This window comes from Chelonoidis abingdonii, chromosome 8 (genome assembly GCF_003597395.2).
Source record: "Chelonoidis abingdonii isolate Lonesome George chromosome 8, CheloAbing_2.0, whole genome shotgun sequence".
NCBI lineage: Eukaryota > Metazoa > Chordata > Testudines > Testudinidae > Chelonoidis > Chelonoidis abingdonii.
Window position 1 is genome coordinate 40,858,633 of NC_133776.1, and position 144,179 is coordinate 41,002,811.

At 42.1% G+C, this 144,179-nt stretch overlaps 1 protein-coding gene across 1 annotated transcript; it reads left to right on the top strand.

Moving 5' to 3' along the window:
* The first annotated feature begins 34,971 nt into the window (after positions 1-34,971).
* SLC25A36 (solute carrier family 25 member 36) lies at positions 34,972-93,675 on the top strand. Its single transcript, XM_075068982.1, has 8 exons — positions 34,972-35,492; positions 50,687-50,857; positions 62,450-62,527; positions 64,381-64,493; positions 73,077-73,151; positions 82,267-82,333; positions 87,996-88,285; positions 89,124-93,675. Exons 1-8 carry the CDS (start codon positions 35,401-35,403, stop codon positions 89,315-89,317), a joined length of 1,080 nt encoding a protein of 359 aa, XP_074925083.1. The 5' UTR covers positions 34,972-35,400; the 3' UTR covers positions 89,318-93,675.
* Positions 93,676-144,179: the final 50,504 nt, after the last annotated feature.

Genomic DNA, 144,179 nt, shown 5'->3' on the forward strand with positions numbered 1-144,179 from the left:
AGGGAAAACTCCAGAGCAGTGGTGGGCAACCACTGCTCTAGAGAGAATGGCAGGTGTGGTTTCTGGTCTCTTTGATAGAGAGAGCTTTATATCCTCTGGATTTAGCATGGCATTGGTGACTGGAAGTGTTTGTTTCTGATCTGGATCTGGACGTGATTATCAATGCACTTGGACTCAAGATTGAATTGCTGTACTACACTTTATATTGAGCTACTATTGAAGACCTCTTGTAAACTCTAAGTGGTGACAATAGATCAAGCTTCTTCAGCGTTCAGGTTCCCATATTTTCAATAATTTATTTATTTCTGAGTTGTACCAATTTCTGTCTCATGAGAGTTCCCAGTGGCAGAACCTACTCCACTGCAGTATCTTGAAAAAACAGAAATGTTGATAGTCTAATGATGCCTGATTTTCAGAGGGGTTGAGCATCTGCAGCCCTCCCTGACTTCAGCTGGAGTAGTGAGAGTTCAACATTTCTAAAGATCAGACCCCTGTCAGCGTATGTTCAAACTCTGCACAGCTTCCAGGCAATGGCTGTGAATTATATTGGAGAGCTAAAAAAAAAAAAATTTGAATAACACACGTGATTCATTCTAAATGAGTGTAATTTTTCACCTTGCCTGGATGTTCTTAAAATTTTGTTTTATGTCCCCCAATGATCTTATTAATATTCATTCTAAAAATGACTATTAAATTATTGTAGTGCTCCCTGGGAAGGAAAGCTCTATAATTAAGGTTGTAAACATTATTTTCCAATATAAACCCCTGTTTTCGGACACAAATTAACTTCCTGAATTTCTCGCATTAGACCAAATTTCCATGCTTGGTTTCAGCACAGGATTTTTTGGACATTTCGAAGAAATATCTGGCAACCATTTCTATATTCTGATCACCAATTTTAAGGGTTGGGGACAGATTTACAAATAACTTAAAAAGATCTTTGAGAGGCTGATTCACTATTATACTACTCCAGTTTTATGCTGGTATAATTCAGCTGATTTCAGTGGAGTTACACCAAGATGAAGTTGGAGTGACATGGTAGTGAATCAGACAGTATACCTGAGGGGGAGTTATGCCTTAGCTTAGGTTAGGTAGAAAGAGGGACCAAAAAATAAAGTTACAACTGAAAAATCTGAGCAGTGGTTAAACTTTCTTTCCAAACCTAATGACTACTGTCTCTTTTAAACATCACATAGGAATAGATAGTCTCATTCTTGGGACTGTCCTGGATTTTATCGATTTGCACAGTGCCTTGCCCATAGCCCTGACACCCCTCACTTTGTGGCTGCAGCCCTAACCCCTCCCTCCCCACTGAAGCTCTGAGCCCCAGGGCTAAAGCCCTGAGGCAGTAAAGTCTTTGCTGGGTTTTTTTTAACTCTGTGCCTATGCTGCTGCCTGATTACTTCCCATTCCAGAGGGTGTCCAGTTGACTGGTAAATACATAACTCTGGTGTTCGTATCTTTGAGGTTCTGCTGTATGCAAAAAGAAATGGTCTCAGTCCATCTACTAATGCATGCATCACCAAAAAAAATCTTGGGCATGTGAATCTTGGCAGAGCCCCCAAAGAGTAAATGAGATTGAAGTCTGAACTGCCCTATTACCCCTCTGGCTCCTCTAGGGCTAAAGCACATTAGCAGGACATTGTGAGGAAGTTTGCATTGCCAGTGCCTGTGCTGAACTGGTTCTATGCATAAATGGGGGGCTTCAGTGACTGCTAGAACTATCAATCTGGCACTTAATACCAGTGCTAAATTCACTATTCCATTTTAGAAAAGAAAAGGACATCATACTATCAGACTGGGGGCGGGGGGGAACCAGATGTTTTCCCTGTTTTCAACTGATGTCTCAGTTGTTTGACCTCTCAAAAAGACCAAGGCAAACACCACAGTACACATTTGTGATTTTCCTAATCTCTTCCTAGCCTGGTTTATTGACACTTGTCATAAACAGATAGCTAAGGGTTAATGTCTCTTTCACCTATAAAGGGTTAACAAACAGTGAACCAGAACACCTGATCAGAAGACCAATCAGGAGACAAGATACTTTCAAATCTGGGGGGAGGGAAGCTTTTGTTGTGTGTTCTTTGTTCTCTGTCTGTGTCCTCTCTGGGTCTGAGAGGGACCAGATGTAAGCAGATTCCTCCAATCTTTCTGAAAAAATCTCTTCTGTTCTAATTCTAGTAAGTATCAGGATAAAGGCGGCTTTAGTCTTTTTAATTGTTTTCTTCATTTGCAAATGTGTAGTTTGCTGGAAGTAATTTAATTTGTATTGTGCTGGGGGGGGGAGGTTTTCTTTCTAGTGTCTATAAGCTGAAAGACCCTGTAATATTCCATCTTAAATTTACAGTGATTATCTTTACTCTTTCTTTCTTTTATGAAAAGTTTTCTGTTTTAAAGACCTGATTAATTTTTTCCCCTTGTTAAGGCTCAAAGGAACTGAGTCTGTACTCACCAGGGAATTTGTGGGGGAAGGGAGAAAGAGAGAGGCAGGGGGGGAAGGTAAATTTCCTCTTTGTTTTAGATTCACGGAGCTTGAATCTGTATTGCCTCTGGGTGAGGGAGAAAGGGGAGAGGGGAAGGGACATTCCTCCCTGTTTTAAGATTGAAGGAGTTTGAATCACAGTGATCTTCCAGGGTAACCCAGGGAGGGAAAGCCTAGGAGAGGCACTGGTGAGGGAAAGAGTTTACTTTCCATGTGTTAAGATCCAGGGGGTCTGGGTCTTGGGGGTCCCCAGGGAAGGTTTTGGGGAGACCAGAGTTTATCAGGCACTCCAAGTCCTGATTGGTGGCAGCTATCAGATCTAAGCTGGTAGTTAAGCTTAGGGGGATTCATGCTGGTACCCCATCTTTTGGATGCTAAGGTTCAGAGTGGGGCTAGATACCATGACAATACTGAACTCTGATTAAATTCAGTGTGGGAAGTTGTGTATATAGTCTAACTTTGAACATAAGGCCTGACCCCAAGCCCATGAAAATCAATAGAAGTAAGGCCCCTAGTGTGTTTCGCAACCTGAAACTCAATTGCTAGAAGTAAGATTTCAGAAATTACAGTCAGATAATGGATTATGTTTCTTTCATCAAGATCAAACAAACATTTGAGAGAATGTCATTTAATCAGCTAATGATTTTCTTATATTGATTACTATGCAATTACATAAGGTTTATATCATGGTATATTTTCGTTTGAGATAGTATACACTTTGTTTAAAAAGCCACTAATTTCCAATAGCAACAATTCTAATATATATCCTAATTTCTATATTTCTTTTCCCTTTTTCTAGTAGTGACATATGAATGAAATTCAGATTTATATTTCTGAAGGACTCCTCCGTTTCTATTACTTATACCTTTCCTGAATTATCCTTTATCCTCAGTTTTTACCATCACAGTAATTTTCATATTGACCAGTATTGATATTACAGACATAAGATTATATATATTTCTGGTGAGAAATAAGCAGCAGGTTATGCAGGAAAATTATTCAGGAATAAAAATCTAAATCCTGAGACTCTAATGAGCCCTACCTTCTGTAAGACAGGCACCCAAAAATTAAGTAATCAAATATCACTAGTCACTTCTGAAAATGTAGGCCTTTGTTTTACAAATATCACTTATATTAAAATGCAGAGGGATGAAAAATTTGGAAAGTATATAAGTAGGATAGTTTTTATATCTCTCAAAGTTTGCTGTGAAGTATCAGCAGCTCTTTATTAGTTCATTGATCATGTATGCATTGTGCTAGAGCAGAGGTAGGCAAACTGTGGCCCGTGGGCCACATCCGGCCTGCAGGACCGTCCTGCCTGGCCTGTGAGCTCCCAGCTGGGGAGGCTAGCCCCTAGTCCCTCCCCTGCTGTCTCCTCTCCCCCGCGGCCACATGAGCAGCGCTCTGGGCAGCGGGGTTCTGTGCTCCTGCCAAGCAGCATGGCAGCGTGTCTGGCTCTGGCCAGGTGGCATGACTGCCAGACATGCTGCTCTGAGCAGCATAGTAAGGAGGCTGGGGGGTTGGATAAGGGGCAGGAGGTCCCAGGGGGCAGTCAGGGGACAGGGGGCAGTTGGATGGTGTGGAAGTTCTGGGAGGTGGTCAGGGGTGGAGGTGGGGGCATTGGATAAGCATGGGAGTCCCAAGGGGGCCTGCAGTGGGCAGGGGTGTGGATGGGGTCAAGGGACGAGGAACAGGGGGGTTTGGATAGGGACACGGTCCCGGGGGGCCTGTCAAGGGGCGGGGGTGTGGATAGGGGTTAGAGCAGTCAGGGGACTGGGACCAGGGGGGGTTGGATGGGGGTGGGGTCCCAGGAGGGGGAAATTAGGGGACAAGGAGTGGGGGGGTGGATGGGCCAGGAGTTCTGAGTGGGGCAGTCAGGGGGTGGGAAGTGGAAGGAGTCGGATAGTGGGCAAGGGCCAGGCTGTTTGGGGAGGCACAGCCTTCCCTACCCGGGCCTCCATACAATTTTGCAATCCCAATGTGGCCCTTGGGCCAAAAAGTTTGCCCACCGCTGTGCTAGAGGGTGATATAGAATTGTTTAATGGGATAAGTTTTTGAACATTCAAGCTTGTTACTGCTATTTTGTTATATAATGATTTTATATGTATAGCCCTATGCTAAGGAACTAGTTGAGTAAAGAAGACACAGAAAACTTTTGTATCCTCAGCATCACCGAGATGTTTCTTTTAAAGGTCTCCTAATCTTCTTGTGAGATCTGGCAAGCTCAAGGCCACAATGATATAGTGGAGTTGTATTAACTTTTGTCCTGAAAAGGACATTACATTTGTATCACTGTAATTATGAATTACTGTATCCAATGTTAATATAAAATAAAGCTTTGTGTTATAAATAGCCCTACTCAAAACTAGAGCAGATCAAAACACGGAATTTCCATTTTGTGGGAAAAATTGACACTGAAATTTTCCACAAAACTGAATTTCAGTACAATATTGTTCCTGATACACAAACACATAGTATTTGCAAATCATACTCCCTGGAATCCGCAGTAGCTGCTGACTGAAATTGACATGATTCTCGTCAATCACTGTTGCCCAACACTGAATAGCAGTCCTGAAACTGAGTTCAGTCCACATGGTAGAACTACCACAGAGCTGCAGGCTCCGGAAGCTCTGGAGTCCCTGACACTGGATCAATCCACATAGCAAGGTTGCCCATGAATCATGGACCCTGAAAGTCTGTCCTAGGATTTCTAGGCTCCTAGCTCTGCAGCAGGGAGCCTGGAAGCCTCAGCTAAGGCGAGAGTCTGGGAGCTGGTACTTCCAGGCTCTTGGCTGTGTAGCAGCAAATCTGGAAGCTGGAGGATACTGACTCCAGAGCAGTACCTTAGGCAGGCTGCTGAAGAGCCAAGCTAGTGAGCAGGCAAGTTTTGAAACCTGCCTGGCAGGCAGACAGGCTTCTGTCATCCCCCTGCCTATGTTTTGATGGAAGATTCCTCAAAAGCAAAAGATTTCCACAAAACAAATACTTTCTGATTGGAAAATTGTTTCACTAGAAACTTTCCAACCAGCTCTACTCAAAAGAACATGAAGCGCTGGTTAGAATTGCAGTGTACATGGACTGACATACTGGAGCTGTATTTGAAAATATTCCTTTTTATTCTTTGTGTATAATAATAGCCTCTAAAGTCAGTGGATACTCATACCTTTTATGTGACAAGAGGGTAATTTTTTTGTAGCCCTCAGCCATGTCAGTTGACTGGGGTCAACAGCAAAGATTATATAATTAGTAATTTAGAGTGCCTCAATATTTTGGGTGCCTTACTGGACACACCTTTTAGGAAACTATTTTGCAGAGGGTGGATACACACAAGTTTCTGAAAATTAGGCCCCTCTAAGGAATCTCCACTTAGGCAACCGCTAATTGTAATACTTGAAATTACAAGTCACTTCTGAAAACCTTGGCCCAGTCTCCTACCTGTACTGCTGTATGTCACGTCTTTATTTTACAGCGTCTTCTTTCCCTTGTAAGAATGGATGGATGGAACACTCTAATCAGAACCTGATGTATATGAATTGTTACTTTTCTTAAATAAAAAAAACTAATATGGCAGAAGTAAAAGAGACCAGAAGTTACAATAGAGCAATCATTCTCTTTTGCCCTACACTTCATGTAAATTTGTATCCATGTCATTTAATAATTTCTGACTTGTATTCTACTACAAAAAAAAATGATAGCAAACAATGAATCAAGCTCTTCTGTTATCCTTTGTATAACATAACTCAGTACATAGCTGAATAAATTAAATTAATATAGTATGCACACTGCAGTATATTGTTGAATTCTGGCTGCACTTTAAGAACATTTGCACTCTGTTTGGAGATATTTGAAGCACATGTAAGTTATACAATCCCATATAGACTCTGATCTGTTATCTGATAATAGATTGCTGCTTCTGCTCATATGACAGGGTAAAATTAAAATAATATCCAGATGTGACAAAGTTCATTGTTTTGAAAGGATAAAGAGTGTATTCTTAGCAGGGAATTCTAAGGCTCTCTCTTCTACCAAAGACTCCTGTCAATAAGATTTAAGGAGGGATGACTCACCTCACAGTAGGGTTTAGTTTTTCTGAAATTCAGATCCATAAATTGTGCTGAACTTGTTTTCTCACTGTATTTTTGTATATTTATCTTGAAGAATAATGAGCAGTTTCTCTCTCTCTCTCATACACACACACCCAGTTTTATTCATCTCCCAGAGCTTTCAAGCCACACATCTGAGTATCAAAAACTTGTATAATAGATGACAGATCCTCCTAGCTAGTTCTCCTGAGAGGAGCAAAGCCTCTTTTATACAGGACATTAGTTCACTCACTAAGAATGAGGATCACCTTCCCATCCTAAGACAGAGTCAGCAAGCTACTTTCTCTCTTCTCAGACATGCTACAGAAGAAGGAACTCCAGCCTCAACCCAGGAGTTCCTCTCCCAGGGAATCACAAGACCTGCACTGGAAGTTAATATTAACCCACACATTTAGTGCACCATGGGATCAGCAAGGTATTAGCAGCTGTAACCATTTAGGAGTGGGTAGAAGGTGAGAAGGATTCCCTTTTTAGTATTTGCTGGTCTAATGTTAATTTGTACTGACACTAATATTACTGGAATCATTACTATTTACAGTAAAGTCATTTTTATTTGTAGTAGTGGGTCTAGAAAATATGGCATGAAACTTTCTCCCTGTAAAAACTTAATGTTAGTGATTAGATAGGCCCAAGCTTTGCATTTCAATTTTCTAATTGGCCATCCAAACTCAGGGCAGCTCATGTATAGAGTTGTTCAATGTCAGGGTAATTCCTATCTTGAGACCTACAAAGTACATAAGTGGACCCCTAGAAAAGCTGGTGTCCACTCAATAGCACAACATTTTAAATAAATAGTATACAGAGAATATTCATGGCTGAACTGAAATGGGGAGGGCAAAGCAGCCAATAATTCTGAACTGTGTAATCAAAAATATTTACAGTGAAGCAATTCTTAGACCCTCCATAGGTTTGTTAGTATTACAGTAAAGGCTGACTCTAAGGCAGGAAGCATAACCTTCATACAGAACAATTTCTTAAACTTTTCAGTAATGTTAACTGTCTTGTAGACATCCACGGTTTCACAGATCATCTCCCGTTTATAAATACCCCATTCATGATCACATAACATTCCTGTTGCAACTACAATTGCTGACATGGAAAAGGAACATTAGGAATGTGCTGTTATGGTGGAAGATTTAATGGCTGTCATCAAGTGGATCTTTTTTCTGTAGTTACAGTCCTTGTTAAAGCTGATTGCTGTGCTAGTCATCCTTAATTCCGGGGGAAATAGAATAAGTAATTAAGCTCTTTTATGGAGTAAGATTGTTGAAACAACAGAAGCCACTGCCAAAGACACTAGACCACATGGGAAGGCCTGAGCAAGAACTAACTCCAGAGAGTTATTGATTGATTGAAACTGCAGAGACTGAAGCATTGTTTGGATTGCAGCTGTGTGTGTGTCTGTGTTTGCTAGAAGCAGAAAGGAATGAGACAGCCAGAGAAACAACTGGCATAATGGTTCTGAGAGGTAGCAAAGACAGAACTCCTTGGGGCACAGGACTGGCTTGAAAATCATGAGCAAAGAAAATGTTGCTGGTATTAGTTCCTATTGTTTAAGTGAAACAGGACTTGGTGTACGTTTATATAAATAAACCGGGATGGATAAAGAAACATCTGACTATGTCATCAATTTCTCCTCTTAGCAAAAGCAACCTGGCAAGGCCCCAAATAATGGCTAACCGCTTGGGTTAAGGGGCAACAGAACGGCATGTGTTTTTAGGTGTCTTTTAATGTAATTTAGTAGGTGGGAATAAGGAGGAAGAGCCGGGATTATGTGAAATTTTCATGCAGACTACCATCAAGTGCTTCATGAGCCACAGTTTGGGAACTCTGGTGTGGCTTACACTAAGGGTAAAACATGTTTTAAGATCTAGTCATTATGGATGGGGCCAAATCCATATTCAAACTGAGTTTGGCAAGCATTGTTTTAGCCCTAATACAAATTAGAAGTACCATTGATCAAAGAACATTTCTGAAGCAAGTGAGGCTAGGGTATGACTAAGGCCATGGCTACACTGGAGAGTTGCAGCGCTGGTGATGGGTTTACAGTGCTGCAACTTAGTAACTGTCCACACCTGCAAAGCATATCCAGTGCTGCAACTCCCTGGCTGCAGTGCTGGGTGTACACCTGGTCTGCTTGGGGTATAACAATTGCAGCACTGGTGATGCAGTGCTGCTCGTCAAGTGTGGCCACCAAAAGCACCTTTATTGGCCTCCAGGGTATTAGGAGGTATCCCAGAATGCCTGTTCACAACAAACCAGAAGAGTGGCTGAACTCCAGACACCCCGGAGCTGCTTATCTAAAAAACAAACACAGCTCCTGTTTGCTCAAGCGAGCGAGCGGAGGCAGGGGAATTGCTTTGGAATGTTCACGCTGTTTGCTTGAGGAGAGAAGCCACACGGCGGAGGGGGAGGAGGGAGTCCATGTTGAGCAGCTGCTTATGTGGTCTGAAGGCTATTTAGGAGTGCATAATTTGCATTTAGTGAACAAGAGAGGGGTGGGGGAAGGGGTCAAAACTTTTAAAATGATTGAAGGTAGGTGCTGTGTATCTTCCAGTCCTTAGAACTTGCAAGGCAGGGAGCTGACACAGTGTCAGCTCCAAAAATCCACTCTCTCTGTCTCCCCCACACTCCCTGTCACACTGCATTCCACCCCCCTCTTTTGAAAAGCACGTTGCAGCCACTTGAATGCTGGGATAGCTGCCCACAATGCACCACTCCCAACAGCGCTGCAAATGCTGCAAATGTGGCCATACTGCAGCGCTGGTAGCTGTTAGTGTGGCCACACTGCAGCGCTTTCCCTACACAGCTGTACGAAGACAGCTGTAACTCCCAGCACTGTATAGATGTAAGTGTAGCCATACCGTAAGGTTAAGATTTTATCATGGTTACTTTTAGTAAAAGTCACTGACAGGTAACGGGCAATAAACAAAAATGAATGGAAGCCCGTGACCTGGACATGGCAGCTTGGATCTGCAGGGCCTCTGCCACCTGTGGTGTCTGGCAGCTTTGGCCTCACCGCCCCAGACCTGAAGCCAAAGCAGAAAATGTCACAGACATCTCTAAAAATCACAGAATCTGTGACCTCCAGACAAAATCTTATCTTTAGGGATGACCAATGTTTGGCTATGTAAGCTTATAGATTAACTCTAACCCTGATCACACATACTTAACCTGTTCACTACTGCCAGTTGAAAAAAGAAAACAAATTGATGAAATGGGGTGGGGGGGAGGAAGGGCAAAGTTGGGAATAGTTGGCAAATACCCAGATTTTTTCTGAGGAACACCGTCACAAACAAAATTAGTTTGTTTATTCATAAAGAATGCAAGTCTCACAAGTTGCAGAATTCCAGAGAGTCTTAATGACAATGTTAGTCCTCTAGAAACATTTGTAATTTACACTACCCTGATCTGAGAAAGGATTCTGTTGTTCTTGACCTGAGACAGTTGATAACCAGATCTTCGCACTACCTAGATTTAAAAAACCAGTTTAATAACTTTGGTTTAGTTCATTACTAGTCTTGTGAATGTTTCCATTACTGTGGGCTACTTTCCGTCTACTTTATATTCTGTTTAAATAACTTGCAGTCCTCCTCTCCTATCCTTCAGGCAGTCAGAATATTGGAACATGTGAGAGACTTCTACACACAGAGATAAAAGCAAAGTCCTTTAATATAGTTCACAAGTAAAAATACTCAGAACATTTTTTGAAAAGGTTTAACACAGTTTTTGAGGAGCTTCCTTCCCTCCCCAGCAGACATCAGAGAGACATACCCAGGAAGGCAGTGCAGACAGGGTTCCAGGCAGGGAATCAGGAGATTTGGTTTTGTTCCTGTCTCTGCCATTGACTTGTCTGATTACCTTTTAAAATTGGTGTGCTTTAGTTTACCCATCTGTTAAAGGGGGATAAAAACATTTACCCAGTTTTGTAAAACAGTGTCAGAAAATCATAGAGATCATATCATGTCTCAGAGAGTGAGTTCTGAGATAAATGGAAGCCTTTAATTAGGTTAAACCAGTGGTTCTCCAAATATTTCATTTTATGGACCACATGAAAAAAGATCCTCTTTTTCCCTCCAAAATCCTCAATCCTTGTTCATCAAAATGTTAAATTCTATGGTCCACTAGGAGGAGCTCCATGAACTACTGTTGATCCTCAGATTATGTTTTGAAAACATCATCACACACTAGGCTAAATTATTCCTGGATCTATTTAGATTTACTTAAGCATGTATTACAAAATGGAAAATACTTTACAGGGTAATCAGATTCATATAGCCCAGAGGAACCCCCTCTAGCCTTAGGTTCAAAGTTACAGCAAACAGGTAAAATCCTCTCAGCAAAAAAGGAACATTTACAAGCTGAGAAAACAAAAATAAGACTAACACGCCTTGCCTGGCTTACTTACAAGTTTGAAACATGAGAGACTGATTCAGAAAGATTTGGAGAGCCTGGATTGATGTCTGGTCCCTCTTAGTCCCAAGACCAAACAACCCCCAAAACAAAGAGCACAAACAAAAGACTTCCCTCCACCAAGATTTGAAAGTATCTTTTCCCCCCATTGGTCCTCTGGTCAAGTGTCAGCCAGGTTTACTGAGCTTCTTAACCCTTTACAGGTAAAAGAGACATTAACCCTTGACTATCTGTTTATGACTAACTAATATATAATACTCAGTTCAAGTGAGAATGAGCTGTAGATGTTAATTTCACCAATAAGCAATAGGGCAGAAGCCTTCAAGCCCTTTCATAATTTCAAATGATATATAATTATATTTTATACAATTAAAGTATAGTATATCTGATGCTATTTGAAGAAGGGAGTGGAGCATTCCATCCCATTCCAAGTGGAAATCCATCAGCAGCAGACTGAAAGGGAAACATTATAATATCACCCTGATTCAGTGCTATGTTCTGACAGATGACAGTAATGAAGAAGTAGAGGACAAATTCTATCTTACACTACAGGCGGAGTTAGAGAGAGTGCCACGACTGAACTCTTGTCATGGGAGGTGAAGTGAATGCCAAGGTTGGTAAGAACAACACAAACAATGACAGAGCAATGGGAGGACGTGTCTGGCACCATAAATGGAAATGGAGAGAGGCTTATTGATTTCTGTAATATGAATGACCTAGTCATCAGCGGAACCCTATTTTAACATCATGAAATTCACAAGCTGATATGGTGTTCTCCAAATGGCAGAGATAAGAACCAGCTTGACCAAGGGAAGAGAGATAGCTCAGTGGTTTGAGCACTAGCCTGCTAAACCTAGGGTTCTGAGTTCAACCCTTGAGGGGGCCATTTAGGGATATGGGGCAAAAATTGGTTGGATGATTTAATTGGGGGTTGGTCCTGCTTTGAGCAGGGGGTTAGACAAGATGATCTCCTGAGGTCCCTTCCAACCCTGATATTCTATGGCAATGGTCACTGACAGATGTGAAAGTGAGAAGGGCTGCAGATGTTGGCTGCAACCATCACCTTGTGACAGCCTCTATCAAGCTAAACCTGAGAAATGTGGGGCCATCAAACAAGGGACATAGATGTTATGACACTGAAAAACTAAAGTCCTCTGAAATAGAGAGAGTCTTCATTTTGCAGTTAAAGAACAGATTTCAAGCACTTGCAGACCTTAATGAAGAGGAGGAGAATGCAGATGAGGAGATCAACAAGAAGTGGGACAAAGTAGCCGCTATTTATAAACAGAGCAGTGAAGCCTGTCTAGGCTACAGGCAGAAAAGGAGGAAGGAGTGGATTACACTCAGCACATGAAACGCCAAATAACCAGACAAGCCCTGAAGAAAAAAGTTTTAGACACAAAATCCTAGAAGCTAAAGGAAAAATACCACGAATAGTAGAGCAAGGCACACCGGGAGCTCAAATGTCTTGTGAGAGGGGACAAACAGCATTATATTGATAATCTGGCAACACAAGAAAAGGATGGAGCTGCTCATGGTGAACAAGGAACCATCTACAAAATGATGCGGCTTATAAGTGGTAAACAGCAGACACCAATAAACACTCTCATCAGCGACGAAGAAGGCCACCTACTAACAACCAGAAAAGGACAAGAAATGCACTGGACAGAGTATTTCAAAGAATTGCTGAACAGAGAGCCACCTAAAGAGTAAGCAAACATCCAGGAGGCAGAAGAAGATCTTGATATCAACACAGACACCCCAACTAAGGAAAAGATTATTCAAGTCATCAAATCCTTAAAAAATGGGAAAGCTCCTGGGAAGATAACTTCAATGCAGAATTGTTCAAGGTAAATCCTGAGTTAGCAGCATCTATCCTGGCCCCTCTATTTACATCAGTGTGGGAAAGGGAAAAAGTGTCAGATGAGTGGACCAATGGGGTTATAGTGAAGGTACCAAATAAAGGAACTCTGTGATTGTAATAACTGGCGTGGTATCACACTTTTATCTGTTCCAAGCATAGTATTGTGTAAGATCACAGTCCAACATATACCAAAGGCAGTTGATAGTGTTCTCAGAAAAGAGCAAGCTGGTTTTCGGAAAGGGCATGGATGCACAGACCAGATCTTCACTCTATGAAACATAATAGAACAGTGCTTAGAATGGCAATGGCAACTCTACATAAATTTCATAGACTTTGAAAGGACTTTTGATAGCATTCACAGGACCAGCCTATGGCACATTCTGCAGGCATATGGAGTTCCTCTCTGTATAATCAACATCATCAAAAGCTTTTATTTCAACTTTACATGCACTGTTGATAACAGTGAGCTCAGTTTTGAAGCCAAAACAGGAGTATGTCAGAGGTGTGTCACGTCTATCATCCTCTTCAACATTGCCATTGACAGGGTAATGCAGCGTAGAATAGAAGACATCCCAAGAGGCATTAAATGGATACCTTTCTCATCCCTTGAAGACCTGGATTCGCAGATGATCTCGCTCTCCTATCACATGCCCAACACCATATACAAGAAAAAACAACTTGACAATGCATTCAGCCTGCAAATTGGACTGAAAATCAACAGCACTAAGACAGATATCATGACCTTTAATATTGCCTCACCATCACAAGTATGGGTAGAGGATTATGTTCCCACTAATGTAGAAACATTCACATACTTGGGCAGCACCATCAGCTAGGATGGTGGAACAAGTCAGGACATCCGGAACAAAATCAATAAAGCCAGGAACACCTTCAGGAGCTTAAATACAGTCTGGAAATTATCAACATACAAAACCAAAACCAAACTCAAGATTTATCAGAGCAGAGTACTTTCAACATTACTTTATAGTGCAGAATGGTGGGGAATGAGAAAGTATGACATGTCCAAACTGTTTTCATTCAATACAACCTGCCTCAGAAAAATCCTCCGTATCTTTCGGCCCAGGACAATGTCAAACCAAGATCTATTGACACAGTGCAGCCAAGAGGATATGAGCACCATCACTGCCAGGAGGCGTTAGAGATGGATTGGGCATGTGCTTCGGATGGAAACTGATTCTATCACCGGAGGAGCAATAAGATGGACACCTGAAGGCAAGCAAAAATGAGGCTGCCCAAAAACAACATGGTGAAAAGCTGTGGAAGTCTAGCTCAAAAACCTGGGGCACAGCTGAGAAACCATTGAAAGACTTGCCAGAAACAGACAGGAGTGGAGGAGGTTTGTTGCTGCCCTAAATGCCAGAGGCGTAATGGAAACATGATGATGATGATGATAATGACATCCGATGCATTGGTCTCTGGCCAGGTTATCCAATGGGTGATTGCAGAAGTCAACAGCTAACTGTGATGTAGGGTATACCCTTTGGACATGTCTGCTCAAATACTATAAATAATGGAGAAGTGAGTGGGAAGAGTAATTCTTATTCCAGGATATTGTGATAACTTCATGTTACTACATGACATCTTGCAACTAAAATCTGTCTCATCAGACAAGAAGTGGGTGTAATAGCAATAACATGCATGAAAACACTATTGCTAAACACTGTGGGTTGTTGCAAAAATGGGGATGGATTGCCTCAATAGGCAATAAAATGTAGGAGGGAATTTAGAGAAAGGAAAACTGTGATGATGTCCTTATGGAAAGTCTCTCCAATTGCTCTGTTGCAGGGGGTGAGCTTTGATCCCCTGCCGAACAGGCTGAGAAAACTAACCTGCCAAATTCTCTGGTGATTTTCAGAAGGTCAGGTTCAATTGCACAGAAGTCCCATGCATCTGTGCTCTCAGCAATTTTGCCCCCCCCACCCCAAAACTGATGGATAAGCTTTCTTTTGTAAACTCCACTTGATATGCATCTCTCACTCCAACTTGTTAATTGTTCCCCTCTCTCACCCAATCCTTCCTCTCTCCATGCAGAATTGAGGCCTCCGTGGTATCTGTATGAAACTGAGTTACAGAGCCCCAGCTCTGCAGGGAATAGGGGAGATCACATACATTTTGGGGTAGGATAGCCCCCATAGTGTGCAATCTGTCCATGCTCAAGGATTGGTTTATATATGGATTAAGAAACCATGTCCTGAGCAGTTAATATATGGATTGAAAAACAATCTGGTGACATTCCAAGTCAAATGGCTGGATTTCTAGAAATAAAAATAATTTCAACAGGGGAGAAAATTAAGTTATAGCCCATAATTTCATTAATAGTTTCATCCATTCTTCTTCCAAATTTATCTTAAAACACTTTCTTTACTCTTCTCATTATTTTTAAAAATATCTTCTTAGACTTGAATCACGAGTCTTCATAAATTTTAATTCCACACATACATTATTCAGTCCTGAATAAACTGGTTTCAAAATGGAGCATTTTATAAGATCTCATCTGCTTGTTGATTGGCATTGGTACTAGGAAGAGATGGAGAAAGAGGCAAGGTACAGTGGAGGGTCATCTGAAGAGGGGGAAGAAAAGAAGGAGCTAGAGAATATGTGTATGAAGCATTTATTTGTAATAATCTCCAATAAACAGCATTTTAATAAATTTAGAAAGAGAGAGAAGCCTTGTTAAGAGATGGACAGAATGCTGAGTCCTGAAGATTCCATGGCAGTTGGAAAGAGATAAAGGAGAACCAGGAAAATGGAGTAATTAGGGGCTTCCTTACCACAGCCCCTGCCACTAAGAGCTAATGAGGGCAGGGAATCAGCAATCATGTGAGAAGGGAGGAAAAACCATTGGTGAAATCCTGGCCTCACTGAAGTCACTGGGAGTTTTGCCATTAGCTTCATTGGGGCCTGGATTTTATCCCAGGGGCTGTGAACAGGAAAGAGAGTGAGTTTATTAACTTAGTGGAAACAGCAATCTGTACATAAAGAAGACCCCTTCACAAGAAGGTGGGTATGGGCGACAGGTGATGGATCACTTGATAATTACCTGTTCTGTTCATTCCCTTAGAAGCACCTGGCATTGGCCACTGCCAGAAGACAGAACACTGGCCTACATGGACCTTTGGTTTGACCCACTATGGCCATTCTTATGTTCTTAAGAGTCTGTTAGAGATTGAAGGGATAACCCCATCAACCCCAAGAGCCTTTCAAAGAAAGGGATTAGTCCTCCAATATCTTATTGTGGCAGGAATTGAGGGATTAACCCCAGCATTCCCCAGAGTCTGGGGTTAACTCCAGCACTCCCCAGGGTCTGTCAGAGACTGAAAGTTTAATTCTGTACCCCTCCCATACAGACACAGGAATTTACCCACCCATCCCACATCAGAATTTAACACTAATGGAGAATTTAAACTCCCCTCGCGCCTAAACCTGACAGGCATAAACAATTTTATCCCAGAAACAGAGGAATTTTATAGATGCAAAGAGAAATGGATTAAAATAGTTCAGAAACAAACCTTCAGTAAACTCAAACTGTAGTCAGTTATATCATGTTTGCGTGTGTCTGACCAGGGACAGGAATAATGTGTTACTTAGATAAGTGAGTTGTCTGAGAATGTTAAATATTTCTCTTTTTAAATAGATTTAATATAAATATTGTTACAAAGGGAAACAGCTAACCTTGGGGGTTGGCAAAAGATAGCAAAGGATATTTTGGAAAGAATGTTTCGTGCAATGGTATGCAAAGCCATGATTACAATAAGTCCATGCTTCACTTTTGGAGGCTTCTTCTCCCCTCTTTTCCACCTAATGTGGGCTTTTTTTAGTTTGTGCAAGCAATGTTGCCAATGCTTTCCATTGGAAAATCATGAGTCAGACCCTAAAAATAACAAGATTGACCTAAAAATCAGGAGGTTTTTTTTTAAATGAAATATGGGTTCTCTTTATTTCTCTTCTGGTTTCTGAGCCTTTAATGTGCTTTCCGGTCACATTTTCAATCTTTCCTCTGCAACCACACAGGCTAGAAACTTACCTTTCTAGTACAGTGGGAGCCCTGGCCACCCTGGGGCTGATTGCAGGGGAAGCCCCAGCAACCCCAGGACTGACTGACTGCTTTCTAAGGGTATGTCTACACTGGCAAGTTTCTGTGCCACAAGTTATACCACTTTTATTAAAACACTAGAATTAAACCATTGTTGAGTGTCCACACTGTGCTCCTTGTAACAATGGAGTGCATCCACATTAGCAGCTCTTGCCACAGCAATGACAGCAGTGCATTGTGGTAACTATCACACTGTGCAACTGGATGCAGGATGCTTTGGGAAGGGTTTGCAATGCCTTATGGGGCAGGCACAGCATCACATGATGCAGGTTTCCCAATCCCATTGTACCACGGGCATCCTACTACATTGCCAGCTGCTTTTCAACTGAAGTGGGGTGGGGGGGGGGAAGTGTGTGACAGAAAGTGTGTCAGCATGCTGTCTTGTAAGTTCAGAAGGCAGCAGGAAGCACCAGTCCTGAGGCAGGGGGAAACTCCATGACCCCCCCCGACACACACACAAACACACACACACACCCTGCCTCTGTGTTCAACAGTACAAGCATTCCACATTAATGGTTTGCTCTGTGTCCCGGAGCAGATCAGCACAGCACGCAAGGACTGTCAGAAACGGTGCTTTGAAAGGGATGGGGCACATATCTCCAGGGCAGCTGAGTTCAAAACAATGAGCAGAGCGGTGACTTGAGGCATTATGGGACAGCTCCGGAGGCCAATTACAGTGCAGAAAGCAATCAAGTGTCTACACTGGCAATAGAGCGCTGGAGCCTCTGTCCAAATACCCTTACGTGTCTCATCTGGGTGGTTTTTTTCGAGTACTGCAACTGAGGAGTTTCTGCGCACAAAGTGGCTTGGCAGTGTGTACACTTCTGCAGTTTGAGTGCAAAAAACTGCTTTACTGTGCAGAAACTTCCCAGTGTAGAAAAGTCATAAGTAAAATTAAGCCTCACTCATGATCTTGCGAAAGAACTCTCAAATGTCAGGATTTTTTTTTTTTCAGCCACTTGCTAGAAAAAAAAAATTCTGACATTTGAGAATTCTATCCCGAGGTCATGAGTGAGATTTAGTTTTACTTAGAAATCATCTTTTGTGATAAATTTGTGTGAGTTGACACATCTGAAACCACTACCCAATCAGCAAATGTGGATGCTCTGTGACCACATAGAGAGAGAAATTACACTGGTCTACAATTTTTGAGAAGTCGTCTGCTTCAGAGATAAAATGTGGTATTTATGATGTATTTTGATGTGCTGAATTCAAATATGAAATAAAGACAACTGATTGGCTTACTGTTGCTAGATATTTAAGTTTCTTACTTTATGTCTATGTATTGTTAGATAGTATTTTAATCATAAATTGTAACACTAGGTTCTTTCATGTGTTTATGGTTGCTTTACATATAATATTCACCTGTCCTGTTATGTAACACTTTAAAAATCAAGCAAAAGGGTTATATAAATAAAGTTATTATGAAAAAAGGCAAAAAACTATTATGTACATAGTTTAGTCCTATTCAATGTCTACTTCGGCGCTTCTTGGCTTGTTTCTTGTATTCATTAATGGAGCATCTCTTGTCCACTGTCCAGCAATAGTCTGCAAGCATTGAGCCTCCATTTGCCCTGATAGCGTTTCTCTTGTTGCAATGTCCCTGGTGAAATGTCACCGTGCTCGTCAGCTCACTGCTGCCGCCAGTTTCAGGAAAATCTCGATGAGAGTGAAAAAAATCTATCTTAGTGACATGTCAAACCAAGGCTTTGTATGCCTTGAGGAGGTTTCCACAACCAACTGTAGTTGTCTGCCTTGTTTTTCCGAGAAATTTATTGCCACTAACTGGAAGGCTTTCCATGCCGTCTTTTCCTTGCCAGCGTGCGTGTGCAAATGCATCATCTCGAAGAAGTCACGAATCTTGAGACCAAAAAAGACACCTTCCTTTATTTTAGCTTCACTTAACCTTGGAATTTTCCATGGAGGTATTGAAAGCTGCTTGTGTTTTGTCAATGGCCTGACAAAGTCTTCATCGAGACCCAGCTTGATGTGTAAGGGTGGTACAAAATCTTCCTTGATTCACAATGGTGGATGCTGAACACTTTCCTCCCGGGCTCACAGACTGTCGGAGTGGCCAATCTTTTCCTGATGTAGTGTGAATCTCTTGCACGACTATCATGTCGCAGAGAAAACAGCAGTACTTTGTGGTACCAGTCTGCAGACCAAGCAAGAGAGCACAACCTTCAAATCGCACAAAGCTGCCACTTGATTGGTCATAGTTTATGCACCTCAAAGTTGTTTCATGTTGTCATAGGTTTCCTTCTATGGACTGCATGACCAACTGGAATTGACGGCAAAAACATGCCATTATGCAGCAAAACAGTTTTTAAGACTCGTCTTCGAGAATCAATGAACAGTCCCATCACTGGATCATGAACGTGTTGAGGGCTGCCCATCACACCATCGATGTTGTTGCAGGCTACAAGATCACTTCCATGAAGAAGAATGGGACAAGATCCTTTGACGGTCACGGAACATGGAAACGCACATCTACCTCCAGGAGATTTCCACTGCTGTAGTCTGGAGCCAACAGCTAGACTAGAGCCAATCAACAATTTAAGCCAATTTCATTCTCAGTGACCCAGAATTAGTAAAGTTTGACTACATTTATTTCAGAGGCATTTTGGCTGTACAGCAGTGTTATGAAGCACCAGCACAGAATGTCATGGGCCCATACACTACCACAGACCATAGGTCAGAAGGGACCAATAGATCATCTAGTCTTGACCTCCTGCACAAGGCAGCCACAGAACCCTACCCATCCACTTTTATAACAACCCTAACCCATGACTGAGTTATGAAGTCCGTCAAAATTGTGGTTTGAAGACTCAAGGCTGCCGAGAAATCCCCACGACAACGACCCATGCCCCACGCTGCAGAGGAAGGCGAAAAACCTCCAGGGCCTTGCCATCCACCCTGGAGGAAAATTCCTTCCCGACCCAAATATGGCGATCAGCTAAACCCTGAGCATGTGGGCAGACTCACCAGCCAGCACCCCAAGAAAGAATTCTCTGCAGTAACTCATTCCCACGCCATCCACATCCCCCACAGACCAGTGAGAGCGACTACTGCTGTAATCCAAGAGCATTGCGCCAAATAAACTATCCTCATATACTCGTCCATATAAAACGTATCAAAGCTTAGTCGTAAAGCCAAGAATAAGTCTTTTGCCCCCACTACTATCCTCGGAAGGCTGTCCAAACTCACTCCCCAATGGTTAGAAACCTTCGTCTAATTTTCAATTATAACTCCTATATCCAGTTTGTACCATTTGTCTTGCTGCCTCCATTAGTACTAAACTTAATAATTCCCTCCCCCCTAACGTTAATCCCTGATTATATTTATATAGAGGCAAGGCAATCTCCGGAGCTTCTTTTGGCCAGCTAAACAGCAAGCTCTTTTGGAGTCCCTTCATCAAGGCAGTTTTTCCATCCCGGATTCTATCCTAGGCCCGTCTTGAAACCTGTTCCGTTTTGAAATTCATCCTTCTAGAGGGACAGCCAGAATGCCACCAAACATCAGTGGGGTCTCATCGCGCTTATAAACGTGACCTACAACCCCTTATCTGCTGGAGAATGACCTGCTCTGATGCCAATCCTAAAACCGATTTGCTTTGTTAACGGGCCATATCACATTGGCGGCTCTAGTTCATCCTGCTATCAACAATACTCCAAGGTCCTTTATTCTCTGCCTACTGATACATATCCAACGATGCTTCCCCAACGATAGTACAATTCTTATTATTACCCAAGGTGCATGACCGCACTTTTCAACTTATATGATTCATCCTATTAACTATTACGTCCAGTTTACAAGTGGTCAGATCTCCTGAATAGTATCGCCGGTCTCTCCGTGTTAGCAATACCCCCCAGCTTTGTGTCATCCGCAAACTTTATGAGCACATTCCCGCTCTTTGTGCCAAGGTCAGTAATAAAAAGGTTAAATAAGATCAGTCCCAAAATAAAATAAAAGATAGTCTGTAGACAAGAGCAGCATGAATTTTGCTGAATGGAGAAACATGCTATTATCCCACGCTGGGTGGGTGAGGTATTGTGGCCTGCTACGTGCAGAAGGTCAGATGGTCCCTTCTGACCTTAAAGTCTATAACTGCCAGAGAAGAGCAAGAAAAACTAGCCAGCTCTACCTAGAGCCATGAGAAAGAAGCAACTGGAAGAGTGTTTCTGCTACTCCTTCTGACATGAAAAGCAGTTAGCAGGACAGAAAAGCTGCTGGCTAAGTTAGAGACAGAGACAAAAGTGACTTCTGGTCAGAGGCTGCAAGAGAAAAGTCCAGCAAAGAGGAGAAGCAGGTGGAATCCTGAGAGCTTCCAAGCTAGAGAACATGGGAACAAAGGGAATAGTTTTCTCTCACAATTTTTTACACCAATGAAACTTTTCTGGCTCCAATTACCCAACACCTCATTTACTCCACTGCAATAGAGGAATAAGGCCCAAAGAGTTATAGTACAGTAATACAAACAAGAAAGACCATCACCTACTGCAATTGCTCGAGAATCTTGATATCCAGATATAAGACTCAGCAGGAGGGTTAGCCAGGTTTAATAGTAAGTGTGGGGAAGAACGCACCTTACAAAAGCTGGCAGGTTAGTGAGGGGGTATGGTAAACCTGAATGAACTGCCTCTTTTAGACTTTCTGGTCTCACGCTTACTTCAGATTTCCTTGCAGGGAAGTTACTTTATTTCCCTATGGGTATGTCTACACTACAAAATTAGTTTGATTTAATAGAAGTTGATTTTTTAGAAATCGATTTGATACTGTCAGTTGTGCGTGTCCCCACTAAGTGCATCAAGTTGGTGGTGTGTGTCCACAGTACCGAGGCTAGCATCGATTTTCGGAGTGTTGCACTGTGGTAGCTATCCCACAGTTCCCACAGTCTCCGCTCCCCACTGGAATTCTGGGTTGTGTTCCCAGTGCCTGATGGGGCAAAAACATTGTTGCGGATGGTTCTGGGTACATGTTGTCAGCCTCCCCGCCCTTCCTCCCTCCATGAAAGCAATGGGAAAAAATAATTTCTCGCCTTTTGCAGGCGACATATCACAGCAAGCATGGAGCCTGCTCAGCTCACTGTCACCATACGTCTCCTTGGTGCTGCTGACAAATGCAGTACTGCAGTGCTACACAGCAGCAGCTCTTTGCCTTTGCAAGTTGTCAAAGACGGTTACCAGCCATACTGTACTGTCTGCTGCTGTCATGGGTGCTCCTGGCCAGCCTTGGTGAGGTCGGTCAGGGGAGCCTGGACAAAAATAGGAATGACTCCCCAGGTCATTCTCTTCTTTAAGTTTTGTCTAATGGAGATTCAGTCCTGCCTAGAATATCAGGCAAGCCTACTAAAGAACCACAGATGCAAACAGCCACTTCGGGTCAGAGCCCCAGATATCCCGCAGAAATGATGAACTGCATGCCATCCTAGGGGGTGCCCCTACAACAACTCCACCCGTTGCTTCCCTCCTCCCCATCCCTCCCAGGCTACCTTGGCAGTTATCCCACCATTTGTGTGATGAAGTAATAAAGAATGCATGAATCTGAAACAATGTTGACTTTATTGCCTCTGCAAGCAGAGATCAATGGGGGAGGGGAGAGCGGTTGGCTTACAAGGAAGCAGAGTGATCCACCATTCTGCACTTGCTCAGCCTATAGTTGGACTGCTCCTTACTACTGTCCAGGCTTCATGAGCCATGGGAGCAAGGGGTAGGCTGGGGTGCGTGCGACCGTGTGGTGCTACTGACTGGGAGAGCAGCCTGAGGCAGAAGCCTCCAGCTGGCATGATATTCCAGGCAGGACTGAATCTCCATTACACAAAACTTAAAGAGAGAATGACCAAACGGCATTCCCATTTTTGTCTAGGTGCCCCCGACTGACCTCACCGAGGCCGGTCAGGAGCAGCCATGTCTGCCCAGGCACCCCCGACCGACCTCACCAAGGCCAGGCAGGAGCACCCACAGGACAATGAATACAGCTACCAGTCATACTGTACCATCTGCCGTCGGCAAGGCAAGGCAAGGGGATGCTGTTGTATAGCGCTGCAGTACTGCGTCTGCTAGCAGCATCCAGTAGACATACAGTAACAGTGAAAAAAGGCGAGAAACTATTTTTTCCCGTTGCTTTTATGCGGGGGGGGGGGGGCTGACGACATGTACCCAGAACCACCGGCGACAATGTTTTTGACCCATCAGGCATTGGGAGTTCAACCCAGAATTAAAATGGTTGGTGGAGACTGTGGGATAACTACAGTTGACAGTCGCCCCTCCCTCCGTGACAGCAACTGCAGACAATCGTTTCACACCTTTTTTCCGCACAGACGCCATAGCACGGCAAGCATGGAGCCTGTTCAGCTCACCGCAGCAGTTATGAACATTGTAAACACCTCGTGCATTCTCATGCAGTTTATGCAGAACCAGAAAAAACAGGTGAGGAGGCAACGGTGGTGTGGTGATGAGAGTGATGAGGACATGGACACAGACTTCTCTCAAAGCACGTGCCCCAGCAATGTGGACATCATGGTGTTAATGGGGAAGGTTCATGCTGTGGAACGCCAATTCTGGGGCCGGGAAACAAGCACAGACTGGTGGGATCACATAGTGTTGCAGGTCTGGGATGATTCCCAGCGGCTCCAAAACTTTTGCTTGCTAAGGGCACTTTCATGGAACTTTGTGACTTGGTTTCCCCTGCCCTAAAGCTCAAGAATACCAAGATGAGAGTAGCTCTCACAGTTCAGAAGCGAGTGGTGATAGCTGTCTGGAAGCTTGCAACGCCAGACAGTTACCGGTCAGTCAAGAATCAATTTGGACTGGGAAAATCTACTGTGGGGGCTGCTGTGATCCAAGTAGCCAATGCAATCACTGAGGTTATGCTATCAAAGGTAGTGACTCTGGGAAATGTGCAAGTCATAGTAGATGGCTTTGCTGCAATGGGATTCCCTAACTGTGGTGGGCCGATAGACAGAACTCATATCCCTATCTTGGGACCAGACCACCAAGGCAGCCAGTACATAAACCGCAAAGGGTACTTTTCAATGGTGCTGCAAACACTGGTGGATCACAAGAGATGTTTCACCAACATCAACGTGGGATGGCCAGGAAAGGTTCATGACGCTCGCATCTTCAGGAATTCTGGTCTGTTTAAAAGGCTGCAGGAAGGGATTTATTTCCCAGACCAGAAAATAACTGCTGGAGATGTTGAAATGCCTATAGTTATCCCTGGGGACCCAGCCTACCCCTTAATGCTATTGCTCATGAAACCACACACATGCACCATGGACAGTAGTAAGGAGCTGTTCAACTATAGGCTGAGCAAGTGCAGAATAGTGGTAGAATGTGCATTTGGATGTTTGACGGGTCGCTGGCATAGTTTACTGACTCACTCAGACCTCAGCGAAACCAATATCTTCATTATTATTGCTGCTTGCTGTGTGCTCCACAATCTCTGTGAGAGTAAGGGGGAGACATTTATGGTGGAGTGGGAGGTTGAGGCAAATCGCCTGGCCACAGATTACGCACAGCCAGACACTAGGACGATTAGAAGAGCACACCAGGAAGTGCTGCGCATCAGAGAAGCTTTGAAAACCAGTTTCATGAATGGCCAGAGTACTGTGTGACAGTTCTATTTGTTTCTCCTGGATGAAAACCCGCCCCCTTGGTTGACTCTAATTCCCTGTAAGCCAACCGCCCTCCCCACTTCGATCACAGCTTGGAAATAAAGTCACTATCATTTAAAAACCATGTATTCTTTATTAATTGATTAAAAAAATAGGGAGATAACTTACAAGGTAGCCCAGGTGGGGTGTGGGAGGAGGGAAGGAAAAGCCACTTCAATACTTGTTGAATGACAGCCTTGTGTCCACTGGGGTGGAGTGGCTGGGTGCCCAGAGCCTCCCCCTTTCCCCCCCACGTTCTTGGGTATCTGGGTGAGGAGGCGGCTATGGAACCTGTGAGGGAGAGAGGGCAGTTAAACGGGGGCTGCAGCAGCAGTCTGTCCAGCTGAGGTTCCTGAACCTCCACCAGACGCCGGATCAAGTCCGTTTGTTCCTGCAATAGCTCCAGCGTTGCATCCTGCCTCCTCTGATATTCCTGCCACCATCTCTCCTCACGTTCACTGGCCGCTTTCCTGTCCTGTGCTATTGTGTCCCTCCACCCTTTCTGCTGAGTTCTTTCAGTGCGGGATGCTGCATGATCTCAGAAAACATTTCATCGCATGTGTGGTTTTTTTACCACCTTATCTGAGATAGCCTTTGGGACAGAGGAGGGAGGCTTGAAACATTGGCAGCTGTGGGAGGAAAAAAATGGAGAGAAGTATTTAAAAAGATACATTTTATAGAACAATGGGTATACTCTTTCACGTGAACAACACTATTCACATTACTTAGCATATGTGATTTTGGTACAAGGTCATTTTTTGCATTTTATATTGAGTGCCTGCAGCTTTGATGTTAGAGATCAAACACGCCGGGCAACAGAATTCGGCTTGCAGGCGACCACGGTAAGCCATAGTCTTTCGGCTTCTGCAACCTTCATAACAGCAGTGCCCTCCTTTCTCATACCAAGCAAAGCCCGTTGAGCTCTCCATTTAGGGCTGCAGTTTTCATGTTAACGTGCAGCAGCAGAAACCAAACTAAACACTCCCCCACCCTTTTCTCTGGGATGACCAATTTAACCCTCCCCCCGCTGCACTGCGCGGCTGGTATCAGGGAATATCCCTGCTAGCCAAATACGAACAGCTCAGCGTGAAGCTCCCCCCCATCCTTTTCTCTGTGATGATCGTTTTAACCCTTCCCCAACCGCGTGGCTGGTATCAGGAAAGATCCCTGCTAGCCAAATGCGAATAGCTCAGTGCCAATGCTCCTCCCCCTCCCCTGCCCACTGCTTGGCAACTGCAGGGAGGATTTCTTTTCAGCTACAGGCAAACTGCCCAGTAGGAATGGGCACCTATGAATGTCCCCTTAATTAAATTCCCGTATTTCAACCAGGTTACCATGAACGATATCACTCTCCTGAGGAGATAAAGAATAGATGTTGCTTGAATGTCAGCAAACACTGGAACCATACACTTCAGGCTTTGTCATGCAATGATACCAGATTATTTGCTACTAGCATGGCATGGTAAAGTGTCCTACCATGGAGGACGGAATAAGGCTGCTCTCTTCAGAAACCTTCTGCAAAGGCTTTTAGAGCACCTCCAGGAGAGCTTCATGGGAGTCCCTGGAGGATTTCTGCTCCATCCATAGACACGTTAACAGTCTTTTCCAGTAGCTGTACTGGCCATGAATGCATCCCAAGTCCTCAGGGCAAATTAATCATTAAAAATGCTTGCTTTTAAATCATGTTTTATATTTACAAAGGTACACTCACCAGAGGTCCCTTCTATGGCTTCATGGTCTGGGATACCGCCTTGGGAGGGTATCTCAGTCAGGGTGAGAAAAAGATTCTGGCTGTCGGGGAGAACAATGTGCTGTGTGCTCTCCTCAACCTCGTCCTCCTCCTCCTCATCTTCCCTGTCCGCAAAATCCTCAGGCATGGTGACTGAGAGTACCTCATCATCCGAGTCCATAGACAGGGGTGGGTTAGTGGTGGTGGCCCCCCCTAGAACTGCCTGCAGCTCAGCACAGAAGCGGTATGTCTGTGGCTCCGTCCTGGAGCATTCATTTGATTCTTTGGCTTTCTGATATGCTTGCCTCAGCTGCTTAAGTCCCTGTTGTGGCCTCTGTCAATCATGGCCTTGGAGATTTTGTCAAATGTTTTTGCATTCCATCTTTTGGAACGGAGTTCTGATAGCACGGATTCATCTCCCCATATCTAGTACCTCCCACACAGTCCATGCTGGAGCACTTTTTCGATTCTGGGACTGCATGGTCACCTGTCATGATCAGCTCTCCACGCTGGGCAAACAGGAAATGAAATTTGAAAGTTCGCAGGGCTTTTCCTGTCTACCTGGCCAGTGCATCTGAGTTCAGATTGCTGCCCAGAGCGGTCACAATGGTGCACTGTGGGATAGCTCCCAGAGGTCAATACCATTGAATTGCATCCACACTAACCCTAATTTGAACCGGCAATGTCCATTTCAGCGCTACTCCGCTCGTCAGGGAGGAGTACAGAAATCAATTTCAGGAGCCCTTTATGTCAACAAAAATGGCTTTGTTGTGTGGACAGGTGCAGGGTTAATTTGATTTAACGCTGCTAAATTTGACCTAAACTCGTAGTGTAGACCAGGCCTATCTTATGTAATTCACTCTGTTGTTATGGTGAGGAGGGGCCTATAAGTACGTACTAGAAAGACATAGTCTGCCTTCTCCTTTCCCTTTGCCTCTGCCTTCAGTTCCATGCATACATATGCCCATAGAGACTAGGCTACTGCTCTCCTCCCATACCCAGGATGTTCATTATACATAGGAGGATAGGAAGTGGCTAGCCATATACAGATTACTCTTAAAGGACCCAGAAGTAAAAACCTACTAGTTAGGTACTGGTAGGAATGTTAGTGAGATGCAGCTTGCATCAAAAATAAGGATAGATTAGGACTGTGAGCCAGTTAATGGGCTTTAGCAAGTGTTAGGATGAAATAGTCCTAAATATTTTACCTGAATATATCTTAAAACAGATTTACAAATAGATCTGATTGAAAAATAGTGGATTTTCCCCCACAGAAAATTTCAACATAAAAAGATTTCTTTTTCATTTAAATTTAATGTGGAAAACTTTAGCTTTTTGGTGAAATATCAAAACCAAAAATATTCAGTTGAAGACCAAAATAGTTCAATCCAAAATGGTGCTGCAGTGCCTTACTGGAGTTGTAGTTGTGGTGCCTTATGCTATTGTTCTCCTTATGCTCTGTGCTGTTCTCTCTGACTAGATTACATCTTCCAGGATGCACCACTCTTACCTTTGTTATGAGGGGTGGTAGTGCATCATAAGAATCCATTGTTGTGGTGTATCATGAGAGATGCAGTCCAGCCAGACAACACTGCCCATCAAGAAGAATGGGAACCTAAGGTATGCAGCACCATTTTGACTCAAAATATTCAGGTTTTGGATGAAAACCATTTTTTTTTCAATTTTGGGGCATTTGATTTTTTTGATAAAATATCAAAAAATTGTGTGCAACATAGACACAATGTTTAGTCAAAGACCCAATTTTTCTGTCAAGTTTCAGTGGAAATTTTTTGACCATCCCTGCTTTCAATCCTTTCAACAAACATCCACATCACCTAATGTCATTTTTAGTTTGTCAGTGTCTAAGCCAAAAGTACCACATGCAGCTATCCATTTCCAGTTTAGGAGTTCATCTAGGAAGAGGCAGTATTGAGCAAAAGAGTCTTTGTCATGCCTTCTTAGATTTTTAATCTTCTTTTGAGTTCCTTGGGATATGTGCTTAATGGTCAACGTCACATGGCCCTTTGAAAACCATCTTCTGTTTCTCCTAACTAACTGTAGATGGAAAAACTTGAACTCGTGTGACCTTGGAGTATGCATCGGACATATGCATACTTCGTGCAGCATTTAATGAAATCACTGATTAATGAAAACACTTTTCAAACAATCCCAAATTAATTTAACTGTTATTACCTTCAGCAAATTTAATGATCTTTTCTTGTTTGCCACCTGATGCCAAACTGCACATGATCCCCTTCCACCTCTAGATCTGCCAAGTCTTACTTATCTGGAGAAGAAAAGCTCTCTCCATAGGTTTAATTTTAAGGTACTTTTGAAAGTCTTGCCATTTTGTTATGAAAGATTTAGCTGTGTGTTTCAATAAGAAATTTCAAATCTCCCTCATTTTCATGATGTTCCATCTTGACAGACATTCTTCTATTTCCCCTATATGCTGTATACAGTAAAAATATATTATTTCATGTGCTATGTAATTTGTAAAAAACATTGTCCATGTCATCTTTCATCTCAACTACTGCAACGTATGTCTTTCTGCATCTTAAATGCTATTGCTTCAACCATCTTCATTTCCCACCCTTCCAACCATTTCACTTTCCTCTTTGAATCATTTCACTGGCTTACTCAAGCCTTCCACATCAAACTCAAACTTCTCATCCTCATCATATGTTGTCCATGTAGTTTAATAGGAAAAGTGTATAACTATCAAATATGGGAAATTATATATGTGTAGCCTTGCATTTTAAACTGACGAATGTGTAATCTGTGTGTACCTTAATGTTGCTTTTTCAGAAGGATTTTGTGTTGTGTTTATATTTTGAGATTACTCATAGGCGAGCAGTATTTACTTTGGATCTACTATTGTGATAAATATGCATTTCAAAGTTGTACCATTGTCATAATTATAAGCATTTCCTTTATCGTTGATATGGATAGAATTTGCTTATTACATAGGCAGCATAAAATTTATGACGTCCTCAACTATTCATTTCCTTGCTCTCAAATGCTTGGGTTCTGAAAATGTTGAGTTATGCCACGATTTTATTATCAATTAGCAACCTTAATGGGTTTTTGAAGCAAAAATTTTGGATTTGGGAATTTATCAAAGGTATTTTATTTTTTTAAACTTTTTTTATATAAGAAAATACAGAAATAGATTTTAAAATTTTCAATTCATGCAATGGAAAGTTATTAAATCAACAAAGCACACAGCACTATTGAAGCTAATGAACCTCCTATGGAGCCCTGCTTCGTTCAATGCACAGTTGACATGATGCACTGATTCATAAGGCCCTGATCCTGCAAAGATTTATGCATATGCTTAACATTATGCATATGGTTAGTTCTGCTGAAGCCCAGTCTTAGCAGGATCATGAGCTAGGCATGCATGCATAGCACAGCCTATCTTCAGTTTGAACCCTGAAAATCTGTATGGGTATTAGTAAAATATTTTTGAGCTACATTAGCTATAAGTAAAAAATAAAATCAGGATAATTTTAAATGCCCTATGATTCAAAAACTAATTTTGTTAATTTTCTTCATGCTTCGCAGAAAAACATCCTTTTGCCTTCAGACTAAATGTGGCAATTTTCAGGCATAACACATTTTTATAACCAAAGTTATAGATGTGCTAGAATAAAGTTTTATCATAGAGCTGTTCACTACCTTAATATATGGAGAGACTATCATCTCTCTGTACTATTATTTCAATCTTTCCACAGACTCGGGAAGACACCATTACACTAGTTTAGGTTTGGTTCACATTTGGAAGTTTTTCCAACCATAAGGAATATTAAACAACAACAACAACAAAATGAGTTAAAGTTTAGATTCTGCAGAATCAGATGGGTCCACTTGAAATGTACTGGTGCTGTGTACTACACATTACTAACTTAATTAAAGCTGATCCTTGCATTCTTAATCTATAGGGCTAGACCGTCAACTAGCATAAATTTTAGACTTTAAGGGCAGAAGGAACCATCATGATAACCTAGTCTGACCTCCCACATTCTTGTAATTGGACTATAACTGAGTTATTCATGTCCTCAGATTCTGATTTAAAAGACTTCACGTTGCAGATAATTCACTATTCATTCTAGTTCAAACCTGCAGTACTTGCTGAGGAGACTGAAAATCCCCTAGGGTGTCTGCCAGTCTGACCTAAGCCAAAATTCCTTTCTGACCCTAAATATAGTGATCAGTTAGACCCTGAGCATGTGGACAAGACCCACCAACCAAATACCTGGCTTCATGGAAGAGGACATGTAGGCAAGAATGGAAGGACACAAAAAGTATGATCAGTTATCTGGCTTTGCCAGAAGACAGGAGGCAAGGAGAGGAATACAATACATGCAAAACAAACTTATACTCTGCCTTGCACACCACAGAATGCCATCTGGCAGTGAGACATTATCATCATGTCTCGCATGACCTTCTCATAATCAAACTAGAGAAATACAACCTAGATGGAGCTACTATAAGGTGGCTGCATAACTGGTTGGAAAGTCATTGCCTGAGAGTAGTTATCTGTGGTTCCACAGTCATGCTGGAAAGGCATAATGAGTGGGGTCCCGCAGTGTTCTGTTCTGGGTCCGGTTCTGTTCAATGTCAATATCAATGATTTAAATAATGGCATAGAGAGTACACTTATCAAGTTTGCAGACAATACCAAGCTGGAAGGGGCTGCAAGTGTTTTGAAGGATATAAATTCAAAATGATCTGGACAAACTGGATAAATGGTTTGAAGTAAATAGGATGAAATTCAATAAGGACAAATGCAAAGTACTCCACTTAGGAAGGAACAATCAGTTGCACACATACAAAATGGCAAATGACTGCCTAGAAACGAGTACTGCGGAAAGGGATCTGGGGGCCATAGTGGATGACAAGCTAAATATGAGTTAACAGTGTAACACTATTGCAAAAAACAACAAAAAAAAATGAACCCATCATTCTGGGATGTATTAGCAGGAGTATTGTAAGCAAGACACGAGAATTCTTCTGCTCTACTTCAAGCTGATTAGGCCTCAACTTGGAGTATTGTGTCCAGTTCTGGGCACCACATTTCAACAAAGATGTGGACAAATTGGAGAAAGTCCAGAGAAGAGCAATAAAAATGATGAAAGGTCTGGAAAACATCACCTATGAGGGAAGATTGAAAAAAATTGGGTTTGTGGTTTGTTTAGTCTGGAGAAGAAAAGACTGAGAGGGGACACGATAACAGTTTTCAAGTACATAAAAGGTTACAAGGAGGAGGCAGAAAAATTGTTTTTCTTAACCTCTGAGGATAGGATAAGAAGCAGTGGGCTTAAATTGCAGCAAGGGCAGTTTAGGTTGGACATTAGGAAAAATTTCCTGTCAGAGTGGTTAAGCGCCAGAATAAATTGCCTAGGGAGGTTGTGGAATCTCCATCACTGGGGATTTTTAAGAGCAGGTTGGACAAACACCTATCAGGGAAGGTCTAGATAATAGTTGGTCCTGCCTTGAGTGCAGGGGCCTGGACTACATGACCTCTCAAGGTCCCTTCCAGTTCTATGAGTCTATGATTCTATGATTCATCATTATCACTCCCAAAAATGCATTGGTCATTGGGGCACCAACAATGATGAGCAATCAACCAATTGTCTCCACCACGGACGAATGTATGTCAGTGCTCAATTCTCCATGAAGACCATTCCTGTCCACTCTTTTATGTTGTCACTACATCGCTTCTTCTGCCTACCTCTTTTTCTCTTTCCTTGTACTGGCCCTTGGAGGATGATCTTAGATAGGCCACATGATCTTGTTACATGGTCATACGACTTCAGCTTGTGCCTCTTCACGGTCGAGTGAGACATTATATCACATGCCAAATGTTATCATGCAGTCATGTTATTAAGCATGCCATAGGGTACTGTATAATAATAATAATCTGCTGTTTTGTAAGTTGTATGCCATATGGTACTACAAGACAGTGATACATTATCTTCTATATCAAAAGGATACTATATAATAGTGATAATAGTATCTCACACACCACAGATAGTACTATACAATAGTGATATGCCTTCTCACATACCGTAGATAACATACAGTACTAGAGGGATGCAGTATTTCCCATGACGAATGGTATACTGACGTACTATATTGCATGCTGTAAAACACCACATGATAGCAATATGCTATCCCCTATGCCGTATGGTGTCCTATGGTATCTTGTATGCTTTACAGGACTATGCAATTGTATTAAGCTGTTAGCTATACATTAATGATACACTATAGCCTCACATCCCTCTCTTCTCCACTCTCTCTGGCTCCAGACAACAACCTCCTCGACCACTCTTGGCTCTTTCATTGAAGAATTTGCGAGTCACGTGAAAGGAGCCTTCTGGAGCTGGGCCTGGGCGCTGATGTCACATCCTCCCGTGGGCCAATGGCAGGGTCTGTTTATGTTGGGCCTAGTTTCATATTCATAAGCGAAGACCTGTAGGGGCATTGGCTTTGCTGTGGGTGGTTGCTGCTGCCGGAGGCTCCAGCGGCGGCTGTGATCGAAGCTGCTGTTCTCTCCGCGGGAGGAGGGAAGGAGCCGACGCTTCGTGGCACGTTCGCTCGCAAGAAGCAGCTTTGACTCCGCGTCTGTTCATTCAGCGCCCAGAGGAGTGAACGAGCAGAGCGGAAGCGCGCATCACCTCCTCCCTCCCGTCTGCAGCGGACGAGAATGAGAGAGAATGAGCCAGAGAGACACCCTGGTGCATCTGTTTGCTGGAGGGTAGGTGCAGCCACTAATTATTTACTCTGGCCTCACCTAGTGCCCCACTGGCGTGTGTATGTGCAAACCCTTTGCAATGTGATCAGCCAGTGGAGAGGTCTCAGGGAAATGGGGCCTGTCAAGGAATAGAAGGAGGTAGGGGGAAAGCGGTTCGCTAGTGTTTCTCAGGGAGATCCCCTTTGTGCGAGATGTTTTCCCGTTCCTGGGTGTCAGCGAGGCCTGTACATGCAAAGCAGCACCTCTCCTAGCTCCTCCTCATTGCTGCAGCCACCAGGGAAATGGTTTCCAGATCTGCAGTCTGGTGCAGCCGCTGCTGTTATGGGGGTTGGGATTGCTGGCGAGGCAAATCCTCTTTGCGGAGATGGGTGGTTGGGTCTCCACAGCTCTCATTGTGGAGGGCCGAAGAGATTGCAGTGAGTGGGGTAGTGGCAGCAGGGAAACTTGTCTGGAGTGTGGATGGGAGGAGGCCACCCACTGCAGTGTCTGCATGGACTGGGGACTGATCTGCTGGTTGTGTGTGTGGAGGGGGGTGGGTGTGTGTGTGTGTGTGTGTGTGTGTGTGTGTGTGTGTGGGGGGGGGGGGGGGGGGGGTATGAATCTCAACCAATTCTCTCCAGGGAGGGAGGTGTGGGCAAAGGGGTGAGATGCTTGGGCTGAGAGTGACTTGGTTGGCGTTTGGGGGTGAACGAGTTGGCTGGCTGCCGCGAGCGATGCGGAGGGAGGGTTGAGAGGGGGACCGTGGACACCACGAAGGCAGGCGGTAGCTTGGAGGGAGGGAAGGGGGTTTCAGGGCACTGTAGGTGGAAACTGGCGAGCGGGGAGGTAAAAGGGTGTCTTGGGGTGGCGGCGGCGTTGTTTCCGGAGGAGGTGTCTGGGCTGCATGGCAGCAGGGGCTGTTTGCAGTGGGGAACGCGGCTGTCACAGTGCGAGTTGGCGGGCACTTTCGGACAATGTCTTGCAGAGTGAGCTGGACGAGCAAGCGAGTGCTTGGGCCGAGGCTGGCATTGTTTGTGCAGATACCAGGGTTAAACACTTTCTCCAATCTCCCTCTTTCCTGTAAGGCTGCCTAGTTTATTCTGCAAGCGGGTGGATTCCCCTCTCCTCCCCCCAGCTGTTCCTTGCTGCAACACCCAGCCCCTGCCCGGAGTCTTCAGGCACAAACAGCAACCTCTCCCCTCTTGCAACTAGCTATAGTTTCCGCCACGTAAACGTGACCATCTTGGCTACTGCTCAGGACTTGCAACCGCGTCTTCACACCGGGGGCGGTGAAGATGGCCTGAGCCTGCTGCATTTTCCTCTCCCATGTGCACCGCAGTGTGGCTGCCTCAGCTGCGCACCTTGCTCACTGCTCCCCACCCCGGTGTTAATGCCGCGCTCTCCGGGCCTAAACGCCGAGCCGGGACAGCGTCAGTGCCCAGCCCGGCAGAGCGAGGATCAGCCCTCAGTGCCTCCATTAGTTCCGTTCCTGTTCGTTCCGGGGAGGAGCTGGCAGAAAACAGAGACCACCTGGGTCTTTGAGAGCCTCAAAGCAGAGAGCGTCGGGTCTCCTGCCCCTCCTTTTTTATCACAGCCAGGGGAGGAAACTCTTCTGCTCTTCGCTGAAAGAGGACCCACCTTTCCCAGCTGGCTGCACACCTCTGGCTGTAGCCGCAGGGAGCAGTAGGGGCGGCGGGGAAGCTGCAAAGGTAGAGTCACCCTCTCTCCCCCGCGCAGCTTATGATTATCTAGACGCAGAAATGCTCTCCGACCCGCCGCTGCTGCTAGATAACAGCGTTCCTCCCGGAAATCCCTCTCCCCCTTGTGCTAAGAAATCCCCCCCCAGGGAACACCCTACGGTTCACCCTTCTCTACCTCCCCCTTGCCGTGATCCACCCTTTCCTTTCCCTCCCCGCTTCTGAATGTGGAGGCAGGAGAGGAGGCTGTAGGGGGATCCCCGCCCCCCAGCCGCCTGAGTTAACTCCCCTCTCTGCACCGCTTCTTTCCAGCCTCTCCCCTCCCTGTGCGGCGCTGGTCATGTGAACGGGGCCAGCTGGAGCTGGGCGGCGATGTCACGTCCTGCCGGGGGCCAGTGGCGATGTCTGTTGATGTTGGGCCCAGCTGCGTGTTCATAAGTCCAGGTCCCTGGTTTGCCGTGGCTACAGCCGCGGGAGGACGCAGCAAGAGCAGCAACCCCGGCTGCCGTTGCCTGTGGGGAATGGGTGTGGGCTCGCTCTCCACGCGGGACACAGCCATCTCTGTCGCGGGACAGCTCCATGCTCAGCAGCAGTAAGGGACCTGGATGAGCACAAGCGCCCATTACCTCCTGTCTGCAGGGGCCAAGCATGAGAGGGTGAGCCAGAGATACAGCCTGGTGCATCTCTTTGCTGGAGGGTGGGTGGTGGAGCCACTAGTTTATCTCTCTAGCCCCCCACTCCTTATACTGCCCCATGGTATGGGGGTGTGGCAGGGGGGAGAGGCTCTGATGGTGGGGGTGAATCTCTCTGTTTTTATGTGGTCTCTTAATGGAAATTGGAGGTGTGCCTTGGGGTCATAGATGGCCATGGGGGTATTTTATTGTTTGTTTAATGGTATGTTTCTCAGGAGAGGAATGTGTCATTCACATACCTCCCTTCACCCCAAAGGCAGAAGGGATTGCAGAAGTGCTGCATGCAGAAGCATGTATCTGGCCGGCAGTAGGGCCTGTTGGCTAGGATGGTTTTTGAGCTGGAGGAGTTGGGTGCCAGGGGGTTGTCTTAATCTTCTCAGGAGCTGTAATGTGAGGAACCTCTTTAGATGGCCTGTCTATTGTAGAGTTGTTTGCAGGGCCTTCAGACAGTTCCTAGGGTAGGAAGAGGGACCTGGTGTAGGAGGAGGAGAGGAGAAGGTTCATCTAGACAGATCTTATAGAAAAGGAGGCCAACTTAACTGGGTAGTGTGTGTGTGTGTGTGTACACATATGTACAGCTGTGTGTGTGTGTGCAGATGCAAAGGTGTGGGGAGGAGATAGGGATGGATTCTCAGGCTTAGTCATTTGGGCTTAGTGTTCTGGTACAGCTGGGAGAGGATACCTTAGCTATGTTCGGTGAAGAATCATGAGGGTGGACTATCTAGTTGTCCTGGTTTTTGAGGATTGGGAGTATGGCTTTGGGGGAGGGTGGGTCTCTTTGATGAGAGATTGCAGATTCAAGCTGAAGCAAACTATAGGATTTGAGTGTGAGTACACACTCTAGGATCTTAGTGAGCAGAATGTGTGTCTGATCCCCAGCACTTTCTTGTAACAGTGCTTGGGCAGGTACAATTACTTCCAGTTTCTGCCCTTCAGATGTACAAGTGGAAGGAGAAGACGAGTAATACAGCAGCAGGGCCCAGGACAGCCTCCTGGATTTCAGCTCCTTGTAAATCTTCAGAACAATGAGCAAGAGAGAGTCCCTGCTGCCGCTAACATTTTGAACCCCCATCTCAACACCCTGACTTGACATCTCTACAAAAGGAAGGCCAAGAGAGTGAGAGAAGCTTGCTTGAGAGTAAACACAAGGTTCAGGTCTGTAAACTGAATCAAGGCCAGATACAGATTGTTAATCTCTGAAGCTAATGAATTTCCCTGTCCTTGATAAGAGGTCTGATCTATAAACTTTGTGGTCTGGCAACCAGGCCCTTCAAATGAGTCAAAGGTTATGTTGCGTGGAAGATGCTGAGACAACTTATATTGCCTTTTCACTGGATGCTAGGCACAGATTTGTTTCTAATCCTGGCTCAGCAAAGCCAGAAGTATATATTCATTCATTTAGCAGTGTGAAAGTTATTTAGGGTAACTGACAAACCCGTATGTCACTTTAGTTTATAGCATGAAGAGTGATCTTTCCTTGAGTGATTCCTTTTATTTTAGATTTTACTGAAGAACATAGAAGAGCACTTTAAAATATTGCTTTATATCAGGGCTGTTGCCTTATCTAATGCTCTACTCAAATTGTATGTGATGGGAACAATATGGGAAGGTAGGAAAACAGGATTTTATTCATCTTACTGGGGTGAATGTAGTGCTTATGAAACATTCCAGATATGGGACCAAAACAGAAAACTCCAACATCACTTGCTTTAGGGGTGAGGGGGACTAGCTTTAGGGGTGAGGGGGCAGTTCAGTCTTCATTTCCATTCAATTGTTGGCCTCTGTATTGAGACTACTGCTGAAGAAGTCAGTTGTAGTGATTTAATGATGCAGATGAATCTTCTTAGAACTGAATTGTGATCACTAGCTCATTTCATAATAGTCACCAAACAAATATCTGCTTGTAACAGCTCCTGGCTGCTACCAGCTTGGTCTGGATTTTAAACTGAAGAACTAAAGTTGAGAGAATCCACATTCTATTTCTGATTGCTTTCCTCTCCCCACTGCCACCCCCATGTACATGCCCCATACTCACATAGCTCCCTTTGTCGCAGGCTTGATTGATTTTGTAGCATACTGAACTTTAAACAGGCTGTAGTTGTTGCATAATTTTTCAGTATTTTTAACTATTAAAGCCATTTTACTTTGGCAGTTTCATTTTATGAAAAATAAGCAAGTAAAGATGATGGTAAATATTATCAGTGTTTTATGACATCCAACTTAAAATAGAAATAATATTCAGCTATCTAAAATAATAAACAATTAGAGTATCTCTTCTTTCATGGGATTAGGTCCATTGAAATACCCTGTGTATGTTGAAGTAACAAAAACTTTTTCCTAGTAAACATTCAAGTTTTACTACATATTTCTACTGGAGTAATTTGACCGCCAGTACATTTCTGCTCCCTCGGTAGCTTTATGAAAGTTTCACTATTGTTCTGTGAAATCTACCTTTTGGATGACTATAGCTTCCAAAGGTGAGAATCTTTCAAAAATATATCAAAATATGGTAGAAGTCACATTTGGAACTAGAAAGTCAATAGTGCAGGGAAACATCAAATAAGCATTGGCTCATTTTGATGTGTAAAAGACCGACAAGTAGGAGATTCAAAGGTGTTATTAAAACAAGAGTTTGGCATTTCGTTCATTTGGTAACAGAACTTTGCAAATCATTTTTCTGCTATTGGAACATCTGGTCTTAAAAAAAGAAAAGCAATTTTAATCAGTAATAACTTGCAAGGAAATATTGTTTTAAATAGCAAACGCCTTTGGCCACTTTATGAATCCTTGCTTTACTATCTGTATACTGAAATACCAGTGGACTTTTTTTATTGCAAAATAACAGTTACAGAGTAGAACCATAATTCATAGATTGATAGATTCCAGGCCAGAAGGGACCATTGGGATCATCTTGTCTGATCCAAAATAGAACTTCCTACAACAGATCTTTTACAAAAACATCCGGTCTTGGTTTAAAAATTGCCAGCGATGGAGAATCCACCATGATCCTTCGTAAGTTGCTCCAGAGGTTTATTACTCTCACTGATAAAAAATTTATGCCTTATTTCCAGTCTGAATCTGTCTACATTCAACTTCCATCCATTGGATTCTGTTATACCTTTTTCTGTTAGACTGAAAAGCCTGTTATGAATATTTGTTTATCATGTAGTTACTTACAGTCTGTAATCAAGTCACTCCTTAACCTTCTCTTTGCTAAGATAAATAGATTGAGCTCCTTGAGTCCTTGAGAAAGTATGTTTTCTAGTCCTTTAATCTTTCTCGTGGCTCTTCTCTGAACCGTCTCCAATTTATCAACGTTCTTCTTGAATTGTGGGCACCGGAATTTGATACAGAATTCCAGCAGTCGTCATACCAAGGCCGAATACAGAAGTAAAATAACCTCTCTACTCCTACTCAAGAGTCCCCTGTTTATTCATCTAAGGATTACATTAGCTGTTTTGGCCACAGTGTTGCACTGGGAGGTCATGTGGGGGTCATAATGGATAATCTTCTGAACATCTTTTTCAGAGTCCCTGTTTCCCAGGATTGCGTTCCCCATGGTGTCAATATGGCCTACTATCTTTGTTCCTAGGTGTATACATTGACATTTAGCCATATTAAAACACACGTTTTCCTTTCACCCAATTTACCACACTTAATCAGAAGCTCTTTTTAATATTCTACATCAGAAGCACCAGAAGTTGATTAAAAGGATTTATACTTTTAGATATACTGTCAAGCCTGGATCGGTGTTGCATTATGCTTGTGCAATCACTGATACTGCTCACTTTCAACACAGCCAAAGTACTATATTCATACTACATTATTATATTAGTACTATATTCTAGCCATGCATCAGGATCCACAGCCACACACCCATGTACCCATGCAGAGTCCCACTAATTTCAAGCACGTTGCATTGAGGATTAGAAATCTGCACTAGTGGATCTTGATCTAGGATCAGTGCCTTATGCGAGATTTCCAGTCACCTGAAGACTTGCTTGGATGCACTTCTTAGAACTTTTTTTATTCTTTTTTTTTTTTTAAAGAACTACACAATCAGGGATTAGCATAAGCTCTCTGACTTCTGATTGAGTCCATGCATTTGTATTCCCATGTAGTCTTGTGATGGGTACTAGATCGGGCATATTAACCCAGGCCAGGAAGGGGAATGTACAGAAGATTACCAATTTTAAGATTGGAGAATCATGTTAATGGATCTCTGTATTGGAAAGCATCTAAATTAATATTTTAGTCCAGTCCAAGCATGTACATTAAATCTATCTATTGATTACAGGACCTTCTGTGAAAAAGTTTGTAGCAGGAATCATTTAAAAAAAAAAATCTATACAGAAAAGAATGATGCCCCTTAGTAATTGGTTTTGGAATTCATTGGGGGTGGGGGCATCTTAGTAATTGACTTGGTAATTTGTGGGGAGGGAAGGGGTACTAGAAATTGGAGAGTCACAAATGAAAATTAGTTTAGTAATTAGCATCCGTGCTGGAGTGACTTCCTTTCTGTTCCAGAAATGCCCAGGGCCTTGGGGTTGCACAGAATGAGTTTATCCTTAAAACAGTAGGAACTCAGGCTGTGTGTTCTCTGGGACCAGTCAAGGATAAGGCATTACATTACTACATAGATGTTGAGAAACTTCTTTGCTTGAGTGGTGTGGCTGAGCTGTCCAGTTGCTTGACTTTCACTTTTTTTTTTTTTTTAAGCTGTTTGGTTCCCTGCAGCAAGTTGACCTTTCTCCTGAATAGGTAAACATGCTTCAACAACAGTCTCCAGGGGATTCTGTAATCTGTACAGCTAACCAGAAATCTTTGGAATCCTAAAAATAACTGAAGTCATGCAGCAGTTTGTCTGCTTGTAGGTTTTTAGTGAATCTCTGCAAAATACTGAAACAGAGTTAAGTCTTTATAATTCATAGGATGAGGGTACACTGTACAGATTAACAGTGTTAATGTCTGAAAGGGAGGATTCGTGCACTGATAGTTTCCTGTGTTCAGTTTAAGATGTTAACTGGTAGCTAATTTAGGTGTGTGTTTGTTGTTTGTTTTTTTTAAGTTGTACAGGGCATGTATGATTAGACTATTGGGAGGTAATTCATAACAATAAGACAAAAAGTACTGTCAGGTTTACTTCAGTTGTCCTAACCGCTGGACCAAACCTACTTCCCAAACTTAAGACTCTTGGCACAAGTTAGTATACTTTGATATATTTCAGATTTAGTCCTGATCCTCTTCCTTTCCTAGGCCACCCCAATGCCTTCCCTCCTGCAGTTTCCCCTTCCTCTTTTGCCCAAATAATCCTCTCAGAAAAAAACCAGGGTTTGTTTAGAATTGAGACTGTGTAATTTGCTCCATGAATTGGGTGTTGCTACTTCGAACTTCTGTGCCCTTGGTAAAAATAGCTAATGATATTTTGAGAATTGTGGCATATCTAGAATTTTCTATTAGAAAGCTGATGTTATTTAAAGGGTCACTGTCAACATAAAGATGAAGTTATAAACAAATTTATTTACTTCTCTTAGTTATAGACACTCCAAAAACAGCATAAAGAGTACCACAAAAATTGTTTTCTTTTCGTGTTTTTGCAGTTCTTTCAATTTGGATAATGAAAATCAGTTCAGTGTTACTGCCAGATTCTTAGTTTGAAACTCAAACCCTGCAACATGATTAGAATTCTTTTAAAAATTAATTTCATTGCAATTTTTTTTTTAAGCAGTGGAAATATTCCTTTTGGTCTTAGGTTTGTAAAAGAAGGTGTTGGCTTTTTCTTTTTCTTTTTTTTGTTTTGTTTTGTTAATACAAAAATTAAGTGTTGAGCTTTTTAAATAAACCAGTAAAACCTGAACAGCTGAATGAGACTTTCTGCTGGCTAATATTGTTAGATTCCTTGCTATATTTTGTGGGTCAAGTGCATTCTCTGGATGATTTGCTGTTCTTAACTAGGGTTGCCAGGTGTCCATTTTTCAAATGGAACATCTTGTTGAAAAGGGACCCTGGCGGCTCCGGTTAGCACTGCTGACCGGGCCGTTAAAAGTCCGGTTGGCAGCGCAGCAGGGCTAAGGCTCCCTGCCTGCTATGGCTCCGCATGGGTCCTGGAAGCAGAGGCATGTCCCTTCTCCGACTCCGACATGTTAGGGGCAGCCAGGGGGCTCTGCACGCTGCCCCAGCCCCAAGCGCCAGCGCTGCAACCCCCATTGGTCAGGAACCACGGCCAATGGGAGCTGCGGGGGCAGCGCACAGAGCTACCTGGCCACGCTTTTGCGTAGGAGCTGGATGGGAGCGGGGGACATGATGCTGATGATGATGCTTCGAGGAGCTGCTTGAGGTAGGCGCTGCCCTGAGCCTGCACTCATGACCCCCTCCTATGCCCCGACCCCCTGCCCAGCCCTGCTCCCCCTCCTGTGTTCCAAACACCTCGATCCTAGTCCAAAGCACTCCTCTGGACCCCAAACCCCTCATCCCCAGTCCCACCACAGAGTCCACACCCCAAGCCAAAGTCCTCACCATGCCCCAACACCCTGCCCCAGCCCTGATTGCCCTCCCACCCTCTAAACACCCTCCTGTACCCCAAATCCCTCATTTCTGGCCCCACCGCAGAGCCCGCACCCCCAGTCCAGAGCCAATACCCCAACCCCCTGGAGATTTTTAAGAGCAGGTTAGACAAACTCCTGTCAGGAATGTCTAGATAATACTCCGTCCTGTCTTGAGTGCAGGGGACTGGACTAGATAACCTCTCAAGGTCCCTTCCAGTCCTATGATTCTATGATTTTATCAACTACAGTTGGTTAATAACAATAGTAAAAGTGTCTTGATTTAATTAATAATCTAAGTTCTTAGTCAATCACATAGTGTTTTAATATGATGTGCTGCAAAGAGCCACAGGAGATACCTTAAAGAGCTGCTTGCGAGCCTCAACCTGAGTAACATTGGGTTACAGAATCTCTTTTTAGTAAACTGTAGTAGTTTGTCCATCTATTAATGGTATGCCAGAATTATGAACACACAGAAGTGGATGTTTCTTTCTATGTATTTTTTGGTGTCCGTCTTAGTAAATAAACTGTGTGTGCAACAAATATTGAAGACTAATATTAGGAATTGACTGATACACAGGGATAACACGTCTTTCCTATGAAAATGCACTTTGGTCTCATTATGCTACTGTCAGAGTTACTGACCTACTTGTAAAGTTCCTTGTATGTCTGTACAAATTATGTTTAGCAGCATGTCTGATATTTTAGTTCTTCACCCACAGATTCTATCTATTGAATCACAGTGGAGGGACATGCACAGATTGGATTTTTTTTGTCAAGTTAAAATTTAATTTTTATTTTATGTAATATATTATAATATAATATTTACAATACATTCATTTTCAAGATCAGGGCTTCACTTAGTGTTTCGGTGCCATTTCAGTAAATCTTGTGACTGCAGTTAATCACTGCATTGTATTCAGTTCCTCAGTGTTTGGGAATTTTCCTTCTATCCAGGCAAGTAAACAGCTGATGCATTATTACAAAATCTCTATTGAACCTTCCTCTCTCTACACTATTCTCTAATCTGACAAGTTAAGTGCAAATTCTAGAGAAGTTGATTGTGTGTGGTGGTGGTGGTGTTTTTTGTTTTGTTTAAAAATACTAAAATAAATATTTTTCACAATTCCTCCCCCCCCCCCTTATAATATGTAAATAAAATAAATCCTGAGCTATAATCTAACTCCATTGTGCCACTTTGGCACAGGAGAAAAGTGAGAAAGCACATAGATCTTCCACACTGATTCCTGTACTGTCATATATAAGGCTTTGCGTCACTCTGGCAATGTAGGGGCCTTAAAACTTCTACAGATTTTGTGCTCCTGCAGGAATTGACTGAAAATGGGAATAGCTAACTAACAGTAGGAACGTTAACAATGTTACTGAGCAGATAGGCTGCTACATTTTTGCCTCAGAGAATGAAATGAATTAACTAGCAAGTAGGCTGCTACATTTCTGCCTGGGAGAAAGAGCTTTCCTTGTGCATAATAAAAAGCCCTACCGCTCCATGTCCCCAGCGAGCCTCAGTACCAAGCAAGAGGGACAGAGTCTCGCGCTTGTTTTCAGGCATGCATGCCCAGCCCCACCCCGACAGTGATCAAGGTCTCCGCGCACATCCATGCCCAGCCCCCCCCCCCCCCGTGATTTGCATTTTTGAGGGTGCCTGGGGTGCCAGGGAAGAGGCATGTGTCCCACTGCAGATTTCTTTTGCACTTTTCTGTGCAGGGGGCACAGAAATATGCAGGCCATATGAATTCTGTGCCCCCACAGGGGCACAGAATTCTGTCAAAAGTAGCATATGCATAGAAAGTAAGCTTCTTATCTCCATATACCTGTACTCTCGGCTACTGTAAGCAGGTGGTTAAATGAAATATTATAATCCGAACAGATGGGCTGTACTGGTATTTTTTTTTCTTAATATAGTGGAACATGGTTCACACTGGTTCAGGTGTTGCTGGAGGGAAATGGAAATGCTTCAAGAATCAAGCCCAAAGAGAGTTCATTTTGAACTCTACAAAATTATCCCACACAGAGTAAGTGGGGAACGGGTGGAAATAAGGACACCAAATGTAAAGCCCTAATGAAAGAAATGGGTCTGATTTTTTTTTTTTTGTAATGTCTTTTTACTTGAAAGCAATGGCTGAAACTCCATCTCTGTGTCTTGTTGAATGTGAGTGTCACAGTCTGCAGAGCTTGTATGGTATCAAATAGCATGCTACTAACAAGGGTCACTTTCAGATGGCCTCAAATCACCTCTAACAACAGCCAGAGAATGAGGTGATGATTTTAGCCTTAACTTTGTGTGTTTCCTTTAACAGTTTTTAAATATATTTGTACCTTAAGATGAGAGATGGTGATGGGAATGGATCTTTTCTGTGACTGTGTACTGAGACCAATTCAACATGCCATTAGCTTAGTATACAGATGTGCCAGCTGCACTGATAAAATAAGTATTAGTGTTTTGTAACAAAGAAAATTGTACAGAGTTGCTGTTTATTTGTAGCTTTCATAAGACATACAGCTCTCTCTTTGTTATGTACTTCTGTGTACACGACCATCATAACATATGTTGGCAGCTGTGGAGGAGAACTCTTAATGTGATACAAAATAGAAGTTTTCAGTTTAGAGATCCTCCGCTTATTCAACAGGACTAAAGAGAAAGAGAGGATAGTCTTGTGACTAATGCACAGTCTGTGAGTCAGAAAATCACCGCTCTTTTTCTAGCTGTGTCATGTACTTCTAGTATGATCTTGGCTAGTCACCTAATACCGCCATGCCTCAGTTTCCCTGTCTATAGAAGTTAATACTTGCATCTCTCTTAATGGTGCTGAAACTTAACGGTTGTGTAGTTCTTTGATAGAGAATAGCATGCCCTATATCAGCAATAATTCATATGCAGAGTGTTTAAAAATCTACATTGCAGACAATGGCATAGGTTATATGAGTTGATTATGCCAAGCATTCATCATATATGCTATAATTTTAGAAATAAGGCACTCTACAATTCTTTTTGATCCTACATCCATGTAACTGCAAGAGAAGAAAATACTGATATCGGTTTCATTAACAAGTAAAATTCGAAGAGCCTCTTTTAAAATAATTCATGGGAATAGTTCTTGTCTGTTCCCTTTTCCTATACTCACTTCTAAATTTCTAAAAACATTTACCTACTCTGCATTTAAATGATTTGCCTGCACAATTCCACTTAATCTAAAAAGAGGCACTTTTGGTATATTGCTAAAAAAAAAAAAAAAAAAAAGGCATCTCAAACCACAATATCTAAATATTGAAATAGCTATATTTGTTTTTTCCCCTTAATTTGAAAATAACTTAATAGATCAGTGGTTCTCAACCTTTCTAGACTACTGTGTTCCTTTCAGGAGTCTGATTTGTCTAGCATACTGTAAATTTCACCTCACTTAAAAACTTGGGCTTTGGCTTCAGCCCCATGTAGCAGGGCTTGGGCTTGGGCTTGGCCCTGGCAACCTCAATAAAACAAACTTGCCCACAGTTTGAGAGCCACTGATATAGAACAGTATAAAAAATCATTGTGTGAAATTTTAGTTTGTACTGAGTTTGCTAGTGCTTTTTGTGTAGCCTGTTGTAAAACCAGGCAAACAGATGAGTTGGTGTACCCCCTGGAAGACCTCTACATACCCCCAGGGGTACATGTACCCCTGCTTGAGAACCACTGGAATAGATGATTTGAACAGAGGGTAAAAGATTTTCTAGGCAGGTGCTTTGAATACTAAGTTTCATTCCATTTAATTTCTTTTCCCCTTCAGCAGATAATTTAAAAAAAATTGAATCAACATAGTCTAAACTTATTTGAACAAATATATGTACTAGTTCCTAATTTAAATTATTGAAACCTTCACAGATTAATGACTTGAACTTGGTTAAAGTTCATAGTAACAATAAAGAATCCTTTGTAGTTTTGAATTTTCTAAAACCTGCAACTTTAACTTTTTGGAATTTTTTTTTTTAAAAAAAACACCTTACTTCAAATGTGTAGTGGAAGGTATTTTTGAAAACCTTTTTAAAAATCACTGCACAGATTTTGAAAGGTAAGACAGGATGTTTTACAGCTAACCTTTGGTCGGGGGCTGGCACAGATTTTCAAATTTTCCACTTTTCCAGATTTTTAATTGATTAAGCAGTGAAAAGACAAATAATTTCTCCAATCTTGTAAAACTGTGAAAGTTTTATATAGTTAACAAAACGATTGGGCAAAAATAGTGTGAAATATGTGGCATCCAAATATTAAAATCACTGTAGCAGCCTTACAAAGTCCCAGGGATAGAGAGTAATGCTTAATACTGTTTGGAGGAAAGGCTACCAGACTTTCAGATGTCATCACATAACATCCCTGTGTGAACTACAGAAATTGTTTACATGTAGAAGTTGTATTAGCTACAAATATATTCAATATGTTCCTATCTTTTAGTGCAGCTTGACAACTTTGACACCTGGAAAGCGTCAAATTGCCCTAAAAGATAGGAACATATTGAATATATTTGTAGCTAATACTATTTCTACATGTAAACAACTTCTGTAGTTCACACAGGGATGTTATGTGGTGACAAATGGGACAGGGGTCCTCCATATGATTGTGGATGAGAGGGGAAGGGATTCAGAAGACAGTCTCCTAATGTGATCCACAGGAAGAAAGTCTGACAATGCCTGGTGTACAGCCCTGGTGCATGCTCTAAATGTATGAAATAACCAACTGTAAAACAGGCCTGGAATGAAAGTGTGTTGGTGGGAGAGATCAAGAAAGTGTTCTCATTAAGGCGGTAAGCAGGCAGAGAATCTGTGGCACTTATAGACTAACAGACGTTTTGGAGGTGAGCTTTTGTGGGTGAATACCACTTCGTCAGACCAGGTAGTGGAAACTTCCAGGGGTAGGTATATATGTGCTAGCAAGCAAGCTAGAATAACGAGGTTAGTTCAGTCAGGGAGAATGGGGCCCCTGTTCTAGCCAGTAGAGGTGTGAAAACAAGGAGGAGAACTGGTTTCTGTAATTGGCAAGCCATTCACAGTCCTTTGTCATGAGTCCAGAGCTGATGGTGTCAAATTTGCAGATGAACTGAAGCTCAGCAGTTTCTCTTTGAAGTCTGGTCCTGAAGTTTTTTTGCTGCAGGATGGCCATGTTAAGGTCTGCTATAGTGTGGCCAGGGAAGATGAAGTGCTCTCCTATAGGTTTTTGTATATTGCCATTCCTGATATCTGATTTGTGTCCATTTATCCTTTTCTGTAGTGACTGTCCAGTTTGGCCGATGTACATAGCAGAGCAGAACTCATTAGCGTGTTGTGTTTTGTTTTGTTTTTAAATATTTGGTATCTTAAGGACCAACCAGTGTGGAATCAAATGCTGTATTACCAGCTTACTTTTCTATTGGTGAATAATATTCATAGGTAGCCTTTGTGGATGATAAGATAATGGATCTGTGTTTGAACTTGGGCCATTATTTAGCAAAGCAAATCCCAGACCTTAGACCTGCAAAACATTTGCTCCCTGAAAGTATAGCCCTGTTTTTACTCATTAGCATCTTAATATTCTTCCCCTCTTCTCCTGCATCTAAGAAAATGCTATGTTTCTTTTCCCTACAAATTGAAAGTACCCAGCAAGCAAAAAATCTATGGGATAGAAAGCATAAGTAATCATTCCTTTGTCCTGGCAACGTGAATCTGAAGCCAGTGTTAGAAATAAATTTATTACTATGACTGTAATGAACGTTGTATCTTTAAAAGCAGCAAAGAGTCCTGTGGCTCCTTATAGACTAACAGATGTTTTGGAGCATGAGCTTTCATGGGCAAATACCCACTTCGTCGGATACATGTCCGTGGGTATTCCCCCACGAAAGCTCATGTGCCAATATGTCTGTTAGTCTATAAGGTGCCATAGGACTCTTTGCTGCTTTTACAGATCTAGACTTACACAGCTACCCTCTGATAATTGTATCTTTAGTGTTCTAATATTTTGCCCTAGCTAATGTTGTGTACATACCACAAATGGAAAAACAATTCATGCATTTATTGTATACTTCTTTTTTTAGCACGATAAAAGCAGCAGTTTCATATATTCTTAATAATTTGATTGTATATCGCTTTGCGTAAAGACAACATGTTAGTTAACATTTTGTAGCATTTACAATATATTCAGGCTATGAATGGAAAATGTTCCAAATGGCATGAAGTAGAGAGTCAGTGCAAAATAAATTGCACCTCCTTTGTAAAGTGCTTTGAAATCTAATGATGAAAAGCATATATAAGAGCTGGGATAGAACAGGTCTGTTAATGTGTATATATTTGTATGGCTGTAAATAAGTTTTAGTTTTAGAATTACTTTCACTACCAAATGAAGATATGTGAAGTTACTTTAGTAAGTTAATATTCTATCATACTTCCCTAGGCCAGTGGTTTTCAGCCTGTGGTCCATGGACCACTGGGGGTCTGCAGACTGACTAAGATTTCCAAAGGGGTCCACACTTCCATTCCAAATTTTAGGGGTGCACAAATGAAAAAAGGTTAAAAACCACTGCCCTAGGCTATTTTAATTTTTCTATGTGTGAAAGTGATTATTTGGTCCCATCACTGTATTATTTGAACTCCAATTTTGGAATCTATGTAGTATTTAATACACAGACACTCTTTGTTAGTATGTTGACTCCTAATCCCTTAGTGACTGTGTAGTGACTCAGGGTGCTAAGAATAGACTTGATCAAGAAAAATGTGCTTCTATTTAAAACTTGGAAGTGAATTCACTTTAGAGTAATCTTGGAGTTGGAGAAGAGACTGATTGGCTCTGGGGAATGGTAATGAGATACTTCTGGGTCACTCATTTAAACGTAGCATGGGTGAAGATGACAAAACTTTTATTATTCCCTGTATAGCTGTTTGTGAATTGAATCTAGTGGGATGCAATACACAAACCATAATCCTAGTTGGCATGAATTTTGTGGCCTTCTGTGCAACAAGAAAGGATTGACGATTCATACAGAAGCCAAACTACATTTGGGTGGGAAGTATGTCAGTACTGCAGCATAGTGGCGGGGTGACGAAACTCTCACTGCCGTCTGCTCTTTGGATAGAGTGGATTTCGTTCTTCTGGGTTCTGGCACCTTTCATGAGCATTACATTATTCTCTTTTAGAATCACTATCTAGTTCAGAAAAGTTTTAACTCCTAACGTGAAATCCTGGCCCTATTGAACTCAGTGGGGCCAGGTTTTTACCCCTAATCGTTAACTGGAACACTATATGGTAATAATAGCAGGTAGATGAAATGAGCTGTTAAATCAGCAGAATTTTAAACAATAAAAATTGCCAGTTTTGAGACTCTCTTAGTCTTTCAACAGAAAATATTTGACGGTTAGAATCTTATTCTGAAACTGTTTAAATTCCAAGCAGTTCCCTCAGTTGTGTCTTCAATAAGCAAGCACCACTTCTGTTGAATCCAGTGGGAGTTCCACAAGTGTAGCTGCAAGTAGAATTGGGATCATTTATATATAATTAACAGTAAGGTTCTGACTCAAATCTTCAAAAAATTAGAATGATCAGAGTGAAGTCTAGAACTCTGGATTTATCAATTGGGGGATTGTTTATATAAACTCATCTGGGAAGTGGAATACTATTTAATCCTTTTTTTTGAGGTTTTGAGGCATGTACTTTTTCAGCAGTGGTAGCAGTAAAGAAACCTTGGTGTTCTTCATGCCCTAATCAGGATTCATGGACTTTCTAGTTTTACTTATTTTCCCAGAGAGGTTTTTTTTTTGTGCACTGTGCAATGAGCAGATGGGTATGTAGATATTGGTTAAAGCAATTATTAGCACGACACACTAGGATGACTCCTTTACAAAACTGTCAAAATGTCATTTACTTGGCTGTGTTGTGCTGTGGAAGGGAGGAGGAGGAGTGGTGCACCACTTCTCAAAGCAGGACTGTACAGTGAAACTTGAAAAGATCATGTTTCTTTCCATTTCTAACCAGATAAGACTTATTTTCATTTTTCCATATTCAGGTCCATTTTGGTCTATTCCCTGAACAGTAAATCTATTTCTTTGCCTTGAAGAAGCGAGTCAGTAAATTGTCAGATGACTATTGGTTTTCCTGCTACCATTGCCAAAATTTAAAACGGAATTTTGAAATAATCTGGAATAACATAGCTCTTAACATTTTGCCTTACTACTTTCTTTACCTCCCCTCCAATTATCTGTATATAGTGCTATGTATTGTGTACATATCCTCATATACACACCCCAGTGTTTCACATTGGGAATGTTAACAGCTTTGTTTTGATCAGGAATGCATCAAAAATTATGAAGAGAAGGTTAAGTTTCAATCATAAGAAGCTAAACATTTTAGACACCTTCCAGAGCAGAGTTGAATTGCATGCACTAAAGGGAATGCACTTTTGCACCAATCTGAGTTACTTTTTTTGGCAGTTAAAATTTTCACTCTTAGTTGTGGAATTAACAAAGAGAAATTGATTAACCAGTGTTACTAGTTCAAGGGCATGTAGTAATAACTACACTAGTATCATGAATTCAGATAATTGTTAGCTTCTTGATCACCATGATCATGAGCCATCTTCTGTTTAGCTAATGTAAGGACCTTCTAGTTCCTTCAAGGCTTAGAATCTTATTTCTTTTTGCAGATGTGGGGGTACTGTTGGTGCAATTCTTACGTGTCCACTAGAAGTTGTGAAAACACGGCTGCAGTCCTCCTCTATTACTCTCTACATCTCTGAAGTTCATCTCAGCACTGTGAATGGTGCTAGTGTCAATCGAGTAACTAGAGTATCTCCTGGACCTCTCCATTGTTTGAAGTGAGTATTATCTGCATGTTCCTGTTCTTCTGATCCTTTTTAATTTTCATGGGGTATTATTGTTTTTTCTTTAGAGATAATTTCAGACAACCCCTAACTTTTTGCCTTCTAGAACATAGTTGATTTGTGCACTGAGGTTTTTGAATGTAAGTTCTTTATAATGTAGTCATGCTACAGTCTCTGCTCCATAAATAGTTATCTAAATGTAACATTTGATCCCACTGTGAGAGAATAAGATCAGACTGGAACTTCAGCCCCAGAAGAGCTGATTCTTATACCTAAGGAATGCCAAACTGTATCAAATGGTACAGAATGCTCCTAAACATGCATTTTATTCTTATGACATTATGTTCGCACAAGAATGTTTTCAATGACCTTGCTAGCCAGTTAGAACCCTTGTTTCCCTGTAAATTTTTCAGATGACTTTCTTTGATAGCCAAAGAGCCTCTGACCCAGGGAGGAGTCCAGGACCTTAATACAACATGACTTGGAAACATGGTTATCCCTTGTCCTTTCTCCTCTGCTTATTTCTGATAACCAAAAACTTCATGGTGATTAGAGAGCAGCTGAAAAATCTCTACCCTGTTTCTGCCAAGATCTGGAAAGCTGCTATTCGCTTTTCCAACACTTTCTGTTATAGGTGTATTATTGAGGTTGCCTGACACTTCCCCTTCTATGATCCTGTTTTCACTTGCTTACAGCTTTGCAAAATTTTAACTACTTATGCTGAATTTTCCACACTTGGGTGTCTGTCTCAGGCTGGGAAAAATATGTTGTTTTGCACACGTTGAAAAAAAAAAAATTCTGGCAAACTTTTCTAGCGACCTCACATTGTGGAGCAAAAACTTCAAATTTGGTAGGGAATGAAGCGTTTGTGTCAAGGATGTCCCTTACATTTATTACTTCAAATTTCAGAATAGCAGTATTTTTTTTATCGCTGCCTACAAATCAGTTTATCAAAAGATGGCTATACGTACCTGAAATGGATCATACCCAGAAGGTTCCACTCTTTTAGCAAGAAAACCCAAGTTCTGAATGAATAAATAGGATGAAACAACATAGGATCCAAACCCTGAATCTAACCTCGGGCAGCAGAGTAGGCTCTAGCATCAAATGGTGGTGGTGCTGCTGCTATTGGATGCCTGATAGCAGTGTTCCAGTTTGATAGACTGGGCCTCTGATACTGTCCAGTTGTTAATTATTTTATAAATGAATGATGTTCTTTCCTTGATTATTGGTCTACATATTACAGGTGAAACTGTAGCTTCATTGCAGACCATGGGAGTCTTGTCACTGACTTCAGTGAGGCCAGAGTTTAACCCTTCATGTCTTAGGCTAGTAACAGATAGGGCTGCATCTAAATCTTACTCCTGGGGACACTCTGTGCCAAAAAATTAAAAATTCTGCACACAATATTTTAAAATTCTGCTAAATTCTGCAATTTTATTTGTCAAAATAAGACTATGTAATCAAACCAGTTTCAGTTTATTTTGGTAATTTATTTCAAAATATCTGTCAGGAAGTATGTCTTTAACAATGCAGAGACACACACAAATTCCCCCAGAAGTACAGAGTTTAAAAAAAAAACATGATGACAACCAGTTCCTGTCTCTCTGCTCCCTTTCTCCCTGCCCCTCCCCACAAGCCCAGCTACGGTGCCCCCCCAACCAGTACACCCACACCTCCTCTTCCCTCAGAGCTCAGCCGTGGGGATCCCTCTTTGCCCAGATAGCCACACCCCTTCTCCCTCTGAGCCCAGCCATGCCCGCCCCCAGAGCCTAGACATTCGTACCCAGGGATCCAGAGAGAGAAACAGCCAGATGCGTGGTCCCAGGCTTGCATGGAGTTTCCTGCCCACCACTATCTCCTTCCCTCAGTGTGTGCTGGGAACTACAGCTTCTAGGAACCCTCTTGCTCGCTCCCCATTTCACTGGCAGTATCTTCTATGTGTGAGCTGGGCTTTGCTGGGTCTAGTGACCCCTAGTGGCGGCCAGAAGCACTGCAGCCCATTTCTATGGGGGGGAAGGAAATTCTGCACACACAAGGTTAATTTCTGCAAAATTCTGCATTGCACAGTGGCACAGAATTCCTCCAGGAGTAAAATCTAGAGCTTTTAGCTTCTTAGGTGAGTTATGTGGCAGAGTCTCAATTTAAGGATAATTCCATGGAAAAGTTGTAATTGACGCTAATGTTCATAAGTTGCATAGAAAGAACAATTCTGGGACTGGGGTGTGGACAAGAAGCGATCAACTTCTGTCCTCTGTAAAGCCTTGCAACCTGACCTGAACCCAATGATATCCAAATATTAGTATTGTGATTGGGTTGGGTCAGGTCATCTCTGATCATCTGCTCCTGCCTGTGGACTCACCATAGTGGCAGCTGCTTGGCCCACTCCTGCCAGCCACCACCATCTCATTGTGCTCTACATGTGCTGTGGAGTGAGTGGCTCTCACTCCGTAGCGCGCACATGGTGAAGTGATGCGTCGGTGCCAGCCAGGATCAAAGCACCCAGCTGCCACTGTACCAACCCCCCAGGCAGGAGGTGTTTGGAGACAGATTGCGGCTATAGGGTGTGGGGAGTGGGAAGGCCCCACCAGGCTGAGCCCCAAGGTTGTGTAGGTTCAGGGGAAGGCTGTTGAGTTTGGGTTGGTCTGAAAATGACTCGACACACTTGGGTCAGGTATGGGCTGGTTGTGCTCAGGTCAGCATTGGGTCCACCTGGGGCTTTAAAATTAGGCTTGAGGAGAGCTCTAGTGCTGTAGTCATTTCTCTTAGCACCTTGAGAAGGTGGACAAAGGAGTGTTAAGTGGGAGACTCACAAAAGATTGTTCCTGTCTTGTACCTCTGAGATATTTCAACAAACCTGTTTCTGACAATATAGTACATCTGAAGTCTCATGAGTCTGAGATGTCAATCCTAGAGCATCCCTCAGTAGAAGGAATTATATAAAATATATTCTTAGCTTGGATATGTATATGGTTAAATTATTTGAGTTCACTCTGTCAAGCAATATGACAATATTTACAAACTACTCAGCTCAATTTTCAAAAGAACCTCCATGTCTAACGTGTACTTTTAAATAGTTTGGCAGATGCACGTATACAGGCGACAGATTCTATATGTCCATAACTCATTGCTCCCAATGAGTTTTGTGGATGTGACAAACAGTATCATAGGCAAACTACTCTTTGACTATCAATTGCGTAGCTATTAGCAATGCATTTTTTTTTCACATTTATCATTCAAAGAGTTAACCTCCTCTTTTATTCACTGTCAGCAATTAAGTTAATGCAATAGTTCTTATGTGCTTTACATGAGCTTTCTTCTCTTTAGAACAGTGGTTCTCAACCAAAGATCCGAGCAGGTTTCAAGGGGTCCTCCAAGCCGGGCCAGTATTAGAATCGCTGGGGGCCAAGGCAGAAAGCCAAAACCCTATCACATGGGGCTGAAGTCTGGAGCCCTGAGGCCCACCGCCTGGGACTGAAGCCAAAGCCTGATCATCATAGCTTCATAGTTACCCCTGTGGCAAGGGGCTCCGGGCAGTTGCCTTGCTTGTACCCCCCTAACGCCAGCCCTGGCTTTTTATATACAGAAAATCAATTGTCATGGCACAGCTGATCCATGGAGTTTTTATAGCATGTTTAGGGGAGGGGGCTCAGAAATAAAAAGGTTGCAAACCACTGCTTTAGAACATGTTGGAACTTATCCTGATCTATAGGGAATAAAATCTAAAAATTGTTGCCGAAGTTAAAATGGATAATAGCCGATTTTTAAAAGGTACCTTAAAGTGTGATCAGTACTGGAATAATTTGGGTTACAGTTTATAGATATATCAATTCAATTTAGCATCCTTAGTTTCTTTTTGTGCCTAGCACACACAACTAGTGAACTTGGAGCTTCACTTGTGATTTCCCATATTTAGTAAACCTAGGTATGTTTGTTCTTGAGCCTAATTGCCCCAAGAAAGCACCAATGTATAATGGAGCTTCTTTATGTATTGTCAGAAGTCTTAAGACATTAAAATATTTAACATGGGGTTACTTTTCTTTTATTTAAAATTTCCTTCTAGTTTTAGGGGTTGATTTCTGTCTTCTGTTCTGCTAGCATGCTATATCTGGCAGACATAAAGTCTGATTATTATCTGACACTTGTGGGGAAAAAAACTGGTGTAATGCAGTTGCTCAGTGAGTTAAGTGACATCAGATGCAGATTACTCTTGGAGGAATTCTTCATCACTGAGCATGTGCAGAATTACATACGCATGCCCCCCCACTGATTTCTTTGCTTCCCCGCAGAAAAAGGGAATCCGCAAGAGTAGTCATGCAACCTTCCTCAGCAATATGTTTCAGGTGCCCAGGGCAGTCAGCAGAGAGAGGTAAATCACTGTGGGGCAGGGTGCTGGACTGGGGAAGACCCAGCTGGTGACTTCAGCTCTGCCCCAGGCTCAGGTGCTAGTCCCAACTGGGCTGGCAAGGACAGGACTTCCTCTTCCCTTGCATAGCGTCTGGGGCCATGTCAGACCCACTTCCAGATTTCTTCCCCAGCTGCAGGAAGCTCTTCAAACTCACTCTCCCTCCCCCACATGCTTCCTGCACCCTTCGCTCCTCAGCTGCACGGGGAGGGATCACCGTACAAGGAGCTACTCCCCCATCTGCCCAACCCCCATGCATCCAGACCCCCCCTATAATGAGACCCTCCCACCAAGTCTCACACCTAGAACCCTATCTGACGAGCCCCACTCCCCCTGCACCTGGACTGCCACAATGAGCCACCCAGACCCCACCCTACCAAGCCCCAACCAGCTGCACCTGGATCCCCATTCCACTGAGCCCCACTCCCCCAACATCAGGATCCCCCTACTGTGGCCCCCACACCCAGACCACCTGCTGAGCTCTGTGCCCCCCCACTGAGCCCCAATCACCTTCATCTGCCCCCCCTCCACGGAGTGCCATTACCAGTGCACCCAGAACTCCCACCCAGAACCCTCTCAATCCACATCTGGACCCTTCCCCCAACACTAAGCCCCTCCACACTTGGATCCTGCCTTGCTGAGCCTGCCTGCCCATACCTGGTACACCTGGCACAGAGGGGAAGGGCCCTGGAGAGTTTTTGGGGCAGGCCCAGTCCTTGCACTGTGTCAGGGTTGGGTGCAGCTCACTGCTGAGTCTGTGTCCAGGGGAGTGGGGTGGGAGGTGCACAGTGATATCCCACCTCTGTACAGCCTGTAACCTGTACTTCCCAATGCCATGCTAGAGCCTCCACATTTGACAAATTTTGCAGAATTTTAAAATATTGTGTGTAGAATTTTTAATTTTTTGGCACAGAATGCCCTGAGAAGTAGCAGATACATAGGTTGTGGTGTTAAGAAGTTCTGTGCACCCTCAATTTTCATTGACTTCTGTACTTTACAGCAGTTGTTCTCAACCATTTCTTTTGCTGGCCCTTAAATTTCAATTGGAGGTGTGGACCCTGATGGAAATCTGTTATTTGTATATATAGTTGAATTCTTCCATCAGTTTTCAGTCTGTCTTTCACACACCCCCCCTTAGAAATGGTCCCTAGGCCACAGGTTGAGAACCGCTGCCTTACATAATGAGTCCATAGTGCCACAGTTACTCAAGGTCTCTGCTAAAATTTGAAAGTGCTATAAATACTGAAACTTTGCCTTTAGCTTTAGTTTTGCTAGTAACTCATATTTTGTGGGATTGTTCACTCTGCTTTTGTAAACTTCATCTGCCTGGATGTTAAGAAATACAGTCAACTTGAAATCTAATCAATTTTTTTAAAATTGGGTTACAAGTAGTTTAAGTTATTATAACTGTCCCTAAGTGCTTTTGTCTTCCAATTTAAGTTTCTTTTTTTTTTTTTTTCCCCCCTCTCCCTAATTGCGATATGAAAAGCCCACACAAACAATGGGAAAAACTGACAAACTGTGTTTTAAGGAAACAGTAAAACTGACTAGACACAATGTGATGTCATTTGCATAAGTTAAATAAAAAATAATAATGAAATATTTCCCTCCTCCCATTTCAATGATTGTCATCTTAGGGTTACAAATAACTGTAGTTAATAGTTAAAAATTTCAGCAAGAAATGGAAGTTGTTAAGCTGAGAATATTTCTTAAAGGTCATCTCTGATGTAGCTCTCCAAAATTTGCTTTTTACCAAAATATTTTAAGCCGATTTTTATCAGTGGATGACAAGAGCAGTTTGAATCTAGCTTTAGTTATTGTTTGTCCAAATGCACCCATTTCCCACTGGGTGTGTGTATATGTGTATATATAAATAATTAATTGAATTTAGACTCCCAGGATAACTCTCCAGAGATCCTATTCTTCATCTCCTCAGATGAAAGCCTGAGTAAATGCCATAGAAGCACTACTGAGTGGAAATTTTAAAGAGAAATTGTCAACTTTATTCATTTTAAAAAATGAACTAAAAAAAAAATCCAGTTTCTGATGCGACATCCTTTTAAAATAATATGCTGTTCTTGGTTTGTATTCAAGTGGTATCTACACACAAACAGTGAGGCAGTTCCTTTCCTACAGAGCTGCCAGTTTTAAATGGATAAAGAATAGGAAGGGAACAGAGGCACAGAGAGGTAAAGTGACTTACCCAAGGTTACAGAGCAAGTTGGTGGAAGTCATTGAACCCGGGTCTCCTGATTTCCCATCTTATGCTATATCCACTAAACTATTCTGCCTACCAACATGCTGTGTGGTGGGATTTTTTTTAATAAACCTGTTGCCAGTTCATAGTGGGTTTCTTGTTAATATTTATAAGGGTCCCTTATGTAGAGCAGTGATGAAGGACCTGATTCTGCATTTTGGTCTCTGGGAGGACCCCCGCACCTGTGCAGTGCCCCATTGGCTTCAGTGGGACTCTCTACAGGAGTAAGGGTCTGTCTGTACAGATGAGATTGCAGAACCTGGCCCTGAGTGTGCAGGCAAAACCATGACTTGCTCAAATGCATGAAGTAAACAAACTTAAAAAGGAGAGAAATATGTGTAGTCTTTTTCTATTAGCAGCTATAACCTATTCAGACAGAAGTATGTTCTTTCTCAAATTCATGATGTCTTTTAAATGCAGCTAGCATGGCTGACCTTGTGTTGTGAAAAAATGAGTCAGAATCATATACAAACTTATCTTATATCTACACCCCTGCCTGACACTCTGCAGATCTTCCCAGGCTGCTGCTGCTGTAAGAGGCAGCCATAGAGGCCAGTGCATATGTGCCTCCTCTCCCTGGGGTTCCAGGTTATCTCATCAACAAGGATGGGACCTCCTGTTAGAACCTAGGAGGTGGAGGGGAGAAAGAACATGGCCTCATCTCACAGATGAGATTAAAATAAAATAGCTTATGTTTTGATTTTAAATAACTGATTAACTTCCTACAACTCTGTCTTTCAGCAAATGAGGCCAATAATGTTGTAGGCCAGGGGTAGGCAACCTATGGCACGGGTGCCGAAGGCGGCACACGAGCTGATTTTTTTTGGCACTCACACTGCCCAGGTCCTGGCCACCAGTCTGGGGGGCTCATTTATTAATTTAATTTTAATGAAGCTTCTTAACATTTAAAACCTTATTTATTTACAATACGACAATTAGTTCAGTTAAGTTATATATTATAAACTCATAGAAAGAGACCCTCTCAAAATGTTAAAATGTATTCCTGGCATGCAAAACCATTTATTCACTCTGATTTAAGCAGACTCAGCACACCACTTCTGAAAGGTTGCCGACCCCTGCTCTAGGCTGAGATCCTTCCGTCTGTCCTTTACTGATGAATGTGTGCAGAGCCACTTCAGGGGGACTTTGCATGACCACAAGTGTTGGTCCATGCAGACCAGCTTGTAGGAATAGAAATCCTTCAATGTGTTTGGAAATTCTTTTAACATGGCAAATTTGTTTAAGTATATGTTGTTGTAGTGGTTTGCAAAGTATTTTTGGAAAGTGGTATCACTCCAATCATTTCAGTTGAGCACTTAAGAGATTGTGAAATCACAACTTACTCCTGGGGAAATTCTGCGGAACACCCCTCCCCTCCCCCCCGGCAGAAGGCCCATGCGCTTTCCTGATGTTTTCTGAAGGGAAGCAATTGCCCCTCCTAACAGGCGAGGCATGGGCTGGCACACGAGGTTACCTGCCACTCTCTCTGGCCCCCTTCATTTCTGCAAGTGCACAGTTGCCCAGCTGAAGGAGGCTGCATCTGGGCTCTGCTGACTCTGCAGCTGAACGCCGCGTCCTGGGTCCTAGTGTCAGTCGTGTTACGCTTCTGGGTGCTGGGAGTCTTCCTGTTTTCTGTGCAACAGTGAGTGCCCATGGTGGGGCTAGGTAAGGGGGTGGGGGAGGAGGTGTGGGGAAGAGGAAGTGGGGAAGGAAGAGAGGGGTGAAATAGAGCAGAGGAAGGGGAACGTAGAAGTGAGGGGAGGGGGATGGGGCATGAGGCAGTGGGGGAGGGGGATGAGATGGGGAAGAAAAGGAGACAGGAATCACGGGGGGTGGGGGGAGGAGCAGGAACCTGGCATGCGGCGTCCCCTCGGCAGCAGCTGGGATCTTCCTGTTAAGAGGCCCATTGAACAGTCATCCTGACAAACCCTATCCCCCTACACCTGGACCCCCCCGGATGAGTCCTGCACACCCAGACCCACACCCCCATTGAGCCTCAGCCAGCTGCACCTGGACCCCACCCCATCAAGTCCTACTCCCCTAGCACCCAGACCCCTCCTCTGAGCCCCTCAGACTACTTGCCAAACCCCATCTCCCCACACCAGACTCATCCCACCCCACTGAGCGTCAACCGCTGTCACTTGGCTCCCCTGCAGAGACCCATTGCCCCTGCACCTTCAACCCCCTCAGTGAGCACTTGTGCACCCAGGCCCCCCAACGAGCCACGCACACTGAGAGAGCCCACACAGAAATCTCTCACAGCACACCTGGATCCCCCCACACTAAGCCCCTCCACACTTGGATCCTACTGGAGCCCGCCCACCCACACCTAATTCGCCTGGATTTGCGGAATTTTAAAATACTGTGCACATAATTTTTATTTTTTTGGCACAGAACTTTAAATTTTGGGGGGCAGAATTTCCACAGGAGTACTAATTGTTTTGGGCATGAAGCTGAAATGTTGTCAAACATCTAGGAATGCTCGTATACCTCATAACCAAGAGATATTGTGATTATAACTTTATGGAACACAGATGCTTATTTTTATAAACTTTTTAATCTAAATTTTTGGTTCTGTTTTGTAGCAGAAGTTGGGTGATTAGATAGCAAGGGTGAAAAATTGGGAAAGGAGGTGGCGGGTAATAGGCACCTATATAAGAGAGAGCCCTGAATATTGGGACGGTCCCCATAAAATCAGGACATCGGTCATCCTAACCAGAAGAGTGTGGTGGAGTGGACACACTTGCTCAGAATTCAACTGTTTTCAAATGCTGGTATTCAGAATAGAGTTGAAATCCACTTGAGCACTGTACTTAGTCTAATCATGCACATTCAACTAATCTTTTGAAACCTTTCCAGACAGGGGCATTTTACGCAACAGGTGAGTTTGCAGAATTGACTAATTCTCTTGTTGTTAACCTGGATGTCAGTTTTGAACAGGAAATGTGCCTGAGAAGTGTTGTCTATATTGAACAGCATATCTAAACTGATAAGCTTGATGTCCTATATTGCAACATCGAGTTGGCGGTTAAAAAAAATCATTTAAAAATCTGAATCTCCAGGGGGGTTTGCAGTAGCTCTGAGGTTATACTTGCACCTTCCCTGCTTTTTTTTTTAAAGCAAGCCCTGAAATCAGTATTAAGGTTTAGGCTTAAATAGTTTTGATATGGTCAACAATATGGAAGTTCGGAGATATATTACCATGTCAAGAGATCAGGACAAATCCTGTGCTATCCTACACCTTGTGTTGTTTGGCCTGCCTTAAAAGTCACAACCCCATGGGACAAGTATTCAAAATACTTTAAATTAATTAATGTCAATATATAAGAATCACTTTATTGCTCAGTATTTTTTGTCCATTCCTTTGCAAGTCCGTTAAAAAAGTATGGTGGTCTCCCTCCACCAACACTATTCTCAGAGCTGTGCTGATAATGGGCTCAATTCTGCAAGATGCCGAATGCCTTGTTCCCAGTCTAACAAAACTCTCTTGTGCCTCTGGTTAACTTTAAACCTGAATAGTCCCATTGCAGTCAGTGTGATTACCCATTTGATTAAAGTTTAGTACATGCTAAAAGACTTTCCTGGGTTGGGGTCAAAATGCCGAGCATCTTGCAGGAATGATCCTAATGGTAGGAGAAATGGCTCCTATTTAACCTGGCTTTACACCCCAGTAACTTCATTGGGAATACTTGGGATATACAAATCAAAGAAGAATCTGGCCCCACAACTGCTGAGCCTTAACCCTGCAGTATGGTAGGAGAGGAGCTTCTGGAGACTGAGGGAAGGGAATAGGATATGCAGAAGAGCTGCATGCTCTCCAGCATATCTGCCCTATCTGTCTCTGTTCATATTATGGTAGGGGAGCCTCAGGCCCAAAATTAGTATTTGTCATTTTCCAAACGCAACGTTAAGTTAAAAATAGGCTGAAAACCGAACACTCAGTTGAACATCTGACTGCTCTGTGAATTGTTTGAGCACTAACAATATTTTTTTCACACTTTAGAAGACTTGTATTTTGCTAGCAATGCTGTTGTGCTAATGAAATATATAATACATTTTTAAAAAATCCTAATTTAAGTTGTATGCTGGAGGGAAGGAGGTGTTAGCATTTTTGTATGTAGTGTGGTATTTTCCTGTAAGCTTCTGCATATATTTTAATTTATAGTTTGAACATACTATGCTGTTGTGTGTCTTGTAAAATTTTGTTGAAATAACCAGAGATGGTAGGTTGGTGTTTGCTTGCTTGTTTTGTGGTGAGTTTTTTGTTTGTTTTGTTTGTTTGAGGAGCAGGAAGTGGCTTGCATCTGATTTTTGCCTTGGCTAGATTGATGATATTAACTAGAGTTAATTTATCCCTAAAATCAGAACCTTTTGGCTATTGGGGATTGCTATGTCCAACTCTTCTAGAGTGTATTTTTCTCAAGAACTTCCCAGGCATAGTATTTTGTTTGGGGATAGGGGTTCATGGGAGAAGAGAACAAGAAAATTAAATATTTGATCCCACATTCTGAAAACAATACACAGGAATCTACAGCAAGATGAATAGTCCAGCAGTAAAAATAAACGGTAGACATTTGGATTCATTTACTAAAAGGACCCTTTTGTAGCTGGAAGAAAACATTTATATGTTGCTGAGCCTCTAGGATGGTCTGTGTTCTTTACACATGAAAATGAGAAGTGAAACTGAGAAGTGTGTGTGTAATATAGCAATGATGGTATAAAGAATTGAATTCACTTTTTGTGCATATTTTAGGAAAATCTGGTTCGTTTGCAGTTACACTATTAAATTGTTAAAAAGAATAATTAGTTTGTACGTAAAACATGAGCAAACCTAAAATTTAACTAAACTATAGCATTACTATGTAGGCTAGTTATACACTTCTAATGTATATTTAATGTTTCAAAATCACTTTTTGTTTTCCAGGATGATCTTGCGAAAGGAAGGTCCTCGTTCTCTGTTTAGAGGGCTAGGTCCAAATTTGGTAGGCGTTGCTCCTTCCAGGTAAAATCTAACAATATGTTCAATAAGTGAAGTAATTTTAGTCTAGTGTTTAAACATATGTATGTCAAGATTTAAGGCATAGGGGGACTTCCTTCAAGTGAACTGTTACATCTGATGTGGAAATATTTATTAGTAAGACCGCTTTTTTTCCCCTTTGTATAACTTCTGAATTTGAGAGAAACCAGTTAGGCCACTTCTCTACAGAGCAACCGCCAAACCCTACGGAGGAACTTCCAGATCTGCATCTCTGTATCCACAGCAGTATTTGATAGTGCCCGTTCTGAACGTTTCTACTGTCCATTTTTGTACATAGTGAGGTATACAGTATTCTCAACTCCAGTTTGCAGAGATGTACATGTGCATTATGATGAGTATGTGACTCTGAGATAAAAACAAGGGCACCATTTCCTATGATGTAAGGTAGTAACTAAATATACATTTGAAATCTTCAGTTAACCTGTCCTCTTCAAGAGGACAATGGGAAAAAATGCTCCTAATACACTGGGCCTGACTCACTCCCTGAGATCTGCTAGTGAAATACAGGTTTTGGGCCTTCTGCAATGGAAGGTCCACCAGGGGAAAGGCACAATAATGCAAGCTGTCTGCAACCCCCATTTCACCTGGTCCAAGAGCCAGCTAAGGCAGCCAAGGAATTAGTGGGACCTGCTAGTGCAGGAGCAGTGTCAGGGCTCAGGGCCAAAACCTGTTGAGCCCCTGTTGTTACTTAAATCTACTCTACCCATTGGAATCTGATGGGAGGGCAGTAGTGATGCTGACATTTGCCTTCTTCAGGGGTGAATGCTTCTGCTGATGTACCTGTCTCGGTAGGCAGAGCATTGTGCAGTTGCACCTGCTGGAGAGACTCAAGCCTCATATTTTGAGTTAGCTTAAACAGAAGCTGAGATTCTTTTAAAATGTGTATTAATAATAATTAATGGATGGAAAAGACCCTAATATCATTTCAAAATAGATGATAGGCTGTGTGGTTAACCCATATGGCTTCTTTTACTATATGTATCCTACGTATTTACAGTTACATCTTCCTAGTGCTGTCTTATAGTCCATTCATTCTTAGTTTCAGCTCATCTCCTCTGTCTATATTTGAGCCTGCTACCCTCCTGTAGTTTATGGAGTCCCCTTTTTTGGTATCCTTTCCAATGTTTTAGGGGAAGATTGCCAAAATTGCCTAAAGAATTTAGGAGCACAGTCCCTTTAGGTATGTTTGAAAATCTAGTCATTAAGCCCTAACCCTTTCTCAGAGTTTATAACCCTGCAAACAGTTTATTATCCTTATTGCCCTTGCTTATACCACTGTCAGATATGAGTTGCTGTCATGTGAATAAATACTTGCATAGATCTTTGGCATGTGGAATAGGGATGTGGTATCTGTCAAAATGAGCACAGATGAATAAGCTATTTCACTATTTAGTATAGCTAAATCATAATACTGCTGTAAATGTGTTAGGTAAAATTTATCCTTTATGCTTCATGCTTTTACCCCAAGAATAAACATAGCACATTGTGCTAATTTGCCTTCCCTTGTGAGTTACTAGTTTCCAAAATCCTTTTAGGGACTTTGTCATGTGGTCTCCTGGAACAAGAAGTTAAAAGAGCAATTCATTTCCTGCTCCTCCAAAGTTAAACAAATATAAAAAATCAGAGGACACTTTATAATGTATATTTTGCTTAATAGCTATTAAAATGACTTTAAACATTTTGAAAACTTGCAGAAAAAAGTCTATTTAATGCAGAATACTATGTGTTTTTGTTCTGATCACAAATTCAGCACCAGTGCTTGCAAAAGTTTACTAATCCCGTAAGGACTCTTACTGATCTTTGCATTCCTTATCCAGACAGGTTGTAAGATACTGGAATGTAAAATTGCATCATTCTGATTATGACCTTGATTGCCGTCACTTAATTTCTGACAGAATTATTGGGAGCAGAATTCTCTTCATCTGCTCGGGTATAAACTTATAGCTAATAAGTTTTTAGCTCCAGCTGTTTTCAAGATATCAACTGCTAAAATTTGTATAAGATTTCAAAAGAGGGGAGAACGAAGATTTGTAATTAGAATTGTACAAACTGGGATTGAAAGTCTCTTTAAGTCCTGAAGTCACCCTGAAAATGTGGGGGAGGTTGTCTTGTCCCTAAACGCTCACTCGTGCCTCATGGGAAAGCTTTGGATGTCATTCTGTTAATGAGCTGATGTGTGGGAACAGTTCATTTTATTTCCTTTTACTGTATTTTGTTGCTGGGTATCTGTACAAGAACAGAATCTGTTCTGTTGCTTATTTTTCCACTTGATGTCATGAATGACAGTGTAATTGGCTTCTGTTGTCATGAGCAATGTCCTAATCAGCTATGGGAGTAGATCAGCATTGCAGAAACAGACTCTGTTTTCATGCAAATATCCCTCATAAGAAATGAGAAATTAAAATTTGAAAATATCACACATACAGGAAAGAGTTGTTTCTAAATAGAATTGTTTCATCAAGTTTTCATGAGACATTAGCAACTCTTTGAAGGTACTCTGGTCTTATCATTTTAATTAAATGCTTAGATTTTGCGTGAATAGCTTAATTCTTCCACACTTTCAAAAATTTCTCTTCACACACGGACCTAATTAAAAAGTTTTTGTTCTACCCAATAGGAATCCCTACTTCATAGCTATTGCACACTATAGAGTAAATGGCTGATTACCTCACAATCCTTAATGGAATTATCCTCACAACACCACTGTTTTTTAGGGAAATGCTATAAACCAATATTATAGATGAGGAATTGACACATTACTGCCCAACATTACTTAAGAAGTCTATGGTAGAGTAGAGAATTGAATTCAAGTCTCTTAAGTCCCATGCTGGCATCCCAACCCCTGGGCTGTCCTTCCCGGCACAATTTTTAGTGGCATATTTTCGTACAGACTCAACAGGTACACCACTCATATACCATAAAGTCTGGTAGGCAGTAATGGAGCCTGTAGTGTTAATTACTTTCACACCCCAACCTGAAAAGTATTATAAAACTATTTCGTGTGTTCACAAAATTAATTCTAAATGCATCTCTGCTATACATTAATTTTGTTATATGGGTTACTTTGCAATGTTCTCTTTTTCAAAAAGGGGCTCAAATACGGTAGCTTGTTTTTTCCAGAGTTCTCGCTAGAATTGTCCACTTGGTAATGTGTTTAGCTTTATAAATTAGCACATCATGTTTTTTACCAGTCATTAGCTTTGATCAAATACTGTTTGTTTCAATTAAGCATTTGGTAAGTGACTTTAACAGCAGTTCTTTGTTTGAATAAGCTGTAAAGAGGTTTGTTTCATAACATATACGGCATACTCAACTGGGTTCAAATCCCATTTAAAAAAATTACAGAAAGCAAGCACTTCATCATTTTGCTAGGAAGAAAAACATGTTTGCGTAACTAATGAGGTTAAATTAATGTTTATATTTTCACTCCTGTAGATTTTATATATTTATTTAAAAATGCACAAGCCTTATCACCAACCTAAAAATATCAGTAAGCATGGACGTTTTCTATTCTTTTACAAAATAAGTTTTGTAGTTGTAACAAGCGAACAGCAACTTTTTAATTGATAAAGAAATTAGTTTAGATGCTTATAAACACAGTTTTATATAACTTTGCATTTGATGCAAATTTACAAAAAATCTTTGCCACTCTTCATTTCTTTTACATATATTCAGTTAGAAAGTTAAAACACTTATTCTGAGAGGTTAAAACAAAACTGAACAAGGAGAGAAGATTGGAAGCTGGAAAGGTGGTATTTCAAGTTTACCATGTAAATTCATGTGTTTTAATAAAGCAACTCAGAAACCAGAAATAAACTTGTATCTTGCCACCCTGAGGCAAATCTTATATGTCAATTACAAACGTTTTACTTGTTCTGCTGGCAGAACACGAGTTTAAAAAAAAAAAAAAAAAAAGGCTGAGTGCTGCCGGCGGAGCGAAAAATCGGGACAAATTTGCATCCCGACCAAAGATCAGTCAGGATGCAGTACAAACACCTAAATATTGGGGCGTCTGGTCACCCTGTTTGGTAATGCCATTAAAATGAGTTTATGGACAGCACTGCTTGACACTGCATTGTTAGGGTCGTCTACAGTAACAACTCCATCTGCAAATTAAGCAAAGCACTGCCACTCAGGATTGCCCAGAGACTTTAGTACTTCAGGTTCACAAAGGCCTGGTCCACACTACGCCGTTAAATCGATTTTAACAGCGTTAAATCAATTTAACGCTGTACCCGTCCACACTACAGTGCTCTTTAAATGGATTTAAAGGGCTCTTTAAATCGATTTCTGTACTCCTCCGCAACGAGAGGAGTAATGCTAAAATTGATATTATATTGGAATAGTGTTAGTGTGGACGGAAATCGACATTATTGGCCTCCGGGAGGTATCCCACAGTACACCACTGACCGCTCTGGACAGCAATCAGAACTCTGAGACACTGGCCAGGTAAACAGGAAAAGCCCCCACCCCGCGAACTTTTGAATTCAATTTCCTGTTTGGCCAGCATGGAGCTCTGATCAGCACAGGTGACCACGCAGAGCTCATCAGCACAGGTAACAATGCAGTCTCCTGAGAAAGAAAAAGAGCTCCAGCATGGACCGCAGAGAGGTACTGGATCTGATCGCTATATGGGGAGAGGATTCGTGCTAACAGAACTCCGTTCTAAAAGCCGAAGTGAAAAAATTTGAAACCATTTCAAAGGCTATGTTGAGAAAAGGCCACAGCAGGGACTCAGTGCATGCAGAGTGAAAGTTAAGGAGCTAGACAAGCCTACCAGAAAACAAAGCAGCAAACGGAAGGTCTGGGCAGGCCGAAAACATGCTACTTTCTACGCTGATCGCATGCAATTTTAGGGGCTGCGCCAGCCTTACCCCCCCCTTGTCGTGGATTCCGAGGTGGGAGTCATAATCTCACCATGGCGGAGGGGGAAGATGAGGAGAGAAGGAGGAGGAGGAAGAAGAGGACGACTGCTCTCGAGCACACAGCACTCCATTAGTCCAAACTGCCGGAGCTTTTTGTGCACGACGGAATTCAAACCCCAGCCCTCTCAAGCCACTAGCCCAAACAGTGAAGCCATGGAAGCAACCTCTGGTAAGTGTATTTGTAATATCAAACATTGTTAAAAGCAAGCGTTTTTAATGATTTGTTGCCATCAGGGCTTGGGATGCATTTGCAGCCAGAAGTTACAGGAAAAGTTTGTTAACATGTTCTGGGGATGGAGTGAAAATCCTCCAAAGAAATCTCCATGAATCGCTCCTGGAGGTACTGCGAAAGCCTTTGCAGAAGGTTTCTGGGCAAGGCAGCTTTATTATGTCACCATGACAGGACACTCTGCTTCCCATGCATGTAGCAAGTAATCGGGTATCATTGTGACAAAGCACAGCAGCGTATGGTCCTGGTGATCCTGCAGCCAGAAACATTCGTTCTTCATCTCGCGCTGTTGATTCTCAGTAGAGTTATATCATTCATTGTGACCTGGTTGAAATTCAGGAATTAATTAAAGGGGACAGAGACAGCTATTTTCCTACTGGGTTGCTATCTGGGCTGTTGCTTACATCAAATCCTTTCTTGCATGTAGCAAAGCTGGGGAGGGGAGGACGATGGCGCTGAGCGTTGGTGCGAGCAGGAATCTTCCCAGCTACCGGGCCACGCGGTGGCAGGAGGGGAGGAAGGAGGGTGTGTTTTAGCACTGATAATAGCCATGCGGTGGGGAGGATATATGAAAATCCTTACATAGGGAAAGAAGGAGTGGGGTCTACTGCTGCCTGTTAATAGGAAAAAGGCATTATATGGCACTGTGTTATATGAAGGCTGGAGAAGTCACAAGAATAAAGCCTTACCATGTGCCTGAAAGCTGAAGTATGATGCCCGACCTGCGTCTGTGAGATCTGCAACACCGACGCAGGCACTCAAATAAAAATGCAAAATGCGACCTTGTGGTGAAATCACGTTGTGCTATTAAGGTGAATAGTGTGAAAAAGTATAACCATTGTTCTGTAAAATGTATCTTTTTACATACTTCTCTCCCTGTTTTCTTCCCCCATGCAGCTGCACAGTTTTCCAGCCTCCACTTCCATCTCCAAGGCTAGCTCAGATTAAGGCGGAGGAAGAAGAGGACGCGAGATGAAAGTCTTCTGAATCATGAAGAAACCCGCAGTGACAGAGCTCATTAGAATGAGTGGAAGGACATGCTAGCAAAGTACAGGAAAGATGCCAGTAAGAACGTGAGGACAGGAGGACCTTGAGATGAGAAGTGTTGCCAGGAAGATCAGAGGTGGAGCAGGAAGATCAGCGGTGTGAGATGCAACGACTGGAGTCTGCCATGATCAACTGATATCCTCTGACGTCTGGTGGATCTTTCAGGAAGAGCAGCAGGGCACAGAGTGCCACTGCAGCCCCTGTGTAACACCCTCACCCACCCCAGTTCCTATCTCCCTCCACGTCCAGACGCGTAGTAATGGTGGGGAAGGCTTTCTGCACCCGCCACTGCACCCCCCATGGTGAAACAAGTCCAACCAAAAGCTGTCATTACATGAAATGTGCTTAAGAGCCTTATTCTTCCCTCCTATTCTCCTCACAAACCCACCTGGTCTATCCTTGATAAATTCTCTCCTCTTTTATAAATACTGTTTAACAGAAGATAACATAGCAAGGGGGAGGGTGGGTTGCTATCAGGGAATTCTTATAATAAAGAATACATAATTTTAATGATAGTGAATTAATTGTCCTTAAGCAGCTGTAATCAAAGGGGCGGGTGGATTGCTTACAGGTAAGGATCAATGAGGCGGGTGGTGTTCTTGAAGGGGAACAAGCACAGCAATTCACAGAAACCGTACCCGGCCCGTGATGAAACTCGGTTACAAGGCCTCTGATGCGCTACGTATCACTTCCTGGTGTGCTCTTCTAATCGCCCTGGTGTCTGGCTGCTCGTGTCCATCGGCAGGTATTGCCTCAGCCTTCACGCCACCCAGCTCATAAAGGTCTCCCTTACTCTCACAACACAGATTTGGAGCCACACAGTATATCACAATAACAAGAGGACATTGTTGCTGAAGGTCTGAGCGAGTGAGAGTAAGTACACCAGCGACTTTAAATATGGCCAAATGCACATTCTAAACTAACTCACCACCTGCGGCAACTGCCTCAGCCTGTAGTATGAATCAGCTCTCTGACCACGTGGTCCAGCGCCTGTGTAATGGCTTCATGAGCCATGGCTATCCAGGGTAGGCTGGGTTCCACGCCAGATAACTACAGGCATTTCCAACATCGCCCAACTGTTGTGTCGGTCTGGTAATAATTCCTTGCGCTACCCGGTAAAACAAGTAGTCGCTTTCTGGAACACGAGCGTACAGGACTCCTCCCTGCGCAATCCCCAGTGGATGTTGGTGAAACGTCCATTGTGATCCACCAGTGCTTGCAGCACCATTGAAAATTAACACTCCTGCGTTTAATGTACTGGGCCCTGGGCTCCGGGGCCAAGATAGGCGAAATGGGTCCATTCTATGGCCCCCCATCAGTTAGGGAAATACCCATTGCAGCAAAGCCATCCACTATGACCTCTCCACGTTTCGCAGAGTCCAACTTTGCGGAGCAAGCAGCTTAATGAATGCTTTGGCTACATTGCATACAGCAGCCCCACAGTGTAGATTTTCCCACTCCAAAATTGAGGTCCGACTTGACCAGAATAGCTGCTGGAGTGCAAAGTTCCAAGGCTTTGCCAATTCGCTCTCCACTGTGAGGCCTGCTCATATCTTGGTAATTTATGGCATGTTCAGGGCAGGGAAAGCCAGTCACACAAGTTCAAAGAAAGTGCTCTTAACGCATGCGAGAAGTTTCGGCAGACTACGCAACTGCGAATCTAACCCACTACCCGCAGAACTATGGCGTCCCACAGTCTGTGCTTGTTCTCCGCACCGAAAATCGCGTTCAAGTTGGTAGAACTCCCCTATTTACGCAGCGATGTAGGCTCCAAAACGCAGGGCACCCAGTTACTGTATATATTCCATTGTCTCATCGCTCTATGCTGTCTACGCCTGCCCGATAGCTTGCCTCCCCTCGCTTGCCCTATTGCAGTTCATCGGATTCACCAGTAGACAGCACGAGAATTCTCGAGTTTTACAGTCATCGTTCCACGATTGCGTTAGTGATCTCAGCAGGTCCGATGTTGAAGTTCTATGGCATTGTGCTCAGTTCACCAGGGACAAAAGGCGCAAACATGTTTCTGCTGCTTCACAAAAGGAGGGTGCGGACTGACCCAGAACCACAAGTGACAATGATTTTTCGACCATCAGGCACTGGCTTCCATCCCGAGAATTCCAAGGGGCGGGGGAGACAGGCGATCTATGATAGGCTACGGAAAAACTAGACCCACGAGTGCACCATCCGGCGCGAGAACGAGCGCTAGCATCGGACCAATGGACACAATAGACAGCGCAGTCTGAATAAATTGCCTAGTGTGATGTCACAATCACTTTTAAATCTGTTTAATGAAAACCGAAGGTTTGCTAATTCGATAATAGCCGTAGTGGTGGATGTAGCCGAAACTCTTCTTTATGCGACTCACCTCCTCTCGTTTCTTTTGAAGTCCGTGGGGACTGGGATGACATTACAAGAAGTAGGAGATATGTAGAGACTGTAAACTGATCACCCTATTCCTTTAATTTTTTCTTAATTCCCGTTGTCATCATTGCCTAAATGTGCTAACGCTTGCAGAATATGGTTTGAAACAGCCTTTTGTATAGCAAGTATTTTTTAGTGAGTAGCCTACATCTGCTGCAGTACAGTAAATATAATGAACGCTGTTGTCTATGACATTGCACTACGCGTAGGTACATCTGAGATAAGAATACAATAATATAACCTGTAATCTTATGCTAATTTAGAGCTATATATATCGTGCTGCTTACTCAAATTGCATAGGAAAAGTGAAACAAATTGTTTGTAGCCAGACCTACCCAGTACACCTATTTCAGCTGAAGTGGCAGGCTGAGGATCGTAACTTTTTGGTCCGTCTTTCTAGAGGCTTGCTAATGATTGAGAGCTATTATGAATTGTGAAATTGGTAACAAAAATAAGAAGTGCCTGAAATGATCTGGATGTAGTACTAGCATATCGGCAGGTGCCTAATTCCCCGTCCCATCCTCCCCCCCCCAGTGTTAAATAGAGAAAACAGCTTGAGAACAAATGCATAAAACTTGCCCTTTACGTTAATGGGTGTCTGTAACTGTGTATGCGTGAACAAGCTTCTCTAGGAAAACTGGCATGCATTTGATAATTATTTTTGCTTAGCAAACTAGAAACAATGTTCTCTACATTACTGTAAAATTATGGAGACAAAAATGTATTCTTTCCCCCTTCCCTTGATTTTTTTTTTTTGTTACAACTTTTTTAATATGCTACATGTCTTGATTTCTCTGAAATATGCTGATAGGTCCTTGTAAGGTGTACATCTGTCTCGTGTTCAAATGCTAAAATATTTCAAGTTTACTTTAGTGTTAAATAATCCAGATTTTAATTTGGAAGAGGGATTAGAAATTAGATTGCAGAGTACATTAATGTATTGGCCTAGCACCTCTGAAACTGTAGAATCAGACTTGGATAGATCCAGAATGAAATGGATCAGTCATTTAAATGTAGTCCCTAAAGTATTTCCACCAGTGCAACAGAGCTGCCACTCAGTGTTACTTGGTTTGTAATCTCTATTTGGGGGTAGTAAACCAGGGTTATGAAAAGTCAGGTTGGCAAAATTGTGTTGGGGAAGCACAAATATCATCTGCCAGACCATACCTGCTGCTCATTATGCCTCTCATATTTAGATGTAGTAAAAAAAATATATTTTAAAAATACTGTTTATTCTATGCATATTTTAAGGCTGAACTTTGGCTGCTTAAGCATAACAGAAATGAAATTGGCTAACTCACATCAAACTATGTAACTAATATATGATACTGCTTGTCTATGTTTTGGGCTTTAAGAATAGCAAATGTGCAGTTAAATGTGTAGTGCAGTTAAATGTGTAGTTAATAGACCAGTGGATCAATGTGGAAAACCCTGGAATGTCCTAAAGCAGATAATTGACTGTGGCACATAGAATTCAGTATCTAGATGGGAGGCCAAAGTGGCATTAGATCTGTGCTTATGTAATACAGTGATGGGTGCGACACAGAAATCCAAGAGAGATAAATAGTAGTGAAGTTTAATCTTCCCATGATAGAATGAGGTGCCCCCTAAGGCCAGTAGTTTGAGGTTTTTTAAAAATAGAAAAGGCATGGAACTAATGCCTTCCTGGACGTAATAAAGTATCTCTGCATCACATGGCTGTGGGTTTTATGGGTGAGGAGGATTGAAGAGGAAGAGAGGACAAAGAGAACTTAATTACAGTTCATCCCAATCAATTAACTGCTTCAGAGACCCTCCTTATGTTAAAGCTTTTTCGATTACCTGTGTTCTTTCTTCTTCAGAATTTTAAAGAAATGTTATTTTTCTCTTGACAAGGAGCTGAAGACATGAAAATGGATTAGCAATCTTTTTTTTTCTTTTTTAATTGAAGACCACATATATAATGTATGCAATCCTGCAAATAAATGTAGGTTCCGAATATCCCTTATCTTTGGATATTCCTGTACTCATTGTTTCCTGATGAAAAGAACCTCTGTAAATATATACAGTAGCAATTTTCCCAATCCGCATGCAGATACTGATTCTCGGTTTGTCAGTTAGTTTTGTATCTGTTTATTGACTTTGTTTCCTACCCCAAAGGCTGATACTGTGATTTGCCTTCATGATTATCGGGTGCTGGATGAACACCTTTAAGCCTTAATAACCATCTGCCTCTTTGTGGTTACATTTGGAGGTGCATATTGTACACCAGTTTAATTACTGAGAACACTTTCTCCGATTTCTGTGACTGTTTTCTTGACATTATTGTATCAGCGTACTCATGCAGTACTGATGAGCATTAACATTTAGCTTTGCAGTTATGCGCCTAAACCACATGGTTGGTGAAACTGAGTCCCCCATGCAGATTCATACTGAAGGTAGCAAATTTTCTTTCTTTCTTGAAATAGCCTAGTTCATTATGCTCTAGAAATTCTCTAGAAGCCATGTAAAACAAAGTTCTGTGCTAGATATGAATAATCTCTAGTACACTAGGCATTAGTCAGATAACTGCTATAAAGGGCCATAGTTAAAATTTAACATAGCTTCTAGAAAAATGCTAACCTTGTCATTTTGTAATTCTAATAATGTCTTTGAGAAAATGCACTAAAATCAGCTATTAACAATTTTGCCTGCAAGCTTTGTATTGCCGTATAGTGCCGTGTAACTTGAAAATTAAGAATGCAGTAAATCCTAGGGATAGAAGGAGGTTTACAATTCTAAGTACTAATTTGTTAGCCTCTTGAAATTGTCTCATATTAAAAACTTATTATTTTCTTCAATTATATGATAATCAGAGAAATTACTTGTTCTACCAAATAGTAAAATTGATCAACTTAGATACGTTTTTTGTAGCTATCATTGGTTTCAACAGTAAACTGAATTAAGTGATTTCACATACAGTAACTCCTTGCTTAACGTTTTCGTTATGTTCCTGAAAAATGCTACTTTAAGCGAAATGATGTTAAGTGAATCCAATTTCCCCATAAGAATTAATGTAAATGGTAAGATTAGGTTCCAGGGAATTTTTTTTTTCCAGACAGAAATATGTGTGTATGCACACCCACCCACCCACACGCACACACACGATAAGTTTTAAACAATTTAAAACTGTACACAGCATTGATGATTGTGAAGCTTGGTTGAGATGGTGAAGTCAGAGGATGGAAGAGGGTGGGATATTTCCCAGGGAATGCCTTACTGCTAAATGATGAACTAGCACTCGGTTGAGCCCTCAAGGGTTAACACGTTGTTAATGTAGCCTCACACTCTACAAGGCAGAACGAATGGAGGGAGCGGGGGAGACAGCATGGCAGAGAGAAACAGAGACACACACCCTGTGTGTGTGAGAGAGAGAGAGAGAGAGAGAGACGCGTGTTGCCCCTTTAAGTACGCTGACACCACTCTAAATACATTGCCTTTTTAAGTAGATTAGCAAATTGAGAAAGCATCTACTGCCAGCAAGCTCCCTCAGTCCTGAGCCCTGTAGTGCCCTCCTGTGATAGCCTGCTGGGCGGCTGCTCCACAGGGAACTTAGGGGAGCAGGGAGTGGATAGTGTGGCTGCCTGTCCATCCTGGTTCCAAGCCCCCACCAGCTAGCTCCAATGGGCTGCTCTTTCTGCAAGCAGTGGACAAAGCTGGTGGCTGCCAAACGATTTTATAAGGGAGCATTGCACAACTTTAAATGTGCATGTTCTCTATTGATCAGCAACAAAACAACTTTAACGAGGACGACTAAGTGAGGAGTTACTGTAGTACACTTTTTCTGTTCAGGTGGTACTTTTTTGTACAAAAAGCTTCTAAAATGTAAAGACCTACATGCTGCTTTTGTACCGTGCAGCTTGTCTTCTGAAATGATGATGTATCCATTGATTTGTCACAGATAATAATCATTAATAATAAATAATAAAAAAAACAATGGTTTGGTGTGTATATTTATCCTCCTTTAAGGAGAATTCAAGACACTTGTCTTTAATTTTCCTTGAATATAACCTCTAGCTGTGGCTCAAGAAAAGAACTTTGTTCATTGCCTAACAGTATATTGCACAGTACAAAATTTGTTAAGTACCTAGATCTTTTAATCATGGGACTTATGATGATTTCTGTGAAGCCCTTTGTCTCACTGGGGCCTAGAGCCTTGATTTGGCAAAGCATTTAAGCATGTGTTTATGTTCCAGTGATTTCAAATAAAGTTGTGTGCACGTAGCTGAGATTAGAATTTGATCCTAAAAGTTTAAACAAGGAGCAGAAGAAGTTAAGGTATATAAAATGTTCAATATAACGTAAAGCTTATAATTCCTAGGCCTGACTCTCCCTTTACAAGATACAAGTAACTCACTGAAATCAACTGCAGTCACTTTTATTCTGTGGCAGATAAATTGTGCCACTGGCCTCTATTAGTAATGGAAATAATATACAAGTGGAAATTGACACATGTTTAGGCTTTCAGGGAGATCCTCCTTGTTACTGTATACAGGCTTCCAACATACAGTTCACATCACTTTCATTCCTAAAATATTACACTTCTGTATGAACAAAGATTTTTATAACATCCAACTGTACTGCATTCTTTCCAATCCAGTGGATCATGAGGTTTTTGTTTTCATACTTAGACTGTGACCATATAGAAAACATTCCTTAATGAAAACAAAATAAGGATATTTTTGTGTCTGTAAAGATGTTTGTTAGTTCCAAAGTTAGTTCCTTCTCTGTTCCAAGGTTGTACCTAAGGATTTAGCACACCATATAATTCTGCTCTCGGTTACACTTGTGCAACCCTGTTGACATAACTGAGGCTAGAATCCTCCTTGGTTTTTTGTCTGTTGATCTGTCTGTTTTGCATTTTTTAATTTAAAAAAGATCCACAAGTTAGTTTAAATGGAGTACACTTGCAAATCTTGGCACAGTTGAGGAACAGAGTCAGTAAACCGTGTTTGAGCCTGGAATGCAGGAGCAAAATGCAGTTTGTAATAAATTTGTGTCCAATTGGATATTAATTGACTACGGTAGGAGAAACATTTTGGTTTTCTGATTTAAACTAAGCAGTATGGACAAAATATTGCTGAATGAATAGCAAATAAATAAATATATTTGTAGGTCATTAACCCATTGATGTCAGTCACTTCTGGCAATACGAAGCCTGGCCCTGATGTCAAAAGACATCTAACTATGTTTTCTCAGCTCTTTGTGACAAGGTTAGCATTTTTTAACTGAAATTTTGTTTTGTTTTTATTTTTGTTTTGTTTTTAAATGTGATCATAGGTAAGTATTTACAAGCTGTAAATTTGGACTGCTGCAAATGGCAGAAATTTCAGTACTCAGTGCATTTTACAAAAATATTTTAATATCTGTGGCCTGTTCTAGTTTTTTTCTTTTTTTTCCCCTAAACTTTTAACCTGAAAAAGTTAGATCTCACATTAACTAATTCACAAATCCTTCCAATGGGATTCAATTTGTACACATGTGTCTGATGAGGTCACTGCTTGTTGTTATGATACAGAAAAGCCTGTGTCTATTTTAGGCATTTACTGTACATTTCTCCCGTGAAAAGAGTGAGATCGTGTCATCTCATGCTCCCCATCCGCAGGTCACTTCCTGCAGAAATATGGACTAACTTAAACCTCGTGAGTACTGAACTGAGCGTCTCTTGCAGCCTCTAGTGTAAGAACCACACTTTGGGTTTGTAATATCTATTAAATACACAAAATAAGGGGAATGCACTTTTGTTATCTGAATTCCAATTTATGTGCACTGTGCGAAAACGTAACTCTACTCCAGAGTTAAAGAGAAGTAAAATTTTTTTCAATGCAGTTCAGGGAAAGGTAGAAAATACCTTTCACTGATAGCTGCTATTTACTTAGCCATGTTGGCTAATTAAAGGTCCCTTGTTGACTATAGCCAGGACATTAGATTTTTCAAAGTATTTCATAGCTGCATTTAAAATGCTGCAGCTGATATCCTATGTTGCCATAATGGATCGAAGACATCCTCCTCTTTTACCTCTTTCTTTTTTTTTTTGGTTGGTTGGTTTTATTTTACTACTATGGATTTTTAATCCACCATTACATATTCACGTGCATCTGTGTCAATTGCAATTGTCTTATGGATAAAGCCAAACTTTCAAAGATGATGCAAAATAGGAATACCTGGGATCTTACCTGTTTTTAGTTCTTGGTCAATTGTTTGGCTCCAGAGATAAACTTAAATAATTGTTTCAATCTGAAATTCAGATATAATTTGCAAAAGGCACTAGACAGCAGGCAACAAAATTTAAGAGTGTTATGTTGATCAGCACCTCTGATCTGTCCATTTAGTATTCTCTTACAAAACTCACGTAAAACTAAAATACAGGATATTTTATCAAGCAACAACATTCACCTGCTGCTAACTTATGAATTACTCAGTTAAAACTTTGCTACTATAACGTTTTATACTGTTTACATTTTGAGAGTAAAAGCCACATGAGAGAATGGAGGACACTAGGCCTAGGGAGTTGCACACAGCACGCTCACCTACCCACCTTCCTTACTCTGGCACAGAGTGGGAGTTGTAGCTGTCTTGTTCTTAACAGAAGCTCTGCCACAGGCTTCCTTTGTGAAATAAGACAAATTTATTTAGGCCTGTATTATCAAGTGTTCACTAATTTTGAATGCTTCCATTTTTGGGTGCTTTACTTGAGGCCCCAGGGTCTGATTTTTCAGAAGTACCCCCTACCCTCAGTACCTTGTGAAAATCAGGCCTCAAATTGGACGCCCACAGTTATTGGACAATTATTGCAAGGTTGGGTCTTAAACCTCTCTGTACCTCAATTTCCCAATTATTGCAAGATTGGGCCTTAAACCTCTCTCTACCTCAATTTCTTATTCGTTAAAATAGGAATAATGCTTCCTTACCGCACAGGGCTATTGTAAGGCTAAGTTAATTAATGATTTGAGGTGCTCTAATACTGTGGTGATGAGTATAGGAAAGCCCATAAGTTAAATACAGCAAAGAACATTTCACAGAACATTAGAATGGGCAGGATGGGACCTAGCTTTGTCTCATCTCAGCCTGCATATATATTGACAATGGACAGAGGTCAGCAGTGGGTGGAATAAAACTGCATCTTTTCCAAATGACTAATAAGAGCCATGCCTGCTTCTGCCCTAGGAGGAGGTAGAGTGACTCCCTCCCCTCCTACTCAGATGTTGCATCTACATCTCCACTACCTCCTCCATATGGGTCTGAGGCCAAGAACTTTACCTGAACCCAGTGAGATTGATCATCTTGGGTCAATAGGACATGAGGAGTAAATAATTATTACAGATACAATCTAGTGGTAACACAGGCATATCCTTTTTATTAGAGAAGCATTTAATTAAATAGGAAAATAAATAAATATGAGGGGCGAGTGAAATACCTTTTTGTCTTGCTGTCTGATTTTAAAATTTAGTGTGTAAGTGAAAGGTTATAAGTCTGAGTCACTGGACCAGAATCTGCTCTCACATTAGTAGGGCCCTACCAATTTCATGAGTATGAAAAATGGGTCATGGACCTTCCCATGAAATCTGATCTCCCCGAAATCAGCCAGGCTGGGGAGGGACAGGACTTGTCCTTCCCCTGCATGGCTGTTATGGGGGGAGATCAGACTCACCTCCACAGGCAGCACAGAAGTGAGGGTGATACACTTCTGTGCTGCAGCAGCCCCAGAGCTGGGCTCCAGGCTGCTGACACCCCCTCCACACCTAACCCCCACGGCTCTTGCTGGAGCTTGGGATGCCTGGGTTTGGGGCTGTCACTTCCTGCAATTCCTGCTATGGCTCAGGGCATCCTAGTGCTGGGGCTTCCACCTGCTACCACCTCCATGGTCCCCCACCCCAAGCCCCCGTGTAGCTCCTGCTGGGGTTCTGGGTGCCCAGATTGCTCCTGCCACCTGTGGCTTCTGCTGGGGCTGAGGATGTAGTGCCTGCGGCTCCTGCCCAGGCCCAGGACCTGGACTGGGAGCTGCTAGCCCCTGCAGATCCTGCCTGGCTTGGGGCTTCCCATCCCCTCTTCCTCCCAAGACTCCTGGCCAGGCTATGGGTGCCTGGGCTTGGAGCTGCTGCCCACAACACCGTGGCTCCTGCTGGGGGTGTAATGACTCAGGTTCCTGCCCAGGCTCAGGGACCTGGGCTGGGGGCTGCCATTCCCCACGGATCCAGCTGGGACTTGAGGCTTTCACTCTCCGAGCTCCAGGCTTCCCTGCCCCGCACCCAACCCTTGGTGGCTCCAGATGGGGCTCAGGGTGCCTGAACTCAGGGCTGCTACCCCCCATGGTTCCTGCCTGGGCCCCGAGCTGCCCGAGCTTGGGGCTTCAGCTCCTGCCAGGACTGTGGCACCCATTTTTCAAATTGTCCGTGGCCCCATGGGCCTATACATTAATCCACCACTGCCCCTGACTGGCAGCTAGGATCCCCTGGGTGAGGCACTCCCACCAGCACTGGGTAGATGAGACCTACCTCTGCCTTCAGAAGCCTCCTCCAGCTGCAGGAAACTCTGATGTGAGTACAGCAATCCTGCAACCCCCCTACAACAGCTTTGGGACCTCCCCACAATCCCCTTTTGAATCAGGACCCCCATGATTACGCCACCATGAAATTTCAGATATAAACTGAATTTTAAGACCTCGTAGCAGTGAAATTGACTAATATGAACCGTGAATTTGGTAGGGCCCTACACATTCATACAAATCTCCTATTTTAGTCCAGATGCTTCAGATTAACAGTGGCATAACTAAGAGCAGAATTTGACCCTGTGTTTTACTGTTTAGGGTTCCTTTTAACTGAAAGTATTTTTCTGGAAACGAGATTTTTTTTCCTGAAAGTTCACATGTTCCTGCTTTTATTTCTCCATCTTAAATCAAAATCTTTGGTTTAAAAATGAATTTCTTTCTACCACAACCCATTGTGATTTTCTGTGGAAGGATTATGATTTAAGGTAGTGAATAAGCAAATTCTGGTAGTGATTAATAAATAGTGTTATAGAAATTAAGAATATATAGAATATCAGGGTTGGAAGGGACCTCAGGATTGGTTACCCTCCACTTCTTACATTACATGAGGAGTAACTCCAGTGAAATCTGTGAAGTTGCACTTGTGTAAAATTGGTATAAGAGTCACATACTCTTGTAATAAGAGTTGTTTCTAAGGGGATTTTCTTTTTACAGGTATTTTACACCATGCCCTTTTAGGGACATTCTGACCCATCACTAAAGCTAACACGGTCTAATTCTCCATTGCCTTCTATATTGTGTAGTTATTTACAGATGTGCAAACTGGATGTAAAATACTGCCATTCTGTTTCGATAACATTTGACACTTCCTGCACGGGTTTAAAGTACTGTGCATACAGCAGCCCCAAGGCACTTGCGCTTGTTTAGTTAAACAGAAAATCAAACTATCCTCATAAAAGTACTCTTATGATCTGTGTTTTAGGTGTATGCACTAAGAGCTTTCAAAATGCAAGTTAATATGAAGATCTTTAATTGAGAGGGCATTTAAGGAGTTTGTTTAAACACATTGACTTCTAAGTGAGAGATTAAATTGTGTTTATTAGTTTTCTACAACTTTGGCACAGCACTGCAGCTATATCGTTGGAGGTATTTGAATGATCTTAGCTGTTAAGAAGCATAGATAAGGTTATTTTTGTAGTGTAATTTGAGATCTCAAATTAGGATTTAATAATCCATTTTAAAAATGTAAAAAAAACTCCAAAATATTTTTTTAAAACAGTTAAGATCCTTTGGCATTTCTGGTTTTGAGTACTTCAGTCATTTGTGTACAAGTTTTCAGTGTAAAGGTAGATGGTGATTGAACAGAAGTAACTGGTATGCAAGCGGGTCTACTTAATTGTAAATGTAATTTACATGTAATTGTAAATGATCTTCTTAAACAAATTTATCAAAGCCCTGTTTTGTGTAGCTGAGGTGTGCATCAGAAATGCACTGAACAAGATACTCTTTGACACTTTCCTAGGCCCTTGAGTCTGCAGGTGGGCAGGAGACTGTATAGTGAGACTGTTTAGTGATATGCAAGTAGTGTGTGTCACTCAGGGAGCACAAAGTATCAAAATTATCTTTTGCTGCTTGGCAAATGTTCAGCTCTTTCTCTGTTCCCTCCTGCAGACATGTCACTTGATTAATGGTGCATGTATGGTACTACAAAAGTAAATTTATCCAGAGTTACCTCTGACTCTGCTTGGGTGTGCAGAAGCCTTTTATTTTTATTTTTTTTGGTGGATAAAAAACAAAAACTTTTAGAATTAGCCCTAATGCAAACCCAAATAGTTGCTGTCTGACTAGTTAGTAGTAGATATGCAATCCATTTTTTTAAAACATTTTTAACGTTTGTATGCTTGTGCAAGTATTCCTGGGGCCAGCCAACAATCCTTGCTTTTGAATTCTAAATAAAACATTGGACTATTAATAAACTCCAATTTAACTATTAGTTATAGGTCAATATTAAAAGGTCTTTAATATACAGTAATTTTATGCCTTTTAGCTGCATCGTAGTAGACATTATTCAGTTTGCATGCTTTTAAACTCAGATTGTATTTCAGGTAGTAAATTAAATCTGCAGAGAATGTTGTTTTTATACTATTTCAATTCACTTCAGTTACATTTGCAATGTGTTGTTAAAACTTTTTTCCAAATTAAATGACTAATATCAGTTTAGCTAGCTAGTCTTGCTGTTCAAAGGTGTCAAAAAGGGATGCGTATAAATAGATTCGCAGAGAAATATGTACGATTGGGAAATTTTTTTATATGGAGAACCTTTTTTGCTAAGAATTGAGCATATGAAATGTCAGTGTAAAACTAAAAAGGGGGGGAGAGTTTATTGGGTCTGTGGACTTGTAAAAGTAATAAAATATCAGTAGAGGCCTACAATAGAAACATTTTTAAAAATCAGTATAGTCTGAGGGGTTTTTTTTCTCATGGACTGTACCTTATTGTGTACATTTAACTTTTAACTAGGTTTGTGTTTTTTCACGACATTATCAAACCTAATTTTCTTTAAATATTTGTTTAGGTTTTACTGCAATCACAGCAACCAATCCTATTTGGCTAATAAAGACGCGATTACAGCTCGATGCAAGGTAAAGAACCTTTTTCATACTAGGATTGCTTACCAATTTTATTGTCTAATAATTGACATAGAAGGATACCATAAAATTGATTCTCTCCTCTAAACTGAGAGTGGTTTTTCTAATCAGGATTTCAGTTGGTAAGGCCACGTGTTAACCTGATTCTGAGATACACACTGTCTTTGTCCCAGTAGTTCAATTGGATGGTGGTAATGATGTTGCATGGAGGTGCTACAGTATTCTGGTGACCAGCACTCTTTGACCATTTCCGAAACTAACAGTGCTTTAAACAATCTCAATCTGATTAATGAAACGTTTGCTTACTTAATTGAATCCCTGACGCAGGTAGTTTTGTACTCTTTTTATTTATCTTTTGTATCGTGAGCTTGGTTATAAAAGGGAAAAACTGGTTTCACTGATCCAGAAGCAGTTCTGTAACAGACTACTCAGTTGAAATTGGCTGGATTCTGGTTTATATCATAAATAGATACTGTGATAAAGGATGGGTTATTTTATATTATTTAGTTAGGCTGGAACATAACACACATCTCTTTCCTGCCCCATATCCACTTAGAACAGCTGGGAGAGACTTGGCTTGATCTGATATGACACTCTAGCCACTTTGACTGTTTTACAATCCTTCCTTTTTCCGTAAACATCACACTGCTATCATGCCCCTCTTTCCATACCCTCATGCAAACACATTCATGACCCAACAAACTGCTCCACAGAGTAGCAAAGAACACCAAATCTAGTTGGTTTCACTTGTAACACAGGGGAGTAAGGAGAGCATAGAAATGAGTGAATCATTCATCCTTTTCTTTCTGATATAGTTTACAGGTAAAGCACCTAAAAAACTTAGGAAACCTAATCAATGGACTTAGACTCCTAAGGGCCATAGGCACTCTGCATCCTTCCCCAGGCGTGAAGCAGAGGTCTTTGTGGTTCAAAAGCTTGTTCCTTCCACCAACAGAAATTGGTCCAATAAAAGAGAGTACCTCACCTACTTTGTGTCTCTCATAGGAATTTGCGAACATTTTACCTTGTATCTTTATCTTTCTTTGAATTGGAAATGTAAGAAACATTAATGCTGTCCCTCTTTCCAAGAAGGATTAATGCAGTAACAGAAAGTACAAGACCTAGAATAAATATCAGCACAAGTCCACAAAGTCACCTGCAGCAGCCAACTTCAAATAAAAGCAAAATCTGTAAGATCAAATCAACTTTGGTCGTCTGTTTCTATAGAAGTCTCTTCACATTAAACTTGTAGAATAGTTGGATTACGGTGGATAGTGCTTTGGGTAGATGTACTTTAATCCTCTTTACCTCTTGTGACTGAGTTTCAAAGTTTATCTACTCTCATATCTGAACACTTGTTTAGTGCTTTTATTCTAGTATCGATGTGGCATTTTAGTCCCAAACCTATCACTAAAATGCCAAGTGATTTGCTTGGTTTTGCTCAGATGTATAATTTATAGGATACCATTGTACCTGTATGAGACTCTTGTGTTTACATGGGGAAAGGGATGCTAAAAGGGATGCAACTTAAATATGACTTATTTTTTGACAGTCACAGGACACTCTGTATTTAAGCAGGTACCTTCATGTTTTGTCCTTCCCCTTACATTTCCAATCATTACAATCCAGTGGTTATTTCGGGCAGAGAGTACAACCCTTCAAATCATTGGCTGCTATAATGGGCCTGATGATGCTTCCACTGAAGTTAATGATAAAACTCCCATTGTTCCAGTTGGAACAAGAGTTGACTTAGTGTCTGTGGTGCACAAAATGAAATTGTTCTGGTCTTCCAAGGTGACATTACAGAGTATATACATAGAGTAAAATATGCTATCCACATTTATGTACCTGTGCATCTTGCACATTGAAAGGACAATTTCTTCTTCAAGTGTTTGTCTGTGTGGATCTCCACTTCAGGTGTGTATGTACGTCATACATGTGGGATCAGAATCTTTGAATAACAGTAGTCCCTTGGGACTATCTCTGTACCCTTCATGTCCTTATCTCCGTCCTCCCTCCATCCCTATCCAACGGTATAAAAGCAGAGCCCTAGTTTCGTCTTACTATCTGTGGCAGCAGGGTGGAATCAGCGGTGTCCATCACTTCACTGTAGCATTTCCCTAGCTTAACTCAGCCAGGGTTCGATTCCCTAGTATATAGTCTATCCCTTTTTGTTTCTGTTTACTCCAGAAAAAAAAAACACCCCCAAATTCTTTTACAACTTGGACTTGGCACATTGTGCCACTGCCACCCGTAATGGCATATCTAAAACCACTGGGCTATAAGTTCTGCTTGTATTTTTATGGTCTAATTCCCCTCACCTCCCTGTTTCCTGCAGTTTGAAGACAGTTCATTCTGTCCAGCCAGTGATATATATTTTAGACCACTGGCTTCCTCACAGTGGCCTAATCAGCCATATATAGCACCTTCGCCGTATTGGGCATCCTGAGGCCTGCTGTCTAGAACATCCAATACTGGATCTCTCTATTGCTCATCATGCAAATGCAGATATTCTCATTCTCCTTCCACATCAACTTTAAAGACCTTCTGTAGAACTGGACAGACAAATCACAAGAGGAAGAGGCAGATCTGGAACAACTGGATCAATACCATACATCTTCTCCCAGAGACCCCTCATCTTTGTCTCCTGATGAGGCACTCTCATTAGCCCCAGTGATGACTTTCAAATCTTTCAGGAAATACTCTTGTATAGCTGAAATTCAGGCAGCAGTAATCGAAGAAAAGGCCCATAAACTGCTCAATGTCTTGTACTTCACTTGTCTAAGCGGGATAGCACTGTCCGTAAACCAGGGCACTCTAGAATTAATTAAAAGTCTGTAGTAGAATCCTGTTACCCTTGCCCACGTAGCAAAGAGAATGGAGAAAAGATATGTTTCCTGAAAGGCGTTTCAAATAATTCTTTACTCTCTTGGTGCAAGAGAAGACTAGCAGCTAGATCCTGTCAGAGCAATTCACAAGGGTAAAGATCCCCAAAAGCTCAGTTTCTTTGGTAGGAAGGCCTATTCTTTTGCCTGTTAAATAATGGTATAACAAATTACCCAGAGTTATCCCTGAAGTAGGAATCCTGAGGTGGGACAAGGTATCTCCCTTTCTCAACAAACTCCTTCAAGGGAGAGTTAAAAATCCATAATTAAAGGGACAACTAGTAGTGAAAACTGCTCTTCAGGCAGTCATAGATGCTTCAGGTGGGATACTGCAGCTTGGTCCATGGCCTCTGAAGTAATAATGTGAAGGGTGTCGTGGTTGCAAGCCTCAGGTATCCCAAGGAAGGTACAGAATATGATTGAGAATTTCCCTTTGCTTTGTTCAGCACTTTGACTGATGAGGAATTGCATTCACTAAAAGATTTCAGGGCTGTGTTAACATCAGTGGGGATCTATACCTCAACCTCAGATGACTTAGCTACACCCAGAAGTGACCTATGGATTACCCTCTGAGATTCTCCTGTGGGAAACCACCACCTTCTTCAGGTGCCGACCTTCCTGCACAGCCATCTAGGCAGCAGATTAGGTAAAGGTTCAGAGTCACAACCAAACCAGCTGAGCTGTCCCTGAAGCTGTCTTCGGATGTTCTGTTCTCTATTTTATCTGAACATCACCAGGGCCCTATTAGATTATCTGGATAAAATGAGAACTTTTAAAGTATCTCTGCGCTGCAACTGAGAATGTGCCTCCCTGCGTGAGTAGACAGACTTGCGCTCGTTTTGCTTGATCCTGCACTGAATAGTCTCTATGGTGATGGATAGCTGGGTTAGGGCTGGCAACTTTCTAATTGCAGAAAACTGAACAACCCTGCCCCACCCCTTCCCCAAGGTCACACCTTGCTCACTCCGTCCCCCCTCCCTCCATTGCTTGCTCTCACTCCCTCCCTCATTTTCACCAGGCTAGGGCAGGAAGTTGGGGTGTGTTGTGTGGGGTAGTGGGGGAGGAGAATGGGCTCTGGGATGAGGGGCTTGGGGTCCAGGAGGGGGCTCCGGGCTGGAAGGTGGGGCTGCAGGGTTTGGAAGGTGGGAGGGGGCTCTGGGATGAGGCAGGAGGTTGAGGAGTGGAAGGGGGCATGGGCTCTGGGCTGAGGGTGCAGGCTTCAGGGTGGTACCAGGGATGAGGGATTTGGAGTGCAGGAGGGGTTCCAGGTTTGGGCCGAGGTATGTTCAAGCTGGGGTGGGTAGACCAAACTGCCACCCATGCTGCAGTGTCTACACTGATATTTTTAGTCTGTCTGCCCAGGCTGAGATGCTGGCTCCTTGCTTAGTGCAGCTGTACGCTTAGACAACGCCCTTACCTCTTTATGACAGTAAGCAAGGTAGTTAAAAGACAAGCATAACTAAATGGATTACACAGTGTATTTCTGTCTGACACCAAATGGCAGGAGCACCCCTTCCTTCTAACATCAAGACTAGCTCCACTAAAACCCAGGCTGCAGCCTCTGTATGTTTCAGAAATATCCCTGTATCTGAAACATGCAAAGCAGCCACCTGGAGTAATCCTGTTGTTTTTATTAATCATCATTGACCTGGCCTCCAGATCAGAAGCAAAATTTGGGTCATCAGTTTTACATTGTCTTTAGCTAGTGGCAATTAAATTCCACCTTGCATGTGGGCCCTGCTTGCTAGCCTCCTAAAGTGGAGATCCACACAGACAAAACCTCTGGAAGAATAACAGTTACTGTAAGGTAAAGAACTGTTCTGTATAGGCCAGAGTTCATATGCCTTAATTCAGAAAGGCGTTGGGGCAACATAAAACAAAATATAGTCCCAGATGCCTCTAGCAGTAGTGAAAGGGCAATGTCCTGCATTATTTTGTATAATTTACTCAATCCTACAAGAGACCTCTGGTGGTAGAATCTATTTAAGGGATGCAGGTAGCCAATGAATTGTGGATTCATGCTCATTCCATATAACTCCATGTTAAGTGTGTTTTCTCCACTTGTACCTTGTGAAACATCAGCAAGTGGGAACAAGTTTATTAAATTAATCCATTATTAACTGATCCATGTGGTATATACACATTCACATTGTTTTATTTTCTAATATAAATGATCAGCTGAACTTACATTTGCAAGTTGGGGATGTTGAGGACTAAAACTTTTTTTGTGTCCTACAGGTACAAAATCTGCTCGATCCAATGTGCACAATTATTTGACCTCAATTGTGGCTTAGTGGGATCAGTTTATATAATGAACTACTGTTCAGTGGTTTGTTTGCTCACTCCCTTTGAACGTTAAGCTATTGTCCTGTAATGAGTAACATACTGTAGGCAACTGGGGCTTTCAGCTCCTTAGTCTTAACTTTCTAATGGTCACACATTTATATATCTTGACTGTCTCTGGTTCAGGCTGATTTTCGAACCTTGAAGATGAGGAGGGCTGGAGATTTGTCTGAGACTCCACAATCCTTTAAGTGTTCAGTATTCCTTTGGTCCTGATTCAGCAGAGTACTTAAGCATGTAATATACTGAAGTCAATAAAACAACTTGTGTGCTGAAATTGTGCATGTTCTTAAAACACTTCTGAATTGGAGCGCCTTTGCATTGTTTTACCAGCTATTTCCAAAGGACTCATGTTTATAGCTAAACATTATGTAATTAATCATTTAAAATTATTATTGTGAACCAGTTAAATGTTCCTTCTCTTTCAGGAATCGTGGAGAAAAGCGAATGAGTGCTTTCGAATGTGTCCGAAAAGTCTATCATTCAGATGGAATTAAAGGCTTTTACAGAGGAATGTCGGCCTCCTACGCAGGCATATCTGAAACTGTTATTCATTTTGTTATTTACGAGAGTATTAAGCGAAAACTACTGGACTTTAAGACTGCTTCTAGTATGGACAGTGAGGATGAATCTGTAAAAGAAGCTTCAGACTTTGTTGGAATGATGATGGCTGCTGCCACTTCCAAAACCTGTGCCACATCTATAGCATATCCACATGGTAAGGACATGCGTGTTCCTTAAGAACCTGATCCAAAGCCCAAAGAAGTCAGCAGGAGCCTTTTGATTTCTATTATTCTCTGGATCAGGTCCCAATAAAAGAGTACTTTTAGCTTCACTTCTGTCTATTGTTCGATTTAGCAAATTGGCATGGCCAGTTTCTGATTCAGCAAGTCAACCAGAGGCTTCAGGATTTCTGAACTGATATTTAGTCTGACCCCTTTGGACAATAACATTAATTTATACCAGGGAACTGCAGTAATCCAGTCCATACAGGTTCAGGGAAATTTGGCTTCATTTGGACCCCTATATTATGCTCATTATTTGTGTAAGTTTCAAGTAAGTAACCAACAGAGCTCTTGCTTTTCCTTTTTAATTGTTAGGGAGATATGTCAGCAAGATCTCCTCCTCCAATCTTTCATTGTGCTGTTCTTTTGCTCAATTTTCCCCAATAATGCTGCTTACTATGTCTCAATCTAGCAATGTACTTAAGAATATGCTTAATTTGAAGGTGAAACAAGTGTGATTACTCACATGCTTAAGTGGTTTGTTGGACCTGGGCCACTCAAAGCACCATCACTCCACCTCATTAACTGGGCATCTGGAAATAGCTAGACTTTTAGGTTATTTTGCTCTTGAAAGGACATGGCTTGTCTTTTTCTTCCAGATTCCCAAACCTGGTAATTGCCATGTTGGCTTTTTTACCTACTATCTAAAGCGTATACGGTGTTGAGGGTTTTATGCTTGCTTAGTCTGTTGGCTAAATTAATTAATTTGTTTTCATTACATTTTTTGCAGTGTGATGACCAAAATAACCAAGTGTTACTTTCTTTACACAGAAGTTGTACGAACAAGACTACGTGAAGAGGGAACAAAATACAGAGCTTTCTTCCAGACGCTATCTTTGCTTGTGCGAGAAGAAGGGTATGGATCCCTCTACCGTGGTCTAACTACACATCTGATCAGACAGATTCCAAACACAGCTATAATGATGTCAACTTATGAAGTGGTAGTCTACTTACTGAATGGATAGCCTTGTAACTTTGCTATCTCTAGGAAGGTGGAAGACCAAAAGATTGCAGTGGACCACCAAATATCAGTGCCAATGTGGTGGGCAGAAGAAAATTATCTATCAGGAACAGGCAGCTATGGACGAAATAGAAGATTGATTATAGGCAACCATGAGCAATTTGCTGCCTTATTGTATGGTTCTTTTGTGACCATGTGACGAAGGAGCTGCCCCCAGGGGAATGCCTTTAAACACATCTTACTTCAAAATTGCTATTTTCTCGCTGTGTGTTAATTTACGTGATGCAAAACCATGAGCTTCAGTGATTTGGAGGGAGGGGGTTATATATTGTATTCTATTGCAAGGATAGCCTTGTTCCACTCATAATGTTTGGTCTTCAATACATTTTGTTTCAATATACAATAACCTCTTAGGGTGAGGAGGATGAAAGCATAGATTCATAACTTTGTATGTCTGAAACTTGTATTCAACTCCATCTGAAGTCTCAAATGATGAGATTGAGGTAGTAGTTGCAGCATGCAACTTCCGTGTTACTATCTCAAGGAATGTAGCACAGGGACCTAAAATAGAATGTATTTCAATCTCACCTTTTGTAGCGACAATACAGTTCAAAGTTGTGTGAGAAGCTCTCATTGCTTAACTTTGCGGGATACCGGTCTCTTAGCAGAACTGGAAATCCAAGCATTCCCATACTGAGTCCTCTTGCATTCATTATCATAGATCTCTGCTCCCTTTTAGAATTTAAGGAAGACCATAAGATGTACTGTTAAAACAGATCATGGAGTCTTCTCACCGATCTGTAATGTGACCCACACTACTAAAACTAGAATTGCAGAACAGTCTTTAAGGAGTCTTAATGAAGTGTTAAATTCTAACAAGTGAACCTGCTGTACATGATGCAGGATATATAATGTTCAGTCAAACATAGCTTTATGCAAGCTAGTGACTAGAGTACCAACACTTCTCCTGGATTAAAGGAGGGCACATACTTCACTATCTGTAAAGCTATAGGAAAGCACATAGATAAATTCCTGTGTAGTAACAAGTTGGGAGTTGCTATAGATCATTTTCAGGGAAATCCCAGCCACTTGCAGAATGATGGAGAAGATGGTAATTGAGAATATTTTGTTTTTACATTCCCCTTAAAAGTTGCCGTTTCCCTTGTTTTTCAACCTAAAGCTGAGTGCAGAACTGCAGATAACCATATAACTCTGCCCTTCCAGTTATCTGAATATTCAGGCATTGATTTTTAATTGATGTTTTGTAATACTAGTTACAGAATAATGCATTATCTTTGACAGCATATCTTAGCTAGTTCGGTTACTTGTTCTGCCATAACTTACCAAGTTTTCCAGATCCAGAGTATGAGAAATAAGTTTCACGCTCTGCGTAGCTTTTCAAACTCACACGTAGACCTTGAATACTTCCAAGATTAAATCTGCTCCCCTTTGGATGAGATGTTCACAGTGATTTTCGTGACAGTAGCTTTCTATCTATAAATGCCACTACACTGGTATAACAAAGCAGTGCAATTAACTCCTCCAGTGTGGTACTTCAGTATACATTAAACTGTGTGTTTGCATGCAATGGCTCTATCTTGCAAATGACTCCTTATGCACTTTGTGGCCTTTTTTGACTTATGATTTTTCTCCCGTTTAAGATTTTAAATAGTGGTCATGTGCAGTTAGAAACAGTGTTCAGCGCGCACAGATTTTTTTGAAGCTAAGTGTATGGTTTGATTTCCAAACACCTGTGCAGAAAAAGACATTGTTTGCAGTAAATCACTAGGATCGATGTTCAGATAGTTTTGGAGACTTTTATGTATAAAAGTTTGATGCATACTGAACAACCAGTTTGTCTTGTTTTATTTTCCTTTGAGCATTGTAGTGTCCATCATACTATGGCAGAAATCATTTAATATACACTTGCAAGCCTTGGTGTTAGTAATACTCCCTAATAACTGCCTCCCCTTTTAAGGGCCACCGTAGAGCACAGAGCACCACTGCTATGTCCGTTCAGTAGGGGCTTGGCTTCATTGATGTGCTTTCCGTAGAAACAGTATTCTTACCTGTTTTTTAATACTAGAAGTGTTCTCAGTATAGCCTGTGTTGCGCATATTTAGACTAACCATGGCAATCTTTGTATTCTGATTAGTACAAGGAGATTATTTAAAAAGAAAAAACAAAACAAAACCTCAGTTAAGAGGTTTTCCCAGTGACCTCTCTATGGGAAATCTGCTAATGTTGTATTACTCACAACTAGCCTTCCTGCTTCCAAACATTAGTGGCCAGACTCCTCAGATCTTGCTGCTGACACCAGCATTTAACAGCAAAAGTTTAAGCGCAGTAACATGAAAGCCAAAAGTGATTATAAAGTAAAAACTGTTACAATAGCTAATTATGGGGAATGAGTTGCATTAAAAACATATTTCTCTTCAGGAGATATCCAGGCAATTCAGCTATAGCTGAATTTTAGATTTAGCAAGCGCACAGGCCCAAATTCATCCCTGGAGTTAATGGATATAATTCCCACAGTTTCATTGGGAATTGTACCTGCGTATTCCAGGGATAAATTTGGCCGACTAGATCCGGTCTGTTTCAGTGCACATGCATCTGTTACCCTACGAGGTTGTGTGTACGTGCATGCCTCGCAGGGAGAAGCAGTGAATCTTGCTTCCAAAGGCGAGATATCTCAGTAGAAAGTTCTATCTTTTTGTGCTTTACACTCCTTGTTATCAGCTGAAGAGAGACAATCAACCTATTGTTCCAATTCTTCATGGAGTTTTAATCCTTCAAAGACAAAACCTTTTAAATTTCTTCAGGGGTGAACCTTTACTGTAACAAAGAAACAAACCAAATTGTGTGTGTGTGGTTTTGTTTATAAAGCTACCACAATGTACAAAGATACCTCTGAATTATTTCCCAAAGATATTGAAATTCTTTACATAGTTTTCTTGGTATCTATTTTGAAAACATACAGAGACAAACAGATGCAACATTCACTTATACCATTTATTAAGAAGTTGAAAGAGGAGTGTACTTTGATGTTGTTTTGGGTCGTCATCTCTTACTTGATTCTTTTAATGTAGTTTACATTAAGTTATACCACCATGATTTTCTGTCTAACAAAGGTTAAATCTCAGTTTTCTGGAAGGGGTAACATTTGAGAATGACTTTACTATCCATCTAATTTACATATAAACCAACATCCATTCTTATTTAAATATGATACATTTTATTTGACTTAACACCTGGTTAAGAGTCAAGAATCGTTGTATAATCCTGCAGATGTCCACGTTAGCCAGAAGGTGGCACTATAGTGTGATATGCTCACAGCAGAAATGGCTCCGTGTTCCACTTAAACTTGTATCTGGTCTTAAACAATTCTCAGTCTTTCTACAGTATACTGTATAACAAGAATATTTATAAAATAATGGCTTATCACTGTAAATTTTTGTGGCTGGAGCTTGGAAAGCCGTGACAGAAAGTCTGCAGTGGATAGGTCTGTATTTCATATCCCTCTTAATCAATATCCTGGATTTAGAAATCCTGATGTTCAATGTGAAATGTTACAAAGCAAGGTGAGTTTTGGTGTACCAAATGGAAACTTCTTCCTAACCGTAAACTGACTGCAAGATCTATGTTTATTTTTTCCCAATCTTTGATTTGTTAGCATACATTGTTCTTTCTGGGATCACATTAGTGATTTTATGATGGGTTTTTATTTTTCTTTATAGTGAATGACTGACTGAAACATCAGCCTATCCATAGGTCTATTGACATTGTACCTATATAATTCTCTGATTTACATGAGACACTCCACATATTTACTCTGTTCAAAGACGTTCAAGAATGACAGTTTGTGCTTTATTGCTGTTTTTATTTTTGCCTCCTGATAGTCACATTTGAAACATTGCTTAGATTGTAGCATTTTAAAAAAATTACTTGCAGAGAATTCAGATTGAAGACACTTTAAAAAATGTTGCTTCCCAAGTGTTTTTTATTCTAGAAACAAGCAAAACACTGAAGTGTGCTAGTTAAATGTATGACTTTCCAGTTTTTTGTAATACAGTTCTCTCTCTGTAAAAACTGAAGTCATGTAAGTTTTCAATTGTTCTGTTTGAGAGTCTGCAGACCCTGCATATGTGAACTTAATTATGCCGTAAGAGTTGTAGCTAAACACTCACAAATGAGCATCTGAGAATCCTTTAACGTTCATGTGAGGTTTGCTGCTATTCTTGCATACATTGTAGTTGGCTGTAAACTATGTGCATTTACTCTGTATTTATATTATATAGCTAACTTTTTTTTGTTGGGATTATTTCAAACTTAAAAAAATAAAATGATGTGCTTATATTCAAAGATGGCTGGCTGTGGTGTTGGACCAAGATTTAAAATAAATAAATACAAATCTGAGACTTGATACCTAGCTGAAGAGCTCAGGTTAAAAATAAGAGACTAGCTGGGAAATCCCCACAAATCCTTTCATCATGTGTCAGTATAAATATAGCTGAAAGCTACAATGCATTTAAATTGTGATCTCTCTCTGAAAATGTCTGGGTTCTTCCTAGTTACTGCTAAGTGGAGCTTTTGGATGAGATTTAGGTAAGACCCCAGCTCTTATCTAATCTATATGGACATTTAAAGTTCTTTATAGCACTTTTTGAAGAGCAAGCATTTGACCTGGAATCCTTGATCAACATTTCCTCGTCCTCCACTGTTATGCAGCATATTGGCTATCCATTTAGACAGTTTTCCATATCACACATGACTGCAATTCCCTGGTGCAATGTGTGCCATCTATAGTATATAGATTCTGGGGGATATTATGTACTACAGGAGCGTGCTCTAGCAATATAAGCTGTTATATCATTTATCTAGTAGATAGCTTATGCACAGCAATGCTACAATACAACCGTCTACTAAAAAGCCTAGAACTAATAGAAATGTAAAGTGCATAATTTACTTGTTACATAAAATATTTTCAACCTGAGTCTGTAACTTGACTCCTGCAGCAAGTGTATAGTTACAAAATCTGATGGTGCAAATCTGTCTCTTGCTTAGTCCATCACATTAACCCAGCACAACGTACTCAGTGCCGGGTTGTGTCCAGATGCTTCCTAGCGGCACAGGATAGGAAGGGTCACCCATTATGAAGCACAATAACTGCTCCCTATACATGATCCTTGGAGTACTAGACAGCCCAAAAGAGGCAAAGAAGATCGTGCGGGTTTTGCTCTTTACCCGTCCCTATGCTCCAGCCAGCTCTGTCAGAGAGTATGTTATAGTATTCCAATATGTTATACTCCCTGAAGAGTTGTAGAAGTGAGTGTACTTCCTCCTCAGAATTCATTCTGGGGCTTTTCACCACTGCCAATGTGGAGTGATGCTTAATTGGCTTGATTGAGCCTTTTAACACCCCCCTACTCCATGTAAACCAAAAACTTGTAATAAGGCTGACAGCACATTTAAAATAAACTGTGTTCGATGGTATATTAGTGTTTATTGGTAACAGGGCTCTATATTGCCCTATGCTATGCTATTCAGAAGAGGAAGGGGTTTAATGGAAATGAGTGACAACATGCAAAAGGGAAGGGGAAGCAGGGGCTTTGTGGCATAATCTGCTTTCCCCAGCCTCTCATTTCTGGGAAGGTCCCTTCACAGGTACGTCTTGGCCTCAAGGCTTCATCCCTTTCCCTGCAGCAAATGATACAATTCAGATACTGGAGTGGCAGGAAGGGTTGTTGAAGAGGGAATGGTGTAACAAAGAACACAGTTGTTATCAGCACTGTCCCAACATTGATCACTGCTGGTTGAGAGTATGTAGCCCATCTGTAGTATCACGTGTAACTATGCCAAAGCCTATTGTCAGGGAGGCTAGGTACAAATACATGAAGGGCTCTATAGATTTCAAGTAAAGGAAAGTAATGGGCTCCAAAGTCGTCTGCACCTGGTCAAAATAACAGCCAGCTTATCCAAATACTCTCAAAGAGCTAATATGTCCCATTGTGTTAGGAACCTCCTAAGTCCCATCCTGAAATGTGACTCAGGTGCTTAGGAATGACAATTGCACTGAAAGGCCATATGCATGGTGGCTGTTCAGGCACTGGACAAATCATTCCTGTTTATCTCTTTGAGTTTGCCTTGAAGACTTGCATTTCATTTTGAATACTTCCTTCTTGCCCTCTGTCAGGAACTGCCAGATCTCTGCACAATCCAAGTGCTTTTTTATGCCCTGATCTTCCCTGGAGTGGTCACACAAAGCATTAGCCCCAGTACATCTTCGTGGCAGGAGAGCAGCAGAATAGTGACTGCACAAATGCGGATTAGGTTTTGTTAAAAGGTAGCTAAATGGACTGAATTAGTGTTAATGCCTGTAGGGAATTCTGCAAGGAAATCTCAGTCAAGAGCTACCTGGACTAGAAGTCCCATCCACTAGTGTTGTCATGCCCTCACACCTTAATTTTAACCAGCTCTTGAGGATATGGCAGACTCCTCCTACAACTGCCACAATTTTGAGGGCAGTTTGAAAAAAACAAAAACAAAAAACATGCCCCTGGAGGACTGAGAACTTGGTGGTCTTGGGGGCCAGAACAAAGATCAGCCAAATACACAACAGTGCATCCTAGAACTTGCACATGGATGACTTTTTATTATTATTATTATTATTATTTGTTTTTATGGCAGGGAGGGGTGGCCTGCCAGGCCTTATTGTGCAAATAACAGTTCAATATGGAAATTCTGTATCAGTCCAAACTCTTTTCAAAGCAAGGCCAAGAAACAAAGAGAGGGTGTACAGGTAACTTCACTGCATGCATGTACACTAATGATATAACAGCCACTGGACAAAGTCTGAGCAGGTATTCAGTGTGCTCCTATTAAAACCTAAACAGAGGTTAGTGTTAATACGAACTCAAGTATATATCATAAAATAATACACTTTTGACCTAGATAGGTGTAAACATCTCTCTTTTGAATATCTTATGTCTCTCTTACAGGTATGAATTAAATTCATATATCACTTTCACAAATGAAAGTTCCTGAATTTGGTACCCTGATTTTTTTTATCAGTTATATTTTGCTAAAAGATTGCGTTTTCTGCTGTCAGTGAGGGCTGTATGCTTGGTGCAGATAGCAGGAGATCATTCATTTTAATAAACCACTTTTAAATGTCAACATTTTTCCCCTCTTCAGCTGATCTTTTATGTACTATTGCCAGAAAGCTTAATTTGTGCTGACTCAGACCATCATTGTCCTTAAACATGTTTTCTGTCGATGGAGAGTGGTTACATCACAAGAGGACCGAACTATTTCATAGATTTAGTTGAGACTTCAATATCAGAGGGGCAGAAAGTGGTTCAAAGTGAACTGATAAGATGAGAGCATTAGGGATGCAGGTATAGAGGAGAGATTCAGTGGTGAAGTCTGGCACTTCAGAAAAATAAAAAAACAGCATTGAAGCTGTACAAAATGTTCAGATGTGACCAAACAGCAACACCTATCACATGGATAGGAGTTTATTTTCAGCTGGTCTTTTTCATAGTGACCTAATGGAACTTCTCCATTGAACAAGGATGCAGGATATATTGAAGCAGGATTCATGATCTTTATCTTGAAAACTGAATCTTTAGCTTGAAAGGTCATCTTCATTTTAATATTTTACAATCTCTGCTACAGCAGGAAAACCTAAAAGGGAAATTGATTAACCTGAGTAGCTGAGCAAAAGTAAAACAGACTAGTGTATTGTGCTTTTCCTAAAAGAAAAAAAATGCAAAATATAAAACAATAGAGAATAGAAGTAAATTAGATTTTTATAAATATGTGATCTAAGGTCATATTAGCATTAGTAAGGACATTTAAAATAATATGGGGTCAAATAATTCTGTGTTTTAGTCCCACATAGGAGAGTTGAAAACTCTGAATGAGTATTCAAAGAGTTTTCTCCTTATTGATTCATCACAAGTTTTGCCACAGATTGGACTGCACTAGCAGTTTAGCCCAAAGAACTATGGATCCTTCATGGCCTGCATATTTCATGGGAGATTCTCATGAGATCCTGCACCATAGTGCCTTTTGAGAAACAAGGCTCCTGTACAAACCATGCTACCTGAAAGTCCCTCTCTAGTCACTTCCCCTGGTTTCTCCCCAGTGTAATAATCATACAGAAAAAAACCATAAGACGTGAGTGCTGTGATCTGATCATTTGTTTGGGAAATCCCACAGTGCTATTGTCAAGAACATGCTACGGAGATTGGTCCCCTCTCCCTGTCTGTGAGGGGCTTTGGTGGAGAAGTCATGGATTCACGAGGTCATGACATTCCCTCTTTTCATGTGACTATCCCTTCCCATGCTCCTCCATGTAAATCCACAAGCCCACCCCTCTTCCTATAGACACAGCCCATGTTTTCTGAACCTGAAAACTTCTCTTTAACACAGCCTGGCAAAATTCTACTCATCTACAAGCAGTAATCTTTATTGACATGCAAGTAAAACATAATTATTTTTTCTTTATGATCATCATCATATGTTAAGGGCAGTCAAGTAGATTTTTTTTTTCCACGGCTGGTAAATTTTTATGACAATTGTGCTCAACTACTTCCACAGTTATTAAAGTTAAACCAGCTGATATGTCATTCCCTGGCATGTTTCTTTCTTCCCAACTCCAGAAATAATAAGTATCAATAAAAGACTGTAGGTGCCCCCCCACACACACAAACCCTCTCTCTCTCTCCCACTAGTAACACTAGCACACCCTCACAGTGATTACATAATTCACAAATTACTTGAGACTTTCAGTCTCATTGATACTGGATATGTTTAAAGGCTTGGGAATGTAGTTTAAATTACTGATTAACAAAAATGATCCATTATCACTCACTCATTTCCCTAAGAGAGCAGTTGAAGGCAAATGGTGAAAGATGACTGTGCAGTTTTGCTTGTAGTGTTGTATAATACTATTCACTAATTCAGCAAACCAATGAACAAAGATTTGAAGTGCTTTTCTTGCCATGAAAAAAGAAAACTAGAATCAGTAGAAAAATATTGACCATTTGTTATGAGAGAGAAGAATAACTACCGAAGCCTCAGCTATTGTAACTGAGAAACCCACTGCCGAATCCTTCTAGCTCAGCTGCAGGTGGAATAGTAGTCAGTCTCACCTCAGTCCCTGGAAAAATCATGGAGCAGGTCCTCAAGGAATCAATTCTGAAGCACTTAGAGGAGAGGAAAGTGATCAGGAACCGTCAGCATGGATTCACCAAGGGCAAGTCATGCCTGACTAACCTAATTGCCTTCTATGACTAGACAACTGGCTCTGTGGATGAGGGGAAAGCAGTAGACATGTTATTCCTTGACTCTAGCAAAGCCTTTGATATGGTCTCCCACAGTATTCTTGTCAGCAAGTTAAGGAAGTTTGGGCTGGATGAATGGACTATAAGGTGGATAGAAAGCTGGCTAGATCATCGGGCTCAACAGGTAGTGATCAATGGCTCCATGGTGCCCCAAGGGTCGGTCCTGTGCCCTGTTGCCAAGAATGATTGATCACTCTCCTGCCATCTATTGATGAACTGGAGGAAAACACCTTCTGAACAGATCTTATTTACATGGACAAATCTACTTCCCCAAGGTAATCAACTTTGGCTGTTTAGGGTTAAAATTCATTTAAGTCTTGAATGCAGCAGTAATTAAATGTCCTTATCCTTACTATATGACCAAAGGGAAGCAGAGCTCTACTTCATATGGCCTAACTGAAGAGTCACCATAGCTGATACCTCATTTGCTACCCATAGGGTAGAGAGCCAATGCCAAGTGAAAGATAATGAGGAAACAGATGTTTCTGTCTAGTGGTGAGGATTTTGTGTAAGGGTCCAAGTGCTATGTGATCTTCTACCTCCAATGAAATATACTCAACTAGAGTGTCCTTGTTTTTTCCCAGTGACCACTACTGCTAAAAATCACTGTTAAATTGGACTAGGGGCTGAGCTTTAAAGTGAGTGTGGAGAAAGAGAAAGCAGTAGCAGTGAAGTTCTCCACCACCACCCTGCCAGTGAAATCATCAGAACTGAAGTCACTAAAAACTAGGCTGGGGGGAACCTCAGAACGTGGCAGCACAGCTACTGGCAGGATGGTGACAGACACAACAGCAAAGGCACCCCCTACCTAGTAAATCCTACAGCTGTGATTACTAATAGCTGGGCTAATGGTGGTTGTGATGCTGCGGGACTGGGCTAGATTAAGCTGCACAAAGCATCCAGCAGAGCACCAGTGAGAAGCAACTGTGGTGAAAGGCAGCAAAGCAGTGACAGAGGTAACAGAGACAAGAGGCAGCAGCAGTGGAGGTATTTGTTCTCCTTCTTTACCCAAGGGGGTGGAGTTGAACCTGCCTGAATGCACTCCTGGATGCTGGGACTTTGTTCACCTCAGACTACAAACTGTAAGTGGGAGGCTGCAAAGGGAAAGTGGGAGGGGCATGTGTAACCATGCCTTTGTGGGTCACAACCAGGACCAGCTCTAGGCACCAGCAAAACAAGCAGGTACTTGGGGTGGCACACTTGCAGGGGGTGGCATTTGGGCCATTTTTTTTTAACTCACTTCCTCACCTCTCACAACCCTGTAGAAGCAGAGCTACGGAGCAGCTGGGGATCCAGAATGGGATCTGAGAACCCATGGGACCCTGGGAGCTGTAGTTCTTTGCCTAGCTCCCTGTCTATTGAGCCAGCCCTGGAGCAGGGAAAGAACTACATTTCCCAGCAATCCCTTGGCAGCTATCAACAGGAAAGGGAGGGGTAGAGAGTGAGGTAGCTGAGCCATGCTTCAGCTTGCTGTGAGTCAAAAGGGATGGTGCTATGAATGGGGAATAAGTATGCTCAAGGAGTGGAAGACTTTGGCCCAAATATCCCCTTCAGAAGACTTCCCCAGACTGGATTAGGGATACTGGTGTGACCTCACCTTGCAGCCCCCAAAGAAGGGATTGGGTGGACTGAATGGGCAGTGCCCCTCTCTATCTGAAGCCTAGCAAGGGAGGTATGTGAATCCCACTAGATTTTAAAATGAAAAGTAAGGGAAGGGAGGCTCTACTAGAGGACCTTGGCAGCTTTAGATATAGTACCAGGCACATAGGAGGATTTCCATTTCTGAGTCATGGAAGCAGAAATTGACTTTTCCTTTCCAGATATAGCTAATATTTAGAAAGGGAATCTAGCACCTGCCTTCCAGATTTGAACATGTCAAAATTCAGGAGTGTTGAAGCTCAATTCAGGCAGCTGTTATTAATTTCTCCCAAATCAAATATACTGATCCACTATAACTTGCTGTAGAAAAAGTAGGACAAAATTGAGCAAGAAATGCTTCCCAGTGGTTTTTAGGACTGGAATTGATATTTTCAACAGCCGTTACCCTTTTTTTAAAAAAAGTTTTATTTGTTTATAAGGAAGACAATGATATTGCATTGGCAAATTCCCCATAGAAAGAAAGAGTGGAACAAAAGAATAATAAAGGCACTTCAACTTTTCCTCATTTATGGAGGACGGTCTTATAATATGCATCCAGATATCCTCCAGTCACACAAGGCGAAAATTCTTCCACTTTACTGCAGTTCTGTAACCGTAAAGGAACCAATCCTGTCTGTGTTCTGTGCACATCTAAAATTCCTGCTAAATGACCTACTCTGGAAGTGAGTTACCAGCGACCCAGGGCTGGGACAGCAGGAGGGTGCAAGTTGGGGGGAGAGCCCAGGGCTGGGGTGGCAGGGGAGTGGGGGAAGGGCACTGATAGGGGGGAAAGGGAGGAGCCCAGCGCTGGGGCAGGAGGGTGCATGTGTGGAGGGAGAACCCAGGGCTGGAGCAGCAGGGGAGTGGGTGGGGGCAGCCCAAGGCTGGGGTGAGGGGGGCAGCCAATTTTTTTTTTGTTTGGGGCAGCAAAAAACCTGGAACCGGCCCTGGTCACAACTGAGAATATCAAATTCAGGACAAACTGCTGAGAAATAGGGTAGAGACACCCCAAACTGATGATTATCCTTCCATAAGATATATCAAACCAGCAACAGAAGAAAGCTTCTGTTTCACCACACTGGCTAACAAGAAGTCATAAAAGAAGTTTGTATCACTGCCCAAAACACTGGATTTAAAAACGAGTGGTTCTTTAAAAACCAATCTCTTCAAATAAAAGGTTCTTCTAATCCCAAAGGACCAGCCACACACCCACGTCAATATATAACTTAGATCTTACCCAAAAATCCCGCTGATGCCAATCCTTTAGTATCTAAAATCTAAAGGTTTAATCCTAAAAAGAAAGAAAACTGAGTTGGTTAAAGGAATCAAATACATACAGTAATTGCAAAGTGCTTGGTGCAGGCTTGTAGCAGTGATGGAATAAACTGCTGTCTTGATAAGTCTCTAGTTGATTCCAAATAATTGGAAGGTCCTGAGTCCTTTGGTTAGAATGTTCCCGTTAGTATAAGTCCAGAGGTTTGAGCAGGAAAGAGGCAAAACGGAGGTGTTTCCAGGGCCTTTTATAGCTTCTGACATGTGGAGGGAAAACCATTGTTTGAAAGAAAGCTCTCAGCACAGCTAGTGGAAAATCACAGGTGACAAGATGGGGTTTGGTATCACATGGGCAAGTTGCATGTCCATGCATATTTTTGCTTAGACACAACAGGAAAGTCCATTATCTGTAGATAGGCATCTCCCATGGTTCATTGTGAGTTGTATCCTTTTGATGGGCTACTCCATTTGAATAGTTCTTCCAAGATGTGCTGGCTAACTACCTTGTGAGAATTACCCAGGAGCAAACATTTGAAATCCAGGTATACAGCCAATATTCATAACTTCAGATAAAAAAATGATACATACATCCAGATAGCATAATCATAACCAGCAAATTATAACCTCTTCATAGACATCTTACATGCCGCAGTTTGTACAAGATTTGTTGCAAATACATACAATGGTTGCAACAGTGATCTATATGATCAAATTTTAATCAGATAACATCACAGCATGTTAAAAGGACATTTGTTCACTGGACTTTCATACTAAGGTAGAAAATAGAGGCAAAGGACCTAGTGCCCAAAATACTATAGGGTGGGTATTTTACTTATTATTTGCATACTTTTGAATCATTGTAGCTGAGTTGTCCCAATTAATGCTGTGTTCCCTCTCCCCTTGACTCAGCACTTGTGAGTGAGGAAAGTATCATCTCAGTGGCACACAGGAGATTATTTAGTTTTTCCCAGATTTCTGGATGAGGGCTCAAGCTGGTTTTGTAATTTTAAGAGGAACTCCTCAAGGTAGTCAATTCTTTTTTGTCAAGGTCAAATTTCTTGATCAAGGCCTAGTCAAGGTATAGAGTCCAGAGAACAGAATAAAATAACTCTACAATAATAATAATAATAATAATAAATAAATCAAAAGATTTCAGGGTCGGTTCAAATGCATGTCACAGCCCAGATTTGGCCCAGGAGCTGCCTATTGACTACCCCTACCCTAGATATTGACCATGTTACTGCCAACACCTCCTGGCAGAGAGGTCACAAATGGATAAAACCAACGTGCCACTGCTTCATTTTCTTTTCACACAGTAATTACAATAGTAACAGTCTGCTCTGAGGCTTTGCAAATGAGATGTTCCCTGTAATGCAAAAATATGAAGGCTAGGATTTTTAAAAATGAATGTTTAAGGTTAGACTTCTAAAACCTGATTTTCCAAAGTGCCAGGTAATGAACACTTCCCATTGACCTCTGCCTGTTTACCCATATAATTTGTATGCATACCATTGGGTATGTACAAGGCCAGCTCCAGGCACCAGCCCAGCAAGCAGGTGCTTGGGGCGGCCAACAGTGAGGGGGTGGCACGTCCGGGTCTTCAGTGGCAATTTGGCGGCGGGTCCCTCGGTCCCTCTCGGAGTGAAGAACCAGCTGCTGAATAGCTGCCGAAGACTGAAGCAGCGGCGGTAGAGCTGCAGATCACGATCGGGGCTTTTTTTTTTTTTTTTCATGCTTAGGGCTGCAAAAACCCTGGAGCCAACCCTGGGTATATACTGGTTCATTAGACTTGGATACTTTAGGGAAGGTGTGGCAACTGTTAAATTGTTACAAGACTATAAAAAAGAGTTCCAGCATATTTAAATTCATTTGCAACTGATAACAAGTACTACCACCATACAAATGCAATCTGAAATTCTGTAAAATGTACAGTTTGTGGGAGATGGGTGTCGTTAGTTAATATATTCCAACCTAGAGCGATCCAGAGGAAGACAAATTCATTTCATGGAAACTTTTGAGTTTCAAAACTTTTTTTTCTTAATTCAGAGGAAAATTGTCCACCCCAGATTACTCTGAATAAGGCAGAACGGGGACTGGGACGTGAGTGTCTAACATTCCAGGCTAGTACCCTAACCATCAGGATAAAAGGTGTGTCTCTCTTGCTCATCTCCTCTCCAATTAAAATTTTGTCAAATCTGATACATCTCTGAACATTTCAGTTCCAACAAAATTTCATTTAACCAAAAATATTCTGACCCACTGTCATCCAAACCCAGACTGATTGCAGTTAATGTTAGCCTTGGAAAACACAAGTAACAGTTAAACGCCAAGATTTAGAGCAAAGCATTAGTCATGCTAAGTGTGCCCTAAGGTAGCAGTCATTTTGAACAAAAGGTCAAGGCAGTGACACCACGGCCCTATCATCATACACAAGCTTTCCAGAGGCAAGTGTGAAGTCGTTACTACTTATCTGGGCATGTTTATTTTTGTGAGTAACAGAGGCAGCAAAGGAATTGCCATTTAGAACTCCTTTATAGTGAACAAAGAAGGGACCAGACTCCTCATACTATTCTGAGTCATATGTTGTGGAAGGTGGATAGTGAAGCCAAACTGGAACCCAAAAGCTAGGCGGGATATCTTCACTTTCTCTGGTTAAAATATTAACTGAGAAAAATTTGTCTGATAAATGTTTGGAATTTTACTTTAAATAAATTATTTGGAGACATAAATTGTTTATTTTATTTGCCCAGCTCTACAGATGGTCAGATAGTATTCTGTGAATAATTAAAACCTAAAATTTATTCACAAACCTTTCCTACCACCCCTCATTGTTTACCCAACTGTAATTTACTTGTAGGCCAAGCAACTGTCTTTAATCTCATCAGACTGGGTGGGGGAGCTGGGATTTTCCTCATTATTCTTTTAGTCATACCAAGATGTATGATGTTACTATCATCAGATAACACTGGGTTTGCAAGAAGGTAGTTTTGAATACCCACATCCCATTTTGTGAGGAAATTGAAAGTGGTTTGGTAGGGAGACAGAACTCAAGCCCAGCTAGACCCAGAGCTGTAGAAATTTGAACCACTCATTAATAATGGTGATCATCGTCTCCAGGGAAACCAGTAAGGTAGCAATAACCATTTCCTTTTCAAAATCCTGAGTGGGCAATGCAGCATGGGTATTTCCTTTCCACTGAACACTACTTCTCTGTTGGCATACTGAGGAGGCTCTTGTCTGTCTTCTACAAAAGCTTTCTGAGGTAGTCAGCCAGGTTGCACTCAGTCAAGCTGAAATAAAGTGTGGGAGGGCACACACCTCATAAACAGGTGCTAAGTAAGTTATCTCATCATCTGTGTCCTGCATATAGAGGCCCAGGGGGATGTTATTACCTGGATATCCCCTTACACCACTCCCAGACTACTGAAGGTCTGAGACATGATTGGGATTATATTTGCCCAGTTGGTAAGGGTTGAGGGGTGACACAGAGCTTCTGCCTATCTTCTCAATGTCTCCCAACTGAAGATGACATCATATTGTGTTATGTACCAGAAGGCCATATTACCCGCCTCTTATGGAGCCTCACCCTTTTTGTAATTATCTCATCCTCACACATGGGTTCCTGGTACCATTGCACAGCAGAGGGAAAAGTAACATGGAGAGCATCCTTCTCAGTGAAACTGGCCTTGCACATACCAGAACGATTGTCAGTCCCCAACACCATGGGTTCTTCGTTATCCGTTTTGATTTAGCTGCACAAGGGGCTCACTTGAATGGCTTGGACAGTTGAGTAATCTCAGTCCCATCCCCAAATGAATATTTAAGGGTGAGAACCCACTCACCAACTTTCTCCTATTTCAGAGAAATCTGTAAGCCCATTGGATCATAGTTACCCTTAAAGCTAAGACATCTTGGTCCTCCATGTGTCCTTCTCCTTCTTTTTCCTTCTCCCTTCTCTAGCAAGCAAGGGAAGAGAGTCTAATAATGCTAGGGACACAGGCTTTTTGTTCACTATTTTCTCACATATATATATAATTTGGTAAGTCTAGGGATATGGCTGTTGGTGACATTCTGGAGATAAACACTGGCAGTACATCTGTTTCCCTGGGTCCCAGACTGCCAAGGATGACACCTGTTCTTAATTTACACTTGTGAGTAACCTCAGTGAGTTCAGTGGAACTTCTCTTCTCTGGGGCATAAATTGTTGTGGTATAAGGTCTCTTGTCTGTAGACTCTTCATGGTACAGGCTTTTGCTTTGTCTTCATATTGTCTGCAAAGTGTAGTAATCTTCTGGCCCTATAAGGCTATTTGATACTATTGATAATTAAACAATTCATTTCAAGAATTTCAGCCGTTGTCATGAGATTTATTTAATGGTACATTCTGGAGCCAAATAGTTCCTGGATCTGTACCCCAACTGTAAAGGTTTGATACAAATCCCAGTGTATGAAAATGGTGGATTTTTCAGACCGTGGTTGCCCCCACCCCGCCCTTTTGGTATTGAATCCAGGTGCTAGACTTTTGGATCCTAAAGAACTGTTGTTGTACAGATTTCATCTTCATTTAAGCTCTGGTTCTCTAACACAAGCTCTCTGGGTGAAAGATAAAGGATTTAAGAAAGGAACATTATACTAATCTAATTTTTTGAGTTTCCCATTAGTTTTTGTCCAGGAACTCAAACCAGCATTATTTAGCAAAAACTATGTATGAGCAAAAACTATGTAGAGCATTCTTGTAACTAAATAATGAGTCTGGTAGCTTTTGCTCACAAGGAATCCAATGCAGAATATCAGGCATGTCAGAGGTAAGGAATGAAGTATGTTGCACACAAGGAAAGACTACATGTTTTATGCTTCCCTGGCTCATGTCACTTTACTTGACATTAGAAAGTGAACCCTGAAATAAAGTTCAGATAAATATGAGGAATTTGTCACAGAACAATTACAATACGGGGTCCAAACAAAAATTATCTGCGAGGTTGATATCATTAAGGGATTCTGTTATTAGAGTACTTGAAATATGTTTCCTAATAATCCCTACTATGGCTATCTAAATGCAGTAGGAATGAAATAGGGTTAATCACAAAGGTTTATATTGTACTGGTCTGGGATTGTAGAGAGAAATTTTGTGATTGAAATACGGGAAAAATCATTCCATTTAGGTTGAAAGACAATGTAGTAAGCTCTCATTTCCTGCATGTTCTATGGAGTTGTATAGACAATATGTTGACCTTAGTCTCCTAAACCTTGACTTTACTATATGCATCTGCATTGTCAACTACATCTGCATTAGATAGCTATAGTATTTATCTGGATAAAGTACAAAAGACATCATCTAACACCACCTATCAGAATTTTGCTGAAGCTGCCCTTTCTCCTTCTTGATGATGGTTGTGATCTCATCGTGTGCCAGCCTTACACCACGATTTCCTGGAGATGATCTTTGAAGAATGATATGGTGATGCAGTGTCAGGACATCATGATGCAACATCTCTTTCCCATAGGACAAATGTGTGAGAAACCTGTTTTTTGAATGTTACAATTCTTAATGTCTGATTTGTACCCATTTATTCCTGTGTGTAGAGACTGTCCGGTTTGGCCAATGTACATGGCAAAGAGGCATTACTGGCACATGGTGGCATATATCATATTGGTAGATGTGCAGATGAATGAGCCCCTGATGGTGTGGCTGATGTGATAAGGTCCTATGATGGTGTCCCCTGAATAGATATGTGGACAGAGTTGGCACTGGGGTTTGTTGCAGGGATTGATTCCTGGGTTAGTGTTTCTGTTGTGTGGTGTGTAGTTGCTGGTGAGTATTTGCTTCAGGTTGTGGGGCTGTCTGTAAGTGAGGACTGGCCCATCTCCCAAGGTCTGTGAGAGTGAGGGATCATCCTTCAGGATAGGTTGTAGATCCTTGATGACGCACTGGAGAGGTTTTAATTGGGAGCTGTATGTGATGGCTAGTGGCGTTCTGTTACTTTCTTTGTTGGGCCTGTCCTGTAGTAGGACATTTGTAACATTTAAAAACCAGTAGGAGAGCACTTCAATCTCCCTGGACACTCAATAACAGACTTAAAAGTAGCCATTCTTCAACAAAAAAACTGCAAAAACAGACTTCAATGAGAAACTGCGGAACTGGAATTAATTTGCAAACTTGACACCATCAAATTAGGCCTGAATAAAGACTTGGACTGGCTGAGTCACTACAAAAAATAATTTTCCCTCTGTTGATACTCACACTTTCGTGTCAACTGTTGGGAATGGGCCACATCCACCCTAACTGACCCCCCACTTGGTAAGGCAATTCCCAATTTTTCATATGCTGTATATTTATACCTCCTTACTGTATTTTTCACTCCATGCATCTGATGAAGTGAGTTATACCTCACGAAAGCTTATGCCTAAACAAATTTTTTAGTCTCTAAGGTGCCACAAGGACTCCTCGTTGTTTTTACTGAAAAGACCTAGGTTGCCATTTGGTGACTGGCCTGGTTTTGTGCCAGTGGAGGATTGTTCCCTATTTTCCACCTTGAAATGGTTTGTCAAGTCAGATTTTAAACGTCACCATCACATTATAGAGTTTGATTGGAAAATTGCAACACTGTCTTTCTTCTTCTTTATAACAAAGTTTTTAGAATTGTTTCTCTATTATATGTAGTGAATTTTAACATATCTCCATGGAGGGAAAAATATTATACTGCAATGGGCCAGATGAGTCCCTGGTGTAAATCCACTGTGCTAGGCCAGCTACAAACATATGTCCCAAAGCGCTTCCAATGGTGGTACATGACATGAGGAGGAAACAAACAAATGGGGACAGGGTTAATATACAGGTTAGCCTTGTGCACAGTCTAATTTGCTTCCTATCTAGTCGTTATTGACTGGCACAGTGTAGAGATTAAATGTTGCAGAAGGGGGGCGGGCAATTGGATAGATGCCCTGTCTACATAAACAAATAATTATTTACCACCCCAAGTGGCAAGCCTAAAAAGCCATTAGCCAAGAAAGTTCCACATATTTCATATGGTTCCAGGACACATCATGCCTGTTAATAATTGTAGCCACAAAGGAGCACTAAATCAAATGGAAACAGATGCACTCAAGTGCATTATAGCCAGTAATGACTTCATCCAAAGCCAGTTGAAGTCAATGGGAGACTTTCTACTAAGTGGTTCAGGCTCCAGTTGAGACAAAAATAAAAAAAAAATACTATTTTTTTCAAAAACATTTATCAAGTGACAGAAAATATAAATATTTACTGTGTGTCAAGGATCAGATCCAAAGCCAATTGAATTCAGCTGAAATAGTTTAACCTACATGGGCTTTGGATTAGGTTCTTGGGTTTCTTTTTAGGTGTAGTAGCTAGTTCTTCTACCAGTTGTTAGGGAACTGGAGATCCCCCTCTAGCCCACACCTTTAGATGTTACTGATGTGTGGCACCTTTATCCTTCTTGTTTTAATGTTTATCTTCTTAGAATGTGTTCACATTTTCCAGCAATAGGGAGAGCTGTGGTTGGGCCTGTCTGGGAACATGACCATCATAAGGTGCACACATAACATGAGAGATATAAGGGTGATGAGGCTAAGAACTTCTCTGTGTGGAGAGGTGGTAGACTATTACCAGGAGAAAGGTTTGTCTGCCCACAACTGGTGTGCCTTGTGAGACCACCCAGCAGGGAGTGAGATTGTTTACTTTACTTGCTGTACTGTAGTGTAGGATCGTTCATTTGGAAGTTGTTGTGGTTTTCAATAAATGGTTAAAATCCACCTGGTCTTTCGAACTTAACTGAATTGCTCTGGGGGAAGGGCAGTTTGTAACACGGTGGACCACAGTCAAAGCAGAATCATGCAGGTTACTGGTAATTAGAACTTACAAATAACAGGTGTTTTGGTTTGCTGGCAGTTAAAAAAAATTGGTTTGTGCTGATCCAAAACAAGAAATTTCAAAAATTTTGGAGAATCAAAAATTCGGAAAAAAAAAATTTCAAATCAAACAAAATGTTTCATTCAATCCAAAACAAAATGTTCCATTTTGCTTTTAAGCTTCATTAGTAGTTCAATTTTTAAAAAATAAAATTGAAGGAAATTACAAAATAAAACTTCTGAATAAAAAATTGAAATGTGTTGAAAAGACTGACTCAAAACATTTTGATTTTCTTCAGATTTTTTTTAAGTTTCTTGGGATATTTTTGTTTTTTTGCCAGAAACAATGCAGTGAAATGTTTGATTGACTGAAATCTGCATTTTTTTTTGTCAAAAAAAATTATCAGTTGAAAAATTTCAACCCACTCTACTGGTAATAGACACACACATCAATTTTCTAGCATTCTCGCTAAGCAAAGATTCACTCAGGTGCATAAGCCAGTCAAACTACTTTGTGATTTGACTTCCACACATCACATTTCAAAATGTAATAAAATTTAGTAGGAGGTAAAAAATTTCCACTTGCGGTATTTGACTTTATGTAACAGAGCAACTCAAGTGACACTCTCAAGTGACAGAGCTGTTCTTTGCCTTTTTAATCTGAAGTGTTACAATACAGCTCACTAGACCAAGAGAGACCAGAGTAATGGCTATTTTTGTAAAATGTCATTGTGAACTTTTGACACTGAAACCTGGGCTTGCAGTTGATCTTGGAATTTCTGGTCATGGAAGGGGTGGAGATCAGGAATATTGAAAACAGAGCTATGTGAATCTGCTAATTTTAACTTTGTGAGAAAACTGATAGTTTTGCTAGTAAATGTGTGAATTTGATCTGGTTCACAACTTGCTATTTCTGCCCGCCAACACTGCTTTTCATTGTCTAAATGAATGAAATTCTACCCTGGGCAAAATGGTGAATTTGTTCAGGCACAAGTATATCCTTTCCTGGAGAAATGTCATCCCTTTTATATAAAAAAAAGAGCTTAGAAACATAGTTTTTTCCATTGTTTTTTCTAGACCTAGGAATTTCTTAGCAGAAATGGTGCTATGGTCTTTTGGGAGTAGGATGCCAGCTAAAGCACTCCTATGGTTCACTAAGCAAACTTTATGTACTCTTTGGGGGTGCCAGCTTAACAGGAAGTTGTAGGATGAGATGAATTGAGGTAAAATTGCATTAGAAGCTGGCCTAAAATGACATGTTCGGCAGAACATAATCTAAAGTAAAATAAAATAATCATTCCTCAAAAGCATTCCCGGTCTTTATCAAAGGTTTCTTAAAAATCAGCTTCATCAACAGGGAAGAATAAAAATGCAACCATGATTTTATGATATTGGAAGATAACAGAGGTGTCTACTGAAATGAGGATATATAAAACACAGAGAACATTGTGCATATGCTTTAAGCATAAAGGTACAGATTTATGAGTGCCTTCAGACTTGGGAATTATGTGATGTTATTCAAAAGGTAATGTGAAAAATCAGATGCTTTCAAGGACTGATGCGTTAGAGTGCTGTCAAGGACAGCAAGGAAAACAATAAAATACAACTATGGTACCAGAGATATAACTTGAATAACTGGGGCTCAGTCTGTAAATACCTACGTCCTTATCCGTAGGCCACCCTGACTCAAACTGAGTAGTACCTTCTGCAAGAAGTCCCATGATTCCAGGGGGAGTACTCATGTGAGAAAGGCATCACATAAGGTGTGTAAGATTGGAGACTTGAGCCCCAAACTTACAGTTCTGCTGGAATCTCACTTGAGAAGATGTCTGGTGACAGGATGTTCGCAAGAAAGCTAGATTAGTCTCTTGAGACTATTTTAAATTGTTCTTGTTAAAGCCTGAAGTTTACATGTGCACTGTCTTGTATCTTTATACCATTTGTTTATAGAAAATTAAACATCTCTTCACAACTTTGACATAAAAGCACATAGCACTAAGAAAAACCCCAACACATTTTGAAAGAAACTTCTTGAACTTAATGTTGATCTTGCCATCATAGTCTTTTATCATTAAAGTGTTAGCAGCAGCACTGTAGGAGTCATTGAACAATAAATAAGGGAAGTGTCATATCATTTATAGATCATGAGTTTTGGACAACTTTGCACAAATGAACTGAATTCTTCCTGCTCCACAGAACTGAAGGGAGGTTATGGTTCAGATTTTTTTCATACTTTTAGTTAGTTTATAAAACTATAAGGGCTCTTTCTGATCTAAAGTGACAAAATGAAAATATATTTATATGCACATTTTAAAGAAAACAAACTAAAAAAAAAAACAGAATCTAAGGGCTGGATTTTATCTACTTGTTAGAAATTGTTCTGTACTGTGGAAAACTCATTAGGTTTGGCTTCATATTTACCATTACTGATTGTCAACTAAACTGACTAAAACACACGTAAGTGCTTGACCCACACCATTACCCTTAACAAAAAAATCTATGTAGGTGTTTGGCACTAAACATAAGATTCAGGCTTAGCAAATCAAATGAACTATCTGCTTTACTTGCCGCTGAATCAATTTGCAGAGCTGTCAGTCTGCAACATAGAGGCTCTACTGCTCTCTGGAGACAGAAATAAAACTCAAGAAGGGCTAAAGATGTTTAATTTGCGAGCATGATTCAGACTGGAGATTTTTACTTGGGTTCTCAGTGAAGCTGAAATATCATAACAGTATTGTGTTACATGCTAACTCAGAGGTTCTCAAACTGGGGGCTGTGACCCCTCTGGGGGTCACAAGGTGGTTACATAGGGGTCACGAGCTGTCAGCAACATGGGGCTGACAGCCCTGGCCCCTGAAGCCCCATTTAATTAAATTACCCCCTCTTCCCCCATTTTTAATTTATAACGAGGGGTCACACTCAGAGGCTTGCTGCGAGAAAGGGGTCACTAGTACAAGCAGTTTGAAAACCACTGAAGCATGAATCATTCCTTGCCAGTGCATGAGGCCTGCTGTTTCTAAAAATGTTTAGGGCCAGATCTACAGCTTATGGAAAGATTTCCATTAACTTAACTGGGCCTTGGATTAGGCCCTTAGAGCTAAGTTTTATATAAGTATGTACTTGAAATTAAACATCTGCTTAAGTGCTTTGCTGAATAGGGGTCTTAGATATAACTACAATGGGGCAATGTAAGTACTTTTAAGTGTGACTGTAGTATCTAAGCCCTTGTGTAGACCCATCAATGTAGTAACTGAGCACCTCATATGCCTTAATGAATGTATCTTCTCACACCACAGTGAGGTGGACAAATGTTACTATTATTTGTGGAGTGGGTCGGGACATTATGATAGTGAAAGACAGAAATGTAAATTTTCACTCTAATTTTATTCTATTTTTTGACCAGTTCTAATTTATCCCCATTTTAGAGACAGGGAACTGAAGCACAGTGACTTGCCCAAGTCTCACAGGAAGTCTGTGACAGTCAGGACCTAAGCCCAGATCTCCTGAGCCACTATGTGGTGCCTTAACTACAAGGCCATCAGCCTTCCTCTCTTCCCAACTCTAAACAGTCCTCCTCTCTTGGCTCCTGATTCTAGCCCCAGTTACAGTGGAGTTCCTATCAAGCATCTGTCTGTCACCACCTGCCTACCCCCACCACTGTAACATAGCCCAAGAATAAGGCTGCCTTGACCCTACCTCTGCAGCATGCCTCTTTATGCCTTCAACTCCTGTTAGAGTGACTCTTGCAATTCCCTCTCGTGACCTCCCAAAGTCCCAGTCCTCCAGCCTCCAATGTGCAGAATGCTGCTGATGCTGCCCATTTTCTCACACATGGCAAACCACATCAGTCCTGTTGCCCAGTTATATATAGGAGACACTGGATGTGGTTTCATTAGGCCACAAGTTTGTTATGAGATGTCTGGGGGGACCCAGCAGATAAACTGTACAGTGCAGGTAACACCATGATCATTTCAATATCTAATCAGGGACTTCCGTCAGCCCCTCCCCTTTCCATCCTGGCCTCCAGCCAACCCGCTGCTGGGACCTAACCATCCCCCCCTCAAATGAGGGATAAAGTGGGATACAAAGGAGGGGGATGGCTCCCTACCATATCAGTCTCAGGTGCCCCGATCCCCACCCCCCATTCCATTCCTATGAAGGAAGGCTGAAAGAATTAGGTTTATTTAGTTTGGAAAAGAGAAGACTGAGAGGGGACATGATAGCCATTTTCAGGTATCTAAAAGGGTGTCATAAGGAGGAGGGAGAAAACTTGTTCACCTTAGCCTCTAAAGGTAGAACAAGAAGCAATGGGCTTAAACTGCAGCAAGGGAGGTTTAGGTTGGACATTAGGAAAAAGTTCCTGTCAGGGTGGTTAAACATTGGAATAAACTGCCTAGGGAGGCTGTGGAATCTCCATCTCTGGAGATATTTAAGAGCAGGTTAGATAAATGTCTATCAGAGATGGTCTAGACAGTATTTGGTCCTGCCATGAGGGCAGGGAACTGGACTTGATGACCTCTCGAGGTCTCTTCCAGTCCTAGAATCTATGAATCCTTTGAATCCTTTACCAAACCATTTATCTGATCACTGTATCCCCTCTCTGTGGAGTACCTGCACTGGACGTCTGACCAACACTTACCTAATGAACCATAGCCTAACTCCCATTCCCTACTCACCCTAATAAAGGCCCCCTCCCGGAATCTGCTATAGGGAAGGCAAACAAACCCTTCCCCCTCAATCCTCCTTGGCCAATCTGGTGGTGAGGGAACTATTTCTTCCCAGCGCTCCAAGAAAGGAGCGGCTAGCACGATGCCCTTAGCAGGTCTTGACCAAACCAGGTATTTTGCTGCTTTCAAGGATGGAGGGGTGGGTGCTGCTCTGTCTGATCAGGGAAAGGGGAGGCTTCTCCTGCCAGGCCTGCCTTTTATCAACTCCCTGCCTTTCAGGTCCCTGGGGAATGAGTCACCCACGCTCACCTGCTCTACTTCTGAAGCAGTGTCCATGCCTCTCTCCCCGCTTACCTCCTTAAAGTGATATACTCCTTCCACTGGCAAGTCAGACACTCCCTTCCTCCCCTGCTTAAGGTATGGTTCAGTCATTCACTTCAGCCTTTGTCATGGACCCTGTATCCCTGGTTTCCTCTCTTTTATCCTCTATTAATGCCAGCCACCTCCTTCCCAGTCACTTAAACTCCCTACTGTAGGTGCAAGATTCTTTTTTTCCACAGCTCTTGATGTCTTGAGCAGTCTTTCTATATCTTTCCACCTTATTCTTTATTTTAATATCTCATCTGAAAGCGCCTCTCTCACTAGCTGCACTCTCCATCTGCTTTCACTTTTTAAAATTTTAATGTTGATGGTGTTTTTTAACTCCAAAGAACATATCTGGATACAGTTTGTATGAAAGATGCTACACCAAATACAGCTCTTCTGTATTATAGCCTTCTTTCATCTTCTCCAGTTGCTTAGTGTCTATCAGAAATCCATGATTTCTAGCAAAACTTCTTTAACTTCTATTTGATTGTATGTAAGGGAAATAATGTTATACATTTTTACACTAACACAAAACAAAGGTATATCCATCCTTAAAATAAAAACTAGGAAATGAGTTTTATTTTTAAAGGCATAGATGGCATTTAGATGCTTATCCCTCACTGAAAGTCAATAGGAATTGGGTGCCTATCTCCCATTTGTGAATCTCCCCCAAGGCCTTTTTGTATGATTCTTTAGAGATAAACTTAAAAATAAAGTTGTACCCCCTCTGCTAGGGCCTGGCAACCTGCAAAAACCTTTACTTTCCATTGCAGTTTCTACAAAAGAGTCCTTTGGAGGCTTAGTGGGGCAACGCATGTAAGTTAATGTTTACAGGATTAGGTTGTTCAGGGGGTTTAGCTTAGCAAAACCTCTTATGTACAGAACACAATAGTCAGGTTGTCCTGTGTGGTTCATCAAGCTGACTCAAAGCCAGGCAGAAGTAAGTAAGGATTGGTCAAGGGTTCTAATGGAACTTTTACTGGTGGAGTTTACTAAAGAACATTGTTTTCTTGGTCACATTTTATATGCAAATTCCATTTATGAATTGTTTATAAAAGGTTAATAAATATCAATAGAACTTTTAATAAATGGTTAATTGGTGATTATAAATGTCAAAGGGTCAGTAGGTAGCTTACAACTACCTATAACATCTTCTATTGATATACAGTATCACATAGTGCTTCTATTAATCTAATATATATTACATCTGTCATTCATTTAATAACTTTTTGTAAATGAGCCTTAATATAAAGTGTGGCCATTATATTTATGTTGTTTCTTGAAGTGGTGTGATCTTCACATATTTCATGGAATCTATTTATTTTATCAGCTAAGAATTTATCAAGGACAACCTGAATTTGAGACGGACTCTTTTCTTTAGCCTAGTCCACACATGAATGAAGGAATATGGTGTAATTTTAATTCTATTTCATTGAGTTGTGTCTAAGACTGGCATAATGCTTGAGATTTTTTTTTTCTAATCTTCCTTTCAGAAGGTCATTTCTCAGCAGCTCCAGTCACTGAGAGAATTTTGGGGAGTTTAGGTGTATAGTTTTCCACAAGACCTAGAGCTAATCTGAGAGCAGGGACTGCAGGGTTGTTTATCAGGGAATCTAAGTAAGAACAACTATTAGTTTATCCAATCCAGAAATTTCCTTACTGAACTCTCCACTAAGGTTCTGAATCTGAGCTCATTTACTCTGGTGTAAATCAGAATATTAGAATATTATTATTTATTGTTTGTATTGCAGTACTTGCTAGAGCCCAGAGCCTCACAGACACATTACACAAATATGGTCCCTGCTTACAATCCCCGTGAAAGCCAATAGAGGCACATCAGAATATAAACAGTCTGAGTGAGTCCAGCATCAGCCCTCACAAGTCTTGAAGTTTTTTCATATTCTGTTTATATTCAAGAGCTGAGCTATTACAGGTTTTTGGGTTTTGTTGTTTTTTGTTTTCTTTTTCTTTTTCAGTTGGGTTTATTTTGCCTTTGAGTTGACAGGAGACATCGTCTATAAATGCAAAACCAGATAAGGTTGGTATGTCCTTTATGATTTGCATAGTAATAACTGTCTCCTTTTCTGTTGTTGTTGTTTATAGAAATGCAATGAACTATTTGAAAACAATTTGAATAATCAGCCAGCTATTGTTTACCATAGTTAACAAGTAGCACAGATGGCTAAGCTTTTATGCAACCTTAGCAATTAACTCAGATTAACTACTTCAGATTGCTTCAGCTAAATATCTCATCAAAACTGCTGGCTGACAGGAATGATATGCATATTTCTTTAGCAGCTTTTTTATAATCATATAATATTATATGGACATTACATTTCATCTTTATTTTATGATAAATGGTAATACAATCAAAATGCATCCTCATCTGCAATTATAATTGCATCCTCCTATGAGCCTGATTCTGCAACCCTTACTCACTTGAGTAAACATTACTTACATAAACAGTTCCATTGACTTCGGTAACATTGCAGGTTTGTGCTCTACCACCACATTATAACTGTACAGCATTTCTGTATTTTTTGCTAATGCAATGTAATACTGTCATTAAATGGCTGACAAAGTGTACAACAGGCTTTCTGCTGCCCTTCCAAGTTGTTTGCCCTGTCTGCTGTCGCTGTGACTCTGCTAAAATGTTTGGGGGAAAAAAACAGGTTTTGTTCTATGTTATCACAAATTATCTAGCCTTCAAGTTCACTAAAGAATTCAGTGGGTGAAATGTTTGGCAGGCACATGAGACCTGCTATCAGCAGGCTCTTCCACTCCTGACTTTAAAGGTCTGCACCATATACACCTTGATGTGTATACCATCAATGTTTGATTAATCAATTGCTCTGTCATTTTCCTAGGCTTTAGTTTATCTGTTCACAGAATAGATATGAAAAGATGAATGTGAAATTAAGTGCATTAAACTGAAATTACAGCCTAACAATGAAAGTATTTTGTGATAGTTACTCTGTTACAAATCCAGTTACATTATGACCTTTACTGAAAAACTGGCCTTGATTAGCTCCATGTTTTGACTGCAAAAGTTCTTCTGACCCCATTATTTGCCATCATGAACAGTATAATCTATAGAACAGGCTACAGACTTCTGTAGAGCTCAAGATCAAGCTGTATTGACTCCAGGAATGAATGCTGATAGAAAAAGATTGCTGCGTGAAAACAACTTGTTTTCAGCCTGGAGGCCCTGGGAAGTTGAAGTTCACCTGCCAACTTTCATTTTCCTAGAAAAAGATTCACTCAGTTTGTCTTTATAAGAACTGCTCTTGATACCAAAAGAAAATAGATTTATAGCCTATTTCAATGGACTATTAAAAAACCCACCTTTTAACTTTTTCCCATCATGCAATTCACAAGAAAGTGTTTCTGTTAATTTCAGCCTTGAGGATCTTCTATCTGTTTAGGCCAATTCAAACTTGATCCTGTTGTGCTAAAGCTTGCACTCTTACTCTTGGATTTTGCTCACCTCATTGACTGAATTTTTTTTTGTTACAGGAAGGAGTTGATTTAGATAGCTGGTTAGTCATCCCTGACTCAAAAGCCTGGACTCTGGTTTAAATTAAAGCAGCCTAAGCACTGATCTAATTTACACCAGCTGGCAATATCCCTAATGAATGATATCTCAGTTGAAAATTGGGGAATATACCCATGCTCCACCTTTCCCAGACTCATCCCTGGCATGCCCCCCTTCTGCCAGGCCAGGGAAGATGTCAGGTTTAGGAACTGGTTATGCCAGATTTATTCTGCCTGAGACCTCCTCCAGAGGGGCAGAGTTGTTAGCTGGCCAGCTTCTGGCTGCTTTGCACTGGCTGAAGAGAGGAGGAGAATTTGGCCTGTGTGGGGGTCATTTTTTTCTTCCCTTTTCCCTTTCCCTCTACAGCCCAGTCTACCTACTTTTTTTTTTTAAACTGATTTAGCCATTTCAGTCTGAGGTGCTTTTTGGATTGAAATAGTTAAATCAGTATAACTCCCCCAATGTGAATGTATTTATATCAGTGTGAAGGTGCCTCATACCAGTATAGCTTATTCCCCTTGCCTGAAGGTATAGCTATACTGGTACAAGACACTTTTATGCTGATACAACTGCACTCAACTAGCAGGATTGTAGCACTCAGCCTTTGCACTCAGGTACATCTTTTGTGCATAGAGAAGATCTTAGGATACGTGACCATAAAAGGGGCTAGGGTCTCTTTCGACGCATGCATGATTTCTAAAACTAGTGTCAGGGAGAATTCAGATGCAGGACATATGATGTCTGGGACACTCCATTAGCCATACTTAACTTGGTTGCTGGTGCCAGATCCTTCCCTCCCGGCACTCCATCCTGTGATATGTTTGGCCAGGACTTTCTTGAATAATGAGTATACTTTTTTGTTTAATTGGAGTGTTCCCCAGTGATAGTTGAAAGGAAAGATCCTAGGCAGCAGGTTTTTCTACTCCATTCCCTCTGACGAGGATGACAGACCAGGCAATCTGCAACTCCCAGCATGATCAAAAGGAGATGAAACACTCCAGCTATGTACACACTAAGTAGGTATAAGTTATGCCACTCAGGGGAATGAATAAGCCACCCCCCTGAGCAATGTAAGTTATACCAACCTAAGTGCCAGTATGGACACCACTATGTTGGCAGAAGAGCTTCTCCTGCCGACATAGGCTGGGATACATTAGTGAAGGGGTTCGAACTAACATATGCAACTTCAGCTATGCTGTTCGCGTAGCTGAAGTCTAAGTTTGACTTACCTGGCCGTCCTCACGGCAGCGAGTCAACGCCACGGCTCCCCCATCAACTCCGCTTACTCCTCCTGCCGAGGTGGAGTACGGGCATCGATTTGGGGATCAATTTATCGCATCTAGACGAGATGCGATAAATAGATCCCCAATACATCGAACACTACCCACCGATCCGGTGGGTAGTATAGACACACCCATAGTTACCGCCACTCACGGGGGCTGGAGTACTAAGTCAAAGGCAGATCTCTCTCTCGTTGGCTTAGAGTGTCTGCACTAGCCGCTGTAACCTCTGTAGTGTAGCCATAGCCTAAAACTTTTAGGAAAATGGGGAGTGAAGTGATTCCTTCTAATACTACCTGGTGTTTGATGGACTTCTCTACCTAAATCCAAAAACAAGGCAGAAGTAGCACAATATCCATAAGTGAAAAGGAAAAACTCCCACTGACTTCAGTGGGAGCAGAACTGTGTCCTCTACTGCATGGTAGGTGATTCAGTGACTCTAATTACTACTGAACCTTGCCTTTGCATACCATTCCCACCGTACAAGCATTGCCATTGATTTTCTGGATTTGCAGTATGGCCACACTGTTTATTGTCTTACGATACAATACTGCTGAAATCTACATGTTGCTCTTGTTTTCTTGCACTGCTACAATACCTTCTGCTCCTGCATTCAGAAAACTGAATACTGAAGACAGGAAGAAGTGCCATTTTTTAAACTTTCACATTCTTTGAAATCACATCCCATTTACAGTGTATGTTTTCTCTGGCATAGAAGACTTCCCGTTTTGTCAGAAGCACCAGGACGGGGAGGAGGGAAGGAGGGGAGGACATGGGAACAGGAGGCTGCAAAACATCTACTGTCACTGAAACCTCTAAGTGACATACACAAATTATCTTGCATATTTCAGCTTTGCATAACAGTATATATCAAGCTAATGTGACCTAATGGGAAGAATTATTACTGATGCATGACAGTCAAATTATAGAATTAAATGAGCCAATTTAGGGATGATTTTTATTTGTATTATTTGAATTTTGTTTGCATTATCCTCTCTGGGATTTGAATACCGAAGTGAATCATTTTACATTTAGAAATTTTTACACACCTTGTAACTATTATCTCTGATTTCTCTATTCACACTTTATGAGCTTCTTTTCATATTCTTATTGCTCAGTTTACCATTGACAGACTAAAATATAATTGACTGCACCACTGATTCCAATCCAAGGCCGTTTCCAGGAACAAGTCTTTTTATTTTCTAACATGCAGTGGCTGCAGAAAGTGTTTTGTGTCTAGACATTCTGGGGTACAAAAAATTACCAATATGTTTATAAAAATGGGAGTCACACTTATGTGTCTGTGGATGTGAGGTAAATGTGCTGAAAGCACACCACATTCCTTATTTTTTATATTTCCAAAATAGAGGGGAAATAACTTTCTGAAGGCTCAAATATTTATGTGATCTGCTGCTGTGTTTTTTATTTTATTTTATTTTATTTTTTTAGTATAACCATTTTCATGTATGTAGTTATTTTTGTATTATACTGACACATAAAATTAATAATAGGTTTTTTTAAAATTACCAATATATAAAAAAAGCAAACGTCTATAATCAAAATATAAATGGATCCAGAAATAAACACAAAATCACAGTTTTATCAACATGTTTACTGCAATGAGATGTTTTCAAGGGAAAATCGTTAATTCACTTTTAGAGTTATTCATATAAATACCAAACCCCAGTGGTCTCTTCCTGCAGTTTGCAGTGTTTTTTGCAATAGAGAAGGCACACAAGACAGGGTAGAAATGAACACAAAGGAGATTTACTTAAACCAACACAAAACCTGCAATTCCCTGGGTCTCTGATTTCCTTGTGCCACAGTCTTACCACACAGGTTTGACAAAATCCTGGTCTGGAAGAATGGCATGGATTGCCATATACAGGCCTAGAGGTGTGCAGCTTTGCAGAGGGCGAGGCAGCTTGGCAGCAATACTTAGTTGTCATTTGTGCCTTGGAAAATTTTCCCTTTGATTTGGCCAGCAAGCAGTAGCCTGAGTGTAAAGTCCAGTGGGCCTCAACATTTTGAGGTACTTAACCTAACATAATGTAATGGCGTGGAAATGCTCATAAATTTCACAGCCCTACTTTGCACTGTAAAACTCATTTATTCATTTGAGAGAACTTGACTCACAGACTCAGCGGCCCCCACCAACAGGTTATTTAAACATACTGGAGTTAATAGTATTATGCAGCCACAACTTTGAATTTCCAAATGTGTGCCTCATTTTTCTTTGCTCATTAAGACAATCAGCATAAATCACTTTGCTTCTTGAATTTTGTTGCTTAACATTTAATTATCCATCTTGAAACCAACCACCTTCATCACAAAAGAGGCATTAAGTCTTACTGTTCCCTTCTCTTCTGTGACTACTTTGGAAAGGCAGCAATATATCACAGCTGGAGTACTGGATCCAATTTTGGGTGCTGCACTTAGGAAAGATGTGGAGAAATTGGAGAGAGTTCAGAGAAGAGCAACAAAAATGATAAAATGTTTAGAAACGCTATGGTCCTATGAGGAAAAGGTTACAAAAACCTGGGCATGGTTAGTCTTGAGGAAAGAAGGCTGAAAGGAGATCTGATAACAGTCTTCAAATATGTTAAAGTCTGTTATAAAGAGGACAGTGATAAATTGTTTTCCATGTCCACTGAAGGTAGGACAAGAAGCAAGGGCAATATAGGTTAGATATTAGGAAAAACTTTCTAACCATAAAGGATGTTTAAACACCAGAATAGGCTACCAAGAGAGGTTGTGGAAACTCCATCGCTGGAGGTTTTTAAGAAAAAGTTGGACAAACACTTGTCAGGAATGGTCTAAGTCCACTTAGGCCTGCCTCAGCACAAGGGACTGGACTTGATGACTTCTCAAGGTCCCTTCGAGTCCTACTTTCTATGTTTCTATATTAGTGGTTCTCAAAGCCGGTCCATCTCTTGTTCAGGGAAAGCCCCTGCTGGACTGGGCCGGTTTGTTTACCTGCTGTGCCTGCAGGTTCAGCCGATCGCGGCTCCCACTGACAGCAGTTCACCGCTCCAGGCCAATGAGGGCTGTAGAAAGCAGCGCAGTCCTAGGGATGTGCTGACTGCTGCTTCCTGCCACCCCCATTGGCCTGGAGCGGTGAACCCTGGCCAGTGGGAGCCACAATCAGCCAAACCTGCAGACTAGGGTGACCAGACATCCAGATTTTATCAGGACTGTCCTGGTATTTGCATATTTGTCCTGCGTCCCGACCAATGTTAGGTCAGGACACTGGACAAACAAGCAAAGGCTCCGGAGCCTCGTGCCCTCCCCCGCCCCGACTCCGCCCTCTCCTTCCACTATGGGATCCCTCCCCACGGCGTAGGCATCAGCAACCCAGCCCCATTCGTTCCCCTGCGGGACCCGAGCAGGATGGGGGGGCTGGGGCCTGCTGCCCCCACTCCGGGGCCACCTGCGGGATTGCACCAGCTGGACAGCCAGCCCAGACGTGACTGGCCAGGGACTGGGCGCGTGCAGCGTGCGCGCTGGGTCCCCACAGCAGGTCTGGGCTCGGGGGATTCGTGGGCGCCAGAGCCGCAGCCGCCAAGCTTGGCCAGTGGCTGCTTCCTCCCCCTGCGGCAGTGGGAGCTGCAGCAGCGGCTGTTCCCGAGTCCTGCTGCCCAGGTGGGGAAAACAGCCGCCTGGCCCCGCAGGCCACCCCCTACTCTCCCTCCAGGTACCGTGCCCGAGTCCTGCCTGCTCAGGGCCGGCCAGACTCACACTCATCCCAGGCCCACGCTCCTCTGAGTCTTCCAGGCCTCCCTCCAGCGCTTGCAGAGGGAGGAGGAATCGGGGGTAGGGGATTTTTTTTTTTTTTTTGCTCTGCCCCCACCCCACCCCCCTGAGTCCCGATATTAGACCTGGGTGATCTGGTCACCCTACTGCAGACGCAGCAGGTAAACAAACAGTCCCAGCCCTCTAGGGGCTTTCCCTGAACAAGCAGTGGACCGGCTTCGAGAAGCACTGTTCTATATTACTCCCACTTCTGAGTCTAGAAGCGAATGTGTTGTGTCATTTGCATTAGAAATTTTTCATCGCACTTTCAAAATTAGAGAGATTTTTTTTAAACATTTGATAATTTAGAAATTGAAACTCTAGGTTTCAGTGCTCTTCTTTATGGCTGGACATGAGGAAAAAAGTTTGCTTTGGAATTTGGGAGACCTGGGTTCAATTCTCTTTTCTGCCACAGGCTTCCTCTATGACCTTGGCTAAGTCACTTCACGTCTCTGTACTTCAGTTCCCATCTGTAAAATGGGGATAATAGCACTTCATATCCTCATAGGTGAGTTGCAAGAATAAATACACCAAGGGCTGGGAGGCTCCCAAATACCATAGTAATGAGAGCCATCTGAGTATTGAGATGGTTCAAAAAAAATTGACATTTCCAAAGCTCCATACTAATTCCAAGTACATTTGTATAGATGGGGTGAAATCTTGGCCCAGCTGAAGTAAATGGGAGTTTTGCCATTGATTTCAATGGGCCAGAATTTCACTGATGGCATCCTACAATCAAATCATAATTAAATGCATCATAATGAAAGGATTGCTGATTGCTGTAGCCAGAATTATGCACATTATTCTAGTATAAGTTTCTCAAACACAAACAGCTGAATTTCTGGTACAGTCACTTGTAGCTATCCACCTGGAGATGCAATATCATCTGAGTTCACAACCAAAGCATATTTCAATGCCTGGTTTGGAGATTCATCAAGAAAGCCAAGGATGTTACAGAAAGTTTTGTGGTTCAGTAGGTAGCACTATCCCCTCTGTTTCAGTGTGAGTCACTTTTTTTTTTAAAATGGGCAAAACACTGATTGCACTAAGGATAGTTCAAGACTTATATACCTTCCTGATGGTATATTCTTATGAAAGGGGTTGTTGTAGTTGCCCCATGGATGCTATATAATATTGAATGCGACTGTAATTGACAGGCACTCCACAAAGCAATCTCTCTGTGAAGATTGTGGTCCATTCTGTGAAAGAGGGCAAGAATCCCCATGTGATGGGGTATATCAGACCCTCTGAGCCCCCCGATGGAGAACATTTGTCTCTGCCACACCCTGCCCCCCAAAAAGGCAGCCGAGAGGGTCCTCCAAGCTGGGTAGGGTGGGGTTCTGTGGCCTGCTTTGTGCAGGAGATCAGACTAGATGATCATATTGGTCCCTTCTGACCTATGAGTCTATGAGTCTAGAGTGGCTGTGTGGGACACAGCCAATCAGGGCCCAGCGGCCTAATATAAGAAGAGGTGCAAGGCCAGATGGAGTGCAGCTCCTTGGTGGAGCTGAAGGAGTGTAGATCATGTATGGTTGGCTGATGGAGCTGCAGAACCCCAGACAGGGCTGTGCTGCCAGGAGTCAGGCAGAGTGAGAAGGAGGCCTGAGCTAGTTGTGGAGATTCCATCTGGGCAAGGCCCTGAGGTAAGGGTGAAGATGGCACAGGGCTGTGGGGAAGTTGCCCAGCAGCAGCAGCATGACTTAGATAAAGGGCACAGCAGATAACTGTTATCTACAGGGTCCCTGGGCTGGGACCTGGAGTAGTGGGCAGGCCTGGGTACCTCCCATCCCCCATGAGCCACTGGGGGAAATGGCCTGGACAGTGAGGCACCCCAGAGGGGCAAACTGAACTATAGTGGCCCAACTAGAGAGCTGTAGCCAAGAGGGTGAAGACGTTGTCTTCAGAGGAGGGACAATCAGAGACAGAGGGTGTGCACTTTGCCATGGGGGTGCTCACAAGAGGTGAGTGCAGCCTGTTACACTGGTACCAGAAGTGTGATTTGGGACTGACCCCTGAAACAAGGGAACAATGGAGGAGTTGATAAGGCTGCACAGTGTATAACAGTGTGTATAAACATCTAATTCTGTATTCCTGTGGCAACACTGTAAAGCATGAGAGGAGAATGCAAGGACAGAACATTCAGTGGGTCTATTGATTATTATTATCTAAAATATCCAATGATCTCCCTGATGCTTCATGTAGGAAGAAGTCACAATTATCAAACAAAAGCAATACAGTAGCTCAGTTAAAGTGAGACTGGTTTTGTTTAAAGTTTGTGCACAAATATAAACAATTCACATTTGTTTTGATGAGGGGAGAAGGAAGGCAGTCCTTGGTGCTAAGTCAAGGTTTATAAGATCTCTGTGCCAAATCTCCATGATCACAGATTTTGAAAGGTGTATTGAACATTCATTCTGTCAGACTTCTGACGGAGCTGCCAGTTACGTTTCTAAAGTGATCCTGACAAAAAGTCTTTGCACGTGCAACTGATCACACAGAGAAAGGTCACTGAGGCATTAAACAATCCAACCCCAAAGTACCTCATATCTCTGTCAATTGGAACCTTACTGGCTGAATTTAATGAAGCAGAAAACAGGCTGTAGAGCTGTTGTGATCTTAAAGCTGCCACAGAAAATGGTGCTAGTGGAAGAAACGTTGAAAAGGGAAAAAAAATTGAAAATAGTTAGAGAAAAAATAACATTAGAAACTGGAGGCTCCATGCAACTCTTTTCAAGGAGATTAGGTTTATCATGGTTAAGAGGAAATAAACTGAGGATTGTGCACATTTAGTGGTTAAGAGCGCCGCCCTTTGATATGGGAGACTGCCCTTTGATACGAGAGACTGGGGTTCAAATCCCGCTTGGTACCCAACTTTCCAGTAGGGGTCCTTGGGCAAAAGACCCCCTAACGCTTCACCTGCCTACCTCAGATATGAGAGTGACACGAACTAGGAGAGTCATGCTGGCTCCAACGTCGCCCAGATTAACAAGGTCCGTGCCAGATGTTGAGGAACCAGCACAATCTGACGATAAGTGGGCTACTGGAACAAACCATTCATGGACGAGACAAGAGAACTGGAATTGACTGAATGCTACTACAACAGTAGACCTAATGGAGGGGATATATGAAACGTATGAGGGGACTATGGATGGACAAGACCTACATCCACACTTACTGAGAAACAGCTAGACTACCAATGCTTCACATAGTAAAGGAAGGTCTCTATCACAGCTTGAGATAGACCAATCCACATTACCATCCAACTCAAGAAGCCTGGAAAGAAACAAGTGGATGTGCAGCCCACCACCTGAAGCCGAAACTTCACTGCCACCCCCTCCATTGCAGAGCCGCAGCTGATAATGAGGCATAAGATCATGGAGAAACTAGCTACAGTCAATCCTGAGACTGATTACCAAGGCTCAGTGGAGAATACCATCAGATAGTATTTAGAAGATGCCAATAGCACCTCATGACAATCCCTTACTACCACCATAACTCATACCAGATTCATTGTTTACGCTACAGCCTCTGTAATCCTGGAGATGCTTGGCTACACGATCAGAGAAACCAGTATGTACCTACCCTGGAAAATGAGGTTGGAGGATAAGATCAAGGCGACTCGAAGGAAGTTAGTCAGCTGGTGGAACTACAGAAGCGAGTAGAGATTAAAGATAAAACTCGGTTACTGAAAAAAATACAAGGGCCTGACTCCACCTGAAGCCTAGAGACTGCTAAACAAAGGCTCACAGCACTGGCTACCAGGCTAAGAGATACACTAGAGAAGCAGAGGCCAAAAAGTAATGCCCTTTCTCCAAAGAAACATCCAAGGTGTACTCCCAACTGCAGTGCAACAACCAAATAAACGCAGAGCCACCAGCAGCAGAAACTGAACAGTAACTTGAAGAACATATGGGAGAAAAGAAGACTCATAAACCAGTGCCAGTGGCTGCAGGACCTGAGAACAGAGCACAGCAATCTCCCAGAACAGAAAACCGTCACCATCACAGTAGAAGACATCCAGCAGCGGGTCAGAACATGAAGAGCTGGACAGCACCTGGACCAGACATATCCACACTTACTGGCTAAAGAAACTAACAGCAGTGCATGAACGCCTAGCAGCACAGATGAACCAGCCTGCTAGCAGCAGGCTCCCACCCAAACTGGCTAACACAAGGAAGGACAGTGCTGATCATGAAAGACCCCTGCAAGGAACAGAACCAACCAATAACCTGCTCCCACACACTGGAAAGTCCTATCAGTCATCATAGCCGCCAAGCTACAGGACCATTGGGCCAGTACATGAGCACAGCTCGAAGGGCATTGGGAACCACACCAGAGGGGTCAAATACCAGTTGCTCATAGATAGAGCAAGTCGCCCAAGACTCAGGTCTAGACAGACCAATCTGACACAGCCTGGATTGACTACAGGAAAGCCTACGACTCAATGCGCACACATGGATCTGTGAATGTCTGGCGCTATACAAAGTCAACAGGACACTAAGGACCTTCCTCAAGAACTCAATGGGACTATGGAAGACAACACTGGAAGTCAACTCAAGGCAGCTTGCACAAGTGGCCATCAAGTGCGGCATATCCAAGGTGATGCACTGTCCCGCTGCTGTTCTGCATGGCTTAAACTCCTCAGCCAGATAATCACAAGGACTGGATACGGGTACAGGTTTCAGGAGTGGAACTACCATACAGCCACCTCCTCTACATGGATGACATCAAGCTGATGCTAAAATGAATGAGAATCGACTCGCTAATCACCTGACGCGGATCTACGGTGAGGATATCGGATGTCATTGGACTGGAGAGTGTGGCCGGATGGTAGTGAAGAGAGGGAAGTAGTCAAGACTGATGGGGTAGAACTACCAGCAGCCACATAGCAGACATACAGACAGCTACAAGTACCTTGGCATCCACAGTCAATGGGAACCACGATGAGGAGGCAAGGAAGACAGCAACATCCAAGTATCACCAAGGATAAGACCGGTCCTGAGACGCAGCTCAGTGGGAAACACGATCTATGCCATCAACAAGATACCCTGCCGGTTATAGTGAGCTGGCCAAAGGAGGACATGGAGGCTGCCGGTGTGAAGACCCGGAAGCTCCTCCAATGCCGGAGGTTTTCCACCCCAAGTCCAACACCAGAGACTGTTATACCAGCCAAAAAGAAGGCGGACGGGTATCGTGAGCGTCAAAGCCACTGTCCTGGCGAAACCCGGAACATCCAGGAGTACATCAGTAAGATGGCCCCAAAGATGAGCTGCTGAGAGAATTCTGAGCAGCAGCAGACATAGGAAGACAAGCAGAAGAAGTGCCATGGCAAGACAAGACCCTGCATGGGATGTACCATCAACAGATAGCTTGGAAACACTGGAGGAATCCATACCAGTGGCTGGAAAGGGCTGGACTAAAAGACAGCACTGAGGCACTGATCACAGCAGCACAGGAACAGCACTGAGCACCAGATCCATTGAAGCAGGGGTCTACCACACTAGAGAGGACCCAAGGTGCAGACTGTGCAGAGAGTTCAGAGACAGTCCAAACACATAGTGGAGGATGTAAGATGCAGGCAGGAACAGCATACACTGACGCACAACAAGTGGCTGGCATTGTGTACAGGAACATCTGCACAGCGTATGGGCTAGAGCCTCCAAGACCAGATGGAGATTCCACAGAAGTTGTGGAGAGAATAGCAGGGTAAGGTTCCGTGGACTTCCAGATCCAGACGGACAGGAGGTACTGACAATCAACCAGACATCGTGGTAAGTAACAAGGAGCAGAGACGCGGTGGTGATAAATATAGCAGTGCAAGTGACAGCAACATCAGGAAGAAGGAGTATGAGAAGCTGGGAGAAGTACTAGGGCCTGAAGAAGGAACTAGAGAGGATGTGGAACGTGAAGGCCAAGTGTCCCAGTGGTGGTAGGAGCACTGGGGCTGTGACTCCTAAGCTGGGGTGAGTGGCTCAACAGATCCCAAGACAACCTCAGAGCTCTCTGTCCAGAAGAGTGTAGTGCTAGGAACAGCTAAGATACTGCGCAAACCCTCAAATCCCAGGCCTCTGCTGAGGACCGAGGTTGAGGAAGCACATCCCACCCATAGGTGAGAGGGGAATTTTTGTTTTTTATATATATAATATTTGCAGAGGTGAACAAACAGATCTATATTCAATTTGGTTAAATGGCTAGAAGTTGTTGATGCCTGCACTTCTTTACTGCTGCTGGCTATATTTACTGCTGCTCCCTTCTTTTGGTCCTGGTTCTGCAGGTAATCAGGCACTGATCGGAGGGTGTAGCGGACTAAGTACTATTTGGTAGCTACTCAGGTCTATGTAGGACCCACTCCTGAACAGATTCTGCACACCCCTAGCTCTTAGTGATGTAGGTTAGAAGTTGAGGGTACTCAGCATCTTGCAGGCTTGGGTCGAATGGGGGACCATATATGCTCAGCAAGGCAAATAAACTCTTCATCTGCACTGATCTGAACGTGGTTTGGTAGTGACATGCTGAGGAAGAGAGATGAAGAGGCGGTAGGGCTATCAGAGAGCAGGGTTGTTAAAAGGCAATCCCGTGAATGTAAATGATGGGCTAAATTCATCTTTTGAGGCTGAGGTGGTCCCTTGTAGGCCACTGACACACAAGTTTTCAGCTACCATCTTCCACCTGAAAGATCATCATGACAGCCTTTCCATTGCAGGTGTCTCTGCCAGGATCTAACACCAACAGATGTGTCATAGACACCAGTAGATCAATTCACCCCTAAAAGAGGAGCATAGGCCTTACCTGGGAGATGAATTCACCCATGTGTGAACTCAGTCCCATGTGCAGAGCAGCTATTTGTGTTAGTCCAAGGTTCCTGCTGCTGCCAGAGGCTCAGCTTGCCCTGCAGGTTGGTGAACAGCTGACCCCAGAAGGAAATATCGTGAGGCAGTCAAGAAGGTCCAGAACATTTTCCCAGGAACGAGATCTGCCCACCGTGACCTGTCTCAATTTCTGGGCAGCAGCCTGCAGTGTCTGCTTCGTGCAGCTTGCTGCTCTTTATTGATGGTAGTTGTAAGCACCACGCTCACTCAGCAGTACTTGGCTCAGTGCTACTGGCTTGTGACCTTCATATAGGCACCTGCACATTAGAATCCTCAGCTTGGGCCAGTAAATATTCAAAGCAGGATGCGGATTTAACTAGGCACCTATCAATGTTATGGGAGTCATACTGTATCCCTCTAAGCCACTTTGACATTTTCCCCTATACAGATGTGATTTAGGGGACAAGGGCATCTAAATTCATAATGAAGAGTGACAATTCATCTTCAGTTCATTCTACTACTTAACAGAGTCCATCTGCCTGCCTGCCTCCCATCTGCAAGACCAATACAATACCTAGAGTGTCTTAATGCATACTAATTCCCTAGGCAGAGAGCTAGCAAAAGACACATGGGCCATTTAAGTCCCACAAAAGTCCTTCAAATAGAACTTAACAGTGTCACTGCCTTGGGCTGCCCCTCTGCACAGGGGTGAATTTGACCCAAATTAAGAATATGTAAGGGGGAAAAATTCCCTTTTTTAATTACATTCTTATGTTTGGTTACTCCAGCCCTCAAATCAGCCTCTGTAGAACAAGTCACACAAACCAAGACTAGTTTTTCATGTGCAAACATCTCCTGGGTAAATAAAGCTAATGAAAATGTAAAGCATAACAAAAAAAAATCTTTTTAAAAAGATCCAGAAATCAATCACATAGATCTTTATCTCCTTTAAAGTGATTTTTGTTTCACAAATTGCATATTTATTGCAAAATGTAGTTATGTATTGATTATACTTATTTAAAAATACAAGTTAAGGTAGACCTTTCAGGAACCTAATCTATTTTTTCCCCTAAATTACGACAGCTTCTGATTTCAAAAAGGTTCCTTGTTCATTAATGCATCATAAAAACATTAAACAAATGTATGTCTCTCCTTTTTAGTTCCCTATTCTGCTGTGAACTACTTAACGGAGTCTTTTCCTTATTGTACAGGTGGCAATGCCCCCCCCCCTTTCCTCAATAAAATGTGTATTTAACCCTCACAACAGGCTAACAATATCAAAACACTGATATGCCATATCAAAATTTCGTCACACTGTAAATTGCACTGGTAGTGGCACCTGTCTATAGAAAGTGCCATTAATAGTAAAGTATCAGAGGGGTAGCCTGTTAGTCTGGATCTGTAAAAGCAGCAGAGAACCTGTGGCCCTTAATAGACTAACAGACGTTTGGGCGTGAGCTTTCGTGGGTGTACCCACTTCGTCAGACGCAGGTAGTGGAAATTTCCAGGGCAGGTATATATATGCTAGCAAGCAAGCTAGAGATAACGAGGTTAGTTCAGTCAGGAGGGTGAGGCCTGTTCTAGCAGTGAAGGTGGTGAAAACAAGGGAGGAGAAACTGGTTCTTAATTTGGCAAGCCTTCACAGTCTTTGTTGAGTCCAGAGCTATAGTGTCAAATTTGCACAATGAACTGAAGCTCAGCAGTTCTCTTTGAAGTCTGTCCTGAAGTTTTTTTTGCTGCAGGATAGCACCTTAAGGTCTGCTATAGTGTGGCCAGGGAGGGGTGAGTGCTCTCCTACAGGTTTTGTATATTGCCATTCCTGATATCTGATTTGTGTCCATTTATCCTTTTCCGTAGTGACTGTCCAGTTTGGCCGGATGTACATAGCAGAGGGGCATTGCTGGCATTGATTGGCGTATATTACTTGGTGACGTGCAGGTGAATGAACCAGTGATGGTATGGCTGATCTGGTTAGGCCTGTGATGGTGTCGCTGGTGTAGATATGTGGGCCAGAGTTGGCATGAGGTTGTTGCATGGATTGGTTCCTGAGCTAGAGTTACTATGGTACGGTGTGCAGTTGTGGTGAGAACTATTCAGGTTGGCAGGTTGTCTGTGGGCAAGGATTGGCCTGCCACCCAAGTCCCCGGTTGAAAGTGTGGATCATTGTCCAGGATGGTTGTAGATCCTGATGATGCGTTGGAGGGGTTTTAGCTGGGGGGCTGTAAAGTGATGGCCAGTGGAGTCCTGTTGGTTTCTTTCTTGGTTGTCTTGCAGTAGGAGGTTCTGGTACACGTCTGGCTCTGTTGATCTGTTTCTAATTTCCTCGTGCGGTATTGTAGTTTTAGGAATGCTTGGTGGAGATTTTGTTGAGGTGTTGGTCTCTGTCTGAGGGGTTAGAGCAGATGCGGTTGTACCTCAGTGCTTGGCTGTGACAATGGATCGTGTGATGTTGCCCGGGATGGAAGCTGGAGGCATGAAAGGTAGGCGTAGCGGTCGGTAGGTTTTTGATATAGTGGTATTAATGTGACCATTTTGGACCCATGGGAAGGAGACTCTAGAAAAATTCCACCATGATTTCACACTTCCACCCCACCATCAACCAGCCTGGACCAATCTACACAGGAGATCCACTTTCTAGACACCACGGTGCAAATAAGTGATGGTCACATTAATACCACTCTATATCAAACCTCCGACCGCTACGCCTACCTTCATGCCTCCAGCTTCCATCCGGGCACATCACAGCGATCCATTGTCTACAGCCAAGCACTGAGGTACAACCGCATCTGCTCTAACCCCTCAGACAGGACCAACACCTACACAAATCTCCACCAAGCATTCTCAAACTACAATAACCCGCACGCAGGAAATTAGGAAACAGATCACAGAGCCAGACGTGTACCCAGAAGCCTCCTACTGCAAGACAACCAAGAAAGAAACCAACAGGACTCCACTGGCCATCACTTACAGCCCCAGCTAAACCCCTCCAACGCATCACAGGGATCTACAACCCATCCTGGACAATGATCCCACACTTTCACGGATCTTGGGTGGCAGGCCAATCCTTGCCCACAGACAACCTGCCACCTGAAACGTATTCTCACCAGCAACTGCCACACCGTAACCTGTAACTCTCAGCTCAGGAACCAATCCATGCAACAAACCTCGATCCAACTCTGCCCACATATCTACACCAGCGACACCATCACAGGACCTAACCAGATCACCATACATCACGGTTCATTCACCTGCACGTCCACCAACGTAATATACGCCATATATGCCAGCAATGCCCTCTGCTATGTACATCGGCCAAACTGGACAGTCACTACGGAAAGGATAAATGGACACAAATCAGATATCAGGAATGGCAATATACAAAACCTGTAGGAGGCACTTCAACCTCCTGGCCACACTATAGCAGACCTTAAGGTGGCTATCCTGCAGCAAAAAAACTTCAGGACCAGACTTCAAGAGAAACTGCTGAGCTTCAGTTCATTTGCAAATTTGACACTATCAGCTCTGGACTCAACAAAGACTGTGAATGGCTTGCCAATTACAGAACCAGTTTCTCCTCCCTTGTGTTTTCACCACCTCTACTGCTAGAAAGAGGCCTCACCCTCCCTGACTGAACTAACCTCGTTATCTCTAGCTTGCTGCATGCACTATATATACCTGCCCCCTGGAAATTTCCACTACCTGCGTCTGACGAAGTGGGTATTCACCCACGAAAGCTCACGCTCCAAAACGTCTGTTAGTCTATAAGGTGCCACAGGATTCTCTGCTGCATTAATAGTAAAGTATAACTAAAGTCTCAGATTGTTCTCAAACTGATTAATAGGGTGGACCACATTTTATTGGCCAATGGTCACCTCCCTTCCAATTTACAATTGTTCAAACCACTTCCCGTCCCATACCACAGCAATTGTTTACAGTGTATTTTCAGCTTTTGTTAATAATATAATGGCTGGAAATAAGGAGAGCCAGAGCAATGTGACCCTAAGCTTTCTATGGATCACAAATATTCACCAGCTGACACTGTGGAAACCACTGGGTAAATACTATTGTGTCAAGTGTCACTTGATGCACTGTTACACAGGCTTTCAAGTTTTTAGAGTGCAAGCAAATGTTTAGTCTTGGGAAGACACACTGTGCTGTTAGTTTTTGTGATAAGTTTCTGTGTAGAGGCTGTAGTCTTTGGAAAGGGAGCTGCATGAGTAGTAGGATTTTGTTCTCTGCTTTGGTCTTTGATTAGAGACTATTCTTGAGACTGAATTGTGCCTGGACATGGAGCATTGGTGCTGAGTTGAGATTCCTGGAAAAAGAGCTTTCCCTAAATGCTGTTAGATTACCTCTGTTCCAGGACTGGTGTATGCATGTAAATAAAACACGTTGCATATATGCTAACTCTGCTCACTGATTTCTCCTCTGCTGGGGAGCTGACTTGCAAGACCCTGGATTTCTGCTACTGCTTTGCAGAGGGGTGCAACTGGTGTTAGAATTGGAGATTTGCGTTGAAAGCAGAAGGGGCAATAGTGTGTTAAGGGAATATTATAATTACATCTTACTGAATTTATAGGAGCAAATCTCAGCCTTCATTTCCATTGGCACCAGTACCACCTTACAGTATAACTACTAATTTTTTCTTTTGAAGGCAATGAGACTATACAGGAGGAAGAGGGGACATGCATAAATGTCCATCCTCTCTCTGGTGCACAGTTCCTGCTCCCAGAGGTGGGTGAGTTAGGGTAGGTGTAGCCCAAAGATACAGTGCTATCCGGGGCACCTGGCATTGGCCACTGTCAGTAGACAGGATACTGGGGTAGATGGACCTTTGGTCTGAGCCGGTACGGCCGTTCTTATGCTATCTGGATTATTATTTTTATAATGATAATCCATAAAGGCCCCAGCCTAGACTGGGTTCTCATTGTGTTAGGTGATGGTGTACATCACGTAATGAGAGACAATCTCTCTCCAAAGAGCTTACAATCTAAAGCAAGTCATTTGAGCTGGGCTTTGTAAGGGTGCAGGGAATGTAGGACTGGGACCTTAACAGATGAAAAAGTGGGAGAAATGAAGTATTATCCTCATTTTATAGTTCAGGAACTGAGGCACATCAAGATTTAGTGGCTTTCCCAGGAAGTCTGTGGCAGAATCTAAACCTAGAAGACCTCGAATCCTAGTCCAGTGCTTTAACCACACAATCATTGTGTCTCTGGTCTATCCCTATCCCACAGCACTGAAGTATTATGATGGAGGAGGGCTACATCAGTCACTCGAAATTTCCTCCCATATACCCCTTCTGAGATAGCTGGTGCACTGCTTGCTATTTATTTAGGGTGCCAGTTCCCTTTGATCTACAGTGAATTTGTTCTGGGGAGGTGGAAGGGGTATCACACCAAGAAAGTGCACTATATTCCATGCTCACTTTATTGGGCAACAAAATATAGAGAAGGCTACAAATTCAAGATGAAGTAGGAGATACACTAGAAAAAACATATGCTGTCCAACTGAAGTGAAGCAAGGTAATAAGATTAAAATTATTACATTTTAATGGCACTGTGATTTGAACTACTGTGGTTAATGCACTGGAATAATCCATGCAGTGTGTGGTAGTATTACAAAACCGACATTATTACAGAGAAGCCACTGAATGAATAGCCATGAAGTCTGAACTCCCCTCTCCTCCCTAGAGGTTGTCCTAGCAGGTCAGAGTTAAAGCTTCCCTTTGGGGAATCTTGCCTTGCTGTCTCTAATACAGTGCTCATTCTGGGCATAGAAGATTTCAGTCACTAGGTCTGTCCGTTTTGTGGGAGCAAAAGTCACATAAAAAAACTGACATTTTAAAAAAAATGCTGGGTGAATCTTTGATGGTACAGATTAAAAATCTCTAAGGGGCAGATTCTGATATCTTTACTCACATTGGTAGCATTGTTATCCACAAGTAATTCCACTGACTAATAGATTGGGACTATTTGAAGAGTATGGTATGATACAAAATTAAGGTGTCAGACTCTGTCCCTCTGAGTTTGTCTGACCCTTGGAGGTTTTATTTAGACTCTTCTGATCTGCTTTCTGCCAGAAGGTGGAGGTAGATTACACAAGTTTGGAAGGACATTAGGAGTGTTTTTATTCCTCCCAGTCCCCTTCCTTCAATTCTTTTTTGCCTACCTTCCCTCCAGGTTTTTTTCACGTTTTCAGATTGGTGACAGAAGAAACAAGTTGGGAAACTGCATCCCAGAAACTTAACTGACATTTGCATCCGTTTGTTGGTTTATTACAAAAGATACATGAGTATTTCGGTCCACTTGGAGTGGAGGCATACCCACAGCACAAGACCAGTACCCAGCTGATGCACACTGGCAGGATGGTTTGGGGAAGCTTGCAGTGCTGCTCTCACGATACAATTTTTTGGTAGATAAACAGAAGAGCTCAGACTGCCAACTGTCAGAACTCTCCTTTAGCTCACATGGTACAAGCCTCTAGTTTTGGAACCAAAGGCTCTGGTTTCCAGCTTCTTAGATATGTGTGTAATTTATACAATTATATTATTTGCAGCATGCAAATTACAAATTCCCAGAGCAGGTTGCCTCTACCTCTCCTTTTCTCATTGGAAATAATTACTCAGATTGTCTTCAAAAACAGCAAAATAACGTCTTTTATAAAGGAATATCTAGTGCTTGCTAGAAACCGCAACTGAGTAGATTGGCCTGAATCCTCCTTCCACTCCCTTCCTCTGGAAGCCAGCCATCTCTACACCGTCTTTCCCATTAGCTCACACATGCAGGTAAAAGCAGAACTTTGCCCATAATCTGCAGTCATGTGGCTCAGGTGAGTTGCTGGGCTGAAGGAGGCGAATCACTATAAAAAGAGCCAGTTACTAACTTCATGCATTTGGATGCACCCTGACGGTACTACTGGCTTTAGCTACAGATAGTCCACAACATCCTTAGATTAAACAGGCCTGGGTAACAGCTATGTCAAGACAATGCCTTTAAACTACCCATCTTTCTGTCGAAACAATGGTAGTCAATATGTTAAAGTGACCAAAAGGGAAAATGTTATATGTTAATAGTGATCAGCCTCTGAAATGGCACCTTATTAATTATAAAACCCAGCACTTCTTTGTTTATAGCTAGTGATTTACATCTGGATCACTGTACTTATTTTGCTATAGAAATTTGATTTATCCAATCGTGTGCTTGATGTTCTGCTGAGTGCAAACTGAACTGAAATAGAGGTTGTTGGATGTTGTTGTCTGCTGTGTTAGATGGAATATCCTGCATTTTGTCATTTTTATGGCTCTAAATTATGGTCAGGTAACACTGAGCAGCTACTGTCCCACAGGACCCTCATGACAATGAGAGTTGCTTCTCATGCATAGAGTAAAATCTTGTATGAATAACGCAAAGGCTGTGGAAGAGAGTGGCCAAGGAAAGCTGGTCCCAGACCAACAAAAATTGTCTTTCCCTATGCCAGGAGTTTTGGCCCAAGGTTTTGTTCTAAAATGTATAGCTCACAGGCTGTAACTAACACAAACAACACACAGTTTATTTGAAGAAGTAGAAAACAAACAAAAAAAAGGGTAAGGTAACTCAGTCCTTTAGGTCCAGATCATCAAAGTTATTTAGGCATCTAAATGGGAGTTGGGCACCTAAATACTATGTGGTTCTCAGCCTCAGCCAATGGCTGTTGAACTCTAACTCTCAATTGATTGGACTCTTACAGCTGGTATGGCTACTTCCACCTTTTCATGTTCTCTGTATGTATAGATATCTTCTGTCTGTATGTTCCATTCTATGCATCCAAAGAAGTGAGCTGTAGCCAACGAAAGCTTATGCTGAAATAAATTTGTTACTCTTTAAGGTGCCACAAGTACTCCTGTTCTTCTAACTCTTAAGAGGCTCTTTTAGTTTCTGACTACCAAAAAACTGCTATAGCATGGACTGGTTTCCCTTTTAGTTTCTGCTTCATTCTGAGCCAGCTTTATTCCTCTCCCTTCTATAGCAGAGGGAGATATTTCAAACCTTTTTCTCCTTTTACACTGCTTAAATCTGAATAAGAGGTATACATAGGGGAATGTAAGCAAGACCTTATACTTCCTTGCCTGAACTGCCAGTGATTTAGCAGTGAAGTTAGTTTTGCATAGCAATGGAGACAGACCACCAGAGGTGCTCACAAATTCAAGCACACTTTCAATACTGAAGGAAAAAAGACGGAAATCAATAGCTAGGTACATCCTGTGTTCTTTCTGTATTGTAAAGTTAGCATCATGACTATGGAAATACCGTGAGGCTGCCAACAATTTCATCAGGATTATTGCTGCCATGCATCAGATTCTGATCTATTACATCAGTGCAAATTGTGCATAAATCCCGTGAAGTTAGGGGAGTTATACTAGATTTGTACTGCCAGAATGGAGATCAGAATCTGGCCCCACATGTCCAAATTGCATTCATAAAATCAATATATTCTGAATGTCCCTGCTCTGTATTCAGTATGCCCCCTTTCCAACAGATATTAGGTGAGGAAGTCAACAATTGGCCTTATGTGTAAAATTAATCTTGCATCCTTAAATTGTGGGAATTAAATGGGAGTGGGGGTGTCAGAGTGCAGGAAGTGAGTAGGTGAGCATGCACTTTGATCACTTAGGCCAATGGTTCTCAACCGATTTATCGTTGTGGGCTTCATATGTTACCTACACAGCAGGTTGAGAACCACAGCGCCCCTCACAAACCCCCATGTCCAGTGCCTTCCACTCAGAGACCCCTCCACAGAGTGGGACCAGGAGCAGAGCACCAGGCACAGGGCTGGTGACGGACCTGCCACGACTCCAGAGCCCACTGCAACCCCAGAGTCTGCTGTGCAGGGACGTGTGGCAGCCGGCAGTCAGAGCTTGCCACATGGCAGGGCAGCTGGGACCAGGCCCCACAGCCTTTAGCACACAGCTGTGCTAATTGGGCTGCATGTGGCCTGTGGGCTGTGGGTTGAGAACCGCAGACTTAGGCTATGTCTACATTGCCACTTTTGTGCTTAGTGCTATGCTGACAGGAGAGCTTCTTGTGAAGGTGGGTTTTTTTATGCCGACAGGTGATCTCTCATCTGTTGGCATAGTTTCCTCACCACATGCGCGGCAGGAGCTGCAGCACTGTACATAACCACAGCCATACTCAATCAGACCAAAGGTCCATCTAACCCAGTATCCTGTCTTCTGACAGTGGCCAGTGCCAGGTGCTCCAGAAGGAATGAACTGAGCAAGTAATCATCAACTGACCCATTCCCTTTCACTCATTTCCAGTATCTGGCAAACAGAGGCTACGGACACCAATGATGGACCTATCTTCCATGAATTTATTTAATTCTTTTTTGAACCCTGTTATAGTCTTGGCATTCACACCATCCTCTGGCAAAGAGTTCCACAGGTAGGTTAACTGTGTGTTGTGTGAAGAAATACATTCTTTTGTTTGTTTTAAATCTACTGCCTATTAATTTCATTTGATGATCCCTAGCTCTTGTGTTATGAGAAGGAGGAAATAACACTTCCTTATTTGCTTTCTCCACATGACCCGTCATTTTATATGTCTCCTTGCCAAGCTGAAAAATTCCAATTTTATTAATCTCTCCTCATAACCCTAATTTTTTGCCCTTTTCTGAACCTTTTCCAATTCCAATATATGAGATGGAATGACCACATCTGCATGCAGAATTCAAGAGATGGGCATACCATAGATTTATATAGAGGCAATATGATATTTTCTGTCTTCTTATCTATCCCTTTCTTAAANAACCCTCAAACTCCCAGGCCTCTGCTAGAGGACCCGAGGTTGAGGAAGACACATACCACCCATAGGGGTGAGAGGGGAATTTTTTGTTTTTTTATATATATATATTTGCAGAGGTGAACAACAGATCTATATTCAATTTGGTGTAAATGGCTAGAAGTTGTTGATGCCTGCACTTCTTACTGCTGCTGGCTATGTTACTGCTGCTCCCTTCTTTGGTCCTGGTTCTGCAGGTATCAGAGCACTGATAGGAGGTGTAGCGAGACTAAGTACTATTTGGTAGCTACTCAGGTCTATGTAGGACCCACTCCTGAAAGATTCTGCACACCCCTAGCTCTTAGTGATGTTGGTAGAAGTTGAGGGTACTCAGCATCTTGCAGGCTTGGGCTCAGAATGGGGACCATTATGCTCAGCAAGGCAAATAAAACTCTTCATCTGCACTGATCTGAACGTGGTTTGGTAGCTGACATGCTGAAGGAAGAGAGATGAAGAGGCGGTAGGCCTATCAGAGAGCAGGGTTGTTTAAAGGCAATCCAGTGAATGTAAATGATGGGCTAAATTCATCTTTTGAGGCTGAGGTGGTCCCTTGTAGGCCACCTGACACACAAGTTTTCAGCTACCATCTTCCACCTGAAGATCATCATGACAGCCTTTCCATTGCAGGGGTCCTCTGCCAGGATCTAACACCAACAGATGTCGTCATAGACACCAGTAGATCAATTCACCCCTAAAAAGAGAGCATAGGCCTTACCTGGGAGATGAATTGCACCCTGTGTGAACTCAGTCCCATGTGCAGAGCAGCTATTTGTGTTAGTCCAAGAGTCTCCTGCTGCTGCCCAGAGGCTCAGCTTGCCCTGCAGTGTGGTGAACAGCTGACCCCAGAAGGAAATAATCGTGAGGCAGTCAAGAAGGTCAAGACATTTTCCCAGGAGACGAGATCTGCCCCAGTGACCTGTCTCAATATTCTGGGCAGCAGCCTGCAGTGTCTGCTTCGTGCAGCTTGCTGCTCTTTATTGATGGTGAGTTGTAAAGCACCACGCTCACTCAGCAGTACTTGGCTCAGTGCTACTGGCTTGTGACCTTCATATAGGCACCTGCACATTAGAATCCTCAGCTTGGGCCAGTAAATATTCAAAGCAGGATGCGGATTTAACTAGGCACCTATCAATGTTAATGGGAGTCATACTGTATCCCCTCTAAGCCACTTTGACAATTTTCCCCATATACAGATGTGATTTAAGGGGACAAGGGCATCTAAATTCATAATGAAGAGTGACAATTCATCTTCAGTTCATTCTACTACTTAACAGAGTCCCATCTGCCTGCCTGCCTCCCATCTGCAAGACCAATACAATACCTAGAGTGTCTTAATGCATACTAATTCCCTAGGCAGAGAGCTAGCAAAAGACACATGGGCCATTTAAGTCCCACAAAAGTCCTTCAAATAGAACTTAAACAGTGTCACTGCCTTGGGCTGCCCCTCTGCACAGGGGTGAATTTGACCCCAAATTAAGAATATGTAAGGGGGAAAAATTCCCTTTATTTAATTACATTCTTATGTTTGGTTACTCCAGCCCTCAAATCAGCCTCTGTAGAACAAGTCACACAAACCCAAGACATGTTTTTCATGTGCAAACATCTCCTGGCTAATAAAAGCTTAATGAAAATGTAAAAGCATAACAAAAATAAAATCTTTTTTAAAAAGATCCAGAAATCAATCACATAGATCTTTATACTCCTTTAAAGTGATTTTTGTTTCACAAATTGCATATTTATTGCAAAATGTAGTTATGTATTGATTATACTTATTTAAAAATACAAGTTAAGGTAGAGCCTTTCAGGAACCTAATCTATTTTTTCCCCTAAATTACGGACAGCTTCTGATTTCAAAAAGGTTTCCTTGTTCATTAAAAATGCATCATAAAAACATTAAATCAAATGTATGTCTCTCCTTTTTAGTTCCCTATTCTGCTGTGAACTACTTAACGGAGTCTTTTCCTCTATTGTACAGGTGACAATGCCCCCCCCCCCTTTTTCCTCAATAAAATGTGTTATTTAAACCCCTCACAACAGGCTAACAATATCAAAACACTGTATGCCATATCAAAATTTTCGTCACACTGTAAATTGCACTGGTAGTGGCACCTGTCTATAGAAAGTGCCATTAATAGTAAAGTATCAGAGGGGTAGCCGTGTTAGTCTGGATCTGTAAAAGCAGCAGAGAATCCTGTGGCACCTTATAGACTAACAGACGTTTTGGAGCGTGAGCTTTCGTGGGTGAATACCCACTTACTCGTAGAACGTCAGGTAGTGGAAATTTCCAGGGCGTATATATAATGCTACAAGCATCTAGAGATAAGAGGTCATGTCAGTCAGGAGGGTGAGGCCCTGTTTAGCATAGAGGTTTGAAACCAAGGTAAGGAGACTGGTTCTGGTAATTGGCAAGCCATTCAAAGTCTTTGTTGAGTCCAAGCTGCTATGGTCAAATTTGCAAATGAACTGAACTCAGCAGTTTCTCTTTGATTGGTCCTGAAGTTTTTTTGCTGCAGATATCCTAAGGTTGCTATAGTGTAGGCAGGGAGGTTGAAGTGTCTCCAAGGTTGTATATTGCATCCTGAATCTATTTGTGTCTTTATCTTTTTCCGTAAGTGATGGTCCAGTTGGCCGAATGTACAAGCAAGGGGCATTCCTGGCATATGATGGCGTATATTACTTGAGTGACTGCAGGTGAAAACAGTGATGGTATGCTGATACTGTTAGGTCTTGATGGGTCCGTGGTGAGATATGTGGGCAGAGTGCATCGAGGTTTGTTGCATGATTGGTTCGAGCTAGGAGTTACTAATAGGTACGGTGTGGGCATTGGGTGAGCATAGTTAGGTTGCAGGTTGTCTGGGGCAAGGATGGCCTGCCACCCAAATCCGTGAAAGTGGGGATAATTGTCCAGGGATGTTTAGATCCTGATAATGCGTTTGAGGAGGTTTTAGCTGGGGGCTGTAAGTGATGGCCAGTGGATCCCTGTGTTTTGCTGGGTTTGTCTGACAGTAGAGGCTCGGTACAACGTCTTGCTCTGTTGATCTGTTCCAATTTCCTCGTGCGGGTATTGTAGTTTTGAGAATCTTGGTTGAGATTTTGTAGGGTTGCTACTTCTGAGGTTAGAGCAGATGCGTTGTACCTCAGTCTTGGCGTAACAATGGATCGTGTGATTGCCCGATGGAACTGAGGCATGAAGGTTAGCCGTAGCGGTCGTAGGTATTTGAATATATGATGGTATCAATGTGACATTCTGACCATGGAAGGAGACTCTTAGAAAAATTCACCATGAATTCAACAATTCCACCAACCATCCAACTCAGCTGGACAATCTACAAGGAGATCCACTTTCTAGACCCTACGTGCAAAAATAAGTGATGGTCACATTATATACCACTCTTATATCAAGAAATCCTACCGACGAACGCCTACCTTCATGCCTCCACTTATCCCGGGCAAATCACACGATCATTGTGTTACAGCCAACACTGAGTAAACCGATCTGCCAAACCCTCAGAGAGACCAACAACCTACAAAATTTCCACAGCATTTCTCCAAACTACATCCGCACGAGGAAATTAGGAAAAGATCAACAGAGCCAGACGTACCCAGAAGCCTCTACTGCAAGACAGAACCCAAGACAGAAACCACAGGACTCCATGGCCATCACTTACAGCCCCCAGTTAAAACACTCAACGCTCATCAGGGATCTACAACCATTCCTGGTACAATGATCACACTTCACTGATCTTGGGTGGCAGGCTAATCCTTGCCGCACAGACAACCTGACTGAACGTATTTCACACAACTGCACACCGTACCATAGTAACTCTAGTAGGAACGCAAATCCATGAATAAACTCGATGCCACATCTGCACATATCTAAGCAGCGACAACCAAAGGAACCTAGCCAGAATCAGCCATACATCACTGGTTCATTCACTGCACGTCCACAACGTAAATATACGCCATCATAGCCAGCAATGCCCCTCTGCATATGTAATCGGCCAAATGACAGTCCACGCAAGGATAATGGACACAATCAGATATCATGAATGGCAATATAAAAACCTGTAGAAGACTTCAACATCTCTGGCACACTATGGAGAGCTTAAGGTGCTTATCCTGCCAGAAAAAAACTCAGGATCATATTCAAAGAGAAACTGCGACTTCAGTTTCATTTGAAATTTGACACTATCACTCTGGATCACAAAGACTGTGAATGTTGCCAATTACAGAACCAGTTCTCCTCCTTGGTTTATCACACCTCTACTGCTAGAAAAGGGCCTCACCTCCTGATGAACTAAGCTCGTTATCTCAGCTTGCTTGCTAGCATATCTACCTGCCTGGAATTTCACACCTGCGATGACGAGTGGGTAATTACGACCACGAAAGCTCACGCTCCAACGTCTGTTAGTCTATAAGGGCCAGGATTCTCTCTGCATTAATAGTAAGTTAACTAAAGTCTAATTGTCTCAA

Excerpts from the sequence above, each read along its gene's own strand:
- SLC25A36 (XM_075068982.1), top strand. The coding sequence starts at position 35,401 with ATGAGCACAAGCGCCCATTACCTCCTGTCTGCAGGGGCCAAGCATGAG. Across the intron at positions 62,528-64,380 it reads GTAGGCGTTGCTCCTTCCAG|ACAGGTTGTAAGATACTGGA; the intron begins GTAAAATCTAAC and ends TTCCTTATCCAG. Across the intron at positions 82,334-87,995 it reads CGATTACAGCTCGATGCAAG|GAATCGTGGAGAAAAGCGAA; the intron begins GTAAAGAACCTT and ends CTTCTCTTTCAG.